Raw genomic sequence first — 144,179 nt, forward strand, 5'->3', positions numbered from 1 at the left:
CATTATTTTTGGTGTGAATTTAGCTATCAGAATTACTTTGCTCTTTTGAAAGTAATGTGTCTTTTTGCTTCTCTCTTGCTGCTTTTATGGTTTTCTCTTTGTCCTTGGTTTTAGTTTTACTCTGATGGCTCTGGCAATGGCTTCCTTTGAATTTATCCCACCTAGTGTTTGAAGGGCCTCTTGAATTTGGGTTTTTTCAACTTTCTTCAGCTTTAGAAAATTCTTGGCCATTGTATCCTCTAAAAGTGTTTCTGCCTTGTATTTTCTTTCCTCCTCTGTGACTCCAATTTACACTTATATCAGACCTTTCACTATTTTCCCTTATATATATTATGCTCTTGCAAGTACATTTCAACCTTTATTCTCTACAGTTGGATATTTTCTACCTGAATGTCCTCTTCTGATTCAGTGATCCCCTCTTTTTGTGTGTCTAATGGGCTGCTAAGTCTTCTAGTGTTTTCTGGAAGACAGTTGTTGCGTTTTTCATTCTTATAATTTTCTTTTACTAGTTATTTTATAGTTTTCACCTTTTTAAGTGAAAATATCCCTCCTGTAGTCTTTTTTTTTTTTCCTGATAGCTATAACTTTTGGATAAACTCTTTGTTGGAGCTATTGTTTGCTTTTTTATTTGTTATTCTCTGTTTGATTCTTTTGATTTTATCTTTTGATGTCTCTGTAATTTAAAAAATATATTAGTAGTCATTTTAAATGAAAACAAATTATGAATGAATTGAGACTCCAAATACAGTTTTCTCTCTCTCTTGAAAATTATCGTTAGGCCATCTTGTTAGAACAAGTTGGTAATTTATTTCACTTTGGGATTAAGTTGGTCAAGGATGTATTTGACTTTTTGTGAAGGCTAGTCTATTTCCAATTTGCCTTTACTCTCGTATTGTAGCACTGCAGGATCCTATGTGTGTGTGTATGTATATAGGTGTACACACTTATGTTGATCAAGCTATCCAATGCATAGTGGGCTCTGAGCACATTTTTTTCTTTTTTTTTTCTTTTTGTTATCTACTCAGTACTATGAAACTCCTCAAAGCTCTCCTCTGCTTCCTTGCCTATTAGCCATCACTTTCTCTTGGTGTTAAGTCTATCATCGCAGTACCATTTAGAAACCAGTAAATGCCTGGGCTTGAAAAAGTACCTTGAAATTGTTGGGCTCACTTCAAAGTACTTTCTTTGACTCTGACATACTAATCCTCACTGACTTGGTAACCCAGAAACTCAAATTTTGTCTTCCTGATCCACAAAACTGTGGGAAGTTAACATCTGTTTACCAGCTCTTGCCACAACTTTCTGCTTAGACTATCAGTTTCTCCTTTCAAAATGGTAAATGCCTTGTGGGGAAAAACATTGAATAATTTGGATCTGCTTCAATATTCTTCTCTTTGTGATTCTTGCTCCTCAAGCTGTTGGATGATTTGGTGTACCTCTGGTGTCTTCAAAAAGATGCTTTTTTATTAATATTTTGTAGTTATTCTCAATTGGGAAGTTTATATGTAAAAAGCTAATATGCCATTATTCTACCAGTTCTTTTCTTATATTTTTATTCTTTAATATTATGTATGAGTTTCTACGTGCCCAGATTTACTGTTATAACTAAATTATAGCATCTACATTGCAAAAAATCTTTCACATATTTTATATTTTTGTATTAATATTCCACAATATATAAATAGGTGAAGTATATCACAGAAATATCAATTGCCTTGATTATTAAATTAAATCAAATTAAGGGAATAATAACAAGACTTTTTGGAGGGAAGCTATTTATACTAATACAAAATTACCTTTTCTTTACGTTTCTCTGGCCTTATTCCCTATATATTTGGAAAAGCTTCATACATTTTCCAATACTAAAGAGTAAAATTTTTGTGCCATCTTTTGTTCAACAGTGTAGTCAATTTTGTTCATGTTGCTATGAAATCTCAAAGAAAGCAGAAATGAAGAACTAATTATCCCTGCTATTTTCTTTAGTTGGGAGGTATGCTTATTGGTGAACTTTGTCCAAGATAGGAACAAAAGAAAGGGCTCAGTACTGTTTTTGTTATCTTAGTGTCAATATGACTAGAGGATATGGTGCTATAATAGCAGAAAGTGAAACTGCCTTTCCAGTTGACAAGAGAAAAGGAGAGACAAATAATATTAACATCACAATTCCCTGAAGGGATTTTATCAAGCATGGAAAAAATTTTAGGTTCATACTTCTGTAATACTTATCTTGCCTTTATTTTTATTTCACCTCAAACCTCATCTATTTGGGTAGATTTAACTCTGGAGGGAGTAGTCCAGAAGGAATCTAATTTGCAAAAAGGCTGATATGTAAAAAGAACACAGTACCACACATACACGTGCACACACAGACATGCTAGAATAGGTTACTCACTCACTCGACCTTTTCTAAAGGTTCTGTTTGTTTCCTACTGTCACCCCCCCCCCTTTTTAATGAGCCACTTATTAATGGTTAAATTCTAGTTTCCAGTGTGCCAATGTGACTTCTTGGCAGAGCATTTTACTTTTTAGGGAGAGGAAAAATGATGGCAAGGGAGATAAAAAATTCTAGATGCAATTATGAATGACCTTGCAATAGTAAGCCAGCATACTCCGCAGAATCAATAGCCAGAAAGGATTCAGTAGTGAGTCCAATAAGGTGAAAGGGAACTTTGTGAAGAAAGGGAGTTTTGAAGGAGGGAAGGTGACTAGTGAAAGACAAGGAGGATGAGCATGTAGATTAAACTGAAGATGCACTGATGTGGCTGTGCCAGACTGTTCATGCAGCTTTTGAAGCTGAAATTTGATTCCCACAAAAATGACAGATGTTGCAGCTTTGGCCAATTAAGGGACAAAAAACTGTAATAATTTTATGTTCTGCTGGCTATATAACAGGTACATGAACATTAGACAGTCAAAGACAAACATGAACAAGCAGCTTATTGCTAAGTAAAAAAAAAAATTAAAGAAAGGCAGCAATGGCAAAAAAAAATTATACATAGATAAATAACAATGTATAAACTGAATACAAGTTATGACAGGGCATTTTCCTCTAAGAGGAGCAACTTGCATGTAATAAGAAATGTATGTAATTTTATTTCCATTTTCAATTGAATGAACTGTTATTTAAATGGTAGCACCAACTATGCATCTGAAAACTAAATACATAGTACAAGAGGATAATCATGAACACAATAAAAAATGTTACAATATATTGTTTTGTTTAGTAGAGTCTTCCCTCTGTCTATTTTTGTCTTTCACACAACCGCTGCACACACACATACACATGAGCACACACATACATGTTAGAATATGTTACTTACTAGATCTTTTTTAAAGTCAAACAGTACTGGGAATGTAAAAGCATGTGTCTCTACATGTTTTTTCTTCATTTTCTAAACTCTACAATGATTATTCAGAGAAGTCTTCATTTAAGATTTATTTGAAAGGAGATGAGCAATAAATCCTCTTGACATTGCTTTTACTTAGGCTTCAAGTAACAATTCATTGCATTAAAAAATGAAGAATGACAGATTGATTGAAACAATGAGTTCTAGAAATCATAGAATTCTTAGATTCACCAAGGATTCTATAGTTTATCTAGTCCAAACCTCTCATTTTTACAGAAAAAAAATGTAGTTAAGACAAAATTTTTTGTGACTTGCCCAAGTTACCATGACTTCAAAGAAGTAGAACAGGGTTAATAACACACATATATTTAGACTAGAAATTGAATACAGTCTGTAGCTATCCCCAAAGATTTATATGACTATGTCATATCTTGCTTTGTCATTCTCTCTAAATTTATAACTGAAACCCAATTGAAATAAATTTTTGTGTGTTTACATGTGTGTTGTTATATTTGTACTCATCAAACTAATTCAAAAATGAAAGATTTTTTTCCTAAAATAAGACACAGTCCATTTTCCATCTGTATAATTAATTATGCTTTCCTTTGATAATTGATATTTCAAACCAATAAATTATATTCCTATGTTGACTGCAAAATTTCAGCAACACAATGAGACTGTCAATCATTTTTTATAGTACTTATGTTGAATTAGAGTGCATATATATGAGTCTTTTCATATACTGAATATAGATCCCTACAGATCCTGTGATATTGAATCTTATAAATCATACCACTGTAGACTGTGAAAGTATTCTCAATGCATGTGGTCTAAAGGACCTTCAAATCCTGTATTGCAAAAGAGAGATTGATCACCATAATGAATGGCTATCTTCAAATCTAGGCTACTCTTGTGTATATCTGATCTAAACTCAAAGTGTAGGAATTTAAGCAGCATGAATCTCTATTCAAGGTCAAATGAAAAATTCACCTAGGGAGCATGAATCAGGAAGTCAATATAGTAACATTTCATAAAAGGTGATTATTTTGTTTCGAATTATCTAAATTCTTTTATGTGTAGCCTGGATTTTCTAGGTAATTATTCATCCTCAAAATTAAATAAAACATCTTACTAGGGGTACACTTTTTAGATTTTTTTAAATGAATTAGCTACCTACCTTCCATTCCTTCCAAAAAACAAAAAAAGGAAAGAAAAAAGGAAAAGAAAAGATGTGAGATAGATTTCAATTCAATATAGAACTAGATTAATTAAATGAAATTTAAAAGATAAATAAAAAACCTGTGGGGGGGGGACCCAACTACCTATTCTAATTCTGTGATCAAGGAAAAATTTATTTCTGAGCATCCATAAAACCAAGTGAAAAGGAAAACATGAGTGTGTTGTTTTATTGCTGCCCTGTTCATTCATTCATCAAGCGTTAACTGATGTGCTAGGCATTGCATAAGGCAGAATATACAGAAATATTAAAGTTGTAGTATATTTCTTCAAAAGGAAAGAAGCATTAAATTAGAGGCCTTTGATTTTTTTTTAATTTACTTTGTTTTTTATAGAGATAGGATCTACTCTCTCACCCAGGGTGGAATGCAATGGCACAATCATAGCTCGTTGTAACCTCTAACTCCTGGGCTCAAGGGATCCTCCTGCCTCAGCCTCCTGAGTAAGCAGGATTACAGGCATGTGCCACCTTTCCTGACTCATATTTTTTTTTTTTTAAATTCTGGTAGAGGCGGGATCTCACTATGTTGCCCAGGCTGGTCTTGAACTCCTAGCCTCAAGCAACCCTACTGCCTCAGCCTCACTAAGTGCTGGAATTACAGGCATGAGACACTCATGCCTAGCTGTAAATTAGAGACTTTTAAACAGTTCTTTTTGAATGATAGAAGAAAAAATAGTAAACCTTCAAGTATAATGTGCCTTTTATTTTTCTACATACTCATTACAGAAATTTTCAAACTGAACAAAAAAAAATGTGAAGAAAATAAAAATGTTTTCATATATCCTTTGCATTTATGTGGAGAGAAATATATAAACATTCCTCCATATATATTTTTGATATTTTCACATATCATATTGAAATACTGCAAAGTAATATTTTATATGTTGCCCATAATTCAGACAGTAACAAGATTCCTCTTTGTGGACATTTTTTTCTTGCTGTTTTCTCCTAATATGAAAAATAGCAAACACATTTGGAAATATATCCCTTACTGTGATAGCTATATTTTTAAAAATGACTTCCCACAGCCCCACAGGACACAACTCCCAGTATTCACGTCCTTGCGTCATTCTATCCACTTGAATTTTGGCAGGCCCTATGACTCAATTTTCACAAATAGAATGTGGCAGAAATTAATTGTGCTTGTGATGTGAGTTCCAAGGTCTAGTCAGAAGAAATTTCACAGATTTCACTTTGATCTCCTTTAACACTCAGTCTTGAGCCACTCTGCAAGCAGTTCAACAGTCCCCATACCACCATGACATGAGAAGATCAAACCATATGGAGATATACTAAATGATGAGGTGCCACTTGGAGGAAGAGATAAAAGAAGAGGAGGAGGGAGGGAGACAGAGAGAGAAAGAAAGAGAGCCTAAGAAAAATTGAGGCTTCGGACACATTAGAAATTGGAATTTCCAGCCCAGCAATTCCCACTAACATCATGTCAATTAAAGATGGACTGTCTACCTGAGCTGTTCCAAAATTCCCAATCCACAAAATAACAAGCAAGATGAGATCATTTGGGCCAAGGTTTAACCATGTGCCTGAAAAAAATTTTAATGAAAAAAATATAAGAAGCAATTACTTTGAAGACATAATACATCAGAAAATGGTCCCTGAGAAAGAAGAAAAAACAAGATGAGTCTTATAATTGCCCCAACTTAGAGCTTAGAGTTTTCAGGATATGGCATAGAGAGAGAGAACCAAGGTGGACTGCAGTATTCTCCTTGAATTGAGATGAAACTAGAAGTCTAAGGAGGCCAAGAGAGCTATACAGAGAGAGAACTCCAAAAACCTGCTGAGGATATTCCTTAAGTCCTAAGATGAGTAAAGATCAGCATCTACATGTGAGAAAACTACGTGTGGCTAGAGAAAGGACCACCTTTCTGAATTATTAGGATTAATATCTAGAGTTCACAAAGAACTGAATATATAATAGTTCCAGTATCCACTCACAGAGTAGCAAACCTCATAATTCAGAATATATTGGATAGAGTATTCTGAAATGTTTTGCCTCAGTAGTGAAGAAAAATAAGCATTAGAATACAGACTGATCTAATAGTCCCTAATTTTTCTTAATATTAAGATTTAAAAGTATTAAAATGTTTCCAAGTAACTTAACCATATCCCAGAACAAGGCTCAGGAATATTTACAGAAATATATATATATCCAGCACCCAAAAGGTAAAATACCTAAAGTCTAGTATAAAAAATTATCAAACATGCAATGAAGCTAGAACATATAACCTTATAATGAAAACAGTCAGTCAATTGAAACCGTTCGAGAAATGGCATAGGATAAAATTAGTAGAAAAGGTTATTAGAACAATTTCTGTAACTGCATTTTATGTATTCAAGAAGATAGAAAAAACATAGACCATATTAAGTAGAAGCATAGAAGACATTTTTTAAAAAGATCCAAGTTGAAATTGCAAAGATGAAAACTACAGTATCTGAGTTGAAAAATACCTTGGAAAGGGGAATAACAGCGTATGAGAGAATGCAGAAGAAAAAAAAAAGATTAATGACTTTTAAGACATAGTAATTGACATTGTTTCAAATGTAACACAAAGAGGAAGAAGAGAGACAAAAATGAACACAGGATCACTGTACTGGGATATAACTTCAGGCAGCTTAATGTAAATGTAATTGTATTCTCCAAAGAGGGGATGGAGCATGATAGAAAAATGTTTGAAGAAATAATAGGTAAAACTTTTTCAAATTTGATGATAACTATAAATCCACAGTTCTAAAACACAACAAACTACAAACACCAAAAATATGAAGAAACTATGTCATGGCCAAACAAAACAAAATGCTTGTATATAGCCACTAAATTTTGGGATAGTTTATTATGTATCCATAAAAACATTGAAATGGCATACTTGACTTTTTTAATAATAAATTCCTATAAATGGTGCTATATGGTGTAAATGTATGTAAAATATTTAAGCTTTTGGTATTCCCAAGTTGCCCTTTAAGGAATTTGTTACAATTTATCCTCCCCCTAAATGTGGAAAAATGTGCTGGTTTCCTTACTCTGTTAGCCACTTCATTTTATCTTGAGAGCCATCATCATTTGTGTTTAAGAACTCAGCCTCTGTGTTAAGTTGATCAGGTTCAACTTATAACTGTTATGTCCTTGGGAGTTTTAAATAACTTTTCTGTGCCTGATTCTCATTCATAAAATGAAGATAGTAATCCACCCATCTCATTAACTGGTTGTTTGGTGACAGGAGATTTCAAATGTAAAATATGTGGCACATGCAAAGCACTAAATAAAGTTAGCTATTATAAAACCTGCAATTTGTAATCTACTTTTGAACCCCCTTCCATTCTCTTTGTTATTATTATTTTATTGTTTATTTATTTCATTTATAATATAATCATGAAAAAAAAGGAAAATGCTTACGCTAAGGCCCATAAGCTCTTTTTATCAGGGTCATTTTCATGAGCATTTGACCAGGGGAGTTGCATAGGGCCCCTCTCTCAGAAGGGTTTTGAACATGGAGTTTAATGCTCTGAGATCATCATCTAGAAAGTCATAATAAGTTGACATTTGAATTTTATAAGTTTTATACATGAATATCAATTGAGCAATGAGACAGGCAGTAGGAGCCTGGGCACACAGCTCTCGCCAGTATGCCTCCCACTGCATCACAATTCCCTGGGTGGGGTCTTAGTTGCCTGTTTACTCTCCTGCTTCCGGGTGCCTGGCCTGCCCAGTCTCTCCCTCCATGCCCCCATCAACCTGTTGCTACCCTCTACCTCTGTTGGTGGCTGGGACAGGCATAGGAAGTATACACACTGCATCCTCTCATGGCAGGGTTGGTAGTGGCCATCCCTGCCCTGGACTGGCTATATCACAACATGCTCAGCAGGCCACTCAGTGGGAGCAAACCTCTCACCCACCTCTAATCCAGGTATCTACCTTAATTCCATCTGCAAAGTCCTTTTTGCCATGTAATTTAACCTATCCACAGGAATGACATCATAGAGTGAAGAGCATAGAAACCAACAGGAGCATTATTCCCTAACCCAGTGAACATGGTCTCATAGTAAGCCAAACAAATGAAGACCTATAGGAAACTAAGCCAAATCCTGATCAAATTTATGCAGAGACATAAAAGAGGAAAAAATGAATAATGAATAACTTGTTTTTTAGATTGCTTTATGTAATAGAATTTATCTTAAATAGGTTGTTGGCAGAGGTATGGTAGCAAAACGTTAGGGCTAAACTTATTTGCAAAAACCTGGCCCCAGGTATTCTCAGAGAGATCCATATGCTTTGTGAAGCAGATGTGCAAGTGGAAAGGTGAGATAGGAAACTTTGGCTTGTGTTCACACAAAGAGATCATCAACAAAACACAATGCAAAGTGGAGAGCCAATTATCTTTGTCACATTTTAGATTTTGTCAAATGCCTTAACAAATATTCAATTTTAGAGATATATGAAAACATTTTCATGTTGAATAAGCTAAGAGAACAAAATTTCAGTATCATCCATACAAATGTCACTGCTTCTTTGAACTAATTTCAAAAATTTGAAATTGTCATGAATGTGTGTCTAGGTTTTACTGAATTAGTCACCTAATTAAATTTTAGTAAGAAGATGAATTTAATAAAATATTTCTGAATATTGTTCCATCCTGCTAAAAAACTGTTTTCTAACATAATCTTAATCCTTTCCTGTTATTTTTAATTATATAAAATGTTTAAAGTCACAAAATGGTTAAAAAAGAAAAATTATATGTATCTGTGTGTATCTATATAGATATCTGTGTGTGTATATTTCAACCACTAGAAACAACTATTGTTAATATGTCCTTTTTATCTCTTTTATGTATATACATTTTGCACCAATAATCTCAAACATTTAAAAGCTAATATTATAATATAAATAAATGTCCTTCATTCTTTTAACATTGTAAAAGACAATATTCTAACTTAGAGCATTATCTGCTTATTTTTTTCTCCTATTTTCAACTTTCTACAAACCAATATTATTTCCACTTTGTGATAATATTCATATTTTATGCAGAAGAGATATAAGAAAAATAAAGTCTTTTTTTTTAATTCTCATGTCCAACCAATAGCCAAATCCTATTACAAGCTGGATTACATCATGTAGTAGGTAAGAAGTTGTCTTAGTTTTGAAAAGTATTCAAAACCGAATACATGCAATCATGCCCCAACAGCACCTCATTTCCCAAAAATGTAGTTCCAATTAACTAAGATCTTCTGTTCTGTCAGCTCCCAGCTCTGATGTGTTTGCTCCCAGGGATGTTCTTTTCTTCAATCGCCTTGTCTGACTGAGTCTGGTCAACAGTCCTGGGTTAGTAATCATCACCATTCTATCCTCAGGGGCTCCTTATTAAATATCCCTTCTAGTTCTGTCTGACAGTTATCCTTCCATCTTTTACACACTTGTCCCCATTAAGACTAAGCCACAGAAAAACATCTTGCAAATACTAGTGCACTAATAACATATTGACTGTTTGCCTTCCTAAGGCAACAGCCTGCATATAACCTATAGTCTTCTATTACTTTGCTTATATGATGTTACTATTTCCTGGTATCCAAGTTATTTTGTTGCTTGTTATTTTGTTCTGACTGGATACTTGCTCAGGTGCTCATTACCTGGAAGCATTATATTTTTATTTCTTCTGCACCTGCTTTAACATGTCTTGTTTATCTCATTCCACCTACAACTGGTTTTCTCCTTAGTACTTAACTTCTACTCATTTTTCAGATCTGTCATTTCCTCAAGCAGTCTCTATTGACCTTACAGCACTGTTCCAATTGTAATTTTACCTGTATTTGTATGATTATTTGATCTATAGGCCTTTCTTCTTACTTGACTGTTGTGTTGTCTTCATGAAAGTACAATTTCCTTCTGCCTTTGTTTACACTATTTCTCTGCTACATGTTCTGTGATCAGGGTTCAGAAATGCTGATTGAACTGAGACGTAAATGAATACAAACTTTGCCAAGCTGATACAGCTGAGAGTTGTTTTTGCAAGAGTAATATCTCTATTTTTCTAAATAGCATTCTATCCTCTTGCTCAGTTTATTAGGACAAAAAATGTGATCAACCACTCTGCCTACTATCCATGCCTACTGTGTATAAGCACTGACTGTACTGGGCACTTTACAGATGAATTGTTTTACTACTTTTCATATAAAAAAAAGTGATAATCTGATTAAAGGACTTTTCCAAGATAATAAATATAGTAAGTAGTAGATTTGAACTAAACTATATCTGGAACCAGAATCGATACTCTGTATGTACTACACCATGCCTAAACCGAAGCAAAATATGTTTAATGAAAGTGCATTCCAAAGTATCATTAGCAAAAAAAAAAAAAAAAAAAAAAGTAACCCTCGTTTGGACTCCTTTTTTTTTTTCATAATTTTTTTTACTTCATGAAATTATGGGCTTACAGACATTTTGGTTACATGTTATGAATTTGCCACATCCCAACCATGATTGGGATGTGCCCTTTCCCCTCCTACAATGCTCACCATGTTCAATAGTTGTGAATTTACCCATCCCCAACCCCCCTAACCCCAAAGAATGTTACTACTGTGTGAACACCTTAGTGTTGATCAGTCAGTGCCAGTTTGATGGTGAGTACATGTGGTGCCTATTCTTCCATTCTTATGATACCTCACTTCAGAGGATGGGCCTCACCTCTATCCAGGAAAATATAAGAGGTGCTAGATCACCATCGTTTTTTATAATTGAGTAGTATTCCATTTTATACATATGCCATATTTTTATTAATCCACTCATGGGTTGATGAGCACTTGGGTTGTTTCCACATCCTTGCAATAGTGAATTGTGCTGCCATAAATATTCGAGTGCAGATGTCTTTATTATAGAATGACTTTTGTTCCTCTGGGTAGACGCCTAATAGTGGTATTGCTGGATCAAATGGTAGTTCCACTTGTAGCTCTTTTAGGTATCTCCAAATTCTTTTTCACAGAGGTTGCACTAATTTGCAGTCCCACCAGCAGTGTAAGAGTGTTCCTATCTCTCCACATCCTCACCAGCATTTGTTGCATTGGGATTTTTTGATAAGGCCAATCTTACTGGAGTTAGGTGATATCTCATTGTGGTTTTGATTTGCATTTCCCTAATGATTAGATATATTGAGCATTTTTTGGTATGTTTGCTGGCCATTATTCTGTCTTCTTTTGAAAAGTTTCTGTTGATGTCCTTCCCCCATTTATTGATGGGTTTGTTTGATTTTTTCTTGTTGATTTTTTTGAGTTCTCAGTAGATTCTTGTTATCAGCCCTTTATTGGATGTGTAGAGAGCAAATATTTTCTCCCATTCTGTTGGTTGTCTATTCACTCTAATGATAGTTTCCTTGGCTGTACAAAAGTATTTTATTTTGATCAGGCCATATACGATAAATCCACTGCCAATATCATTCTGAATGGGGAAAAATTGAAACCATTCCCACTTAGATCTGGAACCAGACAAGGATGCCCACTATCCCCACTTCTATTCAACATAGTGCTGGAAGTCCTTGCTAGAGCAATTAGACAAGAGAGGGGAATTAAGAGCATCCAAACGGGGGCAGAAGAGATCAAACTCTCACTCTTTGCTGATTATATTATATCTAGAAAACCCCAAGGATTCAACCAAGAGACTCCTGGAATTGAAATATGAATTCAGTAAAGTCTCAGGATATAAAATTAATACACACAAATCAGAGACATTCTTACATACCAATAACAGTAAAGCCAAAATTCAAATAAAAAACACAGTGTCTTTTACAATAACCTCAAAGAAAATCAAATATCTAGGTGTATATTTAACAAAAGAGGTGAGAGACATATACAGAAAGAACTATAAAACACTAAGAAAAGAAACTGTAGAAGATATAAACAGATGGAAAAATCTACCTTGCTCATGGATTGGTAGAATCAACATTGTTAAAATGTCCATACTACCTAAAGTGATCTACAGAATTAATGCAATCCCTATCAAAGTACCAGCATCATTCTTTACAGATTTAGGAAAAATAATTCTATGCTTCATCTGGAACCAGAGAAGACTTTGTACAGCCAAAGCAATCTTAAGCAAAAAGAACAAACTGGGAGGTATCAGTCTACCAGACTTCAAGCTATACTACAAAACTACAGTAACTAAAACAGCATGGTACTGGCACAAGAATAGAGACATAGACTTTTGGAAAAGGACTGATAATCCAGAGGTGAAACCATCTACATATTGTCATCTCATCTTTGACAAAGCAGACAAAAATATACACTGGGGAAAAGAATCCCTTTTCAATAAATGGTGCTGGGAAAACTGGATAGCTACATGCAGAAGATTGAAACTGGATCCCCACCTCTCACCTCTTACAAAAATCAATTCCAGATGGATAACAGACTTAAACTTAAGGCATGAAACCTTAAGAATCCTAGAAGAAAATGTGGGGAAGGCCCTTTCAGACATTGGCCTAGGCAAAGAATTTATGAAGAAGACCCCCAAAGCAATCACAGCAGCTACAAAAATAAATAAATGGGACCTCATTTGGACTTCTAATCAGCCCCCATTTTGCTTTCTAATTTGTATAAGCGAGTTAAAATTTAAACTTTTTTGTAATCACATTTCACATAAAAAATAATCTACTTTCAATTGTCACAGGGCACCAGTTTGGAGAATGCTAGAACGCAATGTTAAAGTGACCCAGCTTCCAAAGTTTAGAGGATTAGGATTCCTGACCTTTCGTTCCAGCATTTCAAATTGAGAAACTACGTCGTTTTATAATTTGAGATTTCATGTAAGATAGTATTTGGAAAAAATATATATATTCTACTACCAAATAAGCAAAATCCACAACAGTTTGGAACGTTTAAAAACCAATAAATTAGACCAATAAAACAGAATAGACTGAGTTCTGCAAGAATTCCTTCCGAGAGAACCCATCTACAGCTGAAATCAAGGGAGGAAAAATGAACTCCACCAACAATGTGAGAAGGGGTCCTCTTCTCTAAAGAAAGATATTCAGACTGAACAGACGGCTCCTTAGGCTGCAGAAGGAATGATTCCCAGAAAAGCGTCACCAAAAGGAGTCTTTATTCCCATGGGAACTCTATATTTAAGATTTCCTTGGCTCAAGAAGCAGCTACAGAAAGAACTTAAAAGGCTCTGGGTCCTTCCAATTAGAAGCCATGCAATCTAGGGCAATTTACTTTCCTTCTTTGCATACAGGATTTCTTAAATATAAAACTGAAAAATCAACTCACAGGATTCAGTAAGATTAAAATATTTAATGTACATATAAAATGTTATACACTATTATGGATAAACATTTAATAGATTTGATGGACATTACAAAGAAACCTGAGGTATATCCAGACCATCCAGTTGCAGTAATACAATTGGGGAAAGGACCCAGCAAATGGAGACTTATGTGAGCAAACAAATGTTCACAGGCTGAAATATTCAATCAATGACCACAGCATTATCAATCAGGGGGGAAAAAATCATTCCTACCTTAATGAGATAAAAACAACTCAACTAGAATCACAAAATGTGACAGAGTATTGGGTCTGCCCACAAATTTGTTTTAATTTATTTTTAGGCTGGAGATGAAAAAGAACAGCTCTGTTTGTTCTCCGTATTAACTCTCTACATGTAGATTGTTGCTGTTTTTTCCATCATAGTATCTTACATTTTATTTTAACATTTACAGATTTTGAGACACTTTTTATGAAATTTTTCTTACTTTCATCTCTGTATCCAGGGGAATAGCAAGCAACTGTGATTTATATCAGGAAGCAAAACACAGTGATTGCCATTGTGGAAGGCCACACAATATAAGACAGAAGAATTCCAGATTTTCAGTATTCTACCTCATGGTTATTAGCGGAATTTGTGGCATTGTTCCTGTCCATAAGTTCATTGTTGCCCCAGGTTTACAATCATAAACCCTCAAACTTTGGTATGAAACGCTCAATTAACTTCACAGCTCTTAGCTGCCCTGGCAGAAAAATGATGTTCCCTCCTTCAACGATAACATTTGCTTATATCACCACTGGTAGGTAATGTTTAACTTAAAAACTTCAGTATATTGCTGCACATAAGACAGTTGGAGCACATTGTTTGACACCCTGTAGTTATTTAACTGTCTACATATAATGTCCATTATAATTAAGTTTCAAAGTTTAATTGACATAGAGAAACAACTTAATGGAAAAGCTAAAACTGACTTGCAGGCCCTGAAGATCCAGCCTAAACTTTTTGTGCTTATCTGCACTCTGCCATGTTTTGGATAGTCAGGTTCTCAGATGAAGTCTTATCTCTGGTTGCTTTCCCATGATGGGAGCAGAATGACACTCGAAACATCTTTAGATGCTTTAGATTGTGCAGAGGACCTGGCATACGGTAGAATGGGAGCCAGAGGTGACTGAGAATGTAAATTGGAATGGAAAGGCTAGAATGATCTAAAGAGATGTACTTAAGATATTCAGGTTGCTATAGCCAGACAAGAATGCAAAAAGGGACAAAGTTCATTGGTCAGTGCATTATTCCATCATTGATTTTCCCTGCCACTTCCTTTCAGCTCATTGATTTCCATTGCTGATTGAGTCATGTTCATCTGCCGCTAGAAGGTCACTTCATTTCCCTTTCGCTCATTTTTTTCTGCCTACTCGGCACTCCTCCATATGTGTGTGTCACTTCCACTAATCTCAATTGTCTGCTGTCAACAAAGTGAAATACTTTATGCACAATGGGCCATGAGATTCAGGATGGGTGGTTTTGGCAGCCACTGCATAAAACTTAAGCAGAACATACTCACAGATTCCACTGTACTCTGCAGTCATTTGGGGTTTTTGTTTCCTCTATTATCAGATTTAAACGTATGCAATGTGTGTAGTCCCGAGTGATCATAAAGCAATACCCACGAAGCCTGGAAGGAGGGAATAATGCCCTCATCTCCCTGAATACAGATGCTATCACAATGCCAAGAGTCACATAACAACTACCACCTCAAGGTCATAACACTCTATTTTTCATGCCACCCTATCCAGAAAACCTTTCATCTAGCAGCTGAATAAGATGTTATTTCTATTGAGAACTGTTCAACAGGTGGAAGAAATACCTGTTCTTTTAAGGAAGATAACATTTTGTACAATGTTTCAGCAATTTGGATTCCATTTACTAAGGAATCAATTTCAAAATACAGTTAAATATTTCGAATAAAGCATCAGAAGTGTATGTGTATGTAGATTAGGTCTGTATATAGAAGGCATACACATCTTAATTCAAGGTGTTCTTTAATCACAGATCCAATCCTTAGGAAAATAAAACCAACTGGATAGCTGTACAGTTTTATGTTATGCAAATTCAAAATGCATTAGCGACAAGGCAGGCTGCATTCATTCCTAGTTTAAAATCATAAACATACCCACACAAAAAGACAACACAACCTTCCTTAAGACCAAAGAGCTACTCCCTTTAAAGAGATTTTTTCGGGTTTGTTTTAACATTGAAGATGATCCCTTTGAATATTTTATACCACTTGAAGATGCGATTTACTTTATATTTATATTTAGTAATTGGTCATGCAGGTTTTGATTTTAAAATTTATTATGCAACATTCAACAAGACTAACAGTATTAAATACTAATCAACTTTTAATAAGAATTACAAATGTTATCTCCTTGCTGAAGACAAGAAAAGCAATCACTGTAATCAATCAGGTAGTCTAATCAATTTTCAAAATGAAATTAACCATGCATCATGCTGGGGAAATAAAACAAACCTTGAAGAATAATATACCATGCCTTGCTACAAAGGAGATAAGCTCAGTTTTATAAAATGTTGATAGGATATTAAGTTTCTGCATGATGTAATCACTCTGATGAGTTTTTAAAGGGTTACTGAGATTTATTCCTGGAAGTCTTTTCACTGACTTGAAAGGGGTATCCAAAGAGTCAATAGACACATGTTATAAGATGTGATACAATATATTTCACTTACCCCAGTATTCACTCACTTCCTAATGTGGTATTAGGACCATGAAAGAATTTAACATACAGGTATATTTTATGAAAACAAATATTCTTGTGAATAAAAAAATTATTTAAATTGCTACCCTTACAAGCAGTTTTTTCATAGATTTTTGAAATGTTTTCTCAGATAATGTCATGTTATATAAAGATGAGCCATCCAATTTATTCAACAAATATGGAATGCAGGACCATCCTGTGTCAAGCAATAAGGTGGGCACTGGGAACCCCAATAAAAACAAATTCACAGTGCTTAAGGAGCTCAAGGCCCATGGAGGAAATAGTTATATAAACAGAATGAAAAGCAAGTTGCTTAGTGCAATGACTTTTCAAGGGGATTTTATGTACCTGACTGGTTAAAAAGAGTTGGTTTCTGTACATGTTTCATGGAGAGGTAAGTCTGAGTTGTTAATGAAATAATATAGTAATAAAAGTGACTTCTATTGAATAATTATTAAGTTCTAGCTGCTCTAGATATTTTATATATATTATATCCTTTTATTCTCACATGAAATGAATGTGCTTACTATTATATTTAATATTTATTTCAAAGACGAAATGTAAGATTTAGAAAGTTTGAATACCTGTTCAAAGTCACACAGTTACTAATTGTTGAACCTGGTATAGAAAACCATGCATTTTACCCAAAAGTCACCTAGATGCTTAACTGCCTTGCTGAGACACACTAAAATTCAAAGTTCAAAAGCCTCCATTTAATTTGGACTTTAATTCGAATCACACACCTGTGTGAAATACCCCAAGACACCTCTTGCCATCATTTGCAAATTATTAAACTAGCATCTAACAGCATGATGCATATATTAAATGAGCTACTTTATTATCAAAAAAATACAAAGATGTTTGAATTTGCCATTGACATTAATGTTTCTAACTCTACATAGCAAATATAGTTTGCTTAAGCTATTTGCTTTATATAGAATTCTTAAAAGAAAGATTTAAATAAGAGAGCAAAAGCATACTTGACAGCAAATCCAATATTATCTATTAAGTACATACACTTGACATGACAATACTTGAACAAGAACTAACTATAACTATTGCATGATATGAAGATACCTTTTCAAAATAGCATCTGACCTTTTTACTGTATAGACTTCTCAAAATCACTGAGGCATGCATACCTATAGCCCTCAAAAATCCTTTAAATTTACTTCCAAATATTTTCTAATGCTATCATTTTAAATACAGAGAATCATTTTTCAATGATATTATTATTTAGAATATACAGCTATCTTCCATAATTTATAAAGAATAATTCAGAGGAAAGCACTGGTGAGGAGGAGAGGAAGAATTAACATTTATACAGATCATCACAATCAATCTCAGAGCCCACCTTAACATCATTATCCCCATTTATTCAGATATGGAACACTGGATGGCAGAGGTTAATGAATAAGTCAGAGTCTTGTTATACAGCCAGTTGTCAGGGGAGCAGGATCCATATCTGAAACCTATAATTCTGAACTCCATATATTACTTTTCACAATATATTTCTTTCTAAACTTCTCTGAAATTAAACAGACCATTTGAGGTTGTTTACAATACAAAATTTAACATCAAAATTTCTGTAATATAACCCTGACTTTCAAGGTCTTATATATACACAAGTACCTGATATATATACATACACACACACACATATATATTATAGAAATTATTATCTTTTGTTCTCCATAATCTTTGAATTTCTGCCTTTCATTATCAGGCAACAAATCTACCAAGTAAATTGTAAATGTCTTGTAGGCATGTTCATGTCCTACCTAGGTGCCTACCATCCACACTCTCCAGTGGACCGTGGACCTGCAGCTTCAGTGGATAGTTCTGCATACAACAGGAATCAGTTATTCTTAGGCATCTAATCTCTCTCTCTCTCTCTCTCTCTCTCTCTCTCTCTCTCTCTCTCTCTCTCTCTCTCTCTCCTCTCTCTCCCTTCTGGTTTATTGCCATGAACATTATCACATACTCAGATCTCCCTTGCTTTTGTCATTTTCCATCTATCTTTACACATGTAGTCTTTCAACAAATATATATATATGCCCTGATGTATACGTATTGCTCCAGGTAATAAATAAAGAGCATCGCACTACACCAAAAAAAAGTCTTCATAATGATTATATTTACATTTTAATGGTGGAGATAGAAAATAAATAAATAATCCAGTAAATAATTTCACTTCGGGTGGTGAAAAATACTATGAAAAAATAAGGTTGCTTAAATATTCAGAGAATAATTAAGAGGTGAGCTGTCTCGGATATTCCTGTCAGGGAAGGTATCTCCGAAAAGTAATATTTAAACAGAGATTCACATGATGAAAAACAATGAGCCTCAAGCAGTTTGTTTTGAACAATGTTACAGAAACAGAAACATTATATTACATGTAAAGTCCCTGAAGTAATAACAAGCTTAGTCAGAAAAAATGACAACAATCAAAAACATCTTTGAAAATTTTGACCCAAGAAACTATGTTAATAACAAAACTGTTAATAGAGATGGGAGATGAAGAACAAGGCCAGTTTGGCATGAGTGGGGTTGAATAAATAGTTCTGAGGTTGCCTTGTTAAGTTAAAAATACCTATTAGACATCCAAGTAAAAATATCAAAAAGTGACTGTGGTATATAAATCCAGTGCTCAGGGGAAAGGTGTGACCCTGAGATATAAACTTGAGAATTGTCAGTCTATAGATGGAATGTGAAGCCACGAGACAGGATGTGATCACAAAGGGAGAGAGTATAAATAACAAAGATGCATGGGCTAAGGGAAAGAATTAGGGGTATTCCAAGCTTTAGACATAAAGCAAAGGAAGAGGAACAGAAAAAAAAGGGAGACTCAGAAGAACTGTGGGATATGAGTGCAGCTGGGTGAGAGTAATGTGCTAGATACCGAGTAAAAGAGGTGTTTCAAAAAAGTGAGTATAGGAAATCATGCCATATGTAACTAAGAAGTCAAATAAGTATAAATATTGGCTATTGGATTTGATATGAAGGTGGAAGTTAATGATCCTGTCACAAATAGTGTCAGTGAAGTGATGAGGACAAAAGCCCCATTCAATAATGCAAAAGGAGACAAAGTAAAAAAGGGAAAATAATCAAAGCCAGGGAAAAATTTAATATTATGAAGATATATTTCAGACCCATAAAAGATTGGCCATAGGCTGGGCGTGGTGGCTCACGCCTGTAATCCTAACACTCTGGGAGGCCGAGGCGAGTGGATCGCTCGAGGTCAGGAGTTCGAGACCAGCCTGAGCGAGACCCCGTCTCTACTAAAAATAGAAATAAAAATTATCTGGACAGCTAAAAATATATATATATATAAAAAAATTAGCCAGGCATGGTGGCACATGCCTGTAGTCCCAGCTACTCGGGAGGCTGAGGTAATAGGATCACTTAAGCCCAGGAGTTTGAGGTTGCTGTGAGCTAGGCTGACGCCATGGCACTCACTGTAGCCCGGGCAACAAAGTGAGACTCTGTCTCAAAAAAAAAAAAAAAGATTGACCAAGGTCAAAAGAGAGGAGAGAAGAGGCAAATAAAGAAACTGTAGTATTAAAGAAGGAGAGCACCCACAGACACGAGACATTTTAAATATGCAGTCATAAAATAACATGAGTGTGAGAACATAGAATCCCTCACGCACTAGTGTTTGAAATGTAGACTAGCCATCATTCTGAAGGGAAATATGGTAGTCCTTATAATTTCCATACATGCTGACGAAGTGAGCACAGGACTTATAATTTGTATACATGTATATGTGTGCACCTAGGAGTGTGTTTGGAAGTTAGTTAATGGGTTTGTTGATTGGTTAGTTATAAAGATTTTTGTCCAATAAACCTCCTAGGTATAGAGTAGGGGCATTCCCATGTAGATTCAAAGAAGAAGGCATATGAAGACACAGTTCTCAGCACGATTTTTGTATATAAAGACAACCTGGAAGGTGACTAGAATCTAGATGTGCATCACTGGGGAACGTGGATAACTAATGTGATAGAAAATACCTGCGAGGCTGAGACTGGAGGATAACTCGAGCCCAGGAGTTTGAATTCAGCCTGGAAAACACAGTGAGACCTCATGTATTGTAAAAAAAAAAAAAGAGATAGAGAGAAAGAAAGAGAAATGACCTCTTAAAAAAAAGAAAAAACACTGTGGAATTCTACATAACAATTTCAACTAAACCCTAGATAAAGCAATGTGGATAAATGTTAATAACACAGATAGATGAAAAAAGTGAGAAACACAATGTGGTCTATAAAACATACCACATATGTGGGCTAAAAGTACATGTCTAATTATAACTACAAGTTGTATAAAATACATTCATATTAAAGATAAATTTCAATCATAAGTAGTTGCTAAGGGAGGAGTAGGTAAATTGTGATAAAGGAGATACATAAGAAATATAAGAGAGAATCTTTATAGGGATCAATGTTGATAATGTGACACAAATTGGGGAATAGGATTAATTCAAACATCTGCATTTGCATTCAAAAAGATATAAAATGAGAGTTTGGGCAAGTGGACATAGCAGAAATAATAATTCTTTAAAAATGTTTTGTACTATAGAGGATAAAAAAATGGTGAGGTGAATAAAGACAGTTTGGGGTGAAAATAGGATAATGATTTTCAAATGGAAGTTCTTCTTGCACATTGCTATACAAAAGGACATTGTATACAGATCAGAGAGTCCAAAAGAGAGGGGGAAATGTTAATGCAATGTTGAGGGAGGTTTGTATCAGTAGTATTCTCAGATGAAATAAGATTCAGTTTAAAACTGTAGGGGTTGGCAAAAGATAGGAGAACAGGAAGAAAAGCGTAGATTGTGAGTACTCCTGCTGACAGTCAATAGAGAAAGAATTGGGAGAATGAAATAGCTGTCTTCTGTTTGCTTCTATTTTCTTAATAAAAAAAAAAAATCAGTCCACCACTTGAGAATAGCAATGGGAAATGATGACTGGAAGACTGAGAGATGAAGAAAAGATGTGAAATCAGAGACAAAATGTGAGCCTATGAGAAATCAAATTTCCAAAGAAAATTTGGTAGGATTGTGTCTCCTTCTTATTCTTCTTGTTCCTTCTTCCTTCTTCCTTCTTCTTCCTTTTTTAACTTTTATTTTCCTCCAGACACTTTTTGCCATTTCACTACAAACAAGTGCTAGGTAGAGGTTAAGTTGAACTAGACCTAGATTTTTCCAGATGAACATTGTAAACACATTCAGTATTTATATTACCCTCGTAGCAGAAGTCAACATATTTGACTACAACCTCCTTTTCTGAAATCTATTCCTTTGGCTTTAAACACACAACATTCATTTTCAGTTTTCCTTCCAGCTTCCTTCTACTCTAACCAGATATACAGTGTTGAAATTCCTCAGGATTTAATCTTAGACATTCTTATTACTGTAAACTTTTTCTGTAGACTATATTCATTCCCAAAACATCAGATTCCATCTCTCTATACACAGTGTTTCCCAGTTTCACACCTCCCTATCAGATCTTTTTCTGAGTCCCAGATCTCAAACTTAACTTCCTACCCTACATCTGCATTTGGTTATATACTAGGGTGCTCAAACTCAGCACATGTAAGCTGACCCTGTCTTTTCACCAAAAATGGGTTTATTCTTTCTATGTTCCCTGTTTCAATAAATATCACCACCACCCATCCTGTGAGAAAAATTAGAAACCTGGAGATTCATCTTTAACTCCTACTTCTTTCTAACATTCCACATACAATCAAAGTCTTATTTATTCTTCCAAGTATTTCTCTGGTAGTTTTCATCTCATTTTGAATATTTGAATGGTGTGGAAAACACTTAAAAATATGTACTGTCCTGAATATCATCTCCAGAGATCCTGATTCAATTGATCTGGTATAGGTCCCAGGCACTGGATAAATAATAATTTTAAAATCCCAGAAAGTTGTAATATATAACTCATACTATTGAGAACCACTTCTGTAATTCATTCACTTCTCTCTATTCCAACTTCCACATCTGAAACTAACACAAACTAAAATCATCTCATATACTTAATTACCATACTAACATCTTAAGGAGTCTCTGCTTCTACTTTTGTTTCCTTTCTCTTCATTGCAGCAGGAGTGGTTTTTTGTTATTGTTGATGTATATCTGATCCTGCAATACCTACTCTTAAGACCCTCCCACTGCACTTAGGCTAAAGACTAAAACCTTACACATGGTTTAGAACAACAGATATAATTTGACTGCTGCCTAAATCTCCATCCTCAGGCTCTGCCCTGCCACTTCCTCTCAGCCATTCTTGAAATTACAGCCACATTGTCCTTTTATTCATTCCAACAGACTTAATTTTTTTTTCTGTCTTGGAAAAGGACTTTTGTATGCCAGTCCTTCAGTCTGGGTCACTGGAGCCCAGGCCCCTACTGTGTTTCTTTACCTAACTGACCTGGCTGCCTAGACAAGGTTATACCTCCTGTTTTGTTACCTTAGTATCCCCTCTCCTTGTCCTACATATTGCACAGTATTCATTACACTGAATCTATCTGTATTGTGAATAATATTAACATATATTCATTGAACATTTAGAATGTGCTAAGCACTATGCTAAGTGCTTCAGAAACACAGTCTCTTGTAAACCACAAAAGAAATGGTGAGTAAGTGGTGGAGATGAATTTTGAATTCAGGGTATTTGATTTCAGAGCACAGCCTCACGACTCCTAAGCTCAACTACTCAGTGATATATATTTTAGTTAACTTAATTTTTTAATTAAAAGCTTTATTGAAGTATAATTGATATGCAAAGCACGGTATACATTTAAGATATTCAGTTTGATGAATTTGGACATATGCATGCACTCGTGAAATCATCAAAACAATTAAGGTAATAAATATGTCCATCACCTCCAAAAGTTTCCTTGTACCCTTTTGTGTTTTGTTTGTTTTCATTTTTGTTTTTGTTTTGTGGTAAGAACGTTTCACATGAGATCTACCCTCTTAAAATTTTTAGGTGCACAATACAATATTGTTAGCTACAGGCACTGTGTTATACAGCTGTTCTCTAGAGTGTATTAATCTTGCATAACTGAAACTTTATACCCATTAAGCAACAATTCCCATGTTTCGCTTCAGACAAACTCTAGTAGCTACCACTCTACTCTCTGCTTCCATGAGTTGCTCTATTTTAGATATCTCATATAAGTAGAAACATACAATATTTGTCCTTCTGTGAATGGCTTCTTTTGCTTAGCATAATTTCCTCCAAGTTCATCCATGTTGTCACTTATAATAAGATTTCCTTCTTTTTTTAAGGCTGAATAACATTAATTGTATGTATATACCACTTTTTCTCTATCCATTTATCCACAGATGGGCATTCAGGTTCTTTCCATATCTTGGCTATTGTGAATAATGCTGTAAGGAACATTGAAGTACAGATTTCTCTTCGAGATCCTGATTTCAATTATTTTGAATATGTACTCAGAAGTATGATTGCTGGATTGTATGATAGTCCTATTTTTAATTTTTTGAGGAACCTCCATAATATTTTCCATAGTGGCTGCACTATTTTGTAACCCCACCAAAAGTTACACGGCTTCCAATTTTTCCAAATCCTTACAACACTTGTTATCTTTTGTTTGTTTGTTTGTTTTTTAATAATAGTCATCATAACAGGTATCAGGTAATACTCTCATTGTGGTTTTGATATGCATTTTCCTGATTAGAGATGTTAAGTACCTTTTTATATACCTGTTAGCAATTTGTATGTCTTGCTTGGAGTGATGTCTCTTCAGGTCCTTTGCCCATTTTAAATCAGGTTATTTGTTTTTTGTTTTGTTCTTATATTTGAGTTGTAGGAATTCCTTATATATTTTGAAAATTGACCCTTATCAGATATATGGTTTTCAAATATTTTCTCCTATTCCATACGTAGACTTTTCATTCTCTTAATTGTTTCCTGAGCTATGCAGAAGCTTATTTATTTATTTATTTATTTTAGTATTATTTTATTTTACTTTTTGTGTGTGTAAATTTATGGGGTACATGAGAAATTTTGTTACATGTTATCAGACATAGTGATCAAATAGTTCCACCTGTCCATTTTTGATTTTGTTACTTGTGCTTTTGGGGGTCATATCCAAGAAATCATTGCAAAACAAAATACCGCAAAATAAATGGTGTGACTTTTGGAATTATGTTAAATATTGCTGTTTTTCATACAAATTTTATACACTAATAAAATCAAAAATGAAAGGTTAATGTCCCTTGTTTCTCATCAATAATAAGCAAAATTACCCACACTAAAATGATATTACTTGGCTAGAATACATTGCATACAGCCATAATCCAAAAACGTATGTCCTATTATCCTTTGCCTCTATGTTTACCATAATTATTAAGAAAAAAGCACTGAAGATCAAGAGTGTATTCTTGCCATTACTTTCTATAATCAAGCCATACCAGCTTCAAGTGAAATCAACAACTGAGCAATAATACATCTGCTTAAGAAAGTCCATATTTAAAATACAGATGTTACGTGTGCACTATTCGCAAACTGAGAAAGCAAAGGCTTGTACATATATGCCTATGTGAGCACCACCACCAACCAACCAACATCTGGGCACTTACTCTCAATCAGGAAGTGTGCTAAGTGCTTTAGATGCTTTGCCTCATTTAATACAACAACACTGAGGTAGATACCATTATAATAATACACATCTTATAGGTGTGCATAGTGAGTCTTATAAATAGTGAATAACTTATTCAAATTCACGTAGCCAGCAACTGGCAGAGGCAGATCCAGAGGTCCAGAGCTTCTGCTTTAAAGTGCCATGCTTATGTTGACCATGTCACCCACACTTCTACAGAACATGTGAGTTCTGGATGTTTTGGTGAACAGATGGGGAAAGATAGTTTTCACTGGAAATGTTGGGAGTGCAGGGAATTTATAAATACCTGAAGGTGAACGGTAACACAGTGAAAATTTTTCAGTGTAAAGATTAAGAATGTGGAAGTTGGCTAGAAATGGATTTCCCGCAGAGCTTAAAAGTAGATCTAAATTCAACTGACATTTTCATACTCTCTCGTAGAGTTATGTTTTATGTATATATTCTATCTCTGCAAGAAGAATCTGGCCTAATTAAGGTCAGGGGTCATTGGTTCCCTTTTGCATCCTTCTATGTAGCTACTAGATTTACACTCCTGTTACACGAGGTCACAGAAATGAGTTCATGCCATGCCCTAGATGTAGAAGCCAGGAGGAAAGATGAATGTCAGATACTCATGCTTTGCTGGCTTCAGAATAATAGTAGAATTCAAGGAGCAGTAGTGTAGGAAGCTTTCATATAAAGAAAGTGCATTCTCATGCTTTAATTAAAACCTAACTGGACAAAGATGTACTGATACTGATAGTTTTTTATCTAGAGTCCTAGAAAATATAGTTTTGAATATTTGAATTGATTTTTAAGAGAGTCTTTGTTTTTTAGTTTTCTTGTACCTGCACCTCATGAAATGAATTTTGTTTTCATGACTGAATTTGCCACTGTTCTCCTCCTCCATATAATTAAGCACAGAAAGTTGATAAGCAAGGATTAATGAGGCATTTTTAAGTGGATTTACATATTTTTTGAAATAAATTGTTTGAGAAAAAAAGATGTTCATACAAAGTAGAGAAATATAACGTTCTTGTGATTTAAGTGAAATTTTCAGACATTATATCAACTCATCTAAATATCCCTAATATTAGGTACCTTTTATTACCCTGAATTTTGAAAGGATGAAAATGATGATTCCTGATTAGTACATGTTAAAGGAGGTATATTTATTTATTAATGATAAAGGCACGTTATTATCGAAGCCATGTTACTGCTTGTTTCCTGCAGTGTCTCTGCTTTTCCAAATATGCCTCAAATTGTCAGTTTAACAATCAGAGGACTGTTCTGACAGTGTTTTTTTTTTTTAATTTCAGAATATTATGGGCTGACAATGTTATGATTAACACTCATTGTTCTGTCATCACTGTCAAAATGGAACAATCCAATTCACTTGATATAGATAAATGTATAAACAGAGATTAAGTTTCGCCATGTAAAGCATCATGCGTTGATATCGTTAAACACCTTTTAATAAGTTCTTATCGAAAGTAGTATCTAAGAACCCTCTAGAACTGCAGTCCCCAACCAGACTGCAGATCGCTGTCGGTCCATGGCCTGTTAGGAACTGGGTGCAGACAGAACGTCAGCAGCAGGGCAAGTGAGGGAAGCTTCATCTGTATTTATAGCTGCTCCCCATCACTCCGATCATCGCATAAGCCCTGCCTCCTGTCAGATCAGTGGTGGCATTAGATTCTCATAGGAGCACAAACCCAACTGTAAACTGCACATTCCAGGGATCTAGGTTGCATGCTCCTTATGAGAATCTAATGCCTGCTGATCTGAGGTGGAGCTAAGGCAGTGATGCTAGTGCTTGGGAGTGGCTGCAAATACAGATTATCATTAGCAGAGAGGTTTGACTGCACAATAAATGTAATGCAATGGAATCATTCTGAAACCATCTCCCCCTCCCCACCCCCGTCTCTGCAAAAATTGTCTTCCATGGAACTGGTCCCTGCCAAAAAGGTTGGGGACCACTGCTCCAGAATATAATAGGAAAAAAAAAGGAAAAGAAAAGACTTTGTGTGGTAATGGATTAAATTCCCTTGAAACTACTCATTTAAAATTCTACACTTTCTTTACATGTCATTGCTATTTCTTGTAATGAGTACTATAACTTTTGGTCAGCTGACTTGTTCACATTTTCACGGAATTAATTTTTTATTGGTTTATACTTTCTTAAGCAGGAAACATATCTGTTGTTATAATATTATCCTGAACATTGTGCACCCAGTATTTAATTAACTTGAAGAAAATTTTAGGCAGCATTTTTTTAAGCAACATTTTTCATAGACAGGGCTATTAAACATTTTAATATCTGTTCTCAACTCATTCAGAACATGGGCAGAATAATCACCCACTTTGATTTATAGGGATTTGCTTTCAGAACAGGAACTTCCCCAAGACATGGGTTTTGAAATGCATTTCTAATTCTTATTTAGTAGAAGGAATGGAAGACCCCATACCTTATCAGCAATAAATTACTCTCCTGTTAAACTTGCTGCTAAACAAGGAGCTACAGTCCTATTAAAATCCAATTAAACATGCATCACACTTGATAGATATAATTAGAACAACTGTAGAGGGCAAATGGCTCCAAGCACTGTATCTGGAAGAATCGGAGATCAGTATTAAAAAAGAAAATAATAGACAATATGCTGGGGATTTGTTTCTGCAGTGATACTTTCTTTACTATGGTGATTTTATTTATTACCTTTCAACAGTTTCGCTAACTTACTAGGAAAGGATTATTTTGTTTTCATGTTTTCTTCCACTAATAAGGACATGTGTCTGCTTTGATGGAGTAATTCAGACATTTTAGTAATACAATAGGAAATCTTGCAATGATGCTCTAAAACTTGTAGAACTTAAAAAATTATTTTTAAATCGTTTCTCAACTTTTTAATGTTCACTTCTCATTGCATCATATACAATTTAGGTATAGATATCTCTGATTGTCCTTCCTACACACACGTAATCAATTGCCAACCTAGACACTGCAAGAATTAGGTAGATTTGCAGTCATTGGTTTTCCTTACGTACTCCCACAGTAGCTGTAACAATCTCTTTGCTGAATCCTTCTCTTCTTAGAAATAATTAGTGGTCCTTTTATTCTGTTTTTGCTAATCAAAATGTAGAGGAATATTTTTGGACTTTACCTGTGGCTATAAAAAAAAAATCAAATCATGGCCAGTGCACAATATATTTTGGTAAAGGATGACAAGTACTGTAAATGTGACCATGTAGAAAATAAATAGAATATTAAACATAGGTTTATTTGCACTGGCTTGGTAATATTAAAAATTAAATATTCATGTAATAAATATCAGACTGTGAAACATCAGGGCCAAATGGAGGAGGACAATGCTTGAACATTTTCATGTATCCCTTCTCACTTGTTAAATATCAACTTATTTTTACGTATGAAGTTGTATAATATCAAAATAATCTTTCTTAAACTTCTTTGTAATTTCTGTCTCCTCTTCAAGGCCATATATAGTTAGGTCTTGGAACAATTTACAGCTCATAGTCTGCATATCTATTCATTGACATATCATGTAGAAAAAAAATGGACAGGAAGAAACTAGGAATCTGACAGTTTGGAATTTAGGACTTGTGCATCATCATGCTCCTCTCTTTTTAAATCTTATCTTTCATTTCTCTACAGTTGACTTCTTTTCTATCTACTAAGTGGATAGATATTTTCTAGGCAAAAAGAGCCACAAGCAGTTCTCAAGTAATTCCAGCATAGCTAGCCCAAAGGACAAAAAGAAATGTTTTCCTTTCAACTCTGCAGGGACAGGACTCAAAAATGCCCCTACTTGGCTTAAGTACACTACCATTGTGACCATGATTAGCTTAAACCATGGTCTATGCCCACTCATGATCGAGAAGGAAAATTCCACTACTAGAACTTGGGTTGTGGACAGGAATAAATGTGCAAGGCAGACAGGAAAAGTAGTATTAACAGGTCTATTTATTAAAGGAAGCTGCTGTCAGCTAGCCTTAGAGACTGCTCTGCCATCAGGGACTCTCTGGGCCTTGTCCTGCATGGCCATAGGCTAGTTGCTAGTTCTCAAAAACCTGTGGTTCATAGTTAACAAACCCTTCCTGACTCCTTAAGTGAGAGGGAAAGTGAAGAGAAATTAATCTGTTTTACTTGGATTTCTATCTTTCTCAATTCTATTTTCTCCCTTGCTCTCCATAGAGTATGTTTTGCTATAGTTTTATCCTATAATTATACCTCTGTCCTTCAGTCTTCCAAGTCTATGACATGTTCCTAAAATAAAACCTTGTCACTTTAGTGTTTATAAATGCACAATTAGATTTCTTTGCATAGGTTCACTGTGAAAAAATGGTAAAGAAAATGACTCATTTATTTATATGAAATAGTTCAGGTCAAGATAGATACATATTAGGCTTTCTTTACGTTATCTTTCTCCAAAATCGCATAGGCATACAGGATTTTTTGAGTCTTTGGATTCCATCAAAGAATAAGCTCCCATGGTAGGGATATGTCAAAATATTGAAAGCGTTAGAAATATAAATGTACAATGTGAAATGGTAGAAACTATCAAATCATTTATATTTTATAAAAATGTTTAATACAATAATTAGGTAGACCCACACATTTAAAAGTAATAATTCATTTTGAGCTAACTCACTTTTAAGAAATACTTTGTTCAAAAATACTTTAAAATCTATGGTGACCCTATAACTTGTCCATTGCTTATTAATTCTGTCTAGAATAATTATATTATAAAGAAATTTTATGCTATGGTATTTGGGCATTTTATGATGACGTGTTTTATAGCATCAGAAATGTGAAAGAATAAATTATCAGAAATAAATCTTGATAGATTCATACCTACTTGTTAACAGCAAATGTGAATTCATTTATCAAATTTTTTGGAATTATATACTAATAATTTGCAATATGCTGATGAATTTTTAAGTTAAAAAAGTATGAAATCTACTTGTATTTTATTCTGCACTTCTATTCATTTATTTATATATATCGGATATATGCTTTATTAAAATTAATACATATTAATTTCAAAGCTGAATGGAAAATTTTAAATACATGACTGTAAAAAGAGAAAATATTTTATGAAGACACATGGAGCAGGGCAATATTAAAACTATATTTTTCTAAAAAAATTTACGTAAAAGCTCAGACTTTCAATTCTAAACTGGTAAAGACACTAATATATTTCAAGAGACATAAATTAAACTTGTACTTCTAGTCACATAATTAGAAACCTAAATTTAAGAAAAAGCAGTTGTGTGAATCACGTGTAAGATTAGGCATACTTTCAGTCTAAAATTAAAATTTGTAATGTTTACTATTAAAAATTTTTGCTTCTAAATAATAAGAAATAAATAAGCTCAACGTTTGGTGTTTCTCTTCTTAGAAAGCTGCTAAAACTTTTTTTTTTTTTCAGAATTAATGTCAGTGGTTTCAGAAGTAATGTTTGGTTTTCTTATTCTATAACCTGTTTAACTAGAATTAATGTCAGTGGTTTAAGAAGTAATGTTTTTTTTCCTGCTGATTTTCCTGAGTTCTAAATAGATTCTTGTTATCAGTCTTTTATCTGATGTGTAGTATGCGAAAATTTTTTCCCATTCTGTAGGCTGTCTGTTTATTTTCATGACTATTTCTTTGGCTGTGCAGAAGCTTTTTAATTTAATCAGGTCCCAGTCGTTTATTTTTGTTGTTGCTGCGATTGCCTTAGGGGTTTTCTTCATAAATTCTTTGCCTAGACCAATGTCTGTAAGAGTCTTTCCTACATTTTCTTCTAGAATTCTAATTGTTTCCCATTTAAGGTTTAAATCTGTTATCCACCGTGATTTGATTTTTGTGAGAGGTGAAATCTGTGGGTCCTGTTTCAGTCTTCTACATGTGGCTATCCAGTTTTCCCAGCACCATTTATTGAATAGGGACTCTTGTCCCCAGAGTATGTTTTTGTCTATTTTGTCAAAGATTAGATAGTTATATGAGGATGATTTTATATTTGGGTTTTCTGTTCTGTTCCACTGGTCTGTGTCCCTGCCCTTGTGCCAATACCAAGCAGTTTTAAGAACCACAGCTTTGTAGTATAGTTTGAAGTCTGGCAAATCAATACCTCCCATTTTGTTTTTATTGCTTAAGATTGCTTTTGCTATACGGGGTCTTCTCTGATTCCATACAAAGTGTATAATTATTTTTTCTAAATCTGTGAAAAATGATGTTGGTATTTTAATAGGAATTGCATTGAATCTATAGATTACTTTGGGTAGGATAGACATTTTAACGATGTTAATTCTTCCAATCCATGAGCATGGTATGGATTTCCACTTATTTACGTGTTCTGCAATTTCCTTCCTTAGCGTTTCATAGTTCTCTTTATAGAGGTCCTTTACCTCTTTAGTTAAATATATTCCTAGATATTTTATTTTCTTTGTTGCTATTTTGAAAGGTATTGAGTCCTTAATTTGGTTCTCCGATTGAATGGTATTGGCATATATGAATGCCTCTGATTTGTGTGTATTGACTTTGTAACCTGAGACATTACTGAATTCGTTAATTAATTCCAGGAGTCTCTTGGTTGAGTCCTTGGGGTTTTCCAGATACAACATCATGTCATCAGCAAAGAGTGAGAGTTTGATCTCTTCTGTCCCTATTTGGACACCTTTGATTCTGCTCTCTTGTCTGATAGCTCTCGCAAGGACTTCCAATACTATGTTGAAAAGTAATGGGGACAGTGGGCAGCCTTGTCTGGTTCCAGTTCTGAGTGGGAATGCTTTCAGTTTTTCCCCATTCAGTATGATGTTGGCTGTGGGTTTGTCATATATGGCTTGTATTATTTTTAGGTAGGTCCCATTTATGCCTATGTTGTTAAGTGTTTTTATCATAAAAGGGTGTTGAATTTTGTCAAATGCTTTTTCTGCATCTATTGAGAGGATCATATGGTCTTTATTTTTGCTTCTATTTACGTGGTTAATTACATTTATAGATTTTCGTATGTTAAACCACCCCTGCATCTCTGGGATGAAGCCTACTTGGTCATGATGAATTATTTTTTTAATCAGCACTTGGATACGATTTGCTAGGATTTTATTGAGAATTTTTGCGTCTACGTTCATGAGAGAAATTGGTCTGTAGTTTTCTTTTTTTGTTGCATCCTTTCCTGGTTTTGGTATTAATGTTATATTGGCTTGGTAGAATGTGTTGGGGAGAATTCCATCCTTCTCAATATTGAAGAATAGTTTATGTAGGATGGGCACCAGTTCATCTTTGTATGTATGGTAAAATTCAGGTGTGAACCCATCTGGACCAGGGCTTTTCTTTTTGGGAAGGTTTTTTATTGCTGTTTCAATTTCAGTTGTTGATATTGGTCTATTCAGGAATTCTATTTCTTCCTGATTGAGCTTGGGAAGGCTGTGTGATTCTAAAAATTTGTCCATTTCCTCCTCATTCTCCAATTTGTGTGCATAAAGATTTTTGTAATATTCATAGATAATGTCACGTATCTCTGTGGCTTCGGTTGTGATTTCTCCTTTCATGTTCCTGATGGAAGTTATTAAAGATTTTTCTTTTCTGCTCTTGGTTAGTCTAGCCAGTGGTGTGTCTATTTTATTTATCTTTTCAAAGAACCAACTTACAATCCTATCAAAAAATGGGCAAAGGACATGAATAGAAATTTTTCAAAAGAAGACATAAGAATGGCCAAAAAACACATCAAAAAATGCTCAACATCCCTAATCATCAGGGAAATGCAAATCAAAACCACAATGAGATACCACTTAACTCCGGTGAGAATGGCCTTTATCAAAAAATCCCAAAACAACACATGTTGGCGTGGATGCGGAGAGACAGGAACACTCATACACTGCTGGTGGGAATGCAAACTAGTGCAACCCCTATGGAAAGCAATATGGAGATACCTTAAACAGATTCAAGTAGACCTACCATTTGATCCAGCAATCCCATTATTGGGCATATACCCAGAAGAACAAAAGTCATTCTTTAACAAAGACACCTGTACCCGAATGTTTATAACAGCACAATTTACAATCGCAAGGATGTGGAAACAACCCAAGTGCCCATCAATCCACGAATGGATTAGTAAACTGTGGTATATGTATACCATGGAGTACTACTCAGCTATAAGAAATAACAATGATACGACATCTCTTTGGTTCTCCTGGAGAGAGCTGGAACCCATTATACTAAGTGAAGTATCCAAAGAATGGAAAAACAAGCATCACATGTACTCACCAGAAAACTGGTTTCCCTGATCATCACCTAAATGTACATCAGGGAAGGATACCAATTGGATATCAGACTGGGATGGGGGGTGGGGGGAGGGGATGGGTGTATGCCTACATGATGAGTGCGTTGCACACCCTCTGGGGAATGGTCATGCTTGAAGGTGCAGACCCGGGGAGGTGGGGGGGGGAGGGGATGGAGGTATGACTACATGATGAGTGCCAGGTGCACTGTCTGGAGAATGAGAACGGACGCGCTTGGGACTCTGACTCGGGGGGATGGGTGGGACATGGAAAATGTATATAACCTAAACTTATGTACCCCCATGATGAGCTGAAATAAAAAAAAAAATATATATAAAAAAAAAAAAAAAAAAAGAATGCTCAGAAAAAAAAAAATAACATCATCATTTAAAAATTAAAAAAAAAAAAAAAAAAAAGAAGTAATGTTTGGTTTCCTTATTCTATAACCTGTTTAACTAATGTCAAACTTGACTTATACTAGAAATTACAAGTAATAATTTGCCATTCAGCCCATGCTCTCATTTTCTAGGAGTGAACTTGTAGTCCAAGAGGATACAAAGTAAAATAGGAAACAAAGATAGGACCAAAACTTTGGAAGAAGATATACGAAGTATTTGAGCAGTGAGATGAACCCATCTGTGTAGAATTTTTATTGGTTTTCTTAATTGTTTTGTCTGTACATGTTAAGTATTAGCAACAAAGTGGTGGTTATAGGAGGAATACAGCCATCAATATAATGGAAATGAGATATATATATATAAATATATATATACACACATACATACACAGGATTTGTATATATATCAGTCAATTTATTTCTAATCTTATTTTGATAAAAATTAAAACATATTCATTATAGAAAAAATTTCATGTAGAAGACATTTATAAAATAAATTAGTAATTGACTATGGTCCATCTTTGATAGTTAATTCCTATTTTTGATAGTTCACAATCACAATTAATCCTGGGAACACACTTTAAAAATTTTGTTGTGTGTAATCTCAAATACTATTCTGTGGTACCTTTTCAAGCTTAAATAAATTCTAAACATTTTACTATAACATTGAATATTCAGTGAAAACATGAGTGTTAATGATGATACAGGTTCATCCTCTCACCATAACATAATTTATTGTATTCAGTTACCTGTATTTCTTCTTTTCTTCAATTTATGTTTTTACTACTTTAAATAGAGTATAGTTATAAACACTATGCTACATCTCTGATTATTTCATTGAGTTACATTGCTACAAATTTATTAAAAGGGCAAAATATTAAAGAATATAGAAAATTTTAAGGCTTTTATTATGTATTTACAATGTGGTATCAAGAAAAATTTTAAAATTCTCTACTCGCTTTTAAGCTGAGAAAAGCCTCTGTGACTGCCATCAGTTATTTGTTTACAAAAGTAATTAGTATTTTCTCTACAAATTCTAGTATGGAAAAGAATCACAACCTTTTTAAGTAAAGAGGTTTTCAAATGAAATTTAAAATTGTATTATTAACGCTAATCTTAGGATGTAGAAAATAAGTTTTAAAACTAAGCTGTACAATGAATAGAACATTTTGTTTACTAATATAAGGGAGACACAGATAATGAAAAGAACACAAATTTACTAGCATTAGTTTTCAGTCAAACCTCTATCAATTCCTATCAATTTTCAATCAGCATTTAGAATGATCTATTATTCCCTCTCTCTGGGACAACTGGACTAATACTCAGCTGTTTAGTCATTACTGTGGAAATACCAGGTATTTATACATGTCCATTTTGATGGGTCAGGATCCATGCCATTTGGATTTTGGCCTTTTCCAATTAATCAGAATGAACTTTTTAAAATATAAAAAACATGACATCCTTTCACTGCTAAAATTTTTTCAATGGTTTCTCATGTCACCTGGAATATACTGTAGATCCGCTGCTATATCCTGTAAGACCTTCCTGATCCACCCATTTCATACTATAAATGCTCTAATTCAGAACCTTTTGCTTTTATTTTTCCTTTTGCCAGGATTTCTCTTCCCTCAGATGTTCACATGGCTCACTGCATCATTTAATAGATGTCTCTGTTAAAATGCCACTTTCTCCATGAGGTTTTCCCTATCCATCCTACCTAAAATAATATCCTCCCCTACATCATATACTTTTTTCCAGATGTAAGTGTGTTTCTTCACCTTCTTTGCTAATACATGCTCATTTATGCATTTGGTTACTGTTTGTCTTTCTTACTAAAATGTAAATCCATTAGGTCAGAGATTTTATGTTTGTTTATGCCCGTACCTCTGTGGTGCTCAAAGCATGCTCAGCATATGGTGGATTTTCAATAAATATCTGCTGCAAGGATGAATATTTAAATCCATATGTTCAAAAAGATACTTAACTCATCTAAGGCTCAGTTTTTTCATTTGCAAAATTGGTATAATGATGGCAATATGTACTCCATTGAGATTTAGTGAAGATCAAATAATAAAATGAATATGAAAGTACTTTGAAAATTGCAAAGAACGATTGTATTTGTTTGAGAAAATCTCAATCGTTTGGAGGCAAATCTTTACTAAATATATTAGGTTTCCTATTTTTCTCATTATTATATTCTGAGAAGTTTCTCTTCTCTCTCAATATCAAGAAGTGACAGAATGATACTATTTAATTAATGGTAGATCATAAAATAAGTACAGTACTGATAATCCATATATATTCTCGTGGAAGCTACATCATCCATCACAGGAAGGAAAATTAATAGAGTGATCCAAGACACCTTTATAAGACTTTAAATAACCATAAATAAAGTTAGAAACTTTGCAGTATAGTTTATTAGAACCAGCAAGGGAACTTTAATAATAAGAAAGTATTTTTTCATTAATATTTCCAATAGCTCCATTATGTAATTATTATTTCTGAGAATTATGGTATCTATGGTTCTACATAAATAGAAGGTTTATGACAAAAGAATAAAAATTAAAATTAAAAAGTCAATCTACATCTATAACTGCTAAGTTTCATCATCTTTATAAGTCCAACCCTCATGAAATTATTTATTGTGTGAATTAATTCTTCTAATAAACAATTGACTACTTATTAATAAAACATGTAATAGCTATTCTGGCATAGAAACTTTAAAATTGTTTCTTAAAATGTTTTAAATACTCTATCTCAGGGAATAAATAAATAAAATGATAGAGATCTAGCTATCTTGGGGATAAAGGCTCCACCTACTTCTTATTTAGGAGTTAAGCCAATTAGCTGGCTTAAATAACTTAAACTAAATATAACTTCTTGGCAGAGCATATATTTCCTAAATTAATGTATCTTCTTATTTACCTTATATTTAAATTTATATTTGGATCCAAAAAACAAAGTTCTTAAAATAACCCACATATTCATAGTTCTTTATGTAATATACAGAAATGTAGGAATGAAAATAATTTTTCCAGAGTTACAAGAAAGATATTTTCTACCCAAAAATTTATATTATTTACCTCCATGTGAAATAAACTATTATTCAAAATACTTGGATATAACTTCACATAGTATGTGGCACCTATAAAATCCAATGGACTTTTTCCTGGAATAATAAACATTTCTTATTTTAAATTTAAGTACATCAAATGTAGGAATAAAAATAGAAGATGAATTACAATTATGTTTCCGATATTGGCAATTATTTAGAATGACAATTGATGTAATACCAAGAAAAATTTTTCTTTTACCAGTTTAAAGTCATCAATATGGTAATCAATATAACATTAAAATATGACTGTATTTTGAATTTATTTTCAATGAATCAATTTATACTTTTTGGCTGTGATTTCTCCCTAATAATAATGAAGAATGTAATCCTTTCAACAAACAGAAAACTAAAATATATTTATATAAGTCCAAAAGAGAATTGCCAAATTTGCCTTTATTCCTTTTCGTTAAACAACACTCCAATGACACAATGAAAAGAGGGGAAAAAAATCTATTTTCAGAGCTGCTGAGAAGTCCTCTCAGTGGTCGCATTCAAGTGTTTTGCATTAGATCTTAGGTTAAACTTGTAACTACATATAGCAATATTATAATTTAGCATAATTATATCCGTAAGGAAAACTTGCTATTAAGTATAAATGTTTAGATGTTAACAGGCTTACAGTTAAGCATGATGATTCAGGATCAGGAAAAGATAAGATACATCATAAGCATATGCTAGTGCTCACCGCTGTCAGTGCCCATGAGTCAATACATCCTTAAACTGATTCACTTTTGCAATTTATTGTCTATTTCTTCTTACAGAGGGCCTCAGATGGACTTTTCTTGTATCTAATTCCCATTAATGGATAATGTCACAGGGAAATCCCATGACTTTTAGCAGCCCAGGCAAAACCACGAGTTGGTGGACTGGAATAAAAGCATTCTAAATCTGTGATATGCCAGCTAAAAAGCAGGCTCCCTTAAACTTGTAAAACATGTCATTTTGGTGTAAACTGGAAAATATATCTGTAATAAAGAGATTGATGCCATTTTTGATGTTTGACTCATACAGTTCTTATGCCTTACCCTTTCCATTGCTCCCTTTACCTGACATCTGGCTAAACTCATAAAAACTCCCAGGGACTCTCAGTTGACACCAGAGGAAAGTTTAAACCATGTGCAGGAATGGCCACACCCCTAATCACAATAAAAACTCTAAGCCAATCTCTTTTTCTTGCTCTCTGAAGTAATTTTTAGACCTGCTTGGAACCACCCTCCTCTACCCCAGAAAACCTCATTATGTGAACAATAAAACTTTTCACACTCTCTTGCTATATGTTTGCCATCATTAGGTTTGACCAAACCAAATTGTGGGTAAGAGCCCATCTTACTTCTGCAGACTGGGTTTAGAAGTATCTCTTGTCTTTGTGGAAGTGGTTCTTCACCTGGATGTTCTCTTTCTTGCTTTCCCTAGGTGACTAATTTTCAATATTCAAAATTTCTCTTAGTAGTGCAACTCACATAGATATAGTGAGATTGATCTTAACCAGCAGCCACATATGTGACTCCCGTTTAATGAAAGTAGGTATCCTCTGGAGCAGAATTTAATTTTTTTATCATTTGTCAATATGTAGATAAGCAAAATATGTTTATCTTGGAACATAAATAAGTACTGATAAATTAAAATACACAATTTTTAAGTCTGCCCACTAATGTATATCTCCACCAACAATTTCAGAACTAATACTGTGTAGATACTCAGTATTTTCCCTGTGTCTCCTAAAGGTGAACATTTCCACCAGGATTTGAAATGTCTCATGAGATACTCAAGGCAGAAGTATATGCAGTTTGAAATTGAAAAATAAGTAAAAAGGAATACCTGGTAAAAAGCAAGTAATCAGTAAATGCTGGAATTTCAGGGACACTAGTATTTGGGCAGGGCATCGTTTTGAGTTTGGTCACATAATCAATGATCTATTCAACCAACACACAGAGCATCTCTTCCCACACAACTCTGGCAAATTTATAACAATGTAGTATTGTTTCTCAAAGAAACTATTGAAAAAGCATGAAATAATAATTAAAATAGCATTCCTGGTTGTAGAAGTATTTTGTTAAGGCATTCGTAGATTGTAAGTTACTTTAGTAAAGGAAGCTTGTAGCATGCAATTAGTTAGGGACTAGCTGTATAAATGATAATTGTTAAGGACAATGAGGCCCTGGTCCCTACGCAAAGCTAGAACAGCATTAAACACAACTTTCGAAGACAAGAGATCTGAATTACAATCTTTACTGACTAGCTGTGACACAGTAGGCAAGTTACTATTCCTCTCTGACTTTTCTTATCTATAAAATAGAATAATAACATTGAATTCCCATGGTTTTTGAAAGAATTACTGCACTTAACCTAGAGCCTATAATAATAGTTATTGTTTCTATGTTCACCCTTATTTTATTCAGTGGAAATCACTTATTTGCATTTTTGTCTCACTTACTAGCCTGAAAGCTCCTTGTGGATGAGCATTATTTCTTTATGTCACTTTATAGCAAAAAGCCTTTCTAGGAATACTTTGGGCCATCAGAAAGTGTATGATGCCTTAATTATTCATATGTTGGTGATTTCAAGCCAAGCATATATTGGTTTACTCTTTTTTTTTTTTTTCACAAGTAGGACTCTTTATTTGTCATTAAAAGTCTGAATTTTAAACATATTCTTGGACTGGTGGTTCATATCCACCAGCTCGTTCAACTTTAGCACCTGTCTCGTCACCAGTAGCTTTTCCAGAGCTACTACCTTCACCATGAAGCTCCATGAATTTCCCCAATTCAAACTTGGGCTTCTTGAGCATTTTTACTTTTCTAACAAAGACATCATGGAGAGGATAAATAGATTGACAAGCCTTTTCTATGTCTTTTCCAATGCTGTCCGGAATCAATTTATTGACTACTTCTCTCAAGTCATTTGTCTGCACCTCTCTGGTCATGATTTCCATCATCTTCTTCTGGATTTGGCGGACCTGTTGGTGCTGAGCATAAGAGGTCTTCCATATCTGATTGTTGCGTTTTTTAGTAAAACCAACACAGAACAGATGAAGCAAATAACCATCGGTAGTCTTGACATCAACATGAGCTTCAATCATAGTCTGCCAGTTTTTAACCGTGGAACACATTTTGTCATGGGTAAGGTCCATGCCATGAAAATTAGTCAGGTAGTTTTTGCCCTGAACATCTTCAGTAATCAGCTTGAATTTTCTAAATGCAACTTCATCATTTTGCAGATCAGCGAGGCTCACTTCAAACACATGACCCTTGAGGCCGTCGGAGGCAATTTTTGTTCCTTGAGTCCTGGTGACTAGTGTTTTCCCAATATTTCTTATATTGAACATAGCAGGTGCCTTCACATCATACCAATCTTTCTTAGAAAATGGATCAACCACTTTCTTCTTGGCTCCCTTTTTGCCGCCTTTCGTAAGGCGCTTGTTCTTGCCAACCGCCGTGGTGCTGCTCAGAGAGCCAAAAGCTGGTTTACTCTTTTAACTGTATATGGTATTGTTGCTGCAATTTTCTTACAACTGTGTATTAAATTTACTAAGGAATTTTATTTCTACTTCACATTCTGATATCTACTTCATTACTGTAAAATATGTAAAACAGTGTTGACTCTAGTAATTTCTTTGTTATATAAATAACTCATTAGGAAAAAAAAGCAGGTCTGTTATTTTAGATAACAGTGGACCACCAACTAAAAAGCCAGATGGTCAAGATATTCTCTGAAGTCCTATAAGTCAAATTCAAATTAACAGTTGAAACACTAAAATTTGCACTTTAAGTTATATTCCTAGGCCAATTAGTTTTATAAATGAGAAGTTTTAATATAAAGTTCATAAATGTTGCCTATGTAGCAGTATTTTTTGAACAATGTTACTTAAGCTTAGTTTTTTAAGAATAATTTAGATAATTTAGAACTTTAGAAATAAAACTGTAGAAAACAATTGGCTGTCTAAGATTCCCTGCCCTCATTTTTAATCTGAGCTAAATTATCACATTTTAAGGTAACACTTGGTAATGGGTTTAATAGAATAGAAAAATAAAAATATATTTATTTAAATTCCATAAACATTTATTGAGTACTTATCCCATGCTATAGATTATAAATAAGGTATAGTTTCCTGGCCATGAAAAAACTCACAAACACATACATAGTTGACTGAAACTTGAGAAATAGATTAATAGAGCTGTGCATTAAGTCTTCTAGCATGTGAAAACAGAGGCTCAGAAAATTAATCCTGTCTTTTGAAAGGAAGATCCAAGAAAGTCATGATAAGGAGTTTATGTTTGAAATTAATCTTGAAATATAAATAGAGGTTTGAGAGCAAGAACATTTTGGAAACGATAGAGTACGTACAGCTTTTGGCAATATGAGAAACGATGATTTGCTTGGGGGGAATAACAAGTAGCACATTATGCCAGGAGCATAAAATGTGTCAGAGAAGAGAGGTGTGAGATGAGAACAGAACAGTATACTAGAATCTGATAATGAAGCACCTTGTATTCCAAGGTAGGAAGCTTGGAACTTAAACTATAAATTGAATTGAAACTATAGTGTTAAAGAATTTTAAGAATAGGATGGATAAAATTAGATCCACATTTTAGGACATCCTCTGGTTACAGAATGGAGATGGGTTAGAGTATGGGAAATTTGTAGTCAGTAATAAAGCCAAAGAACTAATGTAGGGAAAAGATGATGAGATCTTAACCCAATGTAGTAGCAGTTTGGTTGGAGATGAGAAAACAGATGTTTAGAGACTGGAATTAATAAGATTTGGTGGTAGACTATGGAAGGTAAAAGCTAATGAAGAAGTGCAAGGATTAGGTAGCCTATAGCTTAGGTGACTGGGTGCATATAATAGTCTTTACTGCTATCATGTCATAACACTTATGGTCTTCCCCCAAGAACATGAAGGCTGCCATTTGTGGGAAGATGTGGCCATGTGACTTGCTTTACCTAATAAATGCCAAGAAGTGGCATGTCTACTTCCAAGTGGAAGCTGTAGAAACCAGAGTTTGTCCACACTTCTCTTTGCCTTTGCCACAGTGCCATATAATGTAATAGTGACTGCTCCAACAGCCTGGGCCTTTGAATAAAGACTATACAAAGCAAAATCCCCTGCCAACCCACACAGATTTGTGAGATTACAAAAAAAAATTGTATTAAGCCATTACATTTTTGGTTGTTTTGAGATTTTTTGTTGTTGTTGTTTCCTACTAAAGCCTGACCTTGATAATACTAAAGTGATGGTGGAATAAAATTGAATCAGGATTAGGAGGGTTTGTAGGTTAGATCATGAGGTTTGGTACAGATGTGAGAGGTTAAATATTAGGTGATGATATTGGCAGTTGTTCAGATTTATGGAGTTAGGTTTTCAAAATTAAAGTGTAGGTAGGAGATATGGATGGGTGTTAACTAAAGTCATGGAAGCAGACATAATTTTACAGGAAAAATAAAGAGTAATGGAGAAAACTGCTGAGGGCAGAACTCTGAAATGCACCAACACTTAATGTGCATTTGGACTTCACCTTGAAGGAAACGGTTTATCAGTAGAAGATTTAAATAGCTAAATGACATAGCCAGAGCTGTGTTTTTAAAAAGCCACTCTGTAATTGGCATAATTGATTAAGATAAGAATAAACTAGTTATTAATATTAAGAAATTTCTACACTCTTTGGTTTATTAAGTAAATATTTATCCAAAAATTACATCTTTAGAAACATATGTTGCTCCTGCACATGTCCTCCTTTTGCTATCCTAAAATTATGTCATATTCATAATTGGTCAGTGTTTGGGTTTGTATTTCCTACTATTTCATGGCTTCTAAACAGACTTAGGGGAGATATACATTTATGGACAGAAAATGCTTCTAACAGCTGCATGTAATTGAAACTTGGCATGTGTATTCTACATGGCACCTCAGAATACACCATCTTATTCTTGGCAATAGCATAGTGCTAACCGCTATAAAGGACATAAAGGAATATAAGCTACAATTGCTGACCTCAAAATTTTAGAATCAAGGGAGAGGTTGGGATAACATTGCCGTGAAGGTATTTATTCAGAAAACATATATCTTATACAACACTGGTAAATAATGCCATATAGCCACGGGTGTTCTCTCTCAAATATCATACTTATTTCTTGAATGTTTTATTATTTAAAGATTTTATTAGATTTTCATTTTTTATGTTTCATATTTAAGTGTTCTACTCTATACAAAATTTTAATTTTCTTCACACTTCCCCTCATTTACAAATCAATTATCTAGTTCTTATGCTTAGTAAACTACTTCAAGATGCTGAATTCCAACAGGAAGTTTATTTTCCACAATGTTTCACTACTTAACAGTAAAAAATACTAGCAATAGCAAAATGTCATATTTTACATTACCCACATAATACAGTAAATTGTTTGAACTTAGGTCAGGAAATGCTTTCAGTAGTTGAGCTATCCAGTTAATAATGAAAAGATTAAGCATATATTTTGAAAGTCAAAAATAATACTGTATCAATTGACCGATCACAGCCTGCTGACTCATGGAAGAGTTAGAGGAAATAGACCATCTGTTATTTGGATGCATACACACAACAGGCAAGAAGAAGAAAGGCCAGATAATATCTCACAAATGGCATGGGGAGGATTTTTAACACTACAGAAAGTTGGTTCTTTGAAATAAATGGGTGGCTGCAGAACACTCAGATAGACTGTTGACCTTGTCTGAGTAAATACAGAAGGGGGGATAAAAGAAAAAAAGAAACACAAAGTATATAAAATGACCTCAAATTGAATAAAACAGGAAATTCTCTTATCTAAAATTGCCCTGTAATCTCTATTTGAGTGGAGCAAAACAAAGATTTCTATTTCATACTTTATTTTTCCTTCCCAATTTATAACAGTCTAATTTCATTTTAAATTAATGCAGCTACAGTAATATTTTTCCTATTGTACCCCAGTAAACTGCATGGCTGCTTATTCCATCTTATGAACAGGCTATAGGTCTTTAACATAAAATGTTATTTTTACTCTGGGTTTTTCTCCCATATAGTAATATAGTTTTTAGAATAACCTGCAAACAGTGGCAGTTTTCGCTCCATTAAGACTCTATTATTATCACTAATTTTATCCTAATTTGATGCTAGCATTTGGCCTGCTATGGATTTGAATCAGAGTATAAAATAGAGAAATTATAAAAAATAGAAAAGAGCATATAGAAAATATTTTAAATACAGCAAGTCTAAAACTGTATTAATGCAATATGTTATGTATAGCTACTACTCTTTTCAGTTAAATACTAAAGGATATTTTAATGTATTGTAGCCACATCTTTTGAAAATAGTGTAGCTAATTTTTCTCTAAACTATATTCTCTGGTAAGTACTAATAAAAACAAAACTAAGTGGAAGAAGTTCCTTGTCATCAGGCAAGACATTTTGATTGCCACCCAACAAGTGTACTTTCCTGAAGTAAATGGTAAGGGGCAGATATTTTTATATTAAACAATTGTCATATCTTTCATTTTGTTACCTGGAAATCCTTAAATGTTGATTTGTTTTCAGTGATAATGATAAACATAAGTCTCTAAAGGGATTTCTTACACGTAAGAGAAGAAAAACAACATAGTCAATATAGTTTGGTAATTATAAATTAATATTTTTACTTCCAAAAGCCTCGATGCTCCAATGTCAGACAGTATAACTCTCTAATGACAAAAATATGTATTAAAAATTAATGATCTGTCCTATTTACTTAATTAAATTTTCAATTAAAATATTTATAGGAACATTCAACATTATTTTAACCAACTCTATGCTTGGAAATTCCCATAATGGGCATATATTTTAAGATGACTCTGCTCACTTTGTCTTGCAAAGAGTTATATTTTCACCCCCTATATTAAAACTATATGAAGAAAGGCCAGTATTTTTCTCATGTCTCAATTTATTATACTGCCACCTTTCTTTCTCTTTGATTTTTCCGGATCTGTGGTACTCCTAATACCAAACCAAAGTGTGCACAGATATATATGAGCTTCCAATCATTCAAACAGCTCTTGAATTCTTGTCTCTTCTGTAAACCTTAACAAAACTCCTTTAGCAAATGCTTTTGACAATTTCCTAAACAAGATGTCTTTATCTTTCACGATGATCATGAGATTTGGAATTACCAGTTTAAATCTTTATTTCCACTAGAGTATAGGCTGCAAGAGGACAAAGACCATATCTGTTATTCCCAGATACATCCACAGTACCTAGATCATGTGTATCTTATAGTAGATGCATACTAAATTAAATAAGTTATAATGATAACTCATACAGATAGAGTTTACCAAATGTGGAACTGACTAGTAAATTTGGGACTTTTTGATTTTATAATGCATTGTTGGAGTTTAGTTGTTGTCATTTCATTAGATCACTAATATAAACAAAAAGAATTTAAAACAAGTTCTCTCTAGTTACCCAAATATCTCTTCTTGCCAAAATGTCTGACTCAGATTCTAATTTCTTATTAATAAAATGACAAACCTAACAAGGGCTGAACAAAATAATGCAAAGAGAAGAGTGAATCCCCTTGGATCCTTCCATTCTCTGGCCACTATTCAGTTTCCTTCTTCAATTTTTGCATTTTCAGTAGCTTATTTCTTTTGTAAGTCTTGGTTTTAGTCATTTGACATTATTTATACTTACTACCATTATTCGTTAAGATGTTTAGACTATGCAATATGAATACCAGAATATTCTGCCTTTTTTAACCCTGTAACTATATAACCTATTCTCAAGTCTGAAAATTAAAAAATGAATTAGTGTATATATAGTTTGTAAGTAAGTTATGAACCACTTTATTCACCAGGTCCTTTTAAATTTATTTTAAATTGAGTTGCCAGGTATTCATAGTTACTTAATGAATTCTAACGATATTGGAAAATCATAGTGATAGTCATACACTGAAATGAATGCTGTCTCTAGTGAGCTATGTTACTCACAAATGCATATGTATGTGTCCTAGTTAATATCCCTTTACAACCTAATATTTATCAAAAATCAACAAATTAGTACACCATGTTTTGACTCTGCTGTTCCCAACACAATAATTTATTTACTTAACTGATATAGTCAATCTTTTCAAGGGCTTATGGCACATAAAAAGATATTTAAACCAATAACCCTGGGAAAAACATAAGACGAGCATCACTTAGCTTAGCTTAACAAGAAAGCTTTGATGTATGAAGAGGTCCTAGTGAAAGCAGAACCCATTATTATAGTTAAATACAGGTTAAGAATCAAAATGTCAGTATGGGGTTCATCTATTAAATTATTAATTAACAGCATCCTGTTCATGTACATTAGGTTTCTATCACTCATAGATAGATAAATTAGTGCTTGCATAAAGTAAAGAAACAAATAAAAAGCCAGTAAACTAAGCGGTCAGACTAAACTCCAGAGTGAATCTACATTTTTAGCGTTTTAGTTGATATTTCTTATCATGGTTTGCTTCATATTTAATTTCCTAACAAGGTATATAGTTTGTGAAATTAAAGGAGAAAAGAATAAAAAGAATAGTTGCAGCTGTTTTTGAAACCAAAGGCAAAAGCTACAAACTATAAACAGATTCTATGTCTAACAAGTTATTTGAATAAAATTCTTCATTAGTACACAAAATTACTGCATTATTACTGATATTTAAATCATTACACTTCATAAAGTACCTTGATACATTTTTATGTTAAGAACTCCAAATATTCATATTCCATTTTCCTCTTATAGGCTATCAATTATGTCTCCAGCTTTTGTAACCTCTAAATACTGTTAACTTCTTACACTGGGAATGTAATGCCAAAAATCAGTTGCCATGTGGTAAATTAGAAAGATGATGTCCTATCTGAGGAAATTATCAATATTTGTTTTTATATTGCTTTTTAACAATTTCACTCCAATTGTACATGTACATTTATTAGGATGACCAGATTGTGGAATTGTAAAGAGGCTATAAGCATCCTAGAACATCTCAATATTACTAAGGGGGATGATCTTACAAAAATAAGAACGATGGTTTCTAAGAGATTTTATGCAAAAGAGGTATTATCAAAAGCAATGACAAATAGCTACATAAAGCCAAGTCTTGCATAAAAATAGGCATCGTCCATCATTGCAATAGAGCTACTGAACACCTACTGAGTTACTGATAAGCAGTATTACAACAATTAAGTAACCTCACTAATTCCAGGACTCCCTTACATAGAAGCTAATTGCTAACTGTTGGGTTAACTGGGAAATGGAGAATTTCAATTCATGAATATTTACTGAGTGCCTACTATGTGCCCAGAGTGAGCTACAGAAATCAAGACAAGAAATAAGCCTGTAACTCATAAGCAGAATGTGTGTTCATGTTCTAAAAAGCACATGTTCTACCTGTCATCAATTCAGGGAACTACGACTGTCTAAAACTATTCTAGAAGTCCAGGGCAGTATATTACGGACATATCCTAAATGATGTTCTGTCTGTGGAATCCACTTCTAGCTCTGGATTCTCCAAAGAAGTAAATCAGTTAGCCCTCAAAAATGGGTAGACTGTGAGAGTCTTCACATCCCTTGGAAACATCAAAGCTTCCTAGAAAATGTGGAAGTTGTGGGGAAATTAGATACCATCTTGTTTATTCCTCTAAAATTAATTAACAAAATGGTGCAAAAAATAAACTTATAAATGTGGCCAGTTAATGGTAGACCAGAACAAGTCTGAGGCTCCAAATTTCCAGTTCAGAGCTCCTTCCACCAAAATATGTGAACTGTTTCCCAAGGGTCTTATACCTAAAATTAGCTGACATTGAACGTAGGATCAAGAAAATCATAAGCATAAGACGGCATTATTGGCTGGGCGCAGTGGCTCACGCCTGTAATCCTAGCACTCTGGGAGGCCAAGGCGGGTGGATCATTTGAGCTCAGGAGTTCAAGACCAGCCTGAGCAAGAGCGAGACCTCATCTCTACTAAAAATAGAAAGAAATTATGTGGACAACTAAAAATATATATAGAAAAAATTAGCCAGGCATGGTGGCACATGCCTGTAGTCCCAACTACTTGGGAGGCTGAGGCAGGAGGATTGCTTGAGCCCAGGAGTTTGAGGTTGCTGTGAGCTAGGCTAATGCCACGGCACTCTAACCCAGGCAACAGAGTGAGACTCTGCCTCAAAAAAAAAAAAAAAAGATGGCATTATGTTGTTGCTAATTAATCAAACATGACGAATAGATTCTAGAACTAGCTCATAAGCCCCAGAAATATAATCAGCAAACATTTTCAAAATTTTTTGATTCTATTAATGATCCTAGAACTGTTACCTTTCAATGACCATACTATGAAAGCTTATAGTGATGGCTATAAAGAATAAAATTACAGAATAAATAGGAATATGGTTTCTACAGGACAAACTTTTAACTAGTTTTCTTTTCCTAGTTTTTTTTGTTATGTCTCTGACAAAGATTTAAAATCAATCTAGTGAATATGCTACAATGAAATATCAATAAGAGTTCTATCTTCATACAAAATACAATTACATGTACATGCATATATATTACACATGCTATAAAATGTAAAATATTTTAAAAATATTAACATAAATGTCAGTATCCGCTATCTTTAAAGAAGCATAAAATTTATATTTCACATTATCATATTGTGGTTTCAATATTTTACGGTATAATACAAAATATGCCAAAGAAATGTGCTGGGTCATTTTACTTATGGTTTATCTATACCCTCAAGTCCGTATTTATAATATTTACTTTTTTCTGATATTGAGAGAAATGTTTTCTCATTATTAAAAATTTAGAATATGCAAAAAGATAGAAAAAAATTTACTTCCAATTATTTTTCTATGCCTTATCATAAACAATTCCAATCTGAACAATTCCCTATGTTTTGACCACTCAACTTTATGTTATGGGGAGAAATCCATAATTTATTAAACTTTTAAATTGTAATTTTAAATATTGGTATGATATTCCATTAATATTATAATTGCTATTTTAAAAGTTATCATAAATATTGTTTCTATATTATTAATAATTACATGAATCGATTATTTCCCTAATTTAGTTTTCAAGCAGGAACTTAATGATTTGGGGAGTATCACCATTGATTGCTTCCAAGAAGTACTGAAGGAAGGATTAAGTGGTATATAAACTGATCCCTTAGTCATCCCCCCCAAATCTTCACTAAGTGACTCAATGACCCCAAAATGTCTATCATGAGAGAATCTTCATAGAACTAATGGAAGGTACTAAATTCTGGGTAAACATAAAGGGCATACACAGGACGTTCTCAGCTGATATTTGGGGAGACAAAAATTCTAATTATATATGTACTATTTATTGAATTTCTAAAATGGACCAGGTCTGTAAGCACACCACACACACACACACACACACACACACACACACACACACACACACACTTTCTTAAGCCATTATTGGATCTCTGCAAACTCAGAGCAGCTGCCTTTCATTGAAAAAAATGGCAACACTGTTCATTGATCCAGGAGAGAGGACATAAGGGCTTCATGTCACCTTTCTTAGTAGTGGGATTCTTTTATCTCATGAAATAAAGTATTACTAGACCAGAATATTTTTCCCTTAAATTTAGTTGCATTGCACTAGTATTCACAAACTGTCTCTCATACTCTGATATAAAGCCATCTTCCTATTTTTGTTTTCAGAACCATGCATTTGTTGTTCAGCCCTTTCTGTGTAAAAAATATAGTTGCAAAGTGGATAAATCTGTGTCAGGATCTTCTAGACAAGTGCTATTTCAATGTAGATAGTCAAATATGTACTATAACTGTTTTTCCAATTTTTAAAAATTGTAGTAAAATACACCTAACAGAAAATTTACCATCTTAACCATTTTTAAATAGAGGGATTAAATATATTCATAATGTTGTACAACTATCACCACCATCCATCCTTTAATTTTTATAACCTCTTGTACAAAAGCAGTTAGAATTTATGTGAATTAGTAGTTCCTTTTATGAGAAAAGTTTTAAAAAAGGCACTGTGCATTGGCAAGCAGATCACTTTATTGTAGCTAGGTCAAGATACTATAATATGAAAGTCAATGCTATTTTATTGATTAATTTGATGTAACTAAGCAATAACAAGTTAAAGGAGGAAATGCTGTCTATAAAAAAAACACGTCTAATTTTGATTGTCTTCCCAGAAACTGACACAAATTCAAATTTTTTTTCCAATGGATATATTTTTCTTTTAGAAAAGGGGAAGTCTGTACACTTGCAGCATTTTATCTAACTTAGCATCATTACAAAAAAGGAAATACCAGATGATTGAATAAGAAATGTATTTGCAATGATCTATAAGATGGGGAAAAGCCTTCCAGAAATAATATATTCTTGCCAATATTAAAGATCTTGTTATATGTAATATAATCATCTGCAAAGTCTAGCTTCTGAATAGAATTGTGTTGAGTACTATAAACATGTGAGAACTTATCACCTACTATTGTTTCCACTGATAACTACCTACTAAATATTAAAAGATAAGGAGATACATCATCCTTTTATTTACTATCAATTCAAATAATGTATTAGTATAAAACCAAAATAGGAGTATATAATGCTACATCAATATTTCCCAATCTTTTTTGCTTTACTAGAAATTTACAGATCTAGTCCCTTTCATGGCAGTTTCTCAAAATAAAACAAAAGCAATTCTTATTTGCTTTCTGTGATGCCTATGTCATTTGGGGATTAAAAATATATCACATAGGACAGGTAAAATTAATTCTTTTATATTGTATCTATTCATGTTTAAACATTGTGTTAATTGGATGAGTACTTTAGCACTAAATATATGTGAAAATCTGTATGTAGAGTTATGGGAAGATCAAGAAAAAAGTGACAGCACAATTTTGGATCTTCCCAAATGCCCATATAAAATTAGAGCACTTAAATGGCAAAACCAAAAATACATGTAAAATATTTTCATTTGAAATAGGTGGCAAGGAATACCACAAACCCAAAACACACTGCCATCCAGCTCTGCATCTTATCGCTTCTGTGAGGGAGAAAGCAGACGGAAGCAATGGGGTTTCTGATGGATGAACTAATTAATTATTTCCAGCTCATGGTCTTGAGATATAGTGCTGTTGACCTGAGTCTATAGCACAGACTGAGTTTATAGCACAGGTTTTGATAGAAACCTAGATCTAACTCAAAATAAACTTAAAAAATACCTATAGTCTTGGTCACTAAAAAGGAGTCTCAGAGACTTCTTGGTTGGTTTCAGCCTCTATACCCATGGTCTTTGGCAGACCTGGACTGAAAATGAAGAACTAAATATCTCAAAATGTCAATTAGCTGAGAGGTAACCTTCCCATTACGTTGCCATTCCGGAAGTTTCCAATAAGTCAGACCTTTGACTGAAGAGAAACTGCAGTGATTCATAAGCCGCTCAAAATTCACCAACAAAAATGTTAATGTTGGTTTTTTCACCTACAATCTTCAAGAACACTTTAATAGGAAAAATTATCATTCATTAATCTCCTTTCATTGAGGCATTGCTTTTAATTCTCCATCTTTTTATTTTCATTACAGTCTTTTAATACCTCACTTTCCTCATGGATATATTCTTCCTATGGCAAACAAAACATTCTTCTTCCACTGCAGCTGTTTATTCATTCTTCCCCTACTGCTCTCCCCAGATCTTACTCTAGTTTCTCCCCTTGTCTTCTGAAGCATTGAACATATTTCAGCACTTTTGCCTGGGTCTATGTCAGGATTCATTTGATCAACAAATGTTTATTTTCATGCACTAAACTAGACCTTCTGCTAAAACAGAAAGATAAAATGATAAACAAAGACTACCCTTATGGGATTTATAGTCCAGTAGGGAAAACAAAATGATCAAATACTTAGAATAATGGTTAACAAATGTTATTAGTGCTAATATGGAAGCACCACTGAGGCCCTACACGTTTTAGGACACACAAAATCATGGACACTATTGGTTCAGTGACTAATATTCTTCTGCATTCCCCACTACAATAGGGGCTGAAGAAACTCAATATTGTATTCTTAAGACACCCTTAGACTTAGGGCTGACCACATGATACAGTTTTAACCAATGAGATGATGTGGCATTTCCATTGAAAGTGCAAGAATTCTAAGAAAACTTCTCATTTATTGTAAGAAAAATAAATCTGCCTGGCTCCATGTCTTTTTTCCTTTCTTCTTGATTAGAGTTTAGAAGCCCCCTCTTACTCTGAGAGAAAGCCAACAGAATCATTCAGATGCCAATCTAGGGTCTTGATTAGATTGAGCTATGGAAAAACTGACCAACAGAACCAGGTGTCTGAGAAAAAATGAGCACCTCATTTTTAAAGATATCATCAGTCAAGTTTTCGTTATTTATCATTTGTAACCGGTAAACACAATCTTCAATTCTTATATTTTATATTGAAAAAGAGAGTGGTTTACATTATGTTCCTCAAATCTGTTTGTTTATTACATAAAATAAATACTGTATTTTAAAAAGAACATAAATCTCCATTCACTTGATACATTTTATGGAGATGTTATCATTTGCCATGACTCTGAGTGAATGAAATATTCTTTTAACTTTAATGATAGTTATTTTTTAAATGAAGATATTTAATGTTCAAAATAAAAATAAGAATGTAATCCTATTTCTAATACTTTAAGAAGACACTAGAGTAAATTTTTAATATGCATGACAACATTTACTTTCCATTGACCTATACTTAAGAAAAACTAGGGTCACTTACTTAAATCTATTTAGATACTGATTTTCTGACATGTAATTTCTTTTTATTCTTTAAATAAACAATATAAGTTGCCTGATTCCTAGAAAATCCTGTAGGTAAATAAATACTATAAGATGAAAACTGCCAGAACACTGAAGGTAATTTGCATTCATTGACTTGGTAGAGGTGCTGGACAAAGACTCATTTTTTAAATGGAGCACGATTCAAAATTATGGACTAGACAAATCAATAATTCTTTATACTTGTCAGATGAAGTAATTATCTTGGTTAGCTAATTGCCTTTAAGGAAAGTATCTCATCAAACTAAAGCTTTTAGAAGTACAAATGAAAAATACTCTTTTATGTCTCCATAATTGTGAAACCAAAGTCTGAATATCTAAATTTGTATTTTCAATGACATAATTTATTCTTAAAATTAAATTTTCTCATTATTTTCTAAAGGACTTTTGTAAACTTCTGAACTTAGAACATAGGTGAACTCTACAAAGAAAGAATAGGCTCACTATACTTTGCAAGGATATGCAAGGCTCCCTAAGTGGACACGTGCATGCATTTGGAAGAGTTGGTTCAATAAAGCCAGAGATTCACTGTTTCTTTACGTTTCTTGAAAGAAGTAAAATGTACATAAGCACAATGTTTTATCTTTTCTGTGAGAATTGCCCATGTAATATCCTCAAATATTTACTCTTCGATGCTTATCAAACTTGAAAAATATTTAGGTATCTAAGGAATGGCTAAAGAAAGGATTTCTGCCCTATTATTTACATTATTGAAACTATTCCTACCACCCCATCCTATGGTATCACATCACCAATTAAACTATGGGAGTATGTGTTTTACCTAGTGAATTCAAACTAAAATGATGCCACATGTAATTGTTTCAGATTCTTTAAACTATTAATTTGCTTCCCAAAACGCCTCTTCTAAATGATCATGTGTGGGAAATGTCACACCATTGGATGGACAGTAGGAAATTGAATCCATTAAATTGCTTTACTGAATACTAAGAGATGAATCATTTGATTTCAGCATCTTCTTGTCTGATTTAAATGACAGAACTGAATAATTTTGTTCACTCTCTTTATATTGCAAAGGGCACCAATTTAATACAATCAAATTTTTTCTAACCCAATGGGCTTCCTTTTCATCTGATTGGCCCCTGGTACCCATTGATTGACAAATAATCCACAGTCACAGTTTACCTTTATTAAAAAAACAGGTCTTATCACTTATTTCTGCATTTATTTTTCTTTTATTGGGGTTTATGTTTGAAGTGCTCTGGGAGTCCTTGAAATCTTGTCTCTTGTTTCCTTGGACTGCCTGCAATTCAGTTGCAAAATACTCATTTTGTTCCCACATCAGTTTTGTTTGTTTGTTTGTTTGTTGTTTTTTAAAACTTCTCACTCCTAGTCTGAACTATTATCAATGATATCTTCTTTCTGGCACATTTAGCCAGGGATGAGATGTGTGTGTAACACACAAATGGAGTAACCTGTCTGCAGTAGAAGCAGTCTGTTGTTCCTATTTCTCTTAGAATTCCTTTTAATCTTGGTCTTGCAGTAAAGTATTTTCAGACAAGCAATTTCTGTATGTTTGGCTGATGTAGAAACAATTAACTTGGGAGACTTGGGATAAACACTTGGCAGGGGGCCCAAGGTTCAGAATATTAATATTTCCCTTTTGATTTGGGGATGGAAAAGCAATATGACCTTCTTCAAGTAGCCAGGCCATAACTTCAGCTGCTCCTAAGGATTCTTTTTTTTTTTTTTTCTTGTTTTCTCACAATCTTGAGAATCAGCAACAATGTTCGTATAACAAACCTTCTCCGAGGCTTAGAGCCAACAAATACCTAGGGGTAGGTAGAACCTTAGCCATCATTCAATTGAGTGTTTTTTCAATCTGCATTCTTGAGTGCCCTGATGTTCCATTGAAAATACTCTTGGATCTTTTCAGGAGCTAAAAGAGATGCCAAACATTGAGAGCTTAAGATAGGAGAGCATATTACTCATTTACGAGAGTTACTTCAATTTATCTGATATTGGAGTTCTACTTCAAATTTTATACTAGTTTTAGTATTAATTACTTGGAAATATTTTATTTTGCATGTTTCTCAGCTTCCACTGTTCAAGCATAATAATAATAAATATTGTTTCCCTGAGTCTACCACTGTCTACTGTTGTAGCACATCAGAATCCATTTTACTCATTCCATATTTGTCTTAAACTTATGGAAAGGCCCTACGCTTCTCCAAACCTGTTTGTGTGGGCTCACACAGTAGAATTCAAAACACTTGGCCCTCAAATTTCCATGTCTGTGCAGTCCCTGAAAGCCATCTCTGGTAGCTGCTGAAATCACAGTGAGTCAGTGCCACACTGTGCCTTATTGTATGGAAACTACTTTGATGAGTCAATATTCTAGAACTGTTGGAATCTACAAGGAAAGCTGAGACCTTTGAGGTCTTAATGCAGAAAGAAGCATACCATACTCTGCACCTATGTAGGAAAAGGATCCCATTTTCCTAACTGCTAGTGCATGAGTTCCTACACAGTGCTTTGATTTTGAGAGATTTAAGTAAAATAACTCTATCTGTACTTTCTACTGATTCCCTCTCCTTAGGTCAAATCTAAGTATGCATTGGTGAAATTTGGGCTAGAAATAGTGTGATAATTAACACAGGGCTGTAAAATTGCTTCCTTTCCCTTTCTCCCCGTCAGACTCTACAACATTGATTTTAGGCCTCTTTCCTGGACTCTACCTTTCCTGGTGATGAGGAAAGGATTATAATGCAGGAGGCTTCACAGTTCTCATATAAATAGTGTATAGCTAGACTTGGTCCTCAGATTATTCAGTGGGACTCCTGTTTGCATGAATTCTATGGGAAGTAAAGGTCATGTTCAAGTTGAAACAGGGAAACGAGATTCAGATAGGAGAGAATGGCTTGCCCAAAGTCCCACACTCAGTGACAGAACCAAAAAATAAATAGATAAATAAACCCACAATTTACTGATTCCCAATTCACTGCAGCACACAACTCAGAAACTCTTGGCCAACATCTCCTTAAAAGACATTTATCCAATACATTTGCCACTAAATTATATCAAGGTCACTTTGAAAATGGAATCAGTAAGAAATAGATATTAGGAGAAGAGTTTATCCTCAATTTTTACCTAACGTCCTTTTTCAGTTTCAGGGTCCCATCCAGGAGACCACATTCATTTCATAGTCATGTTGCCTTAGGCTCCACTTGGCTATGATAGTTTCTCAGACTTTCTCTGTTTTTTATGACCTTGAGAGTTTCTGAAGAGGATTCATGAAGTATATTGTAGAATGCCCCTTTATTATGATTTGTGCATGTTTTTCTCATTATTTGATTGGGGTTATGAGTTTTAGGGAGGAAGACCACCGAAATAGAGCGTAATTTTTTTTTTTTTTTGAGACAGAGTCTCACTCTGTTGCCCGGGCTAGAGTGAGTGCCATGGCGTCAGCCTAGCTCACAGCAACCTCAAACTCCTGGGCTTAAGCGATCCTACTGCCTCAGCCTCCCGAGTAGCTGGGACTACAGGCATGTGCCACCATGCCCGGCTAATTTTTTCTATATATATTTTTAGCTGTCCAAATCATTTATTTCTATTTTTAGTAGAGACGGGGGTCTCGCTCTTGCTCAGGCTGGCCTCGAACTCCTGACCTCGAGCGATCCACCGGCCTCGGCCTCCCAGAGTGCTAGGATTACAGGCGTGAGCCACCGCGCCCAGCCAAGAGTGTAATTTTTATCATATCCTAACAAAGATACTATCAACATGATTTATGACTGTTAATGTTGACCTTGATCACCCCCTTGAAGTAGAGTTTGTAAGTTTATCCATCATAAAGTTACTCTTTTACCCCCAATTCTGTACTTTACTCTTTGGAAGGAAGTCAGTATTCATACATCACATTTAAGGCATGGGGAATTATATTTCGTCTTCTTTAGGGTAGAGAATCTAAATAAATTATATGGAATTCATCTGTATGGAATATTTATCTCTTCTCCCTCACTTATTAATTTAGTAGATCATTTATTTTTATTAGTATGGGCTCCAACTCATACATATTTATTTTATACTTTGCATTATAATCCTATACTACTTATGTTATTGCTTCAATTATTCCAAATTTGGCCCTAAGGAGCTCTTTCCATTGACTCATTTGCTCTTTGACAATCCCTAATAATGTGCTCTTGTTTTTCCTTTGGCACTTCCTTACTTTCTGGTACAACATTTCCCAGGCTTGTCTTGTATATTTCCTTCTCCAGCCCTAGAATTAACCATTGCACCAAGGAGCCCTGTTCCTTTTTATGGAGCATGTTATTTGTAATCTAGATATGGGCTCCAGTTTACATTGTTACTGGGGTGTCATTGCTTTTAGGGTTTCCCACTGGACAGGGCAAAGAAATGCATATATGTATGCTAACCTCTACATACACACATATCCATAAATACTTCTATCAGTAACCATCTGTAACTATATTAAGGGGAACATGAGTTCTCACTGAATGTCTCGCACCTTTCAATTTTCATTCCTTTCACATTTCCAAAGATGTCTTCCCTTTCACCCTGGTTTTATTCTATCTCTTCTAATTGTGTCCTATAGATGAGGCTGGTTCATCTAAGAGCAACCACCAATATTCTGGTAGCTGCTATTTAAAGCCCTGGAGTAAATGAAGTAACTCATAGATACCTAAAATTGCAAGAAGTGATGAGAACAGTATGATGAGTAGCCCCAATATTTAAGGCACAAACTCAGAAGAGGCAGAACTAGTAATACCTGTTATCATAGATGTCATCAGAGTGTGGTTGTTCATAGCCAATTAATCTTAATTCCTCCAACAAGTTGAAATTTTTCAGACCTCCAAGCCTTTGCATATTTTCTTTCCTCTGTCTACTATTTTCTATACAAACTATTCCAGCTGATAAATTTCTTTTCAACATTCTGTTCTCACCCCTTCTGTCCCAATCCTAGTTAAATGTAACGGCTCTTGTAAAGGTTTATTTCTCAATTTCTTTCCTGAAATAGGTATGTGTACCTTTAATTTCCATTTTTGTAATAAGCATATTTCTTATAGTGTTTATCTTATTATACTGTAATTTTTTATATAAATGGCTTTGTCCTGCAATAAGCTGTACATGTTCTGAAGTCTTTCACCTCCAAGTTTAAAACAATGTCTGGCACATAGTAGATATTCCAAAAATCTTTATGAATTGAATGGTTGAATTGATTTATTAATTAATGAGGAGAATATCCTTTATTTTATAAGGATTAAAAGGGCAAGTACATATATAGATGGATTTGAAAGTGAAAGTCAAAGTTATAATATTAAGGTTGTTAACTCTAAGCAAGTTTCCAGTCTCAAGTTATCGACTCCATTTACCTGTCACAGGGTCTGAAATTCACCATTAAATTTTTTTCATTCAGTCCAATATATGTTTATTCAAGGCAACATTTTTCAAAGTAAAGACATACCCAGACAAGGTAGCCTTTTAACTGATAGTTAATTTGTCAGTCTTTAATACCTTAGTTTGTGTGAAACCATCAGATTCCTTGGTAGCCTTCATACTGAATACCAACTGTGTTAGTAGTAGTAGAGGTTAATTGATTCTTAGGTGCACTGATGTTAATATTACATGGTGAAAACTGTTTTTCCCCTCATAGTTTGAAATTTCTTAATGAATAATCACTCCTAGTCTCCATTTTCTCATTTGTAAAAGGTTTCTGGAATTTTTATCATTGAAAGATGTTATGAAGATTAAATAGCTACCCCAGTGCCATATACATAGTAAATACCCAATACATTTCAAACACTACTATTATGTCCATTTTCCTATGTATGGAGATTTTACTAGGGCTTGACTGGGAAAGATTCTTTTGCTTTATAAGGGATTGACCAAACTGAAAAGCCCTGAGTGGCCTATCAAAAGTATTTTTAGAATTCTCTAGCAACCCAAGGCATCCATTAGAGAGCTGGAAGCAAGAGGAAGCAGATTAAAGAAAAAAAAAAAAGAATAATTAGATTGAATGCTAGCATGCGGTAGAGTATTTACATGATAGATGCAGAAAAGAAATACTTTTTTTCACTATAAAGTGTTCTGGAGGGTTTTCCCCGGCATGGAGAAACTGAAAGTTGACCAATGATTCATTCCTTCAACACAGACAGAACATTATGGTTCAGGCACTAATCTAAGCCCTTAGAATACAGCAGTAAACAAAAGAGAAAAAAGCCTCTGCTCATATTTGTACACTAGTGGAAGAGGTGGTCTTTCCAGAGGCTAGAAATAGGGCCTTTCCTAAGCTAAAAGGGTTTCTCCTTTTACAGTGAGTAAAGTAGGTTACACTTTTACTATTACGAAATATATCAAGATAACCTCTAAAATGTGAACACATTTACTATACAGTTAACATATGCAAGGGACTATGCTAACCCCTGTAATAGATAACTTAGCCCTCACAACAAATTTATGATGTAAGTATCATTATTATCTCAATTCTTCCAGTGAGTAAACTAAATCACAGCGAAGGTAATTAACTTTCCTGACATCACACACTTAATAAATGATACAGTCAGTATTCAGGTCCAGAAAGTCTGACACTAGAGCTGTTAACCACTACCCTATACAGTAAAGTTTAAGACAAATAAGAATGTCCTTTACCAGCTTGCTGCTGTCATCATTTTTCCCTAAGACTCCACAGAGAATAGTCAATTGGCACTTTCTAATACTCTTTCTCCCTGCATAGTCATTCCCTTCCAAATCCATACAACATGAGTCATGCAGGAAAGAAATCTGAACCAAAGTAGGTTGCATTTTTGCAGCTTAGGTCACACATGATTTTTTTTATTATTGAATACACAAAAATCAATACGCTAATAGGTCTGGGAGCTATATTATTCCTTTGTAAGAATTAAAAGGGCATATTTACATCTGAGTAATCTAGAATATCCCTTCAGTCTTTTAATATACCCATACCAGGCTAGTCTGCAAAGAATACATCAAATTTAATACTTTGCACAAATAGCATAGCCAAGGTAATGTTAATAGGCTATTGTAATGGTAGTTGGCAATGAAAACATTCTGTAAGAAAGGGGGAAAGAATGGAAAAAATGATTTAAGAAGTATTCAGTAACTATGAAAGAAAAATTGCTAAAATACATGAATTCTTGAATTGTTAAAGTACATGATTTCTTTAATGGATTGCCAACTTTTAGAAAAGGAAAGAGTAGTAATCTGAGGCTTTTTACACAGGATCTAAAATCCATGTTTTACAATATCTAAATCATCCTTTGATTCTACCTAGTTAAGTGTCACAAAAACAAAAATTTTGTGGGTTGATAGAATCACTGAGATGAAAACTGAATGACAGCATGTTTAAAATAATAAGGATACTCACTAAAAGCCAGTCAATATCACTAATTTGCTTCATGGAAATACCCAAATGAGATGATTTATATCAGAATAGTCTGTTTTGGTTATTTCCATTGATTTATTATCCAGAGATATTCTTTAAATTGTTTATACATAACCTTCAACTGGAACTAAAAATTAAAGAAATATTTAAGAGTTTAAGACATTTACTTTTTAATTTGTTTATTTTTTCTTTGTATATAATTTGAATTTAATTACAATTTGTCTCTACAGCTATCTTTTATTTTGTCAGACTACTTCACATTAGTTCTTTTTTTAGCCTACCTAGAACATTGTGGTCAATTTTTTTTCTCTTAATCATTTAAAATACTATAAAATATCCTATTACAATTTGAGTTTCATGTATAGGATATAGAATTAAGTGATAGTTTCAAGCTTCATCTAAATGCAGGGACCAGACATGAGAAGTTATAGAGCCATTTATAGGAATTTGGTATAACAGAGCTTCTCATTTAACATTTTTATTGCTATTTCACATTGATAATTACAGTATAAAAGTGGTTTTAAATCTTCCTTATGCTAGTCTTCTTTGCAATACCATGATTTACCCAAGTACTGCTATTTTCTGTTTTGCCTTATTAATTATAGAATAAGTGCTAACTTTTTGATTCTTTTAAACTAAAAGGGGCAGTATGTCATACTTAAATACTGGGATAGATAATCTTGGCAGAAGAAGAATTAAATTCCACGTCTGTTACTTACTCATTGTGCCATCTTGAGCAAGGTACTTAACCCCTTTAAGATATAGGCCACTCATCTGTAAAAGCAAGGTCAATTACACCTGCTTTCATACAGTGGCTGTGAGGAAGAAAGGCAATGCAAATAATGGATGGCTTGACATAGAGTAGGTTGCATGCAGACTTTGGGTTATAGTAAGGTATTCTTCACTTCTTCAGACAGTATCATATTCATCTTGTAAACAAATGTATAATTAAATAAATATTCGTGCTGAAAATTTCAATTCTTTAACAAGAGTATTTAACAAAAGCTTTGCCATATTCACCGAACACCAAGTCTATTTAAGTTTGAGACTCAGAGAAATTTTAAGTCAAGCTAGATGTAGGTGAATCAAGTTTCAGCCCAGCTGTGTTTGTGTATATATATCACACATATGACATCTCTGCCTGTGTAGATCTTAATTGGGAGAGGAATGTGATTCACTTTGTCAGTTTCAGTTTCAAGGTGTTTTTCGCATCTTGCAGTGTTAGATTAGTTTAAGAGGTGTATGTAGCCTTTGGAGGTTTGAAAAAGACAGAGAGTGAGAGAGAGAAATAGAGGGAGAGAGAACTGAAAACCTAGTTAAGTTATTTTATAAGAAACACACCACACACCATGTCATTTCAACAATGACATGGAAGAGGGTCCAGGATACTGACGTCTGCATTCAAATTGGTAACAGTTTATCAGAGGTATGATCTGGAAATAATACTAATACTTAGTGAGATATATGAATGAATAACATTTAATTAACAACCAAAATTGACTTATTTTATGTAGAAGTGTTCTGATCCCAGAAGCAAAGGGAACAAAAAATCAGCATGAGTCAGCAACAGAATGCTGCACATTTCTTTTCCCTTAAATAGCCCTCTTAATGTATTTAACTTAACTGAGATAGATTTTTAAAGTGGAAGCACGAGCGATGTCCCCATACTTCCTCTGTATTCAAAACCTCTTCACTCAAACATGAATTAAATCAAAGTGAAAGGAGATAGCAATGGCTATTATCAACACTGTTTTATTTATTTATGGCTTGTTTGCTCTCCTTTGCTTTTTTAATGTAACTATTTTCTAGAAATGAAAATAGGAATGGAAAATTTCATTAAGACTACAAGCATATGAAACTATCTCTAACAGAAATAAATAAAAACAACAATAATAGTGGCAGCTAATATACATTGATTGTTTTAAATGTCAGTATGATATATTTTATTGAATCATTACCCCATATTTTATCAATTTATTTGTTTATCAGATAAGAAAACAGACTTGGAGAGGGGAAGTAAATTACTCATGATCACATAGAACTTGCACAAGTTGATTTCTATTTGCTTTGAGAATGTGAGCAAGTGAAATAGGTTTATGTTGCAACTAAAAAGGAATGTCATTTAGTGATTTTTAAATAGTAATGTAATTGCCAAGGCGATGCTACTTGATCCATTTAAAAAGTAACAGCTTTTCTTCCTCTGGAGATCATTTAAGTGTTGTTCTTAAAGCAAAGTTTCTTAATATGGGCTTCAGGAATTTAGGGATATGTCTTTAAGTTGTATTCAAAATCATGTGTATATGTGAGTGGGAGAATGTGTTTGGGTGTCCGTGCCAGTATGTTATTTGTGTGTGGGGGTGAATGTGTATGTATATGGATGCATTTTTCTGGGGACAGAAGGACCAATATCTATTATCTGATTTTCAAAAGCTTCCATGATACAAATAAAATATAGTAGGCATGTTTTATGGGGAGCAATGATTTAGATCGGTAATTTGAATTCCTTTCTGCACATTATAACACCTGGAAAGATTGGTAAAAATATAGATTATAGGCTCCACTAATTTATTTAATTGGTCTTGGGTGTGGCTCATCCAGTACCATGGCTTAGGTTCCCCAGGTGATTCTACTGCATAATCAGGGCTGGGAACTACTTTTTAAAATGAGATCCCCATATGGATCCTTTCAATATTGTGTTATAACAATAGCACACTGATCCTTTTATTATTATAAGAAAGAGTAATTTAATTTTAGTTTTCAGTTGGTTTTTGTTTTTAACCAATAGCTCTTCAGTCTTAAAATATATTTAACTATAGTTCTCTAGTGTGCTTTTTGTCTGCAATTATTGAGAAGTTCTTGGGCTTAACTGTCTTTATTATTCTCAGATCATTGTTTTCAGTGTAAGTTAGTTTAGGAAATAGACACTGGCATTGTGATGTTAAGGAATAAAACCTTCAGGGGCAAAATATAAGCGACTTAAAGTAATTAGCATAATAATACATTAAATGATCAGACTGACAAAAGAATAAAATTTTGCTCATTAATTCAGATTCTGAGAGATTAGCATCAGTGGTGCTCTCCAGGGTATTAAGCATGTTAGTAGAGAAAACCATACTTGAAACCTTCTTTAAAATTGATATAATATGTAAAGATCAATCATTGATAAGGTGCCACTAGGGCCAATTACAAGTCCTTTCACACAAAATACCAGAAACAGGAAAAATGAGTCTGTGTGTGTGTGTGTGTGTGTGTGTGTGTGTGTGTGTGTGTTTGTGTGTGTGTGAGAGAGAGAGAGAGAGAGAGAGAGAGATTTTCATACCCCAATTAAAATAATAGTTACTACTTCAGGAATGTTTTATGCAGTGTCCTTGGATATAAAGTCTCTCAATTTCATCTAAGGGTTATGTATTTTTCCTTGATGCCATTTTTTTTTTTTTCTCTTTTAGAGTGTGTGAGGCCCAGGCTGGAGTGCAGTAGTGCCGATCACAGTTCATGCAATCTTGAACCCCTGGGTACAAGCCATTCATCCACCTTAGCCCCCAGAGTAGCTAGGATTATGGGTATGAGCCACTACACCTAGCTAATATATTTTTTTAATTTTTGGTAGAGCTGGAGGGTGGGAAGGAGGCTTTGCTATGTTGCCCAAGATGGTCTCTAACTCCTGGCCTCAGCAATCTTCCCACCTCAGCCTCCGAAAGTGCTGGGATTTGTAATCCAGCTGTATGAGTACCTGGCCTCTTTGATGCCATTTTAAGAAAACCAGTGAAGAAGCTACACTTCATAATTGGAGGTGAAACTGTAAGCCCATTAAAAAAGTGATAGATTGTTAAACAAAAATTAATATAAACAGTACTGGTAACATTTTAAAAATTCATATTCAATCCTCTAAGCAACCCTATTTTAAACATGAGAAGACTGAGAAATTTATTTATCCTAGATCACACAGCTAGTGCAAGATGACACTGGGATAATTATCCAGTACCTTTTGACTCCAGAGGCAATACTCTTAACCCCTATATTCTCTCTCTATTTTTGTACTCCTTGCTTCTGTCAGGTTTTAGTCTGAAATGGCAGTTCTTGGCAGGCCCATGGCTGAAGAATGACCAGACATGCCAAAGTTAGGCAAGCATGAAAATGAGGTTTATTGAGGAGAAAGATAGGATTATAGTGTGGTTTACAGAGCATGATACATATGCCATAGATGATGACTGGACCCATTATCACAGCAAAGGGAGAGCAAAAGGAAGAGTGCAAAAAAGGGATTGGTTATGGTCTGAATCTTGTTTTATAGTGTCCAGATTGGGACCTCCCTCATGGCTCAGACATCACCATGGAACCACTTTGATTGGACAGTTGGGAGATATATGACTTGAGTCTTACTGTACATGCAGATCTCCCATGAGCCTCACTGAAAGCCCATTATAGGGGAATGGTGGTGTGAATTGCAGCAGCACCCACATTCGTCCCTAGGAGACCTGGAATCCCTCACTATCTACCTAACCCTTAAGACCCTTTCCTGGTCAGCCTGCCTGAATTTGTGAGTTGATTGATCATGATGGTCAGGATGGGGGCACTATTTCTCAGAGCTACAGGATTCGCATAAGCCTGAAACTAAAAACCTTGGGCCTTACGGACTACATAGAACAGGACTGTAGGGTATGAAAGGCAGTGACTCTGGAGGCAGGAGACATAGTTTTTAGCCCCAAATCTGATCTGAGAAGTCCTAGAGTGAAGAAATCTTTTCCTTTGCTTATTTAAATGTCTCTTACTGTATTTCAACATAAAATATTTGTGTTTGTTTTGCATTTGGTATAATATTGGAAAGAATAACCTTTATAATAGTATACCAAGTGCAAGGTGGGTAATACAGTTCTAAGTTTCATAATAGCTTCTAATTCTGTGAGTATAACGAAATTTAGGACATGCATAGAGTACCCATGCTTCTTTCTTATGATGTCTGTTTTATCTGCACAGACAGAGGCAGGGGAAACCACCCATTGAAGCCAGTATTCACTGGATTACTGCTAATAGAGCAGAGACTCCATCAGATAAAAGAAGCCACTGACTATGGGGAAGAGGGATGTGAACAGATTATATATGCTTTTAGATCTATTATATTCCTAACAGAGTCATGTGCCAAAAAGTGATTATTCCAAGGTATAGAATAAGAAAGTAGCAATAATTCTTCCCCACCATTATTTTATCCTAGCCTTAATTTAATAATTCCTGATCTATCTATATTGTCAGTATGCTAATTATAATTATAATAACCTCTGGCTTTTCTTACACCTCCTCCAGGAAATCATTAAATTTTCAGAAAAAAAAAAACCTGTTGGCTGGCATTTACTGTAAGTAAAAATACTAATATTTTTACATAGATATAATAAGGCATGAGAATAAGTCAGAGTGATGTGAACTCATGTGTTGATTTCACAATATTCTCTGACATCCAGCTTAAGAACTGGGCCTTGCATCAACATCCATAGAAGAAAGAATAGAACAGATGAAAGGATACAAATCTGGGTGAGTTGGAGAAAATCTGAAAAAACAGATGTTAAAAAAATACATATTTGTGTTTAAATAATTATACCAAATCTCAAAATTCTCCTTTTTGTTTTCTCTTCTGGGAGAACTAAGTTCCCTACCACTTCTCCCTCCACCCACCTCACCTCAGGCTCCCTGTGCTTAAATCAGGCTTGTAAATGCACCACTGTGTCATTACAAGGAGCACAGCTGTATCTCTTAAGCTACCGTATAGGAGATCCATACAAGTCTCAGTAATAACCAGAACATTAGATGGTTTTCTTCCGGATGTGCAAGGACCATGATTGATCAAACAGGATCAAACAAAAAAAAGAACTATTTGTTTATCCCATATGAAAGATAGTTTTTATACATATTTATATATGTATTGATTTATCTAATCAGTACTGTTTGGTGTTAGATTGGCCATCTCTTTTTCACTTTACTTTTATGTCAGAATTTTTTAAGGCTTTCTTTTTCAGTCCAATGTTTGTCTATTTAATGTTAGTTTTCTTGAGCATACTAATATATATGTATATATATCACTTTTAATCAGTCTTATGTCTCATCATTTTATTCCCCAAAATAATTTTGTTTGACTATCATGTTTCAAATATGCAGAATTCTCATTATCTTAACATAGGTTTAAAAGTCCTTAAAGGTATATTTTTGCATTAACTAGGAGTTTATTTGTTTCCCAGAAGATTACATAATTATATTTGCAAAGGAGCATATTTAAAGGCATTTTTCTTCTTCTGTCACTGGTTTTTAGTGATCTTGAATTTAGACACAATTTAGAATCCAGTAAAATTATATATATTTATATATTATAACCACATATGTGTATGTATAGATATGTAAAACTGTATGCGTATTTGTGTACTTGTGTATATATGTACTGCATATATATACATATATATTTGTATATAGTAATATATGCTTATAAAAAGGTGATTTTTCCAAAATCATTTGATATTAATTGATATATGGTATAAACATATAACTTCCTGCACTGGTAGTGTATATGAGTAATAAAGAATTTTTTCCTTTATAAAATGTAGACATATTTCCTGTGAATAGAAATGACATTTCAGTTAATCAGTTTTCCTTTTAGTCTACCATGGTAAGTACAATAATTAAATAAAAAATAGTTAGTCCTACCACATTTTCATGATCTGGTACTAGGATTAATAAAAAGGTAATCCAGGAATAGTTAACATCTATAAGGACAAAATACTTGTAGCTTCAATTCTAATAGCAATATTGATCCACACATAGATAATTTCTGCCCCTGCTATTCACCAATTTTATGCTGACACATTGTACCGTCCCCTACTAATTCATGGGCCCAATGACATTTTGATTCATGCTCCTAGTCTTCGAATTTAAAAACACTGTGATAAAAACTGTCTGATTTTGAAACGTAAATTAGTGGAGAATTAATCAGTTTGGCAAAGGTGTTAAACAGCACTCTAGCACCATGACATTTTCAAGACTCTTATCCAGCAGATAATTTTAAGCTGAAATTTACTTCTGATGCAGGGTTTAAGTGTTGTCATCAGTAGTTCAATTAACAGAAACTCAAGTGTGCAGTTCCATATACCAACAATAAATGTATTAGATCTCAGTATAAGACCTAAAACCTTATTATTAAACTTTACGTACATTTTGGCCAGCCATGTATTTCTCAATAACTTGACTTCATCCAACACGTTCTTTTCCTTCCTTCCCCTAGGCTTCTATCTTTACACATATGAGCAGCCTGATAGCTTTTACTCTGGAGAGTCCCATTTTGGAAGATTTTTTAAAAGTTTAGCTACTTTCTCTAATATGAATTTTAGCCCTAACAGCAAACATCCTGATGCTGGATCTTGGAATACATTTCTCATTCTATAAAATGTCAAACCACTAGGTAAAGTGTTCAGAAATGTTCACTAGGCACAAAAATGTTTTTAGTAGTATCTTTCTCAGGACTTGAAAAATAATTGGGATTTATTTCATGAAACTGGACTATAAGAATGGAATTATGATCAGAAAGTAAACTCTTCTAAACCCAAATCTCATGCAGCCTCTGATTTTAGTTGATGGCCACCTGATTTGAAAACACATCCACAAAAATATAAACATGGTTCAACGAGTATTCTGATATTTTGAGTATCAAATTTTAGTGTCAACTTTTCATCTATTAGATGGTCCAATGATATATTATTGGATTTTAACTACAATTATGCCAGTATATTTCATTCTCTACACTTTTCTTGGCCCCAATGGTAAACCATTGCTAAAGAATCACTGGTGATATTCAAGCTGACAGTAATTGTATTCAAAGATACCATTTTGCCTCTGTTGGAGCTACCTCAGATTAACAATGACATATTCTTTGTTTCTATCATTTGGGATAAAATTTTTGCTTAAAGTTATGGTGTTTCTTAGCCCCATTCCAAAATAATAAAGGCTTATACACAGAAAGTTAAAGATCACAACTTAATTAACTATAATGTTAAAGGATTTGGGCCATTACTATTACTAGTAATTGAAGTATGCCCCCATTTTCCACCTTCCCAAATTATAAATTAGCTTTTTAAATATATAAAACACATATGTATCACATAAAAACACAGGAATACTGGCTTGGTGTGGTGGCTTACACCTGTAATTCCAGCACTTTGGGAGGCTGAGGCAGGAGGATCCCTTGAGCCCAGACATTCAAGACCAGCCTGGACAACATAGCTTGACCTTGTCTCTAAGACAAATTTTAAAAATAGCCGGGTGCAATGGTGTATACCTGTAGTCCTGTAGTCCCAACTCCTTAAGAGTCTGAGGAGGGTGGATTGCTTGAGCCCAGGAGTTCTGGGCTGAAGTGGGTTATGATCTCACTACTACATTCCAGTTTGGGCAACAAAGTGAGACTTTGTCTCAAAAAACAAACAAACAAACAAAAAAAACTCAGAAATACTACAATTGGTACTAAGGTTTCCATAAACAATTCACTAAAGCCCATTTAAAATATAATGAGATTAGGTTTTAGAACCATAACTAACCTATTTCCGGTGTCTAAGAGCAGTGGGTTATGTGATTCAGGAATAAGAACGGTACCCCTATGCTCTCCCCATGAACATTTGATACAGAAAAGGCATAAGAAAAAGTTCAGTATTTTTTTCTGCTCTATTCTTATATTTTTTCTCTATTTCTCTTAGGTTCTACTCTTTCTAAATCAAAACTTCCATAACTCAACTAATTATTAAGTTATCAAAATCCCCATGGTACCCATTAATTATGAAATTTATCCATACTAAGGAGGAACAATATCTAATTCCTCAAGCCAGCCAACTGAATTTTCATTTCAAAGAACTGTAGTCTTTGAAGTAGGGTAAAAGAGATACTCAGATATTATAGAAAGATATATATTTGAGCAAAGATCCCAAAATATGAGATAGACCTTTTCTGGAATTCAGACTTCAGAACAAGTTTCCATATGTGCTCTTTCTGCTTTTCATATTTTTTCCCTTTTTCTATTTCAGAATTTACCAATTCTATAAGAGTTCTCAGAGTTTTTGTAGCAGGCCCAATGGCTGAAGCAATATGGCATTCCCCATAGAAGAGTTAGGCATAGCTGCTCTCACATTCAGTTTATTGTAATTTGTGAGTTGCTGGTTAGAAACACAATGTAATTTTCTTTAGATAAAGAAAAATAGGCCGGGTGCGGTAGCTCACGCTTGTAATCCTAGCCCTCTGGGAGGTCGAGGCGGGTGGATCGCTCAAGGTCAGGAGTTCGAGACCAGTCTGAGCAAGACACCATCTCTACTAAAAATAGAAATAAAAATTATCTGGACAACTAAAAATATATACAGAAAAAATTAGCCGGGCATGGTGGCGCATGCCTGTAGTCCCAGTTACTTGGGAGGCTGAGGCAGGAGGATTGCTTGAGCCCAGGAGTTTGAGGTTGCTGTGAGCTAGGCTGACGCCATGGCACTCACTCTAGCCCAGGCAACAAAGTGAGACTCTGTCTCAAAAACAAGAAAAAAAAAAGAAAAGAAAAATATACACACAACCAGTCTTCTAAGTCCTTGCTTTTGACATTCCTCTTTAGGGTAAAAACTAAATTAGGTCCTTGATTTATTCCAATTTTCCCTAGCAACCTCCTGTTTTACGTCAATCTGCTATTTTGATCTATTCTCTTTTTTGTTGGTGTTGTCTCTGGAAAAAAAGGATCTTCTTACAATCCATCTTTTAATCTTTTATCCCTCACTTTTTGCCTCAGTCACATTCCTATCTTTGCCCTTTATCAGGGTAGATTACACCCTGAGCTGTACACATTAGGTATTTTTTTCCTAGACAGAAATGAGTGGCTCTATCCTGGATATTTTCTCTTTCAAGGTTTCCCTTTCTTTGTTTAAAACAACTTCTCTTTCAACTTCTGGCCTTGTTGGTTTCTGACCTTCTCTCTTGTCTTAAATAACAGATATTGTGTATTCCTAGACACTTAACATTTATTTTTTAATATCTGCATACTATGTGGCTTCTGATTAATAGTACCATTTCTGATTTTCTTCTTGGATTAAATATGCTGCTTATAATGACATGATATCAAATTTATAATTCAAATATACTCCTCTATTTGGTTTAACATTGGAAAATGTTGGTTAGCCTACTTGCTTTGTTGAAAGTGGCCTTAAAAGTGCTTTGACATGCAAAACCTGAGACATCTGACTTCCGGTCACCTGCCTTTAATTTTTCAACTTGACTGAAGCATGTTTTTATGTCTCTTGGAAAAACACCTTGGATCATATGGTAGGTAAAATTTTAGAGTTTTAAGAAACTTCCAGGTTTCTTAGTTTTCCAGTGTGGTTTTCCACTATTTGACATTCATATCAGTAGTGTATAAGTAGTCAAGTTGTTCCACATACTCACCAGTACTAAGGATTGTCAGCTTTTTAATTTTAACCATTGTTAACCATTCTCATGGGGGTATAGTAGTATATTGTTGCAGTTTTAATTTGCATTTCCCTTTTGAGAAACTATGTCACATATGCATTCTATGCACATATAGGTTCTTTTGAGAAACGTTTGTTCAGATCTGACCATTTCTTATTGAGGCATATTCTTATCTTCTTATGATTGGGTTGTAAGACTTCCTTATACATTCTGGATATGAGTCCTTTGTCAACTGAGTATATTATTAATATTTTCTCTCCAGCTGTGATGTGAGTTTTCTTAATGGAGTCTTTCAAGAGCATTTTTTAAAACTTTCAATAATATCCAATTCATTTTTTTTCCTTTTATGGTTTATAGTTTCAAACCCTATCCAAGAAATAGTTCCCTATACCAAAGTCACATGGATTTTCTACTGTTTTTTTAAATAAAAGTAGTATACTTTTGTTTTCATTTTTAGACTCATGATCCATTTTATGTTCAATTATGGGTATAATGTAAGGGAAGAGAGGATGTTCTTTTTATTTTTCTTTTGAATATCCCACTGTCACAGCACCATTTGTGAAAGGTCTTTCTTTTTCCCATTGATTGCCTTGGTATCTTTTTTAAAAAATCACTCTGATAACTTAAGGGTGGGAGACAAGATGGCTGACCAGAGACATCAGCTGCCAGATCATCTCCGAAAGAAAGAAAAGTTTCAGAGGAAAAAGAAAAAACAACAAATGAACAAACATAGATCAGATGTAATTCTCAGGGAAAAGTGCCACAACCTACCAGAGATTCCACAGGAAGAAGTTGCAGAGCAGAACAAGAAGGAGCAAGATATCTGCAGAGATCAACTCATGAGAGGCTTAGGCATCCAACAAAAAGGGTATGAGGGATGGTTGGTTTCTCCCTCCCTCACATCTCTGGCTGTCAGCAGACTCCTGAGCTGCTGGAGAGCCTTTCTCCCCTCACCCTCATGAGCCCAAAAACTGCTGCCACCAGTGAACTAGGAGCTTCTTGAGGACAAAGCACCAGGCTGCCAGCCCCATTGGGGCACTTCCTATTACCACAGACTGGAGCTGAGACAGCAGGCACCATACTGCTTCCCCACCCACCATGCCCTTTGTCCTCCCCAGGGGGCTTCAGCCCCTCAGTTTTCATCTCACTTGTTCCCACACAACATTTCCCAACTCTGGCCCAGGATTCAGGAGCCAAAAGGGCTGGTGGGTGCTGGGGAATCTGCAGAGCCTGGACATTCCAAGCAGGCTGCCTTCTGGAGAGAGGGGTAGAGATGGCTGGAGTGCTAGCTCTTCTCTATTGACACTCTTTTCTTCCCATTCCCTTCTCCTGCCCATGGCTGCTAAGAAAAACACTTGAGCTGGAGTTCTTAGGAGTGGCTGCTTCCCCTCTGTTGGTGCGTCCACCACATTGAGGCTTCCACAGAGAGTGAGACTCAAACTTTTCCTCTTAAAGACCTGCAGCAGACTAAAGGGTTCTTCAACTCTGCTCCAGCTTTCTGCTCACCAGCTTTCTCCCATGCTGCTTGCCTGGCAGTACCATCAGAGCAGGGGCCAACCCGAAGCAGAGGGGTATCAATTCAGGACCAGAATGCTTCTCCCTGGCACAGTCAGTGATTGACCTTCAGAATCCAGAGATAAGCCCACAGGCCAGTTTTCATAACCCCAGGACTGGATCATATTGCTCAGGGACGTGGAGGGGAGATGTAGGAGCACACATGGGCAGAATTGAAAAGGGAGCACATTGTGGGTCCTAGCCACAGTGAATTTGTGGAGCACCAGTCCCCCCACAGGGGGGGAAACTCTCAGCCCAGGGTAGGACACTCTTAGCCCAGGGTAGGATTCTAGACAAGGAACCCACCAGCCCACAGCATGCCATCATGGGGGAGCTCAGCTAGTTTGAGGTCCTAACTACTGGTAGACACCTGAAGGAGACGATGGAGCAGAGGAGGATGGAGAAGAGTGAAACCCGCTCTTGACAGCCAAATTATAAATCTCAGATGGCCCTTCCCCAACAAGCAGATTTTCTGGTTGGGTAGGGCCACTTCAGCCCCTCCCTGGTAGCTTTTCCCAGAAGCCTGAGTGTGGACCTTTGACCAACCAGACAGCTACCTTATCAGCTTTTGCAGAGTGTGAGGACAGGCTTACCCAACCCAGTCCCACCCACCTGGCCTCACTCCCCCACCTGCCTCTGCTGTAGAGAATAAGGAATTACCTGGAAGTTCCAGAGACCCGCCCAATACCTGCGGCATTTGAGTACTTCTTTTGAGGTACTAGAGCCTATCATAGGTCATCCAAACAACACTGCAGGCTGTTCCTTCCAGCAAGCATCCCTTACTGACAGGGAGGTCAATTTGCATAGCCCTTTACAACATTCACTGACTCAGTCATACAGGGTAAGTTTCATTCATATCCACAAGCACAACCTACTATTTCAGAGATTAAACTGGGCATGCCAATACAATTCATCAGTAAAGAAGACCACAGGGCTGGGGAAGAAGAAAGGATTCCAAGTACCATCATCCTCCTTCATCAAAGAGAGACAGGGAATCTGCCCACACACAAAGTTCACAACTGCTACAGCACTACCCACACACATAGCTCACCACTGCTACAGCACAAAAACAACTAGCAATTGAGACAACCACCACACTAAGGATCTCTATAACCAAGGCATTCATCCAGAACCTAGGCCACCATCAAAGCACCCACAAGCAAAGCCAAATATTTTTACCCAACATATGCCACAGATGCACACTTATGAGTGTGAGGGGGGGGAAGCCCAATCTAAAAAAAGAAAATTCAAAAATAAGAAGTGACAGCTGCTCCAGATAAGAAGGAATCAGCATAAGAACTATGGAAGTATGAAAAATTGGAGTGAAAGGACATGCCCAAAGAACAACATCAGCTCTCTAGCAATGGATACCAACAAAAATGAAAATATTGAAATGACAGAAAAAGAATTCCAAATATGTATTATAAGTAATCTCAATTAAATATAAAAGCAAATGGAAAACCAACTCAAAGAAACCAGAAAAACAATTCAACAAACAAGGCATAGAAATTCTAAATATTTATGCACCTAACAAGAACACCCAGATTCAGAAAGGAAATTCTATTAGATCTAAGCATAGAGATAAACAGCAACATCATAATTACTAAGGACTTCAACACCCCACTGACAAAACTGGACATATCATCCAAACAGACAATAAACAAAGAAACAATTTACTTAAATGGAACTCTAGAACAAATGGGCCTAACAAACATTTATAGATCATTTTACCAAAAATGAATGAATATTCATTCTTCTCATCAACACATGCAGTGTTCTCTAATATCAATCATGTCTTAGGCCACAAAACATGTCTCAAAAAATTTAAAAAATGAGAAATCATATCATGTACTTTCACAGACCACTGTGGAATAAAACTAGAAATCAGCTCCAAGAGAAACACTCAGTTCTATACAAAGTCATTAAGCAATCTGCTGGTGAATAATTATTGGGTTAATAATGAAATTAAGATGGATTCCTCAAACTGAATGACAAAGGGGACACAAGCTATCAAAATCTATGGCATTCAGCAAAATCAGTCCTAAGGGGAAAATTCATAGCCTTAAATGCCTACATCAAAAAGACAGAAGATCACAAATTAACAATCTAATAACACATCTCCAGGAACTAGAAAAGGAAGAGAAACCAGACCCAAATCCAGCAGAAGAAAAGAAGTAACTAAGGTAAAAGCAGAGCCAAATGACATGGAAAACAAAATGACACAAAGGATCAATGAAGCAAAAAGTTGGTTCTTTGAAAAGATAAACAAAAGTGATAGACCTCTTGCTAGCTTAATCAAGAATAGAGAGAAAGGAGCCAAATAATATCAACTGATACCACAGAAATACAAAACATCATCTTTAAATACTACGAAAATATCTATGCACATAAACTCAAAAATGTAGAGAAAATGGACAAATTCCTGCAAACACACAAACTCACAAGACTCAATCAGGAAGAAATAGAACTGCTGAACAGACCAATAATGAGTAACAATATTGGAGCACTAATAAAAAAAAAAAAATCTTCCAACAGCAACCAAAAAAAAAAAAAAAAAAAAAAACCAAGACAAGATGGATTCACAGTCAAATTTTACCAGACCTACAAAGAAGAGCTGGTAACCATACTTCAGAAATTATTCCATAACAATGAGAAGGAGGTAATCCTATCATCTTGATACCAAAGCCAGGAAAGGGCACAATGACAAAGAACACTAGAGACCAATATCCTTTATGAATATAAATGCAAAAATTCTCAATAAAATGCTACCAAACCAAATTCAATAGTACATCAAAAAATCTACTATGACCAAGTGGTCTTTATTCCAGGGATACAAGGATGGTTTAACATACACAAATCCATGAATGTGATTCACCAAATAAACAGAAGCAAAAACAATGACCATATGATCCTCTGAATAGATGCAGAAAAAGCATTTGACAAAATCCAGCACACTTTCATGATAAAAACCCTCAACAAACTCAGCATAGAAGGAATACATCCTAAAAGTATAAATGCCATGAATGACAAACCCACAGCCAACATCATACTGAATGGGGAAAAGTTGAAGGCATTTCTACTAAGAACTGGGACAAGGCAAGAGTGCCTACAGTCATCACTTCTGTGCAACATAGTGCTGGAAGTCCTAGCCAGAGCAATCAGTCAAGAGAAAGAAATAAAGGGTATCCAAATCAGAAAAGAGGAGGTCAAACTGGCACTTTTTGCTAATTTCATGATCTTGTATCCAGAAAACCCCAAAGACTCCACCAAGAGACTCCTGGGATTAATAAATAAATTCAGCAAAATCTCTTGTTACAAAATCAATGTACACAAATCAGTGGTATTTCTATATCGCAATAACAGTCAAGCTGAGAATCCAATGAAAACTCAATACCATTCACAATAGCTACAAAGAAAATAAAATACCTAGGAATATACTTAACCAAGGAGGTGAAATATCTCTACAAAGAGAACAAAACAATACTGAAGAAAGAAATCACAGATTATACAAACAAATGGAAAAACATACCTTGCTCATGGATTGGTAGAATTAATGTTGTTAAAATGTCCATACTACCCAAAGTGATTTACAGATCCAATGCAATGCCCATCAATATAAAAATGTCATATTTCACAGATCTAGAAAAATAATTCTATGCTTCCTTTGCAACCAGAAAAGATCCCAAACAGCCAAAGAAATCTTAAGCAAAAATAACAAATCTAGAGGCATTACCAGACTTCATCTATACTACAAGTCTATAATAACCAACACAGTGTGGAATTGGCACAAAATTAGAGACATCACCCTCTGGAACAGAAAAGAGAACCTGTACAGCCAACTGATCTTTGGCAAAGCAGGCAACAATATACAGTGGAGAAAATAAGTCCTATTTAATAAGTGGTGCTGGGAAAATTGATAGCCACAGAAGAATGTAGAAGAATTCATATCTCCACTACTCACAAAAATTAATTCAAGATGGATAAAAGACTTAAATATAAGGCATGAAGCCATAAGAGTTCTAGAAAAAAATGTACGAAAAACTCTTCTAGATATTAGCCTAGGCAAAGAATTTATGAATAAGACCCCCAATGGCAATCACAACAACAAAAATGAATAAATGGGACTTGATTAAATTAAAAAGCTTCTGCACAGCTGAGGAAATAATCAACAGAGAAAATAGACAACCTACAGAATGAGGGAAAATATTTGCAAGCAATACATCTGATAAAGGTCTAATAACCAGAATCTACATAGAACTCAAGCAATTAAGTGAAAAAAAAAAAACAACTCCATTAAAAAGTGGGCAAAAAACATGAACAGAAGCTTTTCAAAAGAAGATAGACAAATGGCTTATAAGCATATGAAAATATGCTAGTCACTAATCATCAGGGAAATGTGAATTAAAACCACAGTGAGGTATCACCTTACCCTAATTAGAATGGCTTTTATTAAAATGTCTAAACATAATAGATGCTGGCATGGATGCAAAGACAAAGGAACACTTATACGCTGTTGGTGGGACTGCAAATTAGTACAATCTCTATGGAACACAGTATGGAGATTCCTCAAAGAACTAAAAGCAGACCTACCATTCAATCCAGTAATCCCACCTCTTGGTATTTACCCAAACGGAAAGAAGTCCTTTTATCAAGAAGACACCTGCACTCAAATGTTTACTGCAGCACAATTCACAGCTTACAAAGATTTGGAATCAACCCAAATGCCCATCAATTCATAAGTAGATTAACCAAATATGGTATATGTATGCCATGGGATACTACTCAGCCATAAAAAGGATGAATTAATTCCCTTTGCAACAATTTGGATGGAACTGGAGACCATTTTACCCCAAGTGAAGTATCTAAAGAATGGAAAAACAAATACTACATGTACTTGCTATTAAATTGGAACTAATTGATGAGCACACATATGCACAGAGGGAAGTACAACTCATTGGAAATCAAGCAGGTGGGAGAGGGGAGCAGGGGATGGATAAATTTATACCTAATGGGTACAATGCACACTATCTGGGGGATGGGCACACTTATAGCCATGACTTAAGCATTACAAAAGTGGTCCATGTAACCAAAAACATTTATATCCACACAATATTTTGAAATTAAAATAAACACATATATAAATAAATTTACTCTACCATGTAGGTGCAGGTTTATTTCTGAAGTCTATTTTTCCCATTAATCTATATATGTCAATTCTTGTATAAAAACTACATCATTAGGTCAAACCAGATGTAAAATATGTCTTGAATTCACATAGTGCAAGTGCTACAGTTTTGTTTTGTTTTGTTTTTCTTGCTATTGCTTTGGTTATCCTCAATTGTTGACTTTCCACATAGATATTACAATCAGCTTGTCAATTTCCAAAATACACATAATAGTAATGTTTTGAATGAAATTAGGTTACATTCGAAGATTAATTTGAGGAAGTTTTCCAGCTTAACAGTATTGAATCTTTCCATCCATTAGCAGGGCATATCTCTTCATTATGCACATCTTCTTTAAATTTTCTCAACAATCTTTTGTATAACAGTTTTCAGATAGAGTTCGTTCACATTTGCTACATTCATTCCTAAGTATTTTTTTGACAATATAATAAGTGAAATTATTTATTTTAATTTACTTTACAACCATTTGCAATGAATATATGTGTATACACGTATCTACATACCATTAATTTTTGCATATTAACCTCGTTCCTGCAACCTTGCTAAATTCAATTATTAGTTACAGTATTTTTCCCAGATTTCTTAAAGTAACTTATTTAAAACATCATATCATCTGAAAATATAGACCTTTATGTTTCTTTTCTGATCTTTATGCATCTTTTTCCTTTGCCTTATTGCCAAGATCAGTACAATGTTGAATAGAAGCGGTAAAAGCAAATGTTGTTGTCTTGTTCCTAATCTTAGAAGGAAAGTATTTAATATATTAATATTATTGTTAAGTATGACTATTAGAAGAAGGTTTTTCATAACTGCCTTTTGAGGATGAGGAAGTACCTTTGTATTACTAATATGCCATGTATGCTTATCAAAATTAGATGTTGAATTTTATTTATTTTTCTGCATGTATTGAAACAATCATATATATTTTTCTCCTTTATTCTGTTAATATGGCAAATTACATTGATTTTTATATCTTAAACCTTGCATTTCTGGGATAAACCATATTTGACATTGAATTAATATATTAATATTTTGTTATACATATTTATACCTATGTGCATTATGTATATTTTTATGTAACTTTTTATTTTTAATGTCTGCCAGGTTTGATATCAGAGTTATGATGGTCTCATAAAACAAGTTGGGAAATTAATTCCTCTTATATTTTCTGAAAGAATTTATATTTAATTCTTGATATTTCTTTATCTGGAATGTCTTTAGCTTGACTTTATTTTTGAAAGATATTTTGCTACATATGGAAATCTGGGTTAACAGTTTTTTTTTCCTGTCAATTATTTAAAAATATTGGTCTGCTATCCCACGGTTTTTCCTGAGAGGCTCATAGTCATTCAAAAAATTTTCCCTCAAAAAATTATAATTGTGTTGTTTTTCTCTGGATGCTTTCAAAGTTTGCTCTTTCTCTTTGCTTTTAGCTCATTTTTTATGATGTGTAGGACATAGTTTTCTTCATGTTAAACCCCTGTGAGATTCACAGAATTTTTAAAAAACTGTTCATTTGTGTGTCACCCCATTAGCTATTTTCATTATTTCTACAAATTTTTTGGTCATTTGTTTTCTTCTCCCCTTTTGGAACCCTACATATATTTTAGACCCTATTTTCATGTAAGTCCATGAATTGCTAAAAATGTTGTTTCTATCATTTTTATCTCTATTCTTCAGATTAAATTCTATTAATGTATCTTCAAGGCTACTGACTCATTTCTCTTCTACTGGGAGCCCATTCAGTGAACTTTTTATTTCAGATAATGTATTTTTTATAGTTCTAAAATTTCCATTTGATTCTTTTAATTTTCTATTTATCTTCTAAGAGTTCATATTTTTCATTCATTGTAATTCTACTTCTTTCCATTCCCTGAACATAACACTATCTGCCAATGTCCTTGAACTATGACATCTGGGTCATCTTAGCATTGACCTCTTATGCTTTTCTCTTGAAATGGGTACATTTCTCTGATTCTTCATATGTCAAATAATTTTAAATTTTATTCTGGACATTGTGAATATTATATTGGAAAGGCTGTGGATTTTATTACATTCCTTCAAAAAAGTATTATTTTTTGTTTGTTTTAGCAAATAGTGACCTTGGTTAGACTCAAAATGCAAAATCTGTCTCATCTACAGTGGTAAGAGGATCAATTCTCAGTTAATTGTTTAACTTTATCCAAGGTGTTTGTTGTTCAAGGGTCAGCTAGGTACTTAGAGTGAATGCAGAAACTGAGGTTCCTCTCCTGTGGAATTCTTTATCCAGGACGGTTCTGTGTACTAAAATAAAATTTTAATGATCACCCCCCCACCGGCTGACTGAATGAACCGCCTTGTGGACAAAGGAATATTCTAAAACTAAATTACCTGCCAGGAGGAGGGAGGTCAGACATGCCTCATCATGCCCCTCCCTTCTTGGAGACATCCTCTGTGACTCACTGACAGGTGTAAGGCTATGGGAGTCACACCTGCAGGTCCTCAATTTACGCAACAAACATATGGCCACTAGCTTGTCTCTGACTAACAGACTTCATTATCTTAAAAAATTCCAAACCTTTAGACAAAACCTCATGTCTTTAACCAATTACAAGCCAAAGAATCTTCAAACCAACCTATAACCTGTAAACCTCCGCTTTGGCCCACCTTTTTGGGCCAAACCAATGTATGCCTCCCACGTATTGATTTAGGACTTTACCTGTTACCCCTGCCTCCCTGAAATGTTTAAAACCAAACTGTGTCCCAGCCACACCAAATCCACTTGCTCAAGGTTTCTTGGGTGTGGCTCTGGGTCATGGTCCTCAAATTTGGCTCAGAGTAAATCTCTTTAAAATTACTTTACAGAGTTTGGCTTTTTTTTTTTTTTTTTTCCCGTTAACAGTTTCCTCACTTCCTGGTAACTATGGCCCTTCAGGCTTTCTTTATAGTTATTCAAGTCAGACAGATGCCAGATTTTCTCATAGAACTTTAACTGCCCTGAGCAGAGCAGTGATCATGGCCTCCCCTCAGACTAAAACTGCAAAAACAAAGGATCACCCTGATCCATCTCATTTTCCATGTTTTGACTCTGCTTGCATGTTTTACTGTAAATAGTTGTTTATATTTTGTGCACATTTCATAGTGGCTAATTGTGGGAATGTTGGTTAGTTAGTGTAGTAGAAAACAATAAAGTTAGAATCAGAACTCAGAGAGTTTAGTACTAAAGTTGTTAGTGTAACGAACTTAAAGAATGTAAAACTTATCACCTTAATTTTTTTGTCTTCTCATGCATAAATAAGCATCTTTGACGGTATATTCTATAAGTTCTCCTTTATTCATAGGTTATGGATATACATTTTGTGGAGACTCCGTAAGCCAATTTAGCACTTCTCCAAACATTTTGATTTTACTTCTATAACAGTAATTATCACATTGCCTTATAATAGTTATTTTACCTATTTTCCCTCTTATTTTTTTCACACAATGAGGGCAGGGACAGTGTCTTATTTTCACTTTTATTACTTGAGCATCAGGCATAGAGTTTGCTTCAAGCACATTTCACAAAGGACACATGATTGAATGGCCAAGCAAATTTTTGGTGATTTTTCTTTTGAGTACGACATCAGGTAGTGCTGATAAAAGTACTCAAGATGATGAATATGGCATTCTTGGCAGTTATATTTCCTGTGACCATATAGATTAGACACAAATACTACTCCAGAGACTTGCAGCTTTGCATAGTTACTATATCACGACTGTCAACTTCCCAAAAGACATACTGACCTTTGTTAATCAGTGCATCATTTGGAATATGTGGCAATGAAACCTCTTGACAACTTTTAAGCTTGAAAACTGTAGTCTGTGTGTAAAGATTCCCTTGTGCAGGCAAGCCATGATTTCCATCTTCTTCATGCTTGCCATTAACAGTTCTTTGCTGACCCTGCACATCTTCTTTAACATGCAAGAATGCAATCATTAGCAGTTTCTGGATTACTGTCATAGGGATTTATGATGATCTTAATAGTCTGTTGAGTTAAAAAGTTTCCCAGAGGACCAGAAGCACATTATGACACCAGTTTCCATTTTTAGCATATGTCCCAGGTTAAATTCAATATAAGTTTGGCTGCTTTAAAACAAACATTTCTTCCACTTAAAAATGTATACTTCTTTTAATTAAAAATATTATGTCTTTTCCAGTGAGACAAGAAAACAAAATGGCAACCAGGAGAAAATAAAAGCAAAGAAAAGACAAAATAAAAGAAAATTGGCATGAGTATCGAGTAGACAATTGTCTCTTCATACATTTAATTAGACCACTGAGTTAACTTTACTTGCTGATTTATGGGGTGACAATTTTCAATAATTCAAGTTTGTTCCTGCAAAAGTTAAAAATCTGAGCATGTAAACAGATCAGTTATTTATTTTTCTTTCACTCCTACTCAATTATTTAATTTCAAAGACTCAAATTGTCCTATCTAGCCTTGTGGTATTAAAATATATCAGCCATTTTGATTACTGTGTGGGGGCTACAGGAATTGTCCTATTGCCCTGGAAGGTTCACTGAAAGATCAACTCAATAAAAGAAAGAGATTTATTTATTGTACACACAGGAGAATCATTGAATGATTACCCAATATCCCAATGGGGTCCAGAAATTTATTTACTCTCCTTTTAGATGGGAGGGAGTAGTTTGGGACTATAAATGGTAACTAGGAGGAATGAATAGAGACTTGGAAGAATGAATGAATGGGGAAAAACAGATTGATTTGTAAATGATTCTCTTTGAAAATCAAATTAACCTGAGAGACAGGTATTACATTTAAAATGATTTGGGCCAAGTCTGACTACATTCTTGATCTTCTTCCTGTAGTATATTAAGATAACTGGTAGGAAAATGGAAGTTAATTGTTCTTTTTGATGGATTGGTCTGGTTTTATGCAGATAGAGGGAAAGCCTCTCCCAAGGCCTGTTGATATCTAAAGGCCTTTAATTCAAAATACTCTTTATACAAAGGAATCATATTTTGGGGTTAAATTTCCTGAGCTCCTTCAACTGGCTCAAGAATATATACATATACTTCAGCCATTTTAATGTTTCTATATGTACTTTGTTCATAGAAGTCATATTGAATAGCTATAAATGAGAAAATAATCATATTACATGGGAACTGAGTTCTAGGGAAATTATCCCTGGGATTTTGGTCATTTGCTGTCTCCAGTAAGACATAGGGTTATGCTATGGACCTACATTCCAAAATGTCCCAAAGATAAGCGGAAATGGTAAAGCCATAATACTGATTAAAAATATTATCTTGAGAATGAGAGTCATAAAAATATTAAAAGTTAAAGGCAGTGTAAAAAACAAGTACAGTAGCCTACCTTGTTTCCTTGCTTCTATGCATGATTACCTACCAGCTCTTCACCACCCAGCAGGTTTTAAAAATATAAATCAAGTCATAATACTCCCTTGTTCAAAATCCTCCAGCACTATGTCACGGGCAATCATATTTAGAATGAAATCCAAAGTTTTTTCCAAGGCCAAACACCCCCACATGACATGGCCTCTTAACTGTTTTCTCCAACTTTGTCAGCTCATCTCCACCCCAGCATGTCATCTGTTTCAGCCACTCTGGTTTCCCTGCTGTTCTTGACAAGCCAAGCATGTTCTCTTCTCGGGGACCTGTTACTTGCTACCTACCTTGCCTAGAATACTTTTCATCCATGTTTTCATTTCTCCTGTATTTCATTCATGTCCCAGAGAATTTTCCTTTGTACCTTATCCAAAGCATCCTCCCAACCATGGGTATCTCACTCTCTTTATCTTGTTTTCCTTTTCTATTTAACACTTACCATAATTATAGACTTAATGATTGCTCATCTCTTTTAACAAAATAGAAACTTAAAAAGGACAAAGACTTCACTGCTTTACTGTACTTCATCTCTTCCTTATTTTTAGCTTGCCATCTTGTTTGCTAAAGCCCGTTTTCCAGTAGAGCTGTAAAAAGGGGGTCATAGGAGGTAATCATCTGAAGCCTTGCACCTATGAAAATGTCTTCAATCTATCAACCGTCTACCCTTGAGATAATAATGAAGGCATTGTTTTGTAAAATCCAGTGTGATGTTAAGAAATGCTTCCATTTTTTCCCTTTATGTCAGTGTGACATTTCCCCTCCTCATTTCTGGGCACTCTTAAGGACATTTCTGGACACTCTTTTTTCTTGTTTTTCTGAAATTGTAAGAAAATATAGCTGAGTGTGGGCCTCTTTCCTTTCATTATATAGGAAATTTGGTGGGTTCTTTCATGCTAAAGACTGGAATCCTTGGGTTTAGGGTACTATTTTCTACTACTTTGTTGCTAATTTCCTTTTCTTTCTTTCTCTTTTTTGGAAATCTTATTAGAAAGATATTGGACATTTTAGATTTTTAGATTGATATTCCAAATTGCTAATCATATCTCTATTTTCTAGCTTTCTGTTTTGACTCTTTCCTACTCTTGGAGAGATTTCCTTGAATTTTTCTTTTCACCCTTCTGGTGGGGGAAGGTATAGGACAGAGGTAATTACCTTTGTAAATTCTAGGGGCTTTCTTGTCTCCCAATTTTTTAATTTTAATTTTTTTTCCCCAGATAGAGTCTCACTCTGTTGCCCAGGCTAGAGTGCCGTGGCATCAGCCTAGCTCACAGCAACCTCAAATTCCTGGGCTCAAGCAATCCCCCTGCCTCAGCCTCCCGAGTAGCTGGGACTACAGGCATGCACCACCATGCCCAGCTAATTTTTTCTATATATATTTTTAGTTGTCCATATAATTTCTTTCTATTTTTTTAGTAGAGACGGGGTCTCACTCTTGCTCAGGCTGGTCTCAAACTTCTGAGCTCAAATGATCTACCTGCCTCGGCCTCCCAGAGTGCTAGGATTACAGGAATGAGCCACCGTGCCTGGCTCCAATTTTTTTTTTTTTTATTTATAACATACATTCTTTATGATTATATGGAACATTGCTCTTACCCTCAAAATAAATTAGTTTTCTTTAGTCCCTGTCTCGTAGGCATTGTTTTTTTTCTATTTGTTTGTTTTGGCCTCTCATTTATTGGTCAGGCTTTCCCTACATTGCTTTGGATCCCTTGCTGTCCTATCCTATTTTGAGTTGATACATTGACAGAACTGGTCACTTGGTGGTGTTTAAATGTCAATCTTGCATTTCAATGGAAGACTTTCAACTGTTAGTACCTGAAATCTTTTTTCCTAGACTAATGGATTTTGTCCAGATAGTTTTCTTAACTGGTAGGGATGTACAGTCGAAGTGGGTGATACATACCTGGCTCCTGACTTTTTGAGAACCAGGGAAGGAAAGACAACTGAGGGTCCCACATTTTTATATGTAGTGTTTTATCTAATCTTTACTTCTATTTTCTACAGTGTCTGGTATTTCCAAATCCAGGCTGTTTTCCTATAGTGGATAAGTGTATGAGGTTTTGGGACATGGAGTTCCTAGTACTTTTTAAACAGATTTTCAGCCAATCTCCTTTTAAGCTTGTTGCACTAAACTTATTTTTCAAAGTGTCTCCAAATTGTGAGATTTCCAAGGGTTCTGCAGGATGGATTATTTCAGTTATCATCAATATGTCACTGTACAAACTGATTTTATTGACTGGACTAAATTAGTTGTGACTTGATTTTGGATTGGTTTCCCAAAAGCAGATCCTGAGATGAGAAATTTTTTCAAAGTGGCTTATTAGATTTTCTGGTTCCCAGAAAAAAAAAAAAAAAAAAAAAACAGTCGGTGGTTGAAGCAGCAGAACTGGGAAGGGAAAGAGGTCAATTAAAGATGTTGCCACCAAGGAAAGTACCCTAGAAAATTATTTAATCCCACATGAGAGCTCTGGAGACCGAGTATTAGTTCAGTCATTAGACAAGGAAAAGGGTGTATTTACACTCTCCTACCTGTCATTGATTTGGATAAGGGCCACCTACTGCTCTCTGGCATATATCCACATGCAGAGTGAATTCTGGCAGCCTGAAAACATTTCTCTGACAGTGATGCTGGTGTTGGCTGAAGGGTATGGAGGGCCAAACAGAGCCTGTGTGCATGAAAATGATAAGGGAATCAGAGAGAACATGGGCGGAGAACTAACTGTACCTAGTACGACACTTCTCCATCCACATTTTTATTTCTAAAACTTCATTTAAATTGTTGCTGTCTTTTCTTTCAGTGACTTTGGGTCTTTATATTTTGTTTTACTTTACTCTTATCTATGATGTCAATCCAACACATTTAACTAGAATTTGCTAAGAGAGGTCCTGAAATTTTTTATTATTAATATTCTTTACTTGTTTAGGAAGGAAAATATGATGAACTGTGAAAATAAATGAAAAATAATATGGATAAATTTAAGAAGAAAGAGTAAAAATTTGTTGATTACTAAATATATATATATAATAATCAAAATACAGTTGTAATTTTAATGAGGAAAAAAACAAAAAAAGTGTAAGACAAACGAAGGCAGAATAATTTGAATTACCAGAACTGGAAACACATCAAATGATGCTTTTCAAAGATGTATGATGTTGGACATGAAATAATTTTAAAAGTCAGTTACAAAAATATAATCTATATATGTAATTAGAATTAGAAATGCCATTACTTATTAACTAAAACCATTAATATAGAGAAATATGAAGATTTTTTTTATATGTTTACAAATATTCTTAGTATTTTTTTCCATTTTCTTTTCTGAAAATTTGTGGAAGTAAGAAAAAATTATCTTTTGCAGTAAGAGCTCAAATTTATTCTCTTTTTTTTTTTTTTTTTTTTGAGGCAGAATCTCACTCTGTTGCCTGGGCTAGAGTGCCATGGGATCAGCCTAGCTCACAGCAACCTCAAACTCCTGGGCTCAAGCAATCCTAATGCCTCAGCCTCCTGAGTAGCTGGGAAGCTGGGACTACAGGCATGTGCCACCATGCCTGGCTAATTTTTTCTATATATTTTTAGTTGTCCAGCTAATTTCTTTCTATTTTTTTTTTAAGTAGAAACAGGGTCTTGCTCTTGCTCCAGCTGTTCTGGAACTCCTGAGCTCAAACAATCTTCCTGCCTCTGCCTCCCAGAATGCTAGGAGTACAGGCATGAGCCACTGTGCCCAGCCAAATTTATCCTTATTGTATGTAACGAGTTGCATGATTTCTTTTTCTGAGGGAGTGGTGACTTCTGTGAACATCTCCAATTTTATTTTTCCCTAAGTAATTAATAATTAGGGCTGGAAATTTAAATGTCTATTTGTTCAGCTAAACAAGTGAAAGGGGTCTGTTGTTGCTATTGTTGGTTGCTAGCCATTAACAGATAGTATGTATTTCAAATATTTATAAATACAGTTTTAGGTATTGGCATAGATAAATGTATATATTTAGGTCTAAGTTGAGGTCCTACATATTTAGGGGGGTCAATAGTAATACTTGATAATGTAACAAACCTTTAAACATCACCTATTTTTCTTAATTATCTAATTAAATTCTGCTTATCTGATGGGTTCACATCATACTGCGTGTTTTTAATAAATCTTTCTTTAACAATTATTATTGTCTTGAAAATTGCCTACAGTTTTTAGGAAAGTGCTGGACACATAATTAGTAATTGAGAAATAATTTATGTAATACATAAGCAATTAAAGAAACAGCAATGTTTAAGATGTAAAAAGCCAATAAATGGTTGGGATTAGAAAAATATCAAGTTTTATTTATTCATAAAGTATACTAAATAGGAAATATTAACTAAACAAAAACCAGTACAGTAAATAATTATTCAATTTCTTTTAAACTCTTTTTCCAGAGTAAGACAGAAGAAAATGAAATTATATTTGGTTGATCAGCATCTGCTATGGTGTTCTAGCATTTGAGGGAAGCTGCTGACTCCTAAAAAAATCCAAAAACCAACAACAAAAACCACCACCAACAACAAAAAACTAAAAAATAAATGCAAAGCCACTGAGTGGTCACTATTTTCTAATTCATACATATTAAAAACACTACCAAAATATATTTCCAGAACACATGCCCATTGTAATTTTAAAATTGGGTAGTATACAAAATTAAAGTTAATTATTTATGTATATTGAATTGGTTTTCTGATGAAAGATACATTACCAGGAATTTTACTAATCAAACAGATCTTCCTGAGAAACTGAAATAACTCAGTGAAGAAGATGTCTAATTGGGTAACACCTTGATGATAACATTGTATTTCCTTGCAAATGAAAACACTATCACTTCTATAGTATTTACTATGAGCCGGCTACTGTTCTAAGCACTACCCACTTATGTTCATTTTACAAATAAGAAAACTGAGGGGCAGAGCAGTTACGCAACCTGTCCAGGATCATACAGATGACAGCAATTGGTCAAACGAGGTGAATCAAACTCTCTGGCTCCCGTGTCTGTGTTCTTATCTGCTTTGAATTATTACTTCTTGATAAGTAGCTCCTATAACAATAAAGGATATAAGCAAACATTAATTACCAGGAATTTTTAATTGTGACTTCAGTTAGTAATAATGTTTTTTCTCTGTGGCAACATATTTTTTCTCCAAATAGGAATATAAGTGAGAGGATAAGTGAGGAAATGGAGACAAGCAGCGAGGTGTCTTCTGCAGGCCATGGCCAGAGGTCAGCTGCCAGTGTGGTCTTTTGATAATATTTGCAATGAAGTAATATAACAAACCGGGGAATATGTGATAGGACACAGGTGGATAATTTTTAAATCTGCTTAATGTTTTGGAGAAAGGCACTCCTAGGAATGAGGAAGAAGAGGAAAAAGAAGGCAAAATAATTTTAATTAGCAAAATTAGAAATGCATCAATAATACTTTTCAAAGATTTATAAGTCAAGTATGTTTTTTCACAAATAACCCATTATGTAGTTTATGTAGCTTTTTGAAGGTTCTAGTTAATCCAGTGCTGCCTTTGGGCTTTTTGCCATGGTAGACTCAAATCCTGACATGAAATCCAGTTTATATTTTTGGGATAGTTTCTGTTATGAATATGATGCCTGGAGTAAGGAATCTCCTTAGACTGAGATGTTTGGCAGTTCAACACCGCTACCCAACAAGTAGCTAACCAAGGCTGTCCTCGTCCCGTATCGAAGGCCTGCTTATTAAGAACAAAGGGAGAGTGAACACCATTCAAGTAAAAGTTCTATTTGATGAGTCACTTGTGGGAGTAATCTTTGTAAATAGAAGCCTTCGCAAAGTCTTTATGCTAAAAATACGAATGTCTAAAAATGACTTCCTGTAGTTTATTTTCCCTGGAAATCAAAGTATTTAGGGAGTATTTTTTATATTTATATTCAATTTTTTTTCTGTTTTTGCTATCATATTTTTTATGATTTAAAGCAATCATTGCTTAACGTTATCATCCAAAAGTGGTGATGCTTAACGCCATTGTAGTGTTCTTTTTATAGCCTGTAAGTCATATTCAAGCATTGAAGGTGAAGGATGAACATGGGGTCAACAGAGCAAAAAACTGAAAAAGGCATGCATGTATTGTTATCTCAGCTTAAATGGAAAAAAAATGCTGCAAAGAATAAATAGTCATTTATCCCTTGATAAAAAAGAATCTAAATGAATATGTTTCCTTTTTTCTAAGATGAAACACTAGTTTATGAGTTACTTAATCCTTTAATCCAGGTTGAAATCCTTTAATCCCGCCAAAAATAGCTGAAAATGGGAGTTAAGAAAGGCATTTCAAATGAATTTATAATTGTAACAATGAAAATATATACCTTGTTTAGGCCAATCCTGTCCTTAGTTGCTTTTTAGACCTTGGTCTGTTCCAAATAAACAAATAAACAAACATAAAAGACAAGTAGCTTCAGAAATAACAGATATCAATTAAAACAACTAAGAAAGTATTTTTGGTTTGTCTGCTACAATATCAAATGTATAGTACAAAGTATTGCACGTTTATTCTTTTTATTCATTGGTTTGCATAGGTCTTAACAGTGGATGTTGTTGGAAAAAGTTACTACAACTACTGATAATAATGATAATATTAATAATAATTAAAATTAAGAAATAGGGCTGACAGTTTTAAATGATTCTAGGAAGATATTGACTAGAAAAATCTTGCTGAACAATAAAATTAAACATGACTGGTTTAAACAGTGCTTCACAATTTTTGTGATTTTCACCATTCATTATTTTATATTGCTCTTGGTTTTATCTTTGACAAATGAAAATCAAGAAGTACATGGGTTTACACTTGATTGGTAAAGTTGTACTTTTTTATATGTGAGTAGAGAAAAATGCATTGTTAAATGCTGGTTACCTAGAATGAATTTTATAAATATATGTTGAGTGATTATCTCTTTCTGATCACACTAAATCATAGAGCTGGCTGAGTTTTTCCTAAGATTCTTAGTAATGTTGTTTTTCTTTTATTGTTGTTGTTTCTTATTTTTTTCGAAGTCAGAGAGTTCATTTTCATGACAACTAAATGCAATATGGTATACTGGATCAGAAAAAAATAGGTAAAAGTCAAGGAAATCAAAATAAAGTAGGAAATTTAGTTAATAATAATGTATTTATTTATATTATTTACTTCTGACTAATGTACCGTACTAATATAAGATATTAATATAGGAAATACTGGGTGTGGTGTATATAGGAATTTTCTATACTATCTCTGCAACTTTTCTCTAAATCTAAAACTATTGTAAAATTAAAAGTATATTTTTTAAAAAGAAAGTGAATTTTTCTAGACATACCAAAGCTGAGAAAAAATTATCAAAAGATGATAAATAAAATAAGGTGATAAAAAAGAAAATAAAAAGCATTAAATTATGTTAGAGAGAAGAAAACTGTTACCAGGTGGAAAATTGGACCTAGGCAATTGAATAAAGAGCAAAAGAAATGAAAAATATGTAGGCAAATATAAAATCTGTTCTTCTAATCTCTTTAAAATGCAATGTGTTAAGAAAAGGTAATAAAAATGTTTTTCAGAGTTTAGAAAACAGAAATAAAATGTATACTAGCAACAACAAACCAGGAGCCAAATAGAAGGATGCTCATGAAGTAGCATAATGTCACTTACAGGCTGACTGTGATCAGTTGAGGATGTATACTATAAATCTTAACTAACCATTAAACAAAGTGAAAGAAAGGATACAGCTAATAATCCAGTAAAGTTTATAAACTGGAATGATAGAAAATACTTATCTATTCCATAAAAGGCAGAAAAATAGAGGGAAAGGAACAAAAGGACATTTGGATAATAGAAAACAGATGGTAAGATGGCAGATTTAAATCCCACCATGTCAATAATGACATTACATTCATATGGCACATACTCCAATTAAAAGATAGGGATTGTCAAATTGGAAAAACAATCTATAATTGATTATGTGTTGGATATAAGAGATTAGTCTTAAAAGTATAAAGTAAAAAGATGGTAAAATATCTACCATGCCAAAATTAATCAAAAGAACACTGAAGAAGTTATATTAATAACATATGAACTAGATTGCAGAGCAAAGAATTATAACAAGGATAAAGACTGTCATTTCATAAGTTCTTCAAAAGGACATAACAATTCTGAATATTTATGAATTCAGTAACAATGATTAAAGATACATAAAGCAAAAACTGATAGGACTGCAAAAATAAAACAAATTAACAATTATAGAAGGAGACACTAACAATCCTTTCTCAATAATTGATAGAAAATGTTGACTCAAAATCAGTAATGACATAGAATGCTTGAATAGCCTATCAACTAATTTAACCTGATTGAGGATTATGAAATATGCCATGCAATAATGTAGACTGAAAACTCATTCTTTTCATAGCTACAGAAAACTTTCACCAGGACATACCATATTCTGAATGATAAAATTATACACAGTACTTTAAAAAAAACCTCAAACTATACAAAGCATTCTCTTTGCAAGATAATTACATTCAAAATGAATAACAGAAGATATTTTGAAAATTTCCAAATTTAAAGAAATGAAATACATTTCTAAGCAACCCATGATCAAAGAAGAAAGTGAAATCAGAAAGTGTTTTGAACAGAATGAAAATGAATTCACATATCAAAATTTATGGGATGTGGGTATAATGGAGTTTAGAGGGTTATTTATAGCACTAAATGCCTATATTAGAAAAATAGAAAGGTCTCAAACTAATGACCCATTTCATTTTAACAAAGAAAACAAAGAAAAAAAGAGAAAATCAAACCCAAAATATGTAGAAGAAAGAAAATAAAGATAAAACACAAGTAATATTATAGAAAACAAAACAATGTATAAAATCAATCAAAAAGGAGAATAATCTGAATAACTTGTAGTAGTTTTAAAATACGTCTGTAATTCTTTGTTAATCCCCTTTTAAAAAGTGGAGCCTCATTGCCCTCTCCTACAGTGTGGGCTTGACTTAGTGATTTGTTTCTAATGAATAGGATGATGTGAAATGGTGGTGTACGTGTTTAGAGGCTAGATAATGAAAGACATTGTGGCTTCCTTCCCTCTCACCCCTCTTGAATTGCTTGCTCTGGGAGTTTTCACATTGTGAGAATACTTAAGCACTTAAGCAGCTTCTGAAGAGAACCATGTGGTGAGGAACCAAGGCCCTCTGCCAAAAGTCATCAAGGAACTGAGGTCTTCTTCCAACAGCCATGGGAGTTATCCATCTTAGAGATGGATACTCTGACTCATCAAGGCTTCTGATGACTGCAGCCACATGAGAGACCTTAAGCCAAAATCATCCAGCTAAGCTGCTCTTGAATTCCTGACTCAGGGGAACTTGAGATAATAAATGTTTGGTGTTTTAAGGATTACATATTGAGGCAGTGTGTTACACAGCAATAGACAAGTAATCAAAATTTTATATCAATCAATTTGACAATTTAGATTAAATAGATAAATTCCATGAAGGATACAAAATAATGAAACTCACTGAATAGTAACTTGAATAAATAACTTGAATAGCTTTAAATTTAATTTAAAATATTGAATTTGTAGTTTAAAACTTTCCCACAGAAAAGTACCAATCACAAAGGTTTTCATTAGTTCTATCAAATGTTTCTACCAAACATTAAGAAAAAAATAATAATTCTCTGGAAACTCTTATAGAAAATTGAAGAGGAGAGAACCTATCCTTTATTCAAGTAAGCCGCCATTACTCTTACACTAAAATCAGAAGACAACATTGCATAAAAAAATTAACTACCTACCTATTTATCTATCTGCCAACCACTCTCAGATACAGTACACTCTAAAATAATGAAAGTATAATATAATACATAAATAAACCAGTAATATAGTCACTCATCTTCATTATCAAATATTATCTACTGTTCATAATTACACACACTATACTTTTATACAACTGGCAGCATAGTAAGTTTGTTTGCACCAGCAACACCACAAACACATGAGTAATGCATTGTACTACAACTTTGTGACAGCTATGACATCGCTAGGCCTTAGGAATTTTTCAGCTCCATTATAATCTTACGGGACCACCATTTTATATGGAGTCCATCATTGACTCTAACATCCTTATGCGGTGCATGACTATATCTACATTTTAAGACATTTCCATGTGTAGTTCCCAAACTGTATCTCCAATTTCACATATTAAAAAATGAAGCCATAATTGTACTTTGCTCCCAAGTATCCTCCTAAGCCTGATTTTCCTTTATTAGTTGAGGAGCACCAGCACCCACCATTAGGTTGCCTCAGCCAGAAACTTGTTCATACTGAAAAACATTATCTCAATTACTGTCTTTATTCTATCACCAAGACCAATAAAATTTCCCTCCTAATATCTATCTCATTGATCTCCTATATCTTCTCTATTTACACTTCCATTACTGATCTTCTGACACTCATCATTTTTTGCTTAGCGAAAGACAAAGCTTCATTAGTCTGTGTTTCCAACTGGGCTCTATTTTAGTCTTCCTACACATGTTAACCAAGAGATCAAATGCAAACCTAATCAAAATATTTCCTTTTTCTAAAAAAAAAATTATTTTAATGGTTCCCAAAGATTTCATAATACTATTTAATTACTGAAGCTTTATCCACATTGTTTTCCTATCTTTCATGCCTTATCTTGTGCCACTTGACCCCTCAACATTTGCTCCAGTTATAAACAATGATGAAGATTCTCCATTTGTGTGATACTATTTAACACCAGCATGGCTGTTAATATTATTTGAAATATACTCTCTTTCCCAACCCAAGACCCAAGATGTGTTCAAGTAGCTCTCACTCAACCTTAATGACTAAACTTTTATCTGCTCAGAGATGTTTCCCTGGATCCCCACCCCTTACCCCCACCTAATATAAACCTGATATTAAGTGCTTCTACCTTGTGATCCAATAGTTTTCCACATAGAAATCTATCATAACTTGGATTATAATAAACCATCACTTTTAATTTGCTTTTTTTATTGTAGGTACTAGACTTCGAACTGTTGAGGATTGAAACTATGTTTAAATTGTCCTTGTAATTTTAATATTAAGGATAATTGTGAGATTTAAAGGTTTTCTAACAAATATTTGTTAAATAAAATAATCAAATTGTTAAAACTTTTAAAAGTAAAACGTTAATATAGCATAAATAGCATTGTATTAATATTTTACCTTTCAATTAAAGACCTATGTATGAAAATACTTATCCTAATAATTTACTAGAAATAAAAGAAATAAATGGAATGAAGCTATAGTGATATATTTCATTGTTAATTTATTAATATTTTTTCAAGCTTATAATACCAATGTGTCACTCTCTAAGTGTACTTTAACTACGTCTTCTGAGCTTTGTCAAGGACCTGGAAGTGCCATTTACCCCAGTGTTTGCAAATGTCTACTTTCCTTAGTTCATTGATCTTGCCTTCATTAAATTAGAGTTTTCATTGAAATTATATGTATTTATACAAAAATTCAAAAGGCTTCAGTTCATTAATTTCCCCTAGATTTTGACTCTTCCTTAGAGAATTCAAGCCATTGTACTAGAATAATATTCATGAAGAAAAGTAGTACACTGCCACTTTAAATGAGAAATAAAAGTTTTGATTTCACACCAGTGGAAAGCAGTTTTTTAGGCAAGATGAATCTGAAGCAAGAGTATGAGAAATGAATAGAGGAGATAACAGCATAGCCTGTAAGTTCCAAAATATGGTTTATGCTACAACTAGTGAAGCTATTAATAACTATAGTTATAAACATGAACATATTCTCTAGATCTAAAAAGTCTTACACCAAAGCAAAAGAAGCATGAATACACAAAAATAGAGTAAGTGCCCTAGCTATGACAAATCAGCAATTCACACATCTTACACCCTTTCTGTTGAAATTAATGGTATTAAACATTCTTGTTCCCCAAGTTCTTCACCCACCATTAAATGTATGAGAAATTTAGAACTCCTGGGTCCTTCATTATTACCTTGGAAAATGCAAAGCTGTAAATTTCAATAAAAAGAAGTCATAGCATTTAGTTTTTACATCTTATTGGCACCATGTTAATCCATCTTTATGTAAGAAGTATTTTCCCTTTATTACTTCTAAAAGAAATTATGTTTTACTATGGTTGCCAGAAAGTAAATGAAAAGTGTCAAAGAAGAAAATTTCAACAAATTGAGTCTTAAAGATCAGACTGGCTTTTCTTAGGGATTCATAAACAGGGCAGCATCCCATCTATGAAATAGAAATGCCCGCCATTGGGAGTGACAGTCAGTTTTTGTAAGATAGCTTGAGCAGGGTCAAGGAAATAGAATAGTGCAAAAAGGAGATTGATTAACATCAAGTTACTTCAGGTTACTTTCTTTGTATGGGACTTCATTGTTAGGCTGGCTCAGGTTTGGTCCCCTTTTGATTGGTTGCTCCTGTGTTTTTCAGAAAACTGGTCCATTTAGGTACTTGACTATCATCTCTCTCTTGATTTTTGGAAGGTCAGATCTTACAAGTAAAGCATTTAGGTGTTGGTTTGGTGATGTGGAACCTTAGCAAGAGTAATTCCATTTTGGTTTGGTCCCTTAGAACCTAGTGCAGGATCTCAGTCCCATAAATTTTATTTAAAAAAGGCAAAGGTTTATACACTGCTAGGTTGCAGTGGAGGGCAGTTCCAGAGAGAAGAAGTGAGGGTAAAAAGAAGTGAGGCAGGGAAGGAGAAAAGTCAATTCAAGGATCAAATTATTGGAGTCAAATGAGACGGACTGCTCAATGTTTCATGATTATCTTCTGAAACGCCCAGGTGTGACTTTTTCCTCTGAGTGGACTTTGGAGTTGGAGGAAGAACTCACTTAGAATTAGTCACAACAGCCATGGACTGAGATGCAGGAAGTTACCAGAGGTCCCAGAGACAGGGAGAGATGAGGCTGAGATGAAGTGATATGTCACTTAAAAGGTGTCTGATACAAAGTATCTGAGTTTTATCCAGATTCTTATTTCTGGAACTGCTTCACCAAATGTCGATAGTCTTCCTCGTCTTCCTAATTATTGTTTTCAAGGTCATTACTGTTTACGTGTTCCACAACTGTTTGCAAAATTACAAAACGTAACATGGTGATATGATTATTTTGCCCTCTCTTTGGGCAATGTAATGTATTCTCCAACAGACTGGGCATCGAGATTGCTGCTGGTTACAGGAATAAACTGCTGTGCCACAATTTAGTCACTTAGTTCAAGAACCAGGTTTTCTTACTTTCAAATCTTGGAAGAAGTGGGGGAATTGTCTACAGTTCCCTGTTGTTACTCATTCCATCAGTGAAAGGTGAGTGAACATTAGTGAGGAGTGTCCTGCTACTTCAGGTGTCAGGGAGTCTCAAGTGTCTACAAGATCTCCAGAGTAAAACATACTCATTTGTCCTTAACATAAAAACAGGAACGCATCAGGCTTGTTTCATCCTTGAGTGGATTACACGGAAGCCAGAGAGTTGCCAGTTCATATAAAAGAAGGAACTTAATACCCTATACTCAGGCCAGATTTATGGATATTTTTGCTTTCGAAACTTGAGATATAATGAACTTGGTACAGAATCTGATCTATTTATCATGTGGTCAGAATAAACTGAAAAGTAGAAGGTCATTAAAAGTACAAAAAAATCCCTTGTGTACAATACATGAGAAGCATAGATATTTGGTTCCTGGGGTCTTCTCTCTGGAGATATGTAGGCATAATATTTCTTTGAAAATATCATCTCTGTTTAATCTCTCCTGGTGGTATATCCTTTACCCTCCCATGCGATACTTATCTATAGCTGCCTCTCTGTCACTGTCTATGAATTATTTTGTCAGTCTTTCTCTTGAACTCAGCTGAATTTTAAGATCAATGAACTTACTTGCCAATCTGACAGGGCTATCAGTTGTTGTAACAATTAATTAAGCCTTACAAATTATTTTAACCCACGACTAGCAGTCACTACACTACTTAATTGCCACTCAATCACACAGTTAAATTTGCCTGAAATTAACGCCATATTCCACAAGGGAGACAATTTCAACCAGTCCGTCCAGTTGCTAATTTTCTGAATATTTCCTTAGGCATAGCTTTGAAAACTATTAAAGCTTCAGCATAGGAATCTTACTTTTTCTGAAAGCATTTGAAAATGTTCTTTTCTCCTTCAAAGCTTAATTTGGAGTCAAGCAAAAAATGTTTAAAAAGGAAGTGTTTTCTGGTTTTCATGGTATTAATATTTAGCACTAACAGGCGATAAACCAACTAGAGAGCAAGATACAGGAGAAAAGCGTACAAAATGTGCACATATACAAACACGTATGTTCACATTTTCATTTATCTGGCTCATTGACTTTGTCTAGTGAAACGTAGAGCCAAGAAAGAGAAACTGGTAACGTGAACAACTTTGTAGCTGATCTTCACACATAAATATCATTTACCATGACAAGCCGACTTGGAAACTACAGTCTATCCACCTGTAAAAATATATTTAGATCTGCTCAGTGCTAGCAAGCATTCTTCACCAGGACGGCTCTAGCAGACACATTACCTTTGTGATTTTATGGCAAAATAGCAGAATTAGAGTTTCTCGATTTACTGTGCCTTTTTAGTTTAAGCTGTAAATGCATGCAATACATATCTGCCTTTGAAATAACAATTTTAAAATGGCATGCTTCTTGTGGTAAGCACATAAATGTACATGTTAATCCATTCCCAGCAGGAGAGCCAACTTCCCATTCTTGTGCTCATGTGAAAGAATGCGCTGTCAGGAGAAAGAGAGAAAAATTATGTTATGGGGAAAATCACCTTCCTTGTAGAAATGGAGACTAACATTCCAGAGGTTGCAGTCAGTAAAGGGAAGTCATTAAATAAGTACCTAGAAGACTCCTGTCACTGCACTAGTTGCTTGATATGGATATTCTTTAATCATCTTACAAAATTTAGAAATGTAGCTACTAATATACTTTTTTTTGGTCAGATAAGAAAGGTGAGGCTCAGAAAAGTTATGCAATTTAGTAAGTTCTTACAATTTGTAGGTGGAATAACCTCTTCACTAGCTTTGCCCCTTCCAAAGTATTTGTAATACTTCTAATCTGGTCTTATGGTTATATCACATCCCTGCCTCAAATCCTTTAATTATTCCCTAGTGTCTAAATTATAAAACCCAAGGCATGATTCATTCTTGCTTTTGATGCTACCCCTCTAGCATCTTCCGTCAACTTTGTGCACTTTGCACTGAGTTACATAAATAATTACCTGTGGTTCCCAGAAAAAACTCTCTCTCCTATTTATGCCAAGCTTTGGCATGTCCCTCACTTTTTGCCTGAGAGATCTGCTGCTTACCTTCCTAAGCCACTTATTCCAACCTAACATATTTAACATTTCTCCTGACTAATTTCTCCTATCATCACAATTCAGATGAGGCTTTATTTCCTTTTTGAGGCTTTTTGGGATGTGGCCTTGCTTCAGTTTCTTCTTAATTGTTTCCTTAGCCACCTATTCTTACATTTTACCTTGTGGCTGTATTATTGTCTACTGAACCATCTGCACCCACATACTAGACCTTGGTTCTTTGAAAGAGAACCATGAGTTATAACTCTAGTTACAGCTCTATAGCTTCAGAACTAGCAAATTACCTGGCTATTGACAGATCTGCCTCCACATGCTAGACCTTGATTCTGTGAAGACAACCATGAGTTATAGCTCCACAGTTTTAGAACTAGCAAATTACCTGGCACTTCTTAGACACTTGGTAAAATTTGATGACACAAATGGGTAAATTGGGCCAGACTGCACAAAGGGTACAAGTAAAGACCACCAAGAATATTGGATTTAGAAGAAAGACAGTTTTCATTTGGGAGAGACCATAATCAAATAGGAATATCCCTGCAAAAAAACAAAAAATGAGTGGAGAAAAAAATCTTTTAAACTTGTTGATTTTAGAAGAAACTTCAAGGAAGAGTACATTTCTCAGATTAAATTTCTATTACGCAACGTTCACTACATTTTAGAGTCATGGGAATGGCAATTTTGCTCAAATTGATGATTTTGATTGTTATTAATTATTTTGTCCTTAGGATAATTGAGTTAACCAAATTATACCTTGACTGACAATCGGCTAGGAAGCATTTGATGACTTTGTTATGTCTATGATAGTGGAGTGGGGGGAGGGAAAAGTGGATGGAGAAACAAGAAATGGGTGATATGAGTTTCATCATATGAATCTCTTATAAATGAGTTCATAATGAAAATGTCTTACTAAATCCACTTTAATAGTTACAGAATTTATTGCTTACAGTTTCATAATCTTTTGATAATCATCAATTTCTAATGACTTTTTAAAATAAGGATTAGTGAGTTTTCCTTCTCTTCATTTGTTTTAATAAACTCCTCTGTATCAGAAGAAATTTAAAGTTTTCATCCATGCATGACTAAACTTTGTGTTTGCCCAACACACTTAAAAATTTTAGCAGATAATATACATTCTTCAATGTTTTCTTTTTTTTTTAATTCTTATTTCAGCATATTGTGGGGGTACAAAAATTTAGGTTATGTATATTGCCTTTGCCCCCCCAACCCCCCAAGTCAGAGCTTCAAATGTATCCATCCCCTAGACAGTGTGCATCGCACTCATTATGTATGTATACACCCATCCCCTCTCCCACCCACATCTGCCCAACACCCAATCAATGTTATTCCTAAACGTGCTCTTAAGTGATGATCAGTGAAACAAATTTGATGGTGAGTACATGTGGTGCTTATTTTTCCATTCTTGGGATACTTCACTTAGTAGAATGGGTTCCAACTCTTTCCAGGAAAATACAAGAGGTGCTATATCACCATTGTTTCTTATAGCTGAGTAGTACTCCATGGTATACATATACCACATTTTATTAATCCACTCATGTATTGATGGGCACTTGGATTGTTTCTACATCTTTGCAATTGTGAATTGTGCTGCTATAAACATTGGGGTGCAGATATCTTTGTTATAGAATGTCTTTTGTTCTTTTGGGTAGATGCCCAATAATGAGATTTCTGGATAAAATGGTAGGTCTACTTGTATCTGTTTAAGGTATCTCCATATTGCTTTCCACAGAGGTTGCACTAGTTTGCAGTCCCACTAGCAGTGTATGAGTGTTCCTGTCTCTCCACATCCACGCCAACATTTGTTGTTATGGGACTTTTTGATAAAGGCCATTCTCACTGAAGTTAAGTGATATCTCATTGTGGTTTTGATTTGCATTTCCCTGATGATTAAAGATGCTGAGCATTTTTTCATATGTTTGTTGGCCATTCTTCTGTCTTCTTTTGAAAAATTTTCGTTCATGTCCTTTGCCCACTTTTTGATAGGGTTGTTTGATTTTTTCTTGCTGATTTTCCTGAGTTCTAAATAGATTCTAGTTATCAGTCCTTTATAGGATGTGTAGCATGCAAAAATTTTTTCCCGTTCTGTAGGTTGTCTGTTTACTCTCGTGACAGTTTCTTTGGCTGTGCAGAAGCTTTTTAATTTAATCAAGTCCCATTTATTTATTTTTATTGTTGCTGTGATTCCCTTTGGGGTCTTCCTCACAAATTCTTTGCCTAGGCCAATGTCTATGAGAGTCTTTCCCACATTTTATTCTAGAATTCTAATAGTTTCACTCCTAAGGTTTAAGTCTGTTATCCACTGTGATTTGATTTTTGTGAGAGGTGAAAGGTGTGGGTCCTGTTTCAGTCTTCTACATGTGGCTATCCAGTTTTCCCAGCACCATTTATTGAATAAGGATTCTTTTCCCCAGAGTATGTTTTTGTCTACGTTGTCAAAGATTAGATGGCTATATGAGGATGGTTTTATATCTGGATTCTCGATACTGTTCCACTGGTCTGTGTCCCTGTTCTTGTGTCAATACCAAGCTGTTTTAATAACCACAGCCTTGTAGTATAGTTTGAATACCTCCCATTTTGTTCTTATTGCTTAAAATTGCTTTTGCTAAATGGGGTCTTCTCTGGTTCCATACAAAGCGTAAAACTATTTTTTCTATATTTGTGAAAAATGATGTTGGTAATTTAATAGGGATTACATTGAATCTGTAGATCACTTTGGGTAGTATAGACATTTTAACAATGTTGATTCTTCCGATCCATGAGCATGGTATGGTTTTCCACCTGTTTACATGCTGTGCAATTTCCTTCCTTAGTGTTTCATAGTTCTCCCAGTAGAGGTGTTTTACATCCTTAGTTAAATGTATTCCTAGGTACTTTATTTTCTTTGTTGCTATCATGAAGAGTATTGAGTCTTTGATTTGGTTCTCAGTTTGACTGTTATTGGCATATATGAATCCCTCTGATTTGTGTATATTGATTTTGTATCCTGAGACTCTACTGAATTCATTTATCAGTTCCAGGAGTCTCTTGGTTGAATCCTTGGGGTTTTCTAGATATAATATCATATCATCCACAAAGAGTGAGAGTTTGATCTCTTCTGTCCCCATTTGGACACCCTTGATTCTGCTCTCTTGCCCGATTGCTCTCGCAAGGACTTCTAGCACTATCTTGAATAGCAATGGGGACAGTGGGCAACTTTGTCTGGTTCCAGTTCTAAGTGGGAAGGCTTTCAATTTTTTCCCCATTCAGTATGATGTTGACTGTGGGTTTGTCATATATGGCTTGTGTCATTTTTAGGTAGGCCCTGTCTATGCCTATTTTGTTAAGCGTTCTTGTCATAAAAGGGTGTTGAATTTTGTCAAATGCTTTTTCTGCGTTTGCTGAGAGGATCATATGGTCTTTGTTTTTGCTTCTATTTATGTGGTGTATTACATTTATAGATTTGCGTATGTTGAAGCATCCCTGCATCTCTGGGATGAAGCCCACTTGATTGTGATGGATTATTTTCTTGATAAACACCTGGATTCAATTTGCTAGGATTTTATTGAGAATTTTTGCGTCTATATTCCTGAGGGGTACTGGTCTATAGTTTTCTATTTTTGTTGCGTCCTTTCCTGGTTTTGGTATTAGAGTTATGTTGGCTTCATAAAATGTGTTGGGGAGGATTCTGTATTTCTCTGTATTGTGGAATAACTATTGTAGGATAGGCACCTGTTCTTCTTTGTAGGTGTGGTAAAATTTGGGTGTGAAGCCATCTGGTCCTGGGCTTTTTTTTGGGGGGAGGTTTTTTATTGCTGTTTCGATTTCAGTTCTTGATATTGGTCTGTACAGGAATTCTATTTCTTCCTGGTTGAGCTTAGGGAGGTTGTGTGTTTCTAAAAATTTGTCCATTTCCTCTACATTTTCCAATGTGTGTGCATAAAGATTTTTGTAGAATTCATAGATGATATCTTGTATCTCTGTGGCATCAGTTGTAATTTCTCCTTTCATGTTCTTGATGGAGGTTATTAGAGGTTTTTCTTTTCTGGTCTTAGTATAGCCAAAGGTGTGTCAATTTTGTTTACCTTTTCAAAGAATCAACTTTTTGTTTTATTAATCTCCTGTATAGTTTTCCTATTGTCCACTTCATTTAGTTCTGATTTGATCTTATTAATTTCACTCCTTCTGCTGGGTTTGGGATCGGTCTGTTCTTCTTTCTCCAGCTCTTTGAGTCTATTCATTAGGTTGTCTATTTGTAAATTTTCTTTTTTTTTGATATAGGCATTTATGGAAATAAACTTTCCTCTCAGTACTTCTTTAGCTGTGTCCCACAGATTTTGATAATTTGTGTCTCCTTTGTCATTTAGTTCAAAGAATCTTTTGATTTCCATCTTGATTTCCTCGTTTATGAAATGATCATTCAGGAGAAGGTTGTTTAGCTTTCATGACTTTGAGTAGAAATGAGAATTTCTGTTAGGGTTGATTTCTACTTTTATACCACTGTTATCTGAGAAGATGTATGGTATAATTTCTATTTTTTTAAATTTTTTAAGACATACTTTGTGTCCTAGGATATGGTCAATCTTAGAGAATGTCCCAAGAGCTGATAAGAAGAAGTATATTCAGTGGAGTTTGGATAGAATGTCCTGTAAATGTCAGTCAGGCCCATTTGAATGTTTTCTTTATTTGGAATATATTTTAGCTGATTTAGAAGTTTGTAAGTAATTATAATGGCTTCTGTGTGTATTCTTTTCCCCTAGAAAATTAGGTCCACTGCTGGCAATTCATTTCTGATCTCCCTTTGGAGAATTAATGGGGAAAAAAAAAAAACTTACTCCATTTTTCTCAGCTAAATCTTATTTCATTTGTATTAAAGAACATTATGTTTTCCTTTTAAAATCAAATTGTTTTTCACCAAACTTTTCATCATTATGTACTTTAAAAATATTTATAATTTTTTCTTAGTAAACCAATAATGATGTCATAAAGCAAAGTATATAGCTACAGGGTTGCTATGCTTGCTGGGGTCTATGTTTGGAAAATTTACAACAAAGTAACCCAACTTAGAGAAAGAGAAATTTTGTTTGAGGAGGATGGGCCACAGTTAGTGATTCTGAGAACAGGGCAGCATATGCTTCTCAAATTGTTCTCCATCCCTTTCCATAGCACATAGATCCTAGGGCAAGGAGATTGCAATGATAAGCTTGATCAAAAAGTCAACTATGATCTCTGTGGAACCCGGAGAGCTCAATGTTAAAGGAAATTCAGATCCAAATAATGTATTGTTTTTTTATATTACTATTTTGGCTCACTTTTCACTCCATCTCTTCCCTACAAAAAAGAGAATATATCTACAATTATAATGCATTATAAATATGGATTTGAAGGACATTCATCTTTTAAAACTCTGGAAAATAAAAATATCTAAATTAGTACACATTATTTAGAAAAGTGTTGCTTTCTTTTATGTAATATCCAAGTTGAAAGTAAGCTTCAGATATTCAACATAAAATGCATTAAGAATATCTAAAGCAAAATTTTATATATAGTAAAAAATTTTAACTAAACAATGTTAACTAGTAGTCTTAATCAATGTTTATTGTGTTGCTGATTTTTTTCCAAAGAAAAATATCAGAAGTATCCTGAGTAAGAAATCCTATTATTCAATAAAGATTGAAAAGATTTTGAGATTCCCCCAATACACACATACACACACATTTTTCTTTAGGCAGAACTATTGTTCAGCCATTATTTTGGAATATAATCTAGACACTATTTAAAGATGCCCTTCCTGACCTGTTCTATAACTTCTCTTTTGGAAGCTCATTTCAATGTATAACAACCATAGCCCATCAGGAAAATCTTCCTTATGGTTGACATAAATCACTTATGCTGTAGTCTAAAGCCATTTATGGGTTTGTCCTCAATCTTTCCTCCTCCCCAGAAACAGAACTGATGAGAAGATAATAACTAAATTATCCCCCATCCACCTTCTGGTAGCTTTTTTTCCTTCACATATAACTTACAGGTATGAAGTTCTCATATCCATTTGAACTCAGGCATTTACAAAATGCAATTAAAAGTTAAAAAAACAATGTGGTCATTGAAAAGGTTTGGGGAAAGAGAAAGAGATTTTTAAGTTAGACCTTGTCATTCAGGAGCTAAAAGTAAAATCTGACTCTATAGGTTTTTTTTTTATAACTTTTTCTTTATGTTGTAAATCCTCAGCATCAAACCTCCCATTCCTCTCATTATAAAAACCTTAAATTGTTCAATATATTTCTTGCTACTGTGGATTCTTTCAATTCTAGGTTTTTTAAAAAATGCTATGTTTATTTTAATGAGCATAGCATCAGTTTGTACCCAACATTTTTAGGTATTTCTTAATAAAGGTGATCAATTATATAATATTATCTCTAAGTTACTTTCTACTACATAAAAGTCAACAGGCAATTTTTAAAGGCTATTTCTGTTTATAAATATTAGTTTTTAACAGTTCAGTTTGTCATGGTAAGCTTTTGTTTACTGTGTAAACTCTCTGAAAGTTACTATGGTAAATACAAAAATAAATTAATTTCAAAATTTTATTTAGAGTTTTTGCTAATATCATTTTAATAATACAGTCAATAAAACATAAAGCTTTCAAGAAAAAAATCTAATGCTACTGTTAGGTAGATAGCAAGGGATTCTGGGTCTCCTAAGGATGGAAGTGGGCGCTGTTGCCTTGGGGCAATTGTCCCACCTGGGAATAAGGACAGGGGTGGGCCCCAGGCCTCCATCTTGGTCCTGCCCGTACCTAATCCTGTCTCTATCAATACCCTGTGAATCCACCGATCATTACCTAATGTGCCAGCTGCAAAAGAATGCAGAGGACTCTCTAGCCCATGGGCCAAGAGCATAGGTATCATAGAGTGCAGAAATTGACCTAGAACAACTCACATGGGTAGTAATGCAACTCCCAACTGTCCAATGAAAGTGGTTCCATTGTGATGTCTGAGTCACTAGGGAGGTCCACATCCCGGTACTATAAAACAAGACACAGATCATAACCAAGTCCCTTTTTTTGCCCTTCCTTTTGCTCTCCCTTTGCTGCAACAATGGGTCTGGTCGTCATCTGTGGCGTATATATCACCCTCTGTAAACCTATATCTTGCTCTTGCTCTATAATCCTATCTTTCTCTCCTCAATAGACCTCATTTTTGTGCTTGCCTTACTTTGGTGCATCTGGTCATTCTTCAGCCATGAGTTAGCCAAGAACTAGCATTTTCATGCAGAAACCTGACTCTACTACTGCCATCTGACTCTGCCTGTCCATCCACCTAAAAATATAAAAGCAAACTGCACTTATGTCACAATTTGAGTTCACTGAGAAGCAGACTCTGAGGAAATGTTTAGTGTTCAAGATGTTTATTAGAGAGGAAGGGCCTTAGAATCACTACCCATGGAAAAGATGAGAAGAAAACAAGATCAGACCAACAGCCTGAGCCTACTCCATTGGAAACTTTGGAGCTAACATGGCCATCAGAAATCTTCTGAGCTGCACTGAAACAGTTGGACCTTTATACTTTCTCTTGATCAGTCATTGGTTATAAGCTGTCCCTGGAAGAGTACAACTTTGGATGTGGTGGTGAATCTCTGTAGGGGGAAGTAACCCTTCAGGCGGTGGCAACTAAAAGTTACCTCTGGACAGCTCTCCTAGAAACTAGGACAGTAAATCCTTCCTTAAAGGAAAATTTGGGTGGTGCATATTCAAGCACACCACAATTTATATAGCTATGCACCAGGCATTGTTCCAAGTTCTTTACATATATTAGCTCATTTAAAGTCACAACCATGAGAAAATTACTCTTAAGATACCTAGTTTGCAGATAAAGAAACTGAGGATCATAGAATTTAAGTGACATGCCCAAGGCCACATAACCAATAAGTGGTAGAGCTAGTGAAATGAAGCATTCTGATTTCAAAAATCCACTTGTTACATTGTTTAACTGTCATTCAGAGCCACTAACTCAAAGGTTACCAAGAATCTCTTAATTGCCACAATCCAAGTTTTCAATTCATTCTTCATGCTATTTTTCTTTCTGAATTACATGGCATAGTTCAATGTGTTTTACTTCTTGAAACTATCTCCTAGATTAATTCATTGTGTCATTATTCTGGTTTTTGCATTTAAAGGAAAAGGGAGTACATGGGAAAAAGGGAGGAGTGAAGGAGGTGAGCAGTAAAGCAATTGATATTCTTGTGAAATTCTGTTGGTGTTCAGTAAATCTACGTAAGATAAGATGTACATTAAAAAAGGGGGGGTAGATCACCCTGAGGTCTTCTCTGGGTAGGAAGAAGAGTCATTATATCTCTTCTTGGGTTTGCGTCTGTGGAGATAAACTTGTAATTGACATTTAAGAATTTATTCAGACTACAGTTCTAAGGTTATAATTGACACTCTTTTTATAGGGGATGCATATCTAAAAGAGGATTTTTTAGGGCTGAAGGAAATAAGAAATATTTTAACCCAAAATATATTTCTTTGATATATTTTGAGATAGCTGTGGGCAAACAGGAATAAGGCTGTGAGGCTGTCTAGGTGGGGAGGTTGGGGGAGAGATTTGCATCTATAGAGAATCTCCATTAAATGCAGCCAGGCCCTGACTATTTGATCTGGGATGGGTATGCTGAGAGTCTTACACCTTTAATGGTCTGAATAAAAATATTTCCCTGAGGGATATTATTGTGAGACTTATCTATATAATAATAAGACCAGCTTTCCAGCTTTCATTCTTCCATACCTTGTCCATCAAAAAACTCTGTTTAGTCATTTTCTAAGCCCCTTCATTTCTTAAAAGAAGACCCCTGCACCTCACTGGGGAGAGAATGACAGAGCTTGTGTGACTCAATTCTCAGGCTCAGTTCTCTCTTTTAGCATAATGAATTGGGGGGGGGTCCTGATATATATATATTTTTTTACAGTACTTTCAGTGGTTTCAGGTATCTAGTCAGGATCTTGGAACATATCCTCCATGGATAAAAGCAGTATTATTGCATTAGAAAGTTAAATCCAACAACATATAAAAAATTCACTGGATTAAGGACTGGTACCTGGTAAAGCAAAACTTACTCTCAATTCTTTAGTGGGCATGGAGCCCATCCCTCTTCTGCTGAAAGGGGAACCAAGGTGGTTTTGATCTTGATTAGAATGATTGAGCTGCCACAGGTGTGTCTGTGAGGGTGTTTTCAAAGGATATTGGCATATAAGTCAGTGGACTGAGAGGAGAATGTGCCTAGGCAGGCACCATTCAATCATCTGGAGGCCCAGTTGAAATGAAAAGGTTGAGAAAGGGTGAATTCTTGCTCTCTCACTTCTAGAGCCAGGACTCCCTTCTTCTCCTGCCCTTGAATATCAGAACTCTGAGTTTTCTGAACACTGGATTCAAGCACTTGCACTGGTGGTCTACTGGGAGCTTGGGCCTTTGGCTTGAGACAGAGAGTTATACCATCCACTTTCTTGGTTGTAAGGCCTTTAGACTCAGATTGAGCCATATTAGCCGTTCTCCTGGTTCTCAAACTTGCAGACTTCTTGCCCTCCATTATTGACTGAGCCAATTCCCTTAATAAATCCTTTCTAGTATATCTCCTATCAGTTCTCTCTCTGAAGAGCCCTGACTGTAGCAATATATATGAAAAAAATTATAAAAGTCTGAGGAATGAAATCAAAGAGCTAAATAAATGGAGAGATGTTTCATGTTCATGGCTAGGAAGACTCAATATTGTCAAGATATCAGTTCTTCTCAAATTGATGCATAGAGTCAATGCAAGTCCAAATAAAATCCCAAGTTACTTTGTGTATATCAACAAATGTATGGTAAAGTTTATATGGGGAGGCAAAAGTCCCAGAATAGCCAACACAATATTGAAGGAGAAAGACAAATTCAGAAGACTGACACTACTCAACTTTAAGACTTACTATAAGTCTACAATAATCAATACAGTGTGGTGTTGGTAGCCAAATAGACAAGTAGACCAATGAAACAGAACAGAGAACACAGAGACTCACATAAATATAGTCAACTGGTTTTTGACAAAGAAACAAAGGCAACACAATTGAGAAAAGATAGTTTTTTCAACAAATTATGCTGGAACAACTGGACATCTATATGTCAAAAACTGAATTTAGACACAGACTTTCTGTCCTTCACAAAGATGAACAAAAAATGTATTATAGACTTAAATGTAAAAATCAAAACTATAGAACTCCTAGAAGATAACATAAGAGAAAACATAGATGATATGTCATCAATTCAACAGGAAGATATCAAAAATTATAAATATAGATGCACCCCACATCAGAGCTCCTAAGTATATAAAGCAAATATTGACAGATCTGAAAAAAGACATAGGCAACAATACAATAACAGTAGGAGGCTTCAATACTCCACTTTCTATAATGGTCGGAACATCCAGACAGAAAATCAATGAAGACACAGCAGACTTGAATAACACTATAGACCAAATGGACTTAATTGACATATACAGAACTTTTCAACCGACAGAAGAATACACATTCTTCTCAAACACACATGAAACTTCTCCAATATAGATCACATGTGAGATCACAAAATGAGTCTTAATCAATTTAAAGATCAAAGTCATACCATATATCTTTTCTGACCATAATGGAATGAACTAAGAAATCAATAACAGTAAGACAATGTGAAAATTCACAAGTACATGGAAGCTAAATAATACACTCTTGAACAACAATTGAGTTAAAGAGGAAATCAAAGGGAATCCAAACAAAGTGTTCTTAATTATTTCAGGTAAATATGGTCTAAATTAATGCTTCCTTGGGCTTTATAGTGCTTTACTACACCATGTGTATCAACATGAAGAAGGATTTTATTATACATTTTTTATTATCTATTATAGTTTGATAAATTGGTTTTTCAAAATTTGGATTATCTTCTTAAATCAGCAAATGCAGGGTGACTATTCTATTGTTAAGGTACTAACAGACAAATATTTCAGTGCCACGTAAAACATTTGGAGAGATATTCCTTTTCTTTCTTTGACACCATACCTTTGGCAACTATGCTCTTTAAAGTTAAAAAAAAAAAACAGTTCTATAAAGTATCACTAGGGCACAGAAATAATAAACCTCTAATATGAGCAAAGATTTTAAAATCTAATATGATTATACAGTGTAAATGAAAGTGCCCAAACCTGAGATATCCATATCACCAGGGAAACATAATGTGCTCATTGCTTTAAATATTAGGGATCTGCTCATGGAGTTAGGGTACAATAAATGAGAGAAGGGTATTTTTACAAGAATGGAAGTGGAGTGGATGCTGGGCAGCAAAGAGCAGATGTTCACTGTAGTGACTTTGTATGTATTAGGCATATGACATGGGAATATGTGGTATTATGTCATAAAATAATAATCCAATATTACAATTAATGTTACACAGAAAAGTAACATTACATTTTATATTGAAAATACACTAAAATTGGCTTCTTTCTTATCTTGATAAACAAGATATTAATTACATTTTCCATCTATAACATGTCAGAAAACAAAGAAACAATGACAAGAAATGCTTTTAAGGCTGAAAGATGATTTAACTCTTACAACTATGCTAAGTAGTCCTGACTCACTTGTAAAACTCACAAGTGCCTCAAAGAAGAGAAACATTTCTCAATCCATGATTTATCTCTGTTTTTCTCTTTACTTTAGGATTCTATGGTAGAAATGTCTGTGTTGTCAAAATTTCAATTCCATAGAAGTGGCGAGTTGTCAGTTTGAAAGTGAAAATATATTGTTATAGCTATTCATTGTTCTCATGTATAATACTGTAATCTGACACAAGTTAATATATTCAATATTTCATTTATTTCTATTTTTCTTAGCAAATATTTAGTTGCCATATTTTCTAAGCAACTTTCTAGATGTTGACAATACAAAGATGAACAAGGCAAAGTGAATGGCATGAATACACATGTTTTAGATAGCAGATGGTGTATTTGGGGAACTGTGTCTGATGTGCTAAGAGTCAGAGGAGATGATGTTGGGGTGAAATATTGAAGAACCTCTTATGTCAGGTTAAGAAGTTTAGAATATATCTGTTAGAATGTAAGGCTTAATTAATATTTTCAAGTGATGGAATAGAGTGGCTAGATCTCTATTTAGAAAGATACTTCCACAGGAATTTATTACAGAGTGGGAAAGCTGGAGAAAAGAATTGAAAACACATTTTGTGCCAGGGCCTCAGGATGTAAATATTAATAAGATTTCAACTCAGTCTTCAAGGAATTTAGGGCTTGAAAAAAACATACTTATATAAATGCAAATGTAACAAGGCCTTTGCTAAAAGAATAAACACTAATGGCAGAGTACCTAAATGCCTGATTGTGTGAGTATGTCAGGAGTCCTAGTGGGTAAATGGGAATTGTGAAGATGGAGGATGGTCAGGATAGATACTAGAAAGTGGTACATGAATTAGAGTTTGAAAGACAGAGAAAAGATTCATAAAGGAACAAAGATTTGAACTATGATCCCAACAGAAGTAATAGCATATGTAAAAACAGCTAGATAAGAGAAAGGATAGTTCACTTGGAAATACCAAATAGGTAGGCACTACTGAATTGAAGTAGAGTTGTGGGGAAAACAGTGGGATATTATAGTAGAAAAGCCAATAGAGATGAGACCAGGAAATATTGCTATCCTTATCAGTGTTTAAACTAGGAAATATGGGACTTTTGTGGGATGTTATGCAGGAAAAAAATAGGCATTTTAGAATGATATCTCTGCTGACAAAAGCGGCCAAAGATTGGAGCCAGAATACAGTGAAGAAATCATTGCAAGAGATGGTGAGAACTCGAACTATATGAAGAAAAGAGAAGGGCAAAGAATATATAAAATCTAAAGATGCTTTCAGGGTAGAAATTACAATATTTGGTAATCTGTTGGATGTGAGGTTTCAAGTGAGAAAGAGAATTTCTGATGTGGGCAAATGTTGAAATTATCAGTCATAATTAAAGTGGTGGGTGGGGAGCAGAGGGGTAGCAAAGATTATAAGATTATTTATCACTTTAGACAGTAAATTTGAGGTGCCAAGGTGATACAGCCAGGAAGCACAAAACATTACAAATATGAAGCAGGACAAGAAATTGGTTTTGATATGCAAATATTGGATTAAAGTGTAAGTCTCTGGTTTATTACAGCCTATAGCCTTATCTTTAGCTGATTTCAGTGATGATTAATACAGACTGGGCTTAAGGACACAGCTTAGCCGATGAAAGAAGAGCTGAACATATATAAGGGATCCACTCCCCATTTAGCACGTGGGATTTGACATGATTTAGGGTCCAGCTGCCATGTGCCCAAAGGCCTGAGGGTGATTGAAACATTATTTGTGTCCCTGGCTCTTCCTTGCTCATCATGCTCAGTATTTTAGCCAAGTCCCTTTCATACCTAATGTGGTTGATAAATGTCTGGTGGAAACACTGGTGGTGAAGACAATACACACAATGTTATGTTTAAAGGTAATCTAAATCTAGCTTTCTAGCTTAAAAAAAAATGGTGCTACTTGGAATTTTCTAAATTCAGAATTGCTCTCATTATTCTCCTTTTCATATATCCCAGATTGCATAATACTATATTATATACTTATTACAAGCAGAGAAAATTATACCAAATTCTAGCAAAATCATGGTGTAGGTCTTATACAAAAACGTGGATATAAAAATATAATTAGAAAATTAATAAAACACTTTTCGGCCTTTTGGCTAAGATCAAGTGTAGAAAATTAATATAGAGTGCCCATAGATATATTTGTTTAAATTATCAATTTCAGAGTGGAAATTCTTTATCCTTTCAATAGTTCCCTTTAAAATCATCTTCTTTGTGTGAAAAAGTTTATTTTCAGAAATAGCTATTTTGTTTAGTAAACCTATAGAATGTGTTGTTTTATTTATTAGATTAGTAGAAACTATCATCAATTTGGTGTTCTGAATTTTTAGCATTATGAAAAAGGCAAGAAAAGTTAGAGGAAAAAACAAATAAAATTTGCTGTGAGTTATTTCCTAAAGGCATCCAAATGTAAGAAGGGGCAGGAACATCTCAGAAGCCCAGAGTAAAAATCTATATCCATGAATTTCTATCTCTGAGCCGGAAAAATGAAAAAAAAAAAAGCAAGTTCGTTAATCTGTCAGCCTCCTTGTGTGGAAAATAACTAGATTTTAATATTTAAAAGACTGCTATGTGGCATTTTAAAATTCATTTCCAAGTGATAAAACTGTAGTAGTAGATAGTAAAACAGGGTTGTAACAGACTAGATTGGGTAATCTTAGGAGGTATTGCAATCTATAGGCCAGGAACCCACGTAATATAGATACTCCTCTGGATAGGATTCTTGTGATTGGATTTAAATAAATTTTACATCTTCTAAGTCTAGGGTTTTAATATTTTATAATGCTACAAATGATTGTCCTCATTTCTATATTGATTTGACAATACAGGAAACAAACTTTCGGAGTCAGAAAACCCTGAAATTGTGGTGGGAAATTCTGCAGGTAGAGGGAAACAGGAAGTACAATATAGAAAATATGGATAATTTACTGTAGAAGTATGAGTTGATATTTACTAACTAATAAGATGAGTAAAGAAACAGACAGAAGCCATATTTATTTTAAGAAAGAGGGTAAATTTACTCTTCAAATAGAAAGCACAATTGGGAACAAGTTGAAACTGTACCTTATAAATGATTTTTTAGAAAAGAAAAAAGTCCTTTTGTTATAAGAGGCCCGTTCACCATTCTGTGGCGAACATATTTCTTACTCTGTAAACCTATATCTTGCTCTTGCTCTGTAAACCTATCATGTCCTTCTTTAATAGACTTCGTTTCACGCTTGCAAAGAAAAAAAAAAAAGAAAGAAAAGAAAAAACACCTAGGTCACACCTAGGATATAAACTATAGAATCAGTCTCTCTATTCTCTTAGCCATTCAACTATATTTTTTGGGGGGAGAGGAGAAGTTACATTGAATTTTTTTCTATAGAAAACATGCTACTTAGTCAAGAAAAGAAAAAGTTTTTGTCAGAATAAAATTCTAAGAGAAATTTTTCACCTGGGGTCTTATATAAGAAACGTACTCCACCATGCTCCTTACCACAGCTTTGTGATAAATGACAAACTCATTTTCACTAGCTATTTCTTATAACAGCCTTTAGCAAAAATAGGGGATATAACATTAGAAAGGACCTCAGGGAAGGTGATGCTGTATGGAACTAACCACTTATGATAGCACAATAATCTGCTGGTCTAACTCAATCTAAGAGAAGAATTTAGAGTTGAATTGCTGGTCCCTTTGACTATCTTCTCTAAAAATCACAGTCTCAGACAGACTTTTGATATAACATGATAGTCCATTCAAGAATATACTGTGAATTTTTCAAGTGTCATGTTCTGTGTTCTTGAAGGAAGACTAATCCATACCCTTTATAAAACAGAAATTGGAAATGGAGTCAAAATTGTACTATGTGACTACTGACACTATTTTGGTAAACATACACAGTGTTGCTTTTTTTAATGAAAGTGAACAAGAGGTTACTTTCAAGAATTCATTTTATATGTGATAATAGAAATGTAAACAATCTAGTCACTATAGAAGGGCTAGATATAATGGTAAATAATTTTAATGTACGATCCTAACCAATATATCTTGCTAGACATTTTAATTTGTCATAATTATGTTTAGCTCATTTCTCCTAGAAACAGTTGCCAATTGTTCCTCCTTTTAACCTAGTCTGATTTAATCTATCTGCACTTACTCCATTCTTACATCTGCAATCATCTGGAATGGTTTATGCTCTAGCTGGTTCAGACACCCGTATTTTCTGGTAGCACACCTGCTTTTTGCCACCTGAAGATATGGGAACTAAACCATTAGCTTCATTATTCTGCTTTATCTACCTCAGAGTGAGTTTCCTCAAGTTTGGAACAGTGTTGACTTCTGGTAAGATCTGATTGCAACTGGAATAAGTCTTAAAAGATAGATCATGACACTATTTACCTTCTAGTTCCTAACCTTCCTAGTGGCTGTATATTCACTTGATATCAAATGAAATATAATAAATACTAATCAAACACATATTACAGCCTCTGCTAGGGATTTAAAAAAAAACAAAAATAAAACTTATAAAAAATTATGCCTCTATCAGTAAGGGAAAACTTGTCAGTGAGGGACTATGAAGTTTTCCTGCTTCCCCTCTTCTGCCTCTAGCTTTTTAAGCATCTGACTGTTTTCTCTCTTACCTGACTCCTCTTGTCATAGCTTCCCAAGACAGATGTGAAAATTCTTATTAAAAAAAAGGCAATAATGAAAAATTGACTTGTCTAATTCAAAACATTTTTAAGGAAGACACATTTTGAATGTCTTGTAATACAGTTTTAATAAGTTGACCAAAGGCAGTTTTATTGTTGTTTTTCTTGTTGTGATGGTGATTGCTTCATTTTTGATTTCTCATGCAATATAATTGCAGTCAGTTTCAAGGAGCTGTTTTTTCTTTCTTTTCTTTTTTCACTAGAACTGGAGAACGTAGAATAATAACCTCATACTACGGCCATCTCCAGCTGATACCTTTTATAAGAGTTTACCATACATTCTCATTTTGTTGGGAGGGGATTTCTGAAGAAAGTGCTTATTCTGCCCCACAATTACCTTCTTCTATTTATCACAGAAAAATTGCTTTTATTCAGTAGGTAGTATTTGAAAGGCTGGTCTTTGCCCCTTTTTCTTCCATTGAACTCTCCATAATGATTACAGAATGTGAGCTAGTTCCATTTTTCTATCAAGATTTTATCATTTAGTACCTGTGAAAACAATTCCCACTTTACTAAACACACTCAGGTCTGATGTGTTTTGGACTGAAGTGCTTCCAAATATCAGGCAAATAGGCATCCAAGGGCACATGGTTATCAAATACTGCTGTTCACTGCCCTACACAGAATGTAAGATACAAACTAACATTTACAAAAATGAGCACAAGAATAGGTAATAACTATTTCTAAAATGTATTGAATTTCTATTGTTCTTCTCTAAGATTTTTTTTTCCCTCTTTCATTTTAAATATACGGTCTGGCAACTTGGACCACATGGAAATTGTTCCGAACTGGAAATTATATTGGTGTACTATTAGAAACAAAATTAATATCTTTCATACATATTGCCCTTTATGGTTACAAAGCACTTTCATTTATGGCATCACATTTTCTTTCCTAAAAACTCAACCTGAAAGTGCTTTCAAACTACACATCTCCTATTCTAGGGCATATCAGAAGTGGAGGTGAGGGTGAGTTGGGAACAGAAGGGAAATACAGAGCCTGAGGTCTGTGTGTAGATATTTTCAGTAATATCCTCTAGTGATTCTGTTGGGCATTCTAAACTAGTAGTAAATTGATGTCTCACAGTGGTAGTTCTCAAAATATAGTCCTCCCGTCAGCCTCACCTCACCAGATATAATTTATTGGAAATGCAAATTCCCAGGGTCCAGCCCGTTATACTGAATCAGAAGGCCTGAGGCTGTGCAGGCTTTTAACAAGCTCACTGGGAGACTGATGCATACTGAAATTTGAGAGCAACTGGTCTACAGCCCTGGTTCACAGAAATTTGGTGGAGATCAGAGTACTCCTGTTAGTGTTTGTGCTTCCTCCAGGCCTACCAAATCAGCATCTCAGAAAAGAGAAAGGAATCTTTGCGACTGAATATTTTGAAAATTCTACAGGTGATTCTAGGGCACAGTAACAGCTTCAAAACCACTGATAGTCTTCTTTCTAAAGCTTGTTTACAGTGAACTAAAACTTCTGCATTTTCTGGCTCCTGTCCCATTTAATCTTCTCTCCTGACATTTCTGCCTCTCTTTCTCTCATCCCTACATTTTAAACTTCAACTATAATACCCCTAATTCTACAACATCTGCTAATACATGTGAAATCTAAGCCACTGTGACTTTAAACAACTACTTTTTTTGGAAATTCCTACTCATTCTTCTGGTCCTGGATAAAGTGTTATCTTCACTGTAAGAGAGACAACATTCCATGCCAATCTATGGTAACAAAAATTATTAGTACAATAGTTACTTTTGGAAAGTGGGAACTGAATAAAAAGGGGCACAAGGGAACATTCTGACAGGATCAAAATTTTGATATCTTGACAGGGGTGATTATTACATAACTATATGCATTTGTTGGAACTGAATTTCACAATATGTAAATTTTATCTCAATAACAAAATGTGAAGGAAGAAAAAGAAATACAGTCTCTTCACATGTGATCTATGGCCCTCAAATCTACCTTTGTTATGTCATTTTTCTAATTGTGTTAGACTTGATTGTCAGATGTCTTTCCTGGCAATTAGTCTGGATTCCTTAAAAACATGGCCTTGTTATCTTACTATTACCTATTTTAAACCCAAGACTTTCTGATTAAAATTATAAATGGAAATAGTAATAGCCGATATTTGTATGGGTTCCAAGTACTGTTCTAAGTGCTTTACTCACATTATCTCTTTTAAAAAATGTTCAAAACATAAATTGTTTATTTATGATAAGTAATTATGGGTTATCTATGATTATCAATGTTTTATTGATGAGGATTTGAGGTTAAGAAACCTGCCCAAGATCACAATTGGTAAAATAGGATTCAAACCTAGGCAGTCTGGTTCCAAAGACCAACCTTTTCACTATTATGGTAATGTTCAAAAAACACAGGACTTAACTTCCCCTCTCAGGATCTCCCCTAGAAATGCCTAAGGGGTGTCTGAAAGTCTGTCCATGTTATTCTGCTCTGGCCTCATAATTTCTCTTTGAGGGAGGCAGTGCGTCATGGTGACTGCAGCTTGGGCCTCTGTGTGGGTGAGACTTCTCCTGCATTCAGCCCAGCCCCGTGAGTGCCACTGCTCTTCATTATTCTCATGATTTCATAGGTTTATCTTATCCAGAGCCTCAAACATCTTTCAGGAAATAATTCATACAGCTTCTAATGGCAAAGTTTTTCTGCAAAGGGCCTCAAAATCAGTCTGCCATGCTGACTTTGGGCACAAGTGCCACACTACACTCCATCATTTAATTGTGATAAAAAACACATAACATTAATTTTACCATCTTAAGCATTTTTAAGTGTACGGTTGAGTGGTGTTAAGCACATTCACATTGTTGTATAACAGATCCCTAGAACTTCTTCATCTTACAAAACTAAAAGTCTATACCTACCAAACACTAATTCTCCTTCCCCTATCCCCTCCACATCCTTGGGAACCACTTTTCTACTTTGTTTCTGTGATTTTGACTCCCTTAATATTTCATATGAGCAGGGTTATACAGTATTTTTCTTCTAATTGACTTATTTTGCTTAGCATTATGTTCTCAAGTTTTATCCATGTTCTAGCATGTGACAAGATTTCCTTCCTTTTTAAGGCTGCATAATATTCCAGTATACAAATTTACTACATTTTTTATCTATCCATTTGTCAGTGGACATTATTGATCACTAATCATTGTTTTTAACATCCTGCATAAAACTTCTTTCCAATTCTTCAAGCAAATTTATCTCCATTCAGAAATCTCTGCCACAAGCTCACCAGTTATGAAATAGCCATATCCTGAATTTCATTTTGGTTTCAGTTGAGCCTAATCACTTTTTAAAAATCTACTTTCTTACCTAAAGGTTGACATATAATTGTCACTATGTAATGTGTGTTTTTGATTCCCATGTTCAAGGTCAAATAGCTTAAAAAGAAAACATGAATTCAGAACAAAAGCTTTTCTAACCCCTATTACAGTATATTTTTTGCACGCCACCTTAATTTTAAGACTCACACTGGCAAATGACGTCTCCCCCATTGGATTAATAAATTATACAATTATTTTTATTTTTTAACAATAGTTATTTCCAGATATTAACATCACAAATATTAAAATTTGTACTGGCATAATATTGACATGTGGTCCATTTTTTCCTCTCATATTCATCCTACACATTGTAGCCAGAATATTCCATCTAAATTTCCAATATGACCAAGTCTCTCTCAAAAATATTTAATGGTTCTTTGTCCAAAATCTAAAACCTTTATATGGTTTACAAGGACACTTAGGATGTGGTCTTTCTTTAACACATTGACTGCCACACTAGAAAAAAATTTTTTTTTCCTTTGGGCCATGGTATTTCATTATGAAAATAGAATAAAAACTTCAAAAATGAAAAGATCCTTTCTAATTTAATGAAAAATTTGTTACTTTTTATTGTTTTATGTACATCAGTTATATGCAATTAAATTGTCAATATTAATTATAACAATAATTGCATCAACAAGTACGATTTTCACAAACCAATTACAGGCTCCAGGCTCAAAGCTAGCATGAGTTAAATGCAACTCATATGGCATTTAATGTGTTAATTACCACCAATCTGTGCCTTGGGCTTTGCCACATTATTGTGTATTCATTTATATCAGGTTCCTTTCCCTGACCATGCCTTTTTGTGGTCTTGACACTTGCATCACTTTTCTTGGCTCTCCATAGAATTTTATCCCCTACTCATACTCCTAGCTAAACTGTTTTCATTCTTCAAGGAATGCAAGCCTTCCTTGCCAGCAGAAGCAGCCATGTATCCCTTTGCCTGAAAATCATACTCATCAAGTATGAGTTAATTTCATTTCAGGCGAATACTGATCCCCCTTAATACCTACCCATACCATACCTCTTGTTCCTAGACCCAGAGGTAGGCTCAAATACCAGCAGACCACAGAGGAACAAATAAATACTCACTACAGCAGGAAAAGTGCACACCAAAATGTGAACAAGAATAAGGTACTATACACAACAAAAGAATTGAAGATGTTTATAATTATTATTGATTTAATACCTGTAGAAAGTTGTGAATAAATATTGTGCATGGATTTTAAAGCAATTATATCAGGGAGAAAGGAAAGTACTAATGGATTGAGCCAAATTATTGACATGGAAGAATGACCCAGAAATTCTGAATTTAGTGCATATTATCCTGAGCAGATAAGTGAAGAGTGTCTCTATTCCTTGCATATTTGGTTGACTGAAAACTGAGCCCCTGATGACCTCTATTAAAGGAAGTTGAAACGATGAAACCTCTTTGGTAAACTGTAAATGACGGAATTAAATAGCTCGAAAAGACAGAAAAGAACAAATGGATTTATTATGTCAACCTTCCTACCCACATGTACCACAAAGATCTGCTCTCTTCTTGGAACCAATATCACCAGTGTCACTATCCTAACGTTAAAATTGGACTGTTCTCTTTTTCCTACTGAATTGTAAATTCTCCAAAGAGTTACAGTTATTCAGCAACTTTGTTTTCTTTGCCTAATAACTGTCGCACACAATTATTTTATTTAATTGAAATAAAGGACCACAGTTTTCTTCCATTGTTTTTCAAGCCAAATTGTTTAATATTTGTTAAATATATAATTGCTGACAAGCATATAGTATTATTTCACAGGTTTTTAAATTACATTAGTTATATATGACAGCTAGGATTCCGAAACTTAATTTTTTATTTATTATTCATTGAGATTTATACATATTGATTTATTTATATCTGTTTCATTAATAGTAACTGATCTATATATTACATTATATAAATATGCTTCATTGATCTTCATTTATCTTTTTCCATTTAAATTGTTTCTAGTTTTTTCCTACAATCAAAAATACTTCCAAGTAACATTAACAAGGTAGTGAAACAAGAAGCCCTGGACTCTCCCCCCAACCACAGACACGCTGATTCAACAGGAATACACAGATAGATTTGCTTTGTGAAAAATCCACAGACTATTTGAGAAGTTCTTACAGCACAAGACAGTGCAAAATCAGTCACATTGAAATTGTCAGAAAAAAATTGAGACACCCACTCACCATAATCCCCACAGTGGCACAGTACCATACACACAATTGGGAGGAAACCTCCACCTTCCAACTTTCCCTGGGAAAGAAAAGAGATGGACAACACATCCAATGTCTCAACTTTTCTGAGTCCTACCTGAGGGACTGTATTTTATCTCCCCTCTTGTCACAAAATATTGACAAGACCTAGCATAATATAAACAACTGAGGGATACAGGGAACAAGGTGGTAATTTTAACAAACAAATGAACACAGCTTTTCCATCTGGCTAAAAACAGGGTAAGTAGATGAAAAACCCCAGCTCCCAGCTTTTCTGTAGGGAGGGAAAGAGTTGGACCATGTTTTTAATGTTTCGAGTTTTCTGGCGGATTTCCCAAGAAACTACCTTCTGTCTCAAAGTGCTGATAGGATCTGGTATATTGTAGATTCCCAGGGGCTACTGAGAACAAAGAAGGAGGTATGAACTAGCACACAAGCACTATCCATGATCCCTGCCTCCAGCCCACCACAAAGCCAGCGGGGAAAAAAAAATCTCCACACACCAGCTTCTCTCTGGATAAAGAAAAGAGTTGAACCCTGCATCCAATGTCCCAACTTCTCTAGATGCTACCCTGAGGATTAGCTTCAGTCTCATCTGTCTTGGAGCACTGACAGGACTTGAATTACTCTAGACATCAGGGAACCACTAAGAAAAAATATGATGGTAACATGAAGGTTTGAGAGGCACACAGAAGCTCTTGCTGGGTTGATTGGTTAAGTTATAATGTAAGAGGCCAACCTGTGAAGACTGGGAAAATAGCATCTTTTTCTAATGCATAGCTATCAACATAAACAGGCAAGGGAAAGGAAGAAACAGGAAAACATGATCCAAATACACTAGCAAGATAAATCTCTAGAAATTAAGCCTAATGGAACAGATATATGAATTACCACATTGAGAATTCAAAATATCATTCATAAATATTCTCAAGAGCTCAAGAGAACAGTGCATAAGGAAAGGAAGAATTTCAACAAAGAGATTGAAAATTTCAAAGAGAAATATTTTAGTTCATGGACCCCCAACCTATGGTGAGTTGTATAATTATTTCATTATATATTCCAATGTAATAATAATAGAAATAAAGTACACAATAAACGTAATACACTTGAATCATCCTGAAACCATCTCCCCCTCCCTGGTCCATGGAAAAATTGTCTTCCATGAAAATGGTCTCTGGTGCCAAAAAGGTTGGGGACCATTGTTTTAGTTGAAGAATATCATAAATGAACTGAAAAGTTCAAGGAAGAGATTCAATAGCAGATTAGAGCAAGCAAAAGAAAGAATCAGTGAACTTAAAGATAAGTCATGTGAAAGTATCTTGTCAGAGAAGAAAAAAGAATAAAAATGAGTGAAGAAATTTTGAGGGACTTATGGAATAGCATCAAGTTGGCCAATATGTATATTATGGAAGTCTTAAAAGGAGAAAAGATTAAAAGGTCTGGAAATGTTATTCAAAGGAATAATGACTGAAAATTTACTAAATATAGGCAAAGAAATTCATATTCATATACAGTAAAACAAAATGACCTCAAATAAGATGAATGTAAAGAAATCTACACCGAGATATAATGACTTCTTTTGAAAAAAGATCTATTTATGTCCTTTGCCTACTTTTTATTTGGGGTTATTTGGGGTTTTGTTGTTGAGTTGTTTGAGTTGCTTATGGATTCTGGATAGTAGGCCCCTGCTGGTTGAACAATTTGTAGATATTTTCTCCTATTCTGCAGATTGTCTGTTCAATGTGTTGATTATTTCTTTTGCAGTGCAAAAGAGACAGTTTGTCTTATTTTTCTATATATGTTTTTGTTCCTTGTGCTTTTGAGGTCTTTGTGATAATTCTTTGACTAGACCAATGTCCAGAAGAGTTTTCTCTAGAGATTTTTCTGGTATTTTTATAGCTGCAGGTGTTACTTTTAAGTTGTTAATCCATCTTGAGTTGATTTTTATATATGGTGAGAGATATGAGAGAGAGGGATAGTTTCATTCTTCTGCATATGGCAATTCAATTATAGAATATTTGCTTAGCTCCAAAAAGATTGGGATTATTGATTGGATTCACATTAAATTTATAGAATAATATGGGGAAAACTGACATATTTATGAAATTGTATCTTCTCTTTTATGAATATGTCCTACTTTTCCATTGAGGTCTATTTTAAAGTTACTCATAATTTTTTTCTTCAATAATATTTAAAGTGACTTTATAAAGATCCTATGCATTTTTATTAAATACACTCAACATAGGTTTTAATGCTATTTGAAATGCCATTATTTGATGTATTGCATTTTCCAATTGGTCATTCCTGGTATATATAAATGGCTTTAATTTTTATACACTGATAAACAAGTATATAATCATAATGAATTATCTAATTCATTCTCACAGTTTATGGAATCACTTGGATTTCAAATGCAAATAATTATATTGTTTGCAAATAAAAGACAAAATATGTATTTTATTTATAATTTATATGCCTTTTTATATTTTTAGTTGATGTTACAGCTAGAGCTTCTAGTAAAATGTTAAATAGGGATTACAATAGTTACTTTTGTGTTTAACTAACATATTTATAAAATATCAACCTACACTGTTTTCTGTGGGATTTTGATATGTACCTTTACTGGGTTAAATAAGTTATTGTTGATTTTTATTTTTTTAAGCAGATTTTTATCATGAATAATACATTTTATTGGGCAATTTTTCTGCACTTGTTAGGATGATTGTAAGGATTTTACCCTTATTTTGTTAGTGTATTGAAATATATTGATAGATTTTTTTTAAATGTTGGAACTTTCCTGAAGTTCTGTGATAATATATACTTGATAATTAGATAGTACCTTTTTAATACATGGCCAAATTCAATTTGTCAATGTTTTCCTTAGAATTTTTGATCTGTGTTCATAAGCAAAATTGTTATAGAAGTTGCTATTCTTCTTTCTTGTTTGAAAGTTGTACTACCTTCACAAAATAAATTTGATAGCTATTCCTTTTTTTTCTTTGAAATATTTTGTGTAAAATGAAGATTATTTCTATGTCAAAAGTTTAGAAATCTTTTCATGTTACAGATTTCTCTAATGGTACAAACAACATTTCCTCAGCTCACTGGAGCTCAAGCTAGGTTTGACGATATTCAAGTTCATGCTCTTTTTTTTTTCCTGTCCCCCAAAGCCATGAAAGTTCTCTTATCCCATCCCATGGATAGGCCCAGACAGGAGCCTGGAGGAGTTATCTTCAACCAGTGGAATAGGAAGTGGAGGGTTAAATGTTTTAACTTTATAATCCAGAGAATATTCAGAGATATATTCTGCAGGATGGCTTAAAAGATACCCAGTCAGGTTTAGTTCCCCTTGTCCATAGGAGTAACAGAGCTTAATAACACATCTTTCATTGTCTTTCCTTACTTTTCTCTCACTTTCCTCTCTCTCTCACTTCTACTCCCAGGGATCACCGGCCAAATCAACTACCGTATATAAATCCTTTCCAAGGCTTTGTTTTTAGAACCTGTGAAATAGTACATGCAATTGTGGAAGAGGCCTTAGAAGGTAACCCGCAGGATGAAATTTAGAACTAGATACTCACTGATCAAATGGCCACAGGAACCCCATTACTGGCAGTAATGGGTTCTATTAACTCCTGGCATGCTGTAGAACAACAATTACTAATATGTCTCACCATTGTGGATTAGGAGACTACGAAGAATAGGGAAAAATTAACTTGTGTGAAGCTCTCTAGCATGTGAAGGGAATGGGAAGGTGGTAATTATAAAGACTGTCGGTTGTTTAGATTTGCTAATGGCTGTGAAAACCTTTTTAAATAGAACTGACAGGTACATAACCAATTCATTATGTGCATTCTGTGAAAATGTGAAGAACTCCAAGACAGTTTTAAAAGAAACCCTTGTCTCCTGCAGTTGTAGTGAAGACCATGTTGATAATCAGGCCAAGAATTTAATTCAAAAAGTAGCAAAATTGCAAAGGAGACTGAATGTATAGCCTTGAAAGGATTCCTAGTTTTTAAAGTCATGTCTTGATAGGGAAGAATACAAACCTTGTGAACAGAGATGGCAACATTTGGGTGATTATGCCTGAGAACAGATTTTGCTGAATAATATTTGATTTACAAGCAGAAGTAGCCCTCTCACTCTTCCTAGAGGAGACCTGTCTTTTCCTGAATACCATGTAAAAATTTCACATATGGTGATTTCTTTAGAAGATGATGTCTTTGCTCCCAAAATCTCCCTTCCTGACTTCCTTCATTGCCTCTGTATAATAACTAATGTCAGATTTCTGCCTAACCTGAATGGGGCACACATGAAAAAAGACATGCAACACTTGAGTAATAGGTATTAGCAGAAACAGTGAAACTTGGGTATGTTTGTATTTTTAGAGTATTGAATGAAGCATGTGGGTAAAATATGAGCCTAGATAGGGAAAAATTATCAACATGAGATAAATCTATTGTTGAGCCTCAGAATTTAATATCCTGCCAAATAGGTGCCTAATCCTAAACCTCTGCTGGGATGGCTCTTTAAAGCTTGAACATGATGACAATGTACCGTAACTAGGTGGAGATGTTGGATTATATTTAAAGAGTATTCAGAAATGGGTCAGAAGGTGCAGAAATTTAAACATATTTATTATGAGTGACAAGACAATTTATCACCTGGTTGTGTCCTGAGACCAGAAAACCTTGCCTTCACTGAGAGCAATATTTATAGATACACCATCACCCTTGAGAAGCTCCAGGGTGGCCATTCTCAAAGTTGAGGGTTCACAAAAGAGATTTTGCAGAAATTGAATCCTTGGGTCAATGGAGCTTATAAAATTCTTTCTGGCCTCTTTGAGGCTAGGTGTCAGAAATTAGCAATCAAAAGCAAGGTATAATTAATCACCATTATAGACAGCAACAATAGATTGATAACTGTTGGCATTTGACCTGCCAGAATCTATAGAGTTGAACATAGACCATTATGTTCTTAGGGCAAGATTAGATGTCCAATAAACAAAGATATATTTTGACCTGTATGACCAGAAAAATAAAATCAGTAGCTGGTGGACAATAGGCTCATGCTGTTACCACAGTAAAAAGTGGTCAACCCTTGACCAGATCTGAGACAGTGAGTTTCAGGGCCTCTTGATTTATAAGTAGGCTAAGATCTCTTTAAAAATGTCTTGAACTATCACCAAAAAATATGTAAAATAAAAATTCTTTGAGTAGTACTCCATGATATACATATACCACATTTTATTAATCCACTCATGCACTCATGGGCAAAGAGCTGGAGCCCATTCTACTAAGTGAAGTATCCCAAGAATGGAAAAACAAGCACCACATGTACTCACCATCAAATTGGTATTAACTGATCAACACTTATGTGCACATATGATAATAACATTCATTGGGTGTTGGGCAGGTGTGTGGGGGGGAGAGAAGCTATATTCACACCTAATGGGTGCGGTGTGTACTGCTGACACGGGCGGGGCAAAGGCAATATATGTAACCTAAACATTTGTACCCCTATAATATTCTGAAATAAAAATTTTAAATAATTCTTTGAATTCTTCCCCAAAGGTACCTGCAGTCATTTATGAAAATAACAAAATCAAGGAAAAGGAATACTGAGATATTTTGCTAGAATCAGTATCTAAACTGTCATTTGTATCATGGGATGTAAAATGGCATTATGACTAGCTTGTAAGAGTGAAGGATTATGCAATACAGGATATAAATGAAGTCCTAACTCAAATCCATCTTACAACAGGTCAAAAGCATCTATGGGTACACCTTATGGCAATTCTTTTGTCCTTGCATGTATAATTATAAATAACTGCTGACTGAACTCTCATTTTTGGTTCTCTCACATGTGAAAGATGATCCATTATTGAATGAAGTATAAGATGAAAATCCCTGAACCAACTCCACCAACTTCCCATCCACCTACACATGTATACCCTAGTCAAGAGAGTTTGTCAGAAACAATATTACATTTTTTGATAAAAATTGAAGAGAGTAGAGCTATGTTCAAAGATTTAAGGATTGCAGAAAAATAGCTCATATTTTTCTTTAATTGACTGGTATGGTTTCTGCAAAGTCAAATAGATGTCAATGAATTATTGTAAACATAACTAAGTTATAGCACCAATTATCATTGCTGTGTATGATATCATGTATTTATTGGAACATTTCAATATATCCCCTTCCATTTATTATGTGGTTATTGATTTGGAATTTTTTTTTCAATCACCATCAATGAAGTAGATCAAAAGTCATTGTCCATTTAGGAAAGATAATAATACATATTCACAATTTTACCACCCAAGCTATGTTAACTCTCCTACTCCCTATCACAATATAGTCTACAATAACCATGATGTTTTGACATTCTGCAGTGCATCATTTTGGTCCATATATTGACGTAATCATTCTAATAAGACCTATGAAAAATAAATGGCAAGTAAGTCTATCCCTCATATAAGATACATCTTGCCTGAGTTTAAGAAATAATCCTACAAATTTTTAGGGCCCTGCCACATTGGTGAACTTTGTGGGGTGCCAATGGGCTTTCACTTACCCTTTAAGGTAAAGGCCAAGTTATTGCACCTTGTACATCTTACCATTAAGAAAATGATACAGTGCTTAGCAGGTCTATTTGGATTTTAAAGGCAGAATTTATCATAAGGGTTGTCCTTAGAATCTATGGTAGCCTGAAAATATTTTTTAAGTACTTGTCTAGATAAACAAAATGATTTAAAATACATTACTAAATCCACAAGGCTGTATGAAGTACACTAATGTATCCATAAAAACTTATAATATTCAGGCTCTCTTGGGGCAATAAAAAAAAAGACTTAGAATAATGAGAAGTGAAGTGCTTACATATTTGTTTATTGTCCAAACATTGCACCTGAAAACACATTGCAGAATCTAGTTAGCATCTCTTCCTGTTTAGATCCAGCAACCATGTGTTCATATCCTTTGTAATCAAAAATACCATTCCTGGCTAAGTTCATATCTCCCTCCTGTGATAAAATGGTAGCAAAGTTGCTATTATTCACAAGCCATGGCTCTTCCGAACCTGTGTCTATTGAAACAACATGGAACTTCTTGAAGTTCCCTAATGCCATTTACTTAATGCTGACTACATTATTCTGTATCATCCATTATAACATCTGTTAATACTGTCTTCTAGGGGGCCTTTCAAAAGTTGTTCCTGTGCTTCTTTGTTGATAGCCATATATGAAAATCTTTCCCAGACAATGCAGGAAAACATGAAAGACAATACATTTGTTAATTATATTAATTCATTACTCTGAATTTCATAGCATGAAGGTAAACCAAGACTTTTTCCACCTTTGTCATTTCTTGACTCTAGTGACTGTGTTCCTAGAATGTGATCAGTTCCGACATTGTCTGCACCTGCCTCCCATAAACTGCAACCAACACAGGCAAGAAGCCCATGAGCAAAGTGAGAATTGTGTTCCAATTCAGGCAAAATATATCCATCCTTCATCTAGCATGGCTTAAGACCAGGCCAGGCAAGTATGATGTCACCACATTGGCCTGAGGCAAGGAATAACTTCATAACCCTTTGGTATCATGAAGCAAAGACATTTCAGAGGAGATAGGACCTTGTTGAGGGGGACAGGTGATGCCCTGGTAATAGAAGTACAGAGATGACTCAGGATAAATGACATCTGCTGCCACTCCCACCACTCTCAAATACAAGTGTGGAGGTGGCATTACATCTGGAACATGGAGATATGAGAGCCAATCCAATAGCCCATACAGAATCTCAATCCCAAGGGTTGGCAGTGAAATGTTGGTAGTTCAGACCCCCAAAGATATTCTAAGTCCAACATAAGAATGCAACCCAAAGACAGTGGATCAGAATTATGCCAGCAGCCCAATTTCACACAATCACACAAAAGTAACATTTCTTGCTAGGCCATGTTCACAGAAATAGGACCTAACTACTGGGTCCTGGGGCAACCCCATAAGTATCAGTCCAAGAGCTTTTTAGGACATTTGATCAATGCCACAAGTGGGGATGGGGGTGGTTAAGAGACAGAAAGCAACCCAATGGTAAAAGATGGGAACTGGGACTCTTGCAGGTCCCTGTTTGGGCTACCTAGATGGCTAGTCACAACCACTGAAGGTTGCTAATGATCAGAACTTCTGGTCTTGGACTGTGGCAACCCAACTACATGGCACTTCTTCTGGCCTCAGATCCAGGCATTAAAGAGGAAATGGAAAATTTTGAGGAAGCTTATCCAAAGTGCAGGGTACCTTGAGGCATGGGTCTTGAAACAGGGTCCTCACTTCCCCAGAATAGGGGCAGAACTGTATAATGTATTTGGGAATAAAGCTCCACCTATCACTAGCTCCGGGTATATTATCTGAAAAATAACATCTGTTGGAATATGACATATGAACTAGATTATATTACAAGTAGATGTATGTCAATAATTCATATGTACTAATTATACAAAAACGTACTACACTCTTAAATGACTGACCCTGTTTTATGCCATGAGTAAATAAAAGTGCCTACATGGAACTAATATACCAACAGGGGAGACAGATAAAAACAAACTATATATAGAAATATATATATGCACATATGTTTGTACATGCATGTTTACATATGTATAAAATGAAATTACCTGTAAAACATATAAAAGTGAAACTTAGGGTATGAGGATATCAGGAGTGATTGAGGCTATTAATTTAGATACAATGGTTACTGATGGGCTCTCTGAGGAGATGACATTTGATCAGAATCTTTAATGAGTTAAGGGAAAGAGCAATATGAATATCTGTGAGAAGGGAGAACATCAAGTGTGAGTTGGGTTGGGTAAGGGTGATGAGGGCCATTTTGATGGGTCTGAAGAACAGCAATGAAGACTATGTAAGAGAAGCACACTGAGTGGGGAGAGCAGGAGAGCACGAGGCTGGAGGGGTGACAGGAGGATGTAGGATCTTGTGGCAATTGTGAAGATTCTGTGTTTTGTGTTAAACTTGATGGAAACCATTAGAGAGAGGTTTTGAGCTAGCCAGTACCATGACCTGATTTGCATTTTTAACTTAATTACTTTCATTGTTTTATGAAGAATAGAATGTTGATGTTAAACACTGAAACAAGGAGACTAGAGGCTGCTATAGTAGCCTATAAGTTAGAGTTGTCCAAGCACATCAGAATTAAACATCCTCAGAGCTTTGTGCAAGTAAGTGGTGTATAATTATTTGATGATTATGTTTTATATCCATATACTAATTACATCAAGTTTCTTAGAAACTATTAAATAAACATATTAATGTGTAAAATTGCCACGCTTCATTCACGTGGCCAAAAAATGAGTTTCTAAAAGGAATAACTAGAAGCAATCCATTAGTGTTCATAACACAACGAAGAGAATAAATCTTGGAATTTAGAAATGTTTGACTCTACTGACAAGAATGTTATTTCCATCTTAGGATAAATATATTATACATTATAGGTTTTCAAATTTGTGAAGACAGCCATCAGCCATATTTCAAAGTATACTCTAATGAGGAGACTATGACAAAAACATTCCAAAATAAAAACAAAATATAAAATTTTATGTGATGTACAGTTTTTCCTTAAATATTTCCAGTGAAAATACTTAACATGGAGGAAATTAACCAGTCTAAAATACAACATACAGATTCTGAATAATAATTCTCTCCACTGCAGATGATGTATCTCACTATATCTTGCCAGCAGTTAATCACTTTTATGGAATTACAATTTGGTTTTCACTAACTGTGATTTACTTAGTGTGGGTTGATTTATGCCATTGAGAATTTGTTTAGTTAATGGAACATTTTAATTTATGACAGAAAGCAATATAAAATTGCTTTGAATATCTGGATTCCATTACTATTGACTGCTGGTAAAAATTTTAAATGAGACGAAACGTGACAGATAAAAGCAAATTTTTTCAGCTCTACCTATTACTGGTAAAGTACAGATTTGAAACTAAAACATAAGAAACTAGTAGCATTTACACTTGTTTCTCCCAATTCTTGACTAGATATCGCAGTTCTTACTGACATATGGTACTGTCTGTGAAGGCTTTTCAATGAAGCCTCACAGGAAAAGAGTGAAATGTTTCATAATGTAGTGTCATCAGTATGCTATTGGCAGAAAGCACTGGGTCTCCTTTCATCTGGCCCATATGCTACAGATCCTTGACTCTTACAGTGTCTGCCTGAGATAAGAAGAGGTGAAAGCGAATTAGCTCATAGTCTATTCTGATGATGTTAGAATAACGTGTAAGGGTCAAAGAATCCAGGAAAAAGTAAAGCTTAGCCTTATGCATTAGTAGAGGTTCATTTAACCTTTACCATCAAGTTATATATAAATTTTTATCTAATGCCTGACTTATAAATATCTATTTCTGTACAGGAAATGTTCATTTATATCTTTAAATGTTCCCTTCATGCTATGTGACTTTTCTTAAAAGAATGTAATAGGATTAGCCTTTCACAGAATCAGAGACTTTCAGTGTTAAGTTAACATTTTTTTTGTTTTGTTTTGTTTTTTGTTTTTTTGTGTTTTGCTTTTGTTTTTGTTTAGTTTTAGTTTTTGTTTTTACTTTTGTGAGACAGAGTCTCACTCTGTAGCCCTGGATAGAATAGAGTGTAGTGGCCTCATTATAGCTCACCACAACCTCCAACTCTTGGGCTCAAGAGATCTTCCTGCCTCAGCCTCCCAAGCAACTGGGACAACAGGCACATGCCACCATGCCTGGTAAGTTTTTCTGTTTTTTGTAGAGACAGGGCTCATGCTCTTACTTACACTGGTCTAGAACTCCTGACCTCAAGCGATCCTCCCACCTCAGCCTCCCAGAGTGCTAGGATTACAGACGTGAGCCACCGTGCCCAGCCAGTAAACATGTTCTTATAAGTGTTTGGGCTAGATATTTACTGTTTTACCCATCAGATGCCTTCTCACTATCAGGATTTGTGCACTGAGTTCATGACCTCTGTGAATAGTGGCAACTGGACTGTCTTGCCTTCTGTTTTCCTGTTGTGTTTAACAAACGGAGGGCACCAGCAGAAAGTTGAGGTTGGGTGGTAGGAGTGACATCAGAGAGATGTCAAGATACTTATTTTCCCAACTTCCTGCCTACCTGGCGGCAAGGTGGAAGTGGCTATATTCTTCATCTATGGTCCTAGTTCCTGTTGTGTGGTCTTCTCCCAGAGGTGAAGGGACTGGGATCTCCAAGTTCTGGCAACTACTCACTCCCCTTAAGCATTTAATTTTAGGATGGTAATGGTCTCCCGTTGATCTCAGTACCAGGATGCTCTACTGTCTCTTATAGTTTCCCTTAACTATAACCATGTTTTGCAAAGAATTCATTCATGAGCTGTTTTCTATATCCTTATTTGAGTATGCCATCTGTTTCCTGCCATGTCCTGATGATGCAGACATCTAGTCTGAAGACTTGTTGAATGCTTGAGTCCCTGTTATAACACCTCTTGTGAATGGTCAACTTGACCATATGCTTGAATGAATATAGTAACAGAGAATACATTACTTCCTGAGAAAACCTATTCTTTCTTAATCAACCTCTAACTGAAATTAATTTATTTGTGGAAAAATAGCAGTAACTCTTTGTGCAACTGTAAAAAATAGTTTAATGTTTCTGCATGGTTAGAGATTTCTAAGCATGGAAAACTGGAACATGAGCTAAAGTACAAGATTTGGAAGTTAAAGAGTGATTGAATAGATAGAGACCTCTGGAAAGATGTAGAGATTCATCATCTCCTGTAGCCATCAGTGCATATTTCAAAATTTAATAAAACCAGAGTTCATCTAAATTCTAAAGAGTTGTAAACCAAGGCTTTCCTTCTCTTTACAGACAATATTTCTTTACATTAGGGAGATTAATTTTCTCTCTTATTCTAAGGAGTTGGGGAGAGCAGCTCTATAGCAGTTTCTGTATAAACTTCATAGTACTAATTTTGAGGTTCCTCTCCTAAGGTACATACTCCTTTAGAAATACATGCCTAACCGTCTAGTTCTTAACAGATTATTCTAAAGAAGAGGATGGAGTATGGGGGGCCAATACAGTTAGTTATTGCTGTAAGTAATGATAATAATCTGCCTCAGATCCAGAAACCTCATGTTTGCTTTAGGAAAAAAGTAAATAAATATAGATATTAAAAATTTATCACTGTTTCTCTCTTTTATCTTTGGATTGATTCTATAAACTTGTAGAAGAGGACATATTTTTTTAAGATAGCAGTTTTAGGTTCTGATCTTGATATCCTAAATCTTTTGTCTAATCTTCAAATGCCGTGGATTGAAATCTTCTCAATTCTTGGTTGTTCTATCACAGAAACTCCAGCTATATCTGGCCTTTAGTTAAATAATATATTAAGTTTTGCCAACTAAAATATATATTTTATTTATTTTTCTACTAATAGCTACTATATAAAAGAATTAGTTTTAGAAAAAGTAGAGAAGATCAAGGTAATAAGGACAATTACATTGTTTCTATGATGTATCATCATTGGGGAGAATCAACTCTAATTTATTTTCATTCTTTGAACAACTGGACTCAAAACTCACATTTCAAAGGGAAAAAATATCTGTTTGGCATTGACTGGATTATGTCCTCATTCTTGGTGAAAAGAAGATGAGCCACCTTGATTGTCATTTCTTCCAAGTCACTTGTGAGGGGAAAAGATATTTCTATAAAAGAAAATAAGGATACTGTTACCAGAAAAATGTGATGTAAATACTAAGCTGACAAAAAAAGAAATATTGATAAAAGTTTTTGTAAGTAACGAAAGGAATGTGAGTAATGATATAAAGGCAAGAAGAATAGGGAAGATGTTTTTGGAAACTAGTTAGTAGTCTAATAAAAGAGGTTAATGAAGGATGATTGTGAGATGGAAACAGGTAAATCAAAGTGGGATGAGTTTTATTGATGACTTTTGCTGTTCTCTTATTTGTTTTATTTTGCATATCCTAAAGAAGATTTAGGATATTATATTTTGCATGGAGCAGAGAAAATTGGACAATATATTAATATTTAAAGTGCTGAAAATCCAATCAAGATACTCACATCTAATTTCTTTTTTAGACAGGTCATTAGTGGTGTAAAGAAATGTAACTGATTTTTGTGTGTTGATTTGGTATCCTGCAACTCTACTGAATTCATGTATTAGTTCTAACAGGTGTGTGTATGTGTGTTTGTATGTGTGTGCAGTCTTCAGGGTTTTTTACATAGAGGTTCATGTCCTCTACAAATAGGAATATTTTTACTTCTTCCTCTCTGATTTGGATGTCTTTTATTTCTTTTTTTTGTCTGATTGCTCTTACTAGTACTTTCAGTACTATGTTGTACAGAAGAGGTAAAAGTGGGCATCTTTGCCTTGTGCCTGATCTTAGAGGAAAAATTTTCAGTTTTTCCCCATTGATTATGATGTTAGCTGTGGAATTTTCATAAATGGATTTTACTATATTTAGAAAATTTTCTTCTATGCCTAAATTATTGAGAGTTTTTATCAAGAAATGATGCTGAGCTTCGTCAAATTCTTTTTCTGCATCTATTGAGATTATCAGGTAGTGTTATCTTTCATTCTGTTAACATGATGTATTGATTTATATACATTACAAAGAACTTGCATTTCAGGGATAAATCCAACTTTTCAGGATGTTTAATCTTTTTGATGTGTTGTATAATTTTCTTTGTTGGTATCTCTTTGAAAATTTTTACATCTATGTTTATCAGAGATATTGAAATGTAGATTTCTTTTCTTGTGGCATCTTTAGCTTTGCTAAGAAGGTGATGCTGGCCCCACAAAATGAGATTGGAAGTATTCCCTCTACTCCTATTTTTTGAAGAAGTATAGTCTCTTCAATATATGGTTTTGTGAAAATGATATTCATATGCAAAAGAATAAAATTAGGCATTTATTTTATACCATACATAAAAAATCAACTCAAAATGGATTAAAAATTTAAATATAAGATCTGAAACTGTAAAATTTCTAGAAGAAAATATAGGGTAAATGAATGTTGGTGTAGATACAGAGAGATAGGAACACTCATACACTGCTGGTGGGACTGCAAACCAGTACAACCTCTGCAGAAAGTAATATGGAGATACTTCAAAGAGCTACAGGTAGCACTATCATTTGTTCTAGCAATCCCATTACTGGGCATCTACCCAAAGGAAAAAAATACATTCTACAAAAAAGACATCTGCATCCAAATGTCTATAGCAGCACAATTCACAATTGCAAAGATGTAGAAACAACTCAAGTGGTCATCAATACATGAGTGGGTTAATAAAATGTAGTATGTGTATACCATGGATTACTACTCAGCCACAAAAAACAATAGTAATCTAGCACCTCTTGTATTATCCTAGATAGAGCTAGAGCTCATTCTACTAAGTGAAATATCATAAGAAGGGAAAAACAAGCATGTACTCACCATCAAATTGGTATTAACTGATAAACACTTATGTGCACATTTAGTAGTAACATTCACTGGATGTCAAGTAGGTGGTGGCAGAGGAGGGGATGGGTATATTCACACCTAATGGGTATGGTGTGCACTGTCTAGAGGATGGACATTCTTGAAGCTCTGGCTCAGGTGGGGCAAAGGCAATATATGTAACCTAAACATTTGTACCCCTGTAATATGCTGAAATTAAAAATAAACAAATAAAAACAAATAAAATAAAAAGGGCAATAAAATAAAACTGAGAGTTGGTTCTTTGAAATGATTGATAAAATTATAGCAGGACCAATTCTGAAAATAAGGAAAACACATATTATCAATAACAAGAAAGAAAAGAGTTGTACTATGATAAATATGACAGACATTAAAAGCTCAATAGTGGGCTGGGTGTGGTGGCTCAGCCTGCAATCCCAGTACTTTAAGAGGCCAAGGCAAGATGATCACCTGAGGCTAGGAGTTTGAGACCAGCCTGGGCAGCATAGCAAGACTCCATCTCTTAAAAAAAAAAAAATTAGCTAGGTTTGGTGGTATACATGTGTAGGCTTTGGTACTGGAGGGCTGAATGAGCCAGGAGGGTTGCTGAGGCAAGAAGTTGGAGGTTTCAGTGAGCTGTGATCACTGTTAGTGGGAATGTAAATTAGTATAATACCTTTCCTCCCCACCCCCCACATTGTACCAAGGTCCTGTTCAATAGCATAAGAAAATAAAAAGAAGTAAAAGAAATAAGAATTTGAAAGGAAGAAATAAAATTATCATATTTTTGCAGGCAATGTGATTGTGTACAAAAGGAATTTACAGTAAAAACTATTAGAATTAATAACTGACAACAAGGTAACAGAATAAATTCATGTTTCCATACAATAGCAAAAAACAGTAAGAAACAAGTTGATATATTTTCATTTTAATAGCATTAAAAGCTTCAAATTAAATGAAATGTGTGCAAGATTTCTACAATTTACAACACTAAGTAATATTGATAGATATACTTTAATACGTATAAATTGAGGGATTTTCATGGCTTATAATTCTCAGTATTTTAAAGATGTCAATTCTGCCTAATCCATGAATAGGTTCAATTAAATCAAAATCAGAATTACTGCAGGTATCTTGTTTTGGTGTGTGTGTCTGTGAGTATATGAAAATTGAGCTGATTCAAAAATTCATGTGAAAATTGAACAGACCAGGAATACAAAAATCAGTGTTGGAGAACAACGTTTGAGTCCTTACACTACCAGGTAGATTTATTTTAATAGTATGATAGTTATGCAGTGTAGTAATGGTATAAAGAGAGAAAAATAGACCAGCAGAACAGAAGAGAGTCCATAAATAAACTAAGATATAGAATCATTTGGTGATTGTATTTGTCACATATTTTGCTTAACAAATTATGCCAAAACTTAGCAGCTTAAGAAGTATACATTTATCACCTCCCCTAGTTTCTTTGTGTCAGGAATTCTGGAGCAGTTTAGCAGTTCTGGCTCAGGGTCTACCATGAGGTTGTAGTTAAGCTGTCAGCTGCAGGGCTACAGTGTTGGCTTCCAACCTTGCTCAGGTGGTTCTTGGTAAGAGGATTCAGTTCCTTATCACATGGGTCTCTCCATAGGCCTTCATAGCAGCTGGCTTCTTCCAGCAAATGTTATGAGGGAAAGAGAGAGAGGACAAATAAGAGAGTGCTCAAAACAGAAGGCTCAGTCTTTCATCCCTTAACATCAGAAGTGACACGCTATTATTTCTGCTAAATGTTATTGGTCTGCAAGACCAAGCCTGACACAATGTAGGAGGAGACCACATAAAGATGTGAATACCAGAGGTAAGGATCATTGAGGGCCATTGAGGCTACCTGCCGCAGTGATATTAGGGATATTGTAGTGCAGTAGGGAGAGAATGTTCACTTCAAAGAATGGTCTAGGTCAATTGGATATTTTTATAAAAAATCTTGATCATATATCACACAATATACCAAAAAATCAATGTCAGAGATTTACATGTAAAAGCTAAGATAATAAAGCTCAAGGAAGGAAATACTGAAGAATATCTTCATGATGTGGTAGGAAAAAAATTCTTAGACAGGATGCAAAAATTATTAACTATGACTGAAAAAAAATAAAAGCCTCTGTTCATTAAAAGATACTATTAAGAGAGTTAAGTGAAAAGCCGCATAATGGAAAAATGCTTATATCTAAGAAAAAAATGTATATTCAGACTTTAAAAAAAACTACAAATCATTAAGACAAAGACAGGCAACTCAACAGAAAAAAACAAGAAAAAGACAGAAGATCTTCACACAGGAGGCTATTCAAATGGCCAATAAACATAAAATATGTTCAACTTCATTAAATCATCAGAAAATGTAAATTAAAATCACACCAAGGCATCACTAACCACTACAACTAGAATGGCTTTAAACACCAAAAAAAAGAGAGAGACAAATTTAAAATTTAAAAAAGACATTTAAAATTTAAATGTTTAGTTCAACAAATGCATCCAAATGGCTAAAATTAAAAATACACTCCTAAATATTGGTGAGAATGTGGATTAACAGGAATTCATACACTACTTGTAGGAGAGTAAAAGGTTGCATCCATTTTGAAATACTGTTTTGTAGTTATCAACTGAAACTGAATATGTGCTAACCTTATGACCCAGCACAATGTACTCTTAAAGATGTAACCAACAGAAATGCATACATATAATCATCAAAAGACATATATGAATGTACTTAACAACAATATTCTTAATAACCTAAAGTTAAAACAACCCAAATGACCATCACCATAGAATGGCTAAAAACATTATAGTATATTCTTACAAAGTGCTCCACAGCACAACAAAAATAAATCAAACTACTCACAACAACATATTCAGTGAATGAAGTTAGACAAAAATGACTACATGCTACATAATTCTACTTAACATGTAAGATTCAAAAACAGGTAAAAATAATCTGTGGTATTTAATTTCAAGATAGTGATTACCTTTGTTGTGGTAATGAAAGGAATAGGATGTGTTGGAAGCTTCTGGGATGTCAGCAAATATCTGTTTCTTAACCTAGGTGTTGATTACATGGGTGTCTCTCTTTGTAAAAATTCACCAAGTTGAACACTTATGATTTTTTCTGTATATTTTATAATTCAATAAAAAATGTTACTTTAAACAACACTAAAATTGTTTTTATTTAGTGTTACATTTAACAACATTAAATAAAACATATTGAAGCAGAAGCTGCAAGAAAGACTACTCTTTGGATGAGGTTGTCAGTTAAATCAAGGACGAGATCAACAGCGATTTAACTATACTAAGAACATAAGGAAAGAGGCCGGGCGCGGTGGCTCACGCCTGTAATCCTAGCACTCTGGGAGGCCGAGGCAGGTGGATTGCTCAAGGTCAGGAGCTCGAGACCAGCCTGAGCAAGAGCGGGACCCTGTCTCTACTAAAAATAGAAAGAAATAATCTGGCCAACTAAAATATATATAGAAAAAATCAGCCGTCATGGTGGCACATGCCTGTAGTCCCAGCTTACCCGGAAGGCTGAGGCAGTAGGATCGTTGAAGCCCAGGAGTTTGAGGTTGCCGTGAGCTAGGCACTCACTCTAGCCTGGGCAACAAAGCAAGACTCTGTCTCACAAAAAACAAAAACACAAGGAAAGGTCTTTTAGGAAAATGGGACTGGAGCAAGTACATAGCCAATTTGTAGAAGATCGTGGAGATAAAAGCAGATGATGCAGCTAGGATAGACGCTAGAAACAAGATCTTTTGAAAAAGAAAGAAGGAATATAGCAGAGATACATCTATTAAAGATAACAATAGGGTAAGTGAAGAAACAAAGAAAATTGTAAAAGGACATAAAACTAATTCAGAAATTTTTAGGTGTTTTTGCCATGATGAATCAATAAAGTTGGAAATACAATCAATCATGAAGAGAGAGTGAGGGAAAACAAGAAGTATTTGGATTTTTGAGGAAAGAAACAGACAGTGGAAAGAGCTTTGGGGGTTTTAATAGGAATTAAGTATTAAAACATTCAATGACTTTCAGGAGACAGGGAAGAATGTAAACCATCAGATTTCCATCAAATTAACACTACTTCCATCAAAATATCATGATATACATATTATAAATAGTATATAATAAAATTTAGTGTTTATAGGTAGGTAGAAAATAATTTCCACATGCGTACATTTCTTTTGTTAGCTGTGATCAGTTAGGCTCATTTGTATTTATAGGCAACATCTACTGTAAGAGAACTAAGCATATTTCCATCATTTATATTAAATCTACTTTGTATTAATATTTTCATTTGCCATGATCATATGGAGACTTACTTTAATCACCTTAAGCCAGCAAATGGTCACTTTTCTTTAAAAAAATGGTACAGTTTTAAATAATAGGATTACTACTCACTAATAATTCAGGCCTGGTTATCACTGTAGCTTCAAAAATGCACTTTTTACATATTGAAATTTATATAATCTTCTTGATAAATGAATCTTTACTGATGTGTAAGAATTAGATGTGATTTTATTTCAAAATTTCTTGATAAAATTATTTCCCCCCACCTCTAGAAAGATGTACTTTTATTCTTTGAATAATTATTATATAGTGCTTGATTTTCTAGAGTCAGTATAATTTTTTCACTTGAATAAAATTTTTGATATTTATCTCTGTAGTCAATACATTATTATTTCTTTCCAAGAAATCCAATATTTGCCTATTATCTTTAAGCTCACATTTTAAGCTTCACCAGTTATTTCATTGGACATGTCATGATCTCATTTATAGCTATCCTAATGATGGTACTCGTCGACTTGAAAAATTACGTAAAAATTTATAATGTGTCTGACTTTACTCTGGTATGGAGACATCAGCATACCTGAGATTTGTAAGAGAAGACTTGAAGAAATCAAGGTTATCAGTAAAATACTTTAATTTTGAGAAATTTGCATACATAATTTAGTTTTTATAATTTTGCTGTATTAGTCACTAACTAGAAGTGTGTAGAATTTCAGAGGTTTCATTAAAACAGAAATCTCTGCTTCAATTATATTTATGGATAAAATAAAATGCATCTCTTTTTTTAATCTTTCTTTGAAATAAAAAACTAAATAATTTAAAATGAGACATTGATTAGTCTTCTCTTGCTCTCACATTGAGACTTGGACTCAGACTGAATGACATTGCCAGCTTTCCTGGGCCTTCAGCTTGCAGAAGGGTCATTGTGGAACTTCTTAGCCTCAATAATCATAATAACTTGCAACAAAAAATTATTCCATGTTGCCTGGGGGCCAAGATGGAGGACTAGAAGCACCACATGTACTCACCATCAAATTGGTTTTAACTTATCAACACCTAAGTGCACATACAGGAATAACATTCATCAGGTGTCGGGCAGATGGGAGTGGGGAGGAGGGGATAAGTATATACCTACATAATTGCACACCATCTGGGGGATGGACATGCTTGAAGTTCTGACTGGGGGGGCAAGGGCAATATACTCAACCTAAACATTTATACCCCCATAATATGCTGAAATAAAAAATAAAAAAATAAAATAGAGAAGAAAATTATAAAACAGTTTAGACCAAGCAGAAGAAAGAATTTTAGAGCTTGAAGACAAGGATTTTGAAGTTACCCAGTCCATAAAAAAATGTAGAAAAAAAGAACAAAGAAGAATGAACAATCACTGAGCGAAATATGCAAAATGAACAAATGTAAGAATTATAGGTATCCCTGAGGGAGAAGAAGAAAAAGTAATAAGCATGGAAAAGCTATCTGAGAGAACAATAGAGGAAAACTTCCCTGGTATTGCTAGAAGTTTAGATACCCAGATATAAGATGGTCATCAAACACCTGGAAGACTCATAGCAAATATGACTTCACCAAAACATCTAGTCATCAGCCTTACCCAAGTCAAAGTGAAGAAGAAAATCCTACAAGCTGCAAGAAGAAAGCAACAAGTTATTAATACTAACAAAGAAAAACTCACTAGACTAAAAGCAGACCTCTCAGCAGAGACCTTTTAAATCAAAAGAGATTAAGGTCCCATTTTTAGTCTTCTGAAACAGAATAACCACCAACAAAGAATTTTGTAAACTGCAAAACTAAATGAAGGAAAAATAAAGTCTTTCCTAGATAAGAAATCCTTAAGGGAATTTGTCACCAATAGACCTACCCTACAAGAAATGCTGAAAAGTACTCTATACACAGAACAGAGCAATGGATACCCACCAATGTACAAACACCTAAAAGTTAAAGCTTAGAACTCCTATAAAACAGTAACACAAGGGAGAAAACAAAGCAAATAGGTGTCATTCAACATGATGAACAGAATAGTATTTCACGTATCAATACTAACATTGAATGTAAATTGTCTTAATGAAGCATTTGCAAGATATAGACTTGCTGAATGGATGAAAAAACACATACCAAGTATATGCTTTCTTCAAGAAACCAATCTAACTTGCCAGGATTTTCATAGTCTCAAGGTAAAGGGGTGGAAAAAAATATTCCACGTGAATGAAAACCAAAGTGAGCAAGAGTAGCTATTCTCATCAATAAAATAGACTTTAAATCAACAAGTTAAAAAAAAAGACAAAGATGTTGTTATATAATGATAAAGGGAGCAATTCAGGAGGAAGATATAACAATCATAAATATATATATATGCACCTAACACAGGAGCTCCCAGATTCATAAATCAAATACTACTAGATATAAGCAAAGAAATCAACAGCAACATCTTAATTTCTAGGGACTTCAACATTCCATTGACAGAACTGGACAGATCATCGAGGCAACAAAAGATACTTAACTGAAACAGAATTCTAGAATAAATAGACCTAACACCCATTTACAGAAAATTCTACTGCAAAATTGCATAATATACATTCTTACCAGCACGTAGGACATTTTCTAAGATATATCATATGTTAGCCCACAAAACAAGTCTCAGCAAATTCAGAAAAATTGAAATCATTCCACATGTCTTCTCATACCATAGTGTAAGAAAACTAGAAATCAACCCCAAGAGGAAATCTCAGATCTACACAAAGTCATGAAAATTCAACAACCTGCTGCTGAATGATTCCTGGGTCAGTGATAAATGTAAGATGGAAATCAAAAGATTCTTTGAACTGAATGACAATCATGACACAAATATTCAAAACCTATTGGATATAGAAAAGGTAGGATTAAAAGGGAAGCTCATAGCCTTAAATGCTTACCTCAAAAAGACAGAAAGATCACAAATTAATAGCCTAATGTCACACCTCAAGGAACTAGAAAAAGAACAAACCACACCTAAAGCTAGCAGAGGAAAAGAAATAGCAATCCTCCGAGCAGAAATAAAACAAATAGAAACCACAAAAAGGATCAGCAAAACAAAAAATTAGTTCTTTGAAAAAATAAACAAAATTGATAGAACTCCAGCTATACCAAGCAGAAATAGAAGCAAAAGGATTCAAATAAGCTCAATCAGAAATTAAAAAGGATGTATTACAACTGATACCACAGAAATATCATCCATAAGTACTATGAAAACTTCTACACAGAAACTAGAAAATCTAGAGAAAAGGGATAAATTTGGGGGAATACACAAACTCCCAAGCTTGATCAATAAGAAAGAAATATTGAATAGATCAGTAAGTAACAAGACTGAGACAGTAATAAAAACTCTCCCAGCCTTCCCCTCCCAAAAAAGCTCAGAAGCCCAGAAGTAGTCGCAGCCAAATTCTGCCAGAACTACAAAGAATTGACACCCATTCTACTGAAACTGTTTCATAACATCAAGAAGGTGGGAATCCTCCCTAATTCATTCTACAAAGCCAGTATCACCCTGATACCAAAGCCAGGAAAATACAGAACAAAAAAAGAAAACTAGAACAATAGCCCTTATGAACATAGAAGCAAAAATTTCTTGACGAAATACTAACAAACCAATTTCAACAGCACATCAAGAAAATAATACAAAATGATTAAGTGGGATTCATTGCAGGCATGCAAGGATGGTTCAACATATTCAAATCAATAAATATGATTCATCACATAAACAGAGTTACAAAGGCCATCTCAATAGATGCAGAAAAAGCATTTGATGAAATCCAGCAACTCTTCATAATAAAAACCATTAACAAACTAGACATAGAATGAACATACCTCAAAATAATAAAGGCCATATATGACAAACCCATAGCCAACATCATACTGAATGAGGAAAAGGTGAAAACTTTCCCCCTAAGAATCTTAATAAGACAAGGATGCCCATGGTCACCACTTTTATTCAGCATAGCACCGGAAATCCTAGCGAGAGCAATCAGGCAAGAGAAAGAAATAAATGGTATCCAACTGGGAAAGAGGAGTTCAAACTATTTCTATTTGCTGATGATATGATCCTATAGTTACCCTAAAAATTCCATCAGAAGACTTTTAGAATTGGTTGATAAATTTAATAAAGTTTCAAGTTACAAAATGAATGTACACAAATTAATAACATTTCCATATACCAATAACAATCAAGGTGAAAGCCATATCAAGAACTTAATACCATTTACAATGGCTACAAAGAAAAGAAAACACCTGAAAATACCTGAAAAGAAAATATACTGAACCAAAGAGGTAAAAGATCTCTACATGAAGGACAAAACACTGATGAAAGAAATCAGAGGTGACACAAACAAATGGAAATACATCCCATGTTCATGGATTGGAAGAATAAACATTATTACAATGTCCAGACTATCCAAAGTGACTTACAGATTCAACACAATTCCCATCAAAATTCTAACATCATTTATCATAGATCAAGAAAAACGCAATCCTAAACTTCATGTGAAACCAAGAAAGGCCTCAGGTATCCAAAGCAATCCTAAGGAAAAAGAACAAATCTGGAGGCATCACATTACCTGATTTCAAATTATACTACAAGGCTATAGTAATTAAAACAGCATGGTTGTAGTAATATTCATTGGGTGCCGGTCAGGTGGGAGGGGGGTGGTGGGGGTGGGTAAGCTCACAACTAATGGATGCTGAGCACACTGTATGGGCAAATGGCACATTTGTAGCCCTGGCTTAGGCGAGGCAAAGACATTATATGTAACCAAAATGTTTGTACCCCCATAGGATTCTGAAATAAAAAATGAGCATAGCACTGGTATAAAGGTAGACACATAGACCAATGAAATTGAATAGGCCAATAAATAAAACCATATGGTTATGACGAACTTATTTTTGACAAAGCATCCAAAAACATACACTGGGGAAAGGAAACACTATTCAACAGATGGTGCTGGGAAAAAATCAATGCCCTATGCAGAAGAATGAAACTGGGTTCCTGTTTCTTACCATATAAAAAAATTAACTCAAGATGCATTAAAGGTTTAAAAGTAGGACCTGAGGCAGGGCGCAGTGGCTCACACCTGTAATCCTAGCATTCTGGGAGGCTGAGGTGGGAGGATTGCTCAAGGTCAGGAGTTTGAGACCAGCCTGAGCAAGAGAGAGA

At 34.5% G+C, this 144,179-nt stretch overlaps 1 protein-coding gene across 1 annotated transcript; it reads right to left on the bottom strand.

Moving 5' to 3' along the window:
• Nucleotides 1-39,627: 39,627 nt before the first annotated feature.
• On the bottom strand, nt 39,628-107,752 carry LOC123645688 (40S ribosomal protein S3a-like). Its single transcript, XM_045562127.1, has 3 exons — nt 107,573-107,752; nt 105,158-105,242; nt 39,628-40,499 (listed from the first exon to the last, which is right to left on the bottom strand). The coding sequence occupies exons 1-3, from the start codon at nt 107,750-107,752 to the stop codon at nt 39,682-39,684; spliced, it is 1,083 nt and encodes a 360-aa protein (XP_045418083.1). The 3' UTR covers nt 39,628-39,681.
• Nucleotides 107,753-144,179: the final 36,427 nt, after the last annotated feature.

This window comes from Lemur catta, chromosome 10, assembly GCF_020740605.2.
Source record: "Lemur catta isolate mLemCat1 chromosome 10, mLemCat1.pri, whole genome shotgun sequence".
In the NCBI taxonomy this organism is placed as follows: domain Eukaryota; kingdom Metazoa; phylum Chordata; class Mammalia; order Primates; family Lemuridae; genus Lemur; species Lemur catta.

Excerpts from the sequence above, each read along its gene's own strand:
- LOC123645688 (XM_045562127.1), bottom strand. The coding sequence starts at position 107,752 with ATGGCTCAATCTGAGTCTAAAGGCCTTACAACCAAGAAAGTGGATGGT. Across the intron at positions 105,243-107,572 it reads AGGGAGTCCTGGCTCTAGAA|TACCGGGATGTGGACCTCCC; the intron begins GTGAGAGAGCAA and ends CTTGTTTTATAG. Across the intron at positions 40,500-105,157 it reads GGAGTTGCATTACTACCCAT|CTTTTGGCTCTCTGAGCAGC; the intron begins GTGAGTTGTTCT and ends AGAGTAAACCAG.